Raw genomic sequence first — 144,179 nt, forward strand, 5'->3', positions numbered from 1 at the left:
GAACCCATAAAATTATTTCAGTTAACGATTCAATTAGGAAATTAATGATTAGTCATAAACTTATTGTTGTTTAATGTACCGATTCATAGCCATCAGAATTTCGTAGCGATGATGAATAAAACAATATTCTGCATCGTCCTTTATTTTCTGTTTACATGCGCTGCGTTTCGAAGCACAAACAGGACTTCAAAATACATTTATCCCTTGCTATATAGGGATTACGTATTCCATAATTTGAGTGAGAGGGGAAAAGAAATGTTTTACGCGATTAATATACGTGAGTAAATAACCGCAATACAATGTTTATCGCGCGAATTTACTTTTTAATTAGTGGGTTGCTTTCAGATCCCTCTTGCGTGGAAAAGAAAGGTCACTGCATACCAAGGGCGAAATGTGTGGGCAGGACAATGCTGTATATATCTCGTATTTGTTACAAGAGAGATTTGGTGTGTTGTTATGATAACTCTATTAAGTTTCCTGTTGTAGCAGAACACAGTTACACTACTGTCTCCACGGAATATACAACAGTTTTAGGACCATAAGGGCGTTTTTTGTATAAGTTTTAATGTCCGTGGAACGCGACTATTTTACCATTTTTGTTGAATTATTTAAATAAATAAAATATAAATTTTAATCTTTGTCACTGAATAGACTAACCCATCCATATCTTTGTATCATATCTTAATGAGATTTCATAATTATTTTATCTCTGCAAAACGTTTGTTATTGTATTATTATGAAACTGTTAACATGGAATAACATTAAGAGTAAAAAATCACTTTTAGTTAAGAATTTATTGGTTGGCGAATTTATAATTAAGAAAAAAAAATAGTTGTATCGCATTGTTTTTTGAATTTTGCTGCATGATCTGCAAACAGGTTAAAAATGAAATAAACTATTTAATTTGCATCGCATATGTGCAACAGCGGGCGTGCCCGCGTGGAGTGCGGGATAGCTTTATTTATTTTTAAAAAATATAGCCAAACATGGATCGCATGATGGTGAGTGACTACTACCCCTATGATCATTTATGTATACAGTTAGAGGAATTGTGGATGACTAACAACCTACATACCTTTAACTAGGAACCTACTTTAAGAAGGAAGAATGAGATTTAGAAGGAGCAGACAGGTTTGGAGATTTGACAGACAATGTAATTGACTAAACCACTATATAAAGATAGTAAATAAATTTATTTTTTTACTTAAATTTTGAAAAATCCGCCAGTTTACTTTGTATCACTGTTCGTGGAATCAATTATTCAGTTTATGTTTATTTTTATGTAATATTCCTGTCCCACCTATCCGCGGGTATAGCTGTACGTTACATTAATCCAGGAACTAGATTAAATATTTATCTACAGTGTTAGATTAAATATAATCTAATTAATAACTCCATATCGTTTCATAAGAGCAACAACAAATATGTTTACGAGTGCATGCTTATGGCGCTTGAAGTAAATTACGCGCATTTCATATGCAAAGGTCGGTGCCTAAGACATATCCCTGGGGTCAAAGTGGTCTCATTATAGCTACTAATGCTGTCGTGGTGCCACAGGTTAATGGCATAGTTAGTAAATATATCATATGTTTATTGCACATACCCCGTGTGCTAACACGTTTTCTTTTATCTCCTACCACAACGCAGTTGGATAATGAAAGGGTTTATGCTGGTCATTTTGATATTGTGTTGATATGAAACCAAATACTCGTTTTTACCTTTGCTGTGCTCTAAATCCATGAATATTTTGATTTTTTATTATAGTTTAGTGAGAATATGGTGTGTGCGTGAGTGTATTTCCGACTAAAAGTGTGATGTTGCAGTTACTATAATTTTTTGAAGTAGTATGGCATTAGAGTGCGTAAAAATAACATTACTTTCTATGAAAATTTATGTTGTTTGAAACTTATACTTTTTATTTTGCTTTTACTGTTCGAGTAACTTAATGTTAAATATTATTTTCAGGAAGGTAAGTATGTAGTTTCATGTAGTAACGCACTGTCATAATGTTGGGTCATTGAGTTTCAATGTACGTACATTCGTATTTAGCGTTAGGTATGAGTGTAAGTAAGTACATATGAAAATAAAATGTTCGTCGGTAACCAAATCACTTCAGAACGATTGAACCGATTTGAATTTGTTTTTTTATGTTCGTAATATTCGGCATTGGGTTTTTACAGCAATAAATTGAAAATAAGAAAATTAGCCGAATGTGATTTTGGCATGAGATTTTTACCTAAACTGGAGTAGTTCTTTTTTTGTGCGTTGTGGTTTACATATTAGTTTGGTTTTAGGGGATTACCATTAAAAGTTTAAATTACTTACCGCTCCGTTTCTCCAAATTGTTCTAAGAGGAAGTTATTTTATCTCAGAGTGCCATAGCTTATAGACTATTTATGTTCGGGAATTACCCATAACAGCTAAAAGCAACATGCATAGACCAAAGAAATACGTTACTTGGTCACATTTGACCCAAAACCGTAGTAGTTAACCGGATTTGTAAAATGCCTATAGTTTTAGCTGCTGTAGTAAGCATAAATTCTACGAAGACCTTGTTAAACTTAGGCCCAGCGGCGGTCATACGCGTATCCATGTTGCCCATACATTAGAATAGGTACTTCTGTAAATTTACGTCTGGGCGGGTACACTGCCATTCGCTTGGGGCGCGTCAATACTCGTAAATTCTTTGTAATTAAGCTGATTCTTGGGTCAGGGGATTAATATAATAGACACCAAACGGTACATAATATATTGAATTAGGGCAATTTTTTTGTATGAGGCTGTATAGTACCTACAGATAATGTTACTTATATAGGTTAGTTCTAGTTCCTACTACATATTACTTATTACATTAACAATCACTTTAAGACACTGTGAGGCAATAAAATTTGTATACTACATGTAAGTATTGTATTTTTTTTATTGTATCTTTTTAAGGACTGATTCAGCAAAAAGTAAACTTATGCATTATTTAGACATTTCATGAATTTTATTGGTGCAATGAACAGAACAAGGTTGCCGTTAGGGAATTTCCATTTATGTTGGATGGGTTTAAATTGAATGCTAGATTTACGATCAAGGTCCTTTAGTCTAATGGAGAGGTAAATACGTAATATATGCGTAGTGAGGTTCCGGCCCTCGGATAAGATTTCCAATTCCGGCAACATTGTTTCTGAGACTCTAAGAAGGTAAGCCAAGGACTGCAACGCCTAGAGGCGGTTGCTATCTGGCAGATGGCTCGTAAAAATTAAACCAAATTGTTTGTAACATGCTTTTAAAATGTATTCCACGGAACCCATATTGGAGCGGAATAAGGATAAGTGGAAATAGAATATATTTGCCATTCCATTAAGTTAAAGAATATTATAAGAGCTAAAATAAAACGTTGCCTTTTTGGATACATTCCATTCATGCTGCTATAACAATCAATGTAACTTTTTATTACAATATTTAACTTATATTTTATTTTAACACAGAAAAATGCGATTGTCATATCAGATAAAACTCCTAATTAAAAAGATATGAAAAAATATACGTTTAATTTATCTAAGGCTCATAAGACCACAGGCAGATAAAAATCCCGCACTCGATTATTTAAGTATCAATTGCATTTTATCCCACAGAGAAATCCCTCTATATAGAGGGTACATATTAACGTAAGGTTCAAACAGCTTCAAGGACGTTTGGGTATTCTAAAATCCATTAAGCCCATTAAGTTCATTGGTTTCGCAAGCAAGCTCAAAGCCAAAAATATTCTCACTTTGCTTACAGACTTTTTAGTAGAGATAGAACATAGAGATCCGAGATGAATAATCATTAAAAATGTACAACGCACAAAGTTTGCGTGAAATGCATAATATAAGAATTCATGTAGATTTTACCGATGTTTTTCAATAATGATAAAATATTTTCTTCAATATATTGGGTTTACTATAATTAACCATATTTTGAACAACTAGATAACTATAGCTACACATTCCAGTTTGTTTATTCTATAAAGTACAGTTCACGAAAAACATGTGTCAAGTAATTGAAACAACATTTGAACAGCAATCCGTTGTGTTTGGAGCTCTTAATCTGTCAAATACGGGCACCCACCGTCCACGCCGCTCTTGTGAAGTAAATTGACTTTGCTTATTGACAAAGGAGCCTTATTTCTTCTTTAAATCAAATTTACTCCGATAAGTTAATTTCACTCGCCCTTTTGTTGTATAACAGTTTCGTATTATAAGATTCGTTCGGGTTCGTTGAATACGCCCCCGCGCGTGACCAAAATTTTGGCGCGAAGTAAAAATATCACGCTATCGTACCCAAGTGTCAAAACAACGCCATAAATATTATCCGCTAGTGGTGGCGCAGTAGTTACGACTACTCTACAGTTTTAGATTGAATAAAAACAATACAATGTTTAGGTTTATGGTTTTTTTTACTGCCAGTTTTTTTATGCTACCTGCGTTTGCTAATGGTTTGCTGTTTTGGTTTTAGATGAAAATGTAACATACATACATGCTACATTTAAATACTTATAAGTCTCCATTAATAGTTAGTCTCTGCTATGGCATAACGTGACTTCGAATAAAGAGGCAGGAACTAATGCCCAGACTTCTGCACTGATAACAGTCGCTCAAGACATGGCTTGAAAAAATAAAATAAAACTAATTTACAATTAGTTCGAAAGTTTGTAAAGATGTTTGAATTTTAGATGTTTAAAAGTAAACGCAGAATCCGTTGATTAGATTTGTATAATTCTGGCAAAAAAATAAACTATATCCAAGATTATCATTACACCACATATAATCTTAGAAAAGTCTATAGTCAATATTTATTACAGGAAAGGGAAATGATACTTAATAATAATAATAATACGAGCCCTGTATTATATATTTCCCAGTATTAAGCTCGGGCCTCCTATATTGTCGTTAGGGATTAGACCTTAGTCTACCACGCTGGCTTAGGGCGGATTGGTAAACTTTACATAACCTGAAAATTCTTAGATAATTTCTCAAGTATGCAGATTTCCTCACTATGTATTCCTTCACCGTTAAAGCTAGGGATAGTACACAAATTATACACACAACTTTAAAAAAGTCAGAGGTACGTGCCCTTGGGTTTTGAACCTGCAGATATTGTTCAGGGCAGTCTTTGATGATCCTTGAAGGCTTTGAATTTTTGAAATTATTTTTGTACGTAGGAGAGACATTTAAGCGGGCCGACCTGCGAGTAAAAGTTACTGTGTTACAAGTGCTATGTAGTCGTTGCCTACTTCCCCTTTCTATTGCTAAAGCTCCTTGCCCCTGACATATTCATTTTTCAATTTCAACATCCTACATATATAATTAATGTGCGAATTTACACTACCTATGCCCCAGTATTAAACTAGCAACCGTCTGTCACTATTAAACCAACAAAATATAGCGTCGGGTATTCATTACGTGTTAAAAACTTACAAGCTGACGCTACGAGAGAGCAAAGTTTGGAACCGAATCTCACGAAAGTGCTGAGATCAAAGCATACCAACAAATTAGTGCATGCAGGTAGGACGGCGCAACGCAAACCAAATCTGTTTATTAGGTTAGTCTAGCTACTGATATCTTTATCAAACGCTCGCGGTGAAATAACTTGACACAAAGTTATCTGGCGGGACAGCCAACTTCCAGTTGCTGTGCAAGTTTCGCTCCATTTGCTTAGGAATAGCTAGTCAATGTCGCTTTTGAAATTACTGTATGTATCTAGTTGCAAGTGCTATCAATTTCCATGTAGTTTTACTATTCTATATAAATGGCGACTTTAAAGACATGTTAAATTAATTGTGGTAGTAAAAATTAAAATACTGTAACGATTTAAAAAAAATCTGAACGATTATTATTTGAAATACGAAAAGAATTTTCCAAATCTAAATAACTGTTTATGTTTTAGTTTAGTTCTGAGTTAACAAACATTTAAAAAACCGTGTCGATTTAAAAACGTAAATTTTTTTAAGTTGGTTAAACACATATAAAATATACATGCGTCTATGTTTTCACTGTTAAGATGTCTGTGCGGTGCCTAAATATAATTCTAATTATTGTGGTGTTGTTTATTATATCAGTTTTGTGAGGCCGTTGCGGTTCTGAGCTCATAAATAAATAAAAAAAAATCAAATTCGTAAGAAAGGATATTTTTACCCGTACATTTTGCATGAAAATACTTATGTATTGTGGTAGTAATTAAGTATTATTGAATTTCTTGATCTACGACAATATTAGTCCAAAACAAAATATCAAATATACAATGCGTAAAATAAAACAATAGGCGAATAAAAAATAAATTTATTCCGTGTTGTCCTCGTACCTATTAAAGATACCTTTTTAGAATAATAAAAGAGATAATTGTTAATATGAGATTATTATTGTTTTTTATTTCCCATCCTTAATTGTCATAAAAATGACGCAAATAACGTTAATTCTTACGAAAATGTAACACAATTGGCTCACGCCTTTTGCTATTGCCCAGCGGACTTGTCATAAACAAAAGTACCGACTGTAAATATTTTTACGAGCCACGGAAAGGGACGAAATAAAAAACCGTATTATAATCAATGTATGTGATCTGTAACATTTTTATTCGGAAAATTATCTAAACTGCGTCAGAGTAACGTCGGCACGTTGTACATTGTAAGTTGGTTTTACACAATATGCGTCATGTATTACAAAATTAGACATAATTTAAATATTATCTCGTTTCCATTATATTAAAACTTCAACCTGCACAGAATAATATATTATAATTCAATGTAGCTTTGTGTTTTGTAATGTAATACGTGATGTAGGAAAAGACAATTAAATAATTATATTAAGTGGGAACATATATAATTGAAATGGGTGTATAATTTCAAGGAGCCCCTTCATCCTAAGGGGCCGTTCAAGTTACGTAAACATAATTTTAGTAATTTTTAACCCCTCGTTGCCCTTCCCAGCAAAAGTAAGCAAAGTTCTTACTCCCCTCTCCTATGCTTACGCAAGCTTAGGTATAATGTTTATAAAATCTGTTTAAATTTCTTTATTTTTATTTATATTTACATATATCAAAAAATAATTAAATAAACCCTCCACCCACGTTTAGTTCTTACGTAATACTTGAACCAGCCTTAATGAAATGAAATGATTTATTTGAATCTGTAAAATGTTATACATTATTTAGATTCCGTCAATATTAACTCCACCACCAGTTCGGAAAGCAGTTTTCACCAGAGAAGAACGGGCAAGAAACTCTGGTGTTGCTCTTTTAAATCAGTTTAGGGTAAAGACTACAGTACATGATAAAGTAAGAAGAAAAAAAACAAAAAAAGTTTAGAGCAGTTCATTTATAGGCTCGTGAAATAAGGAATAAATTAATTTAATTTTTTATATGACTGCACAACCCTCTCAGGAATCATGAAATTTCTCTATTATCCTTATAATTATTTCCTCCGAGTACCTCTAGCAATTAGAAATTAGAAATGTAAGCGAAATGGGCAGAACAGTCCACACAAGCAGCACCCGTTCACGAGTATGACGCATGTGCCAGCCATCGGCCTCCTCAACCATATTGTAGGAAAGTGGCCGACCCGTCACTCGACGCCGCCGCAGGTACAGACAGATACCGGCGGGGTGCTAGCTACGTATCAAGTAGCGAAACTTAGACCCTCCTCCCCCCCCGACAACTTACTTGTAAAAACACAACAATAATAATCTTTGTATCATTTTATGAAAACATTTTTAGACTTGTGAAAAAAATACTGGCAGCCCCTTGGTGGTAGTAAGTTTAACAGCCCTGAAGAAGGAGAAGAAAGAAGATGGCGGGAAGAGTATAAGTTATTTAATTTCTCTTAATGTCCTTTAGATATGTGCACATATAATTAAAAGTAATTACACTTGCCTACTCTTTGTATTTGTTTGTTATGAATATTAGACAAAGATGATCACATAGTTATTATCATTATTTAATTTGATTTACTAGATCCCTTATGTAAGAGTCCAAGTAGTTATATATGTACCACTGTATCTTTATTGCTTTTACAAGAGCCCAGATATTTTATTGGTAACACAATATAATGCAATGATTATTTTGATTTAGATTATATATAAAAAAAGAACTAGTTTTTTAGACAGAGCATAATAAAACTGGTATATTTTTAAACTTAAATAAAGATATCGCAACCGAAAATAGCTTGGCATAACATTCAGTGTTATAAAAAAAAGTAAGTAAAATGTTCATAATTTCCACTCAGTGGAAGCTTAGCAAGAACAATGAGGATTTTTTTAATTCAAGAAGCATTTAACCCAAATTAGCATATTATGCAAATGTCTGTCCCATCACCGTAATTAAACATTCTGCGCGCGACCTTAGCAGTGTCAAGTTGCATTACATACTAGCCTTCCTAGTCCGAACTGTCACAGTTAAATAACTTCGGTCTGGTTGTCATAATTGTTGCGAACACGAAGATAGATGAGGATATTAATTGCAGTAACATAATTTATGCCTTATTCAGAGTTTAAACTTGATTACATTTATGACGAATATGAATTTGATCAACTTTATACAAGAATATATAATTATTATAGCCTGAGCTCTTGTATCATTGGACGAGTTATGTCTATCGGTCACCAAGCTAACCTCCTAAATCTTGACTCTGTAAGTAGAGTTTATGTTTTAAATAATATTTAGATAGACAGCTAGGAATGTAAAATAATAATTATAAAAGATTGTATATATGTTTTTAAAGACATCGTAAAAATGTAGGTGTGCATGCTGAAGTAAAAAAATCTTTGAACCTATACAGTGAAACAATTTGACAAGAATATGATTATGCGGCATAGCTGCACTAAAAACGGGGCTACAAGCACGAGTCTTGAAGGCAGGCAATAAATCTGGGTTGCTCGTCTTATATCCGGCGGGGGATCGCTCATATCGGAAACTAGCACTCCGTGTAAGGTTCAATACTCATCTGTATGCTTCCGGATCTGTTTGTGTGTTAGCTAAATAACCTCGAAACTTGTCACATCGAAATGTCAGATTTGCCAGTTTTAATGGATTCTATTTTTGAATTTTTAAAGAATGATGTCAGATATTGCCAGTTTTAGTGGATTCTATTTTTAATTTTATGAAAAAAGACACAGTTGATTTTACACGCCGCTATGGCCCTAAAAAGATCTAACATGCATCATACTTCCGAACGAAAATAAAATATGTCATCGATCTTATTCCATGGCTAGAATTTAAAGTGAATTTAGAATTTATCCTATCAAATATGTTTAAATCACTCAAATAAAGAATTATTATTATGAATGTCCTATTGAAATATTTAACAAATTGGCATTCAAGAATAACTGTGATTATATGTGATCTTTGACATTGCACAGCTTCAAGGAACAATTTTCCACCAGAATTTGCACCCAACTTACATATCAATGCATTATCAAAATAATTGTTTGTGATTTTCTAGAAATATATATTTATGGTTTTAATAATAATAATTGTTTATTTTTCCTTCTAAATACTGGTAAGATAACATGTAGTACTTACCTTCAAACAAGTAATAGAAAATTTGGAGAAAAGAGGACTATAGTATCTACTTTAGGCTAACTTCAAAGATGGGTGTGGTTTTCTCTTAACCTACCAGCAGTTAAATAAATAAATTAATGGGGTGTCATTATTTAATTATGAAGCACGTATTACATGTGTTCTTTCATATCTCATTAACGGACTTCCAAAAACAGGATATTGTGCACAATTTTGTATTTAGTGTATTTGTATTATCTACATTGTATCTTAACAAAGTACGCTATTGTGCGACTAGAGTAGCGCGCATAAACAATTCTGAAGACAGCACGCTCAGCTCATTTAATTCCCTTGCCTGTTTAGTTTCGCGAGCACACATCAATCTCTCTTTATATCTCCGTCGGATCCGAATGCTTTTATCCTACCATCAGATTATACTCATGATACGATGCCCGTAAGCTACGCCCGGCCTTCTCAAACTTCAAATGCCAAATATCGACAGATAAAATAGTTGTCTTTTTACTTTATTGTTTGACAGGCCTTGTTTCGTTATGTATGTTTTCTCATCGAGAAGTTTACTTATGCAATTGCATTATTGACAATTCGACTTCTTGCGTGATACCACTACCAATACCTAATACCACGATTTTGACTTAAAGAGACTATTATACTGATATTAGACCGTGGATGTTGCGCTGTTGTTAGCGTACCACCAGGTTATTCATTATAGTTTTTCGGTTATCTCTAGTATGGGAACTATATGTTGAAAATGGGATATGGGAAATACGAATATGGGTTTGGTTTTGGTACCCTAAATGGCAGTAATTTTAATTACCACTAGTATGCTCTAATTACACCTCTGCCTACTCGTTTAGTGGTCTAGCCGTGAGCTCATGTTATCTTTGAGTGTCTTTATAGCACAAAATGTGAGGCCACGGAGTTGGACTAAGATTATTTAGGACTTATCGCTGTCCCTAGTCGAAATACTCAGAACAAAGAATTTGGCCCGAACCCAAAAAGGTTGAGCGCTTCTGCACAGATATTTCATTTTTAATGCTTACGGCGGTTTATAGATATCCCTTAGCAGTGTTCATATTTTCAAAACTATAAGGAAAATCGTTTTCATCTACTACGATAGTAATAACATATTTGTGTAGTATCGGAAAGTAATTTCATTTCTCGTTGTTTGATTTTTTCTTAGTTCCAATTACGCAGCAGTAGCCTGTAACTAACGTTGCTATTATAGATTTAATTTTCTACAACCTTTACCGTTGTTCCCTTTGGGGCGGGACGAGTTTGTTTTATGTAATAACGTTCTGTTAGTTTTCTTTGTTTTTATTGAATCGAGATAGTTACGTTGGCAGGATATGAATAATTGAGTTCTTTAAAAATATGTGTCGGTTGAAACTTGAAAGTAGCTTCGTAATAATGTTAATGTGTGCTTATTTGTCTATGTATATAAACATAAATATTTTTCTCTTGGTTATGCCATAACTTGGGAAAAGCTTAACCGATTTAATTTATCTTTTTTTTCTTATACTTTTCTTCTTATTCTTATATTTTACTTTACTTATACTTAGTTGGAGGTTTATATAGGAAGAAAAATTAAGAAAACTGTTCAGAAAATTTAAAACTTACAGAAAACCTAAGTACCTTTATTTACTTCGCGTGTTTGATAAATGTCAATTTAGCAGGAATCACTATTTTTTTGTATATATATTATATATTATAGTATAAAATGGCTATGGCTGGCTAATAAGACTTACGAATTATTCGCCAATAGTTTAATGAGGCACACTTGGAACCGTTATAAGATCTTAATTGTGAACATTAATACGCACAAAGGAAATTGTACTATATTTTGAAGTAGACAACTGTGTATTACCAAGAAGCCGCCATATAACTTGCCTTGCAATAAAACTCTCCAAGAATGAGAAAAATTAAAAACTAAGCCAGGAGGGCTATAAAATAGTAAAGTATCGTATTAAATTTTGATGAAAGTTAGTTTCCGAAAGTGAATGGATGTAGTCGGGAGAGTGCGCTGCTCCACCTTTGTTATTGCGCCTGCACCTACCCACTTTTGTAACAAAATATTCGACAACACGAACTATTGTAACACTTTTCTATTGTTATGTTACCATGTATTTTATAAATCCGCCATTTTTATTTTACGTTTCGTGAACAGCTTTTTCAGATTTCGTTCACAACAATGAGTTATTGTTATACATATATTTTAGATATTCAGATGAAAATCTTTTTAAAAGTATCTTTAAATTAAAGGATCTTTAGTATCATTAAAACATTTAAATAGCTCGAATATCTTATTTCGCAGTCTTTTGTAATATAATAGTTAGATATTATTTTAATAAAAACAAAAGAAAGTCATTTTAACGAGATCTTACTAAATTAGCTCTAGCGACCTTCTTATTGCTTTATGAAAATTAAATATCAAAATACATTATGAGGTTTAAATGGTTAAATTTGATGAGATTCACAGCGTTTAAAAGCATATCGTAATGGCCAGCGTAGGTATAGTGAGTGCTGTTTTGACTGTATATTAAAATTTTGGTTGGAAAACATTACCATATTACCTCTACTATATAACCGTCTCAAAACGCGACGTAGAATAACCTGCGATGTCCTTTGACCCAATTCTGCCCCAGCAGGATTATTTATGTATGTTCGTCTTGTACTGTTACATGTGCAGCCATTGTTATCTGGTTATTATTTTGCGCCTCCCTTTTGTGGAGACAAAGAGGAGCTTACAATATTATCTAGCTACAGATGAACGTACAAATGAAAGGTTTATCTACCAAATTAACTCGGTGACCGCGTTGAGCAAATAAGGAATGGAACGACAGATATATTTTTTTCTCGGATTCAGGCGCGGTTGTCACATATTTTGTGACGTAAATTCAATATGAGATGTGTATAGTTTTGATTCCACGGTAGAATTTTAGTGATTGGTATCTAGTCAAAAATATGTATTTAAATTTTTGTAGTTCACGGTACATACAACCGAAGATGATAAAAAGAGTATGTAATATTTTTTATAAAATTAATTTCCTAATAGTTTCGTAGTTTTTAGCATTCAGCCATTAACAAAAAGGAAAAAAATATGAATATGTTGTTTTTATCCTGTATATAACAAACTAGCTTTTGCCCGCGGCTCCGCCCGCGTTATAAAGTTTTTCAGGCTAAAGTTTTCAGTTATAAAAGTAGTAGTTTCCCGGGAGCCTATGTTCTTCCCAGGGTCTCAAACTGTCTCCATACCAAATTTCATCTTAATACGTTGGGTAGTTTTTGAGTTTAACACGTTCAGGCAGACAGATGCAGCGGGGGACTTTTGTTTTATAATATATTTTTTAGAACTTTTTAAGAGGAACAATCCCGTCATACATCATTGTTGCATAACTTTAACCGTTTACGCAGCGCACGCAACGGAAGCTCTCAAAACTAATAGTTTTTCCTCGATTTGCAACATGTTATATTTGTCATTACTGTTCCGCTCCTATTGGTCATAGCGTGATGATATATAGCCTATAGCACTCCAGGAACAAAGGGCTATCCAACACAAAAAGATTTTTTCAGTTCAAACCGGTAGTTCCTGAGATAAGCCATTACTGCTTCGCTCCTATTGGTCATAACGTGATGATATATAGCCTATAGCGCTCCACAAATAAAGGGCTATCCAACACAAAACGAATTTTTCAGTTAAAACCGGTAGTTCCTGATATAAGACATTACTGCTCCGCTCCTATTGGTCATAGCGTGATGATATATAACTTTGAGCACTCCACAAACAAAGGACTATTCAACACAAAAAGAATTTTTCAGTTTGAATGGGTAGTTTCTGAGATTAGCCGTTACTGCTCCGCTCTTATTGGGTATAGCGTGATGATATATAGCCTATAGCACTCCACGAACAAAAGGCTATCCAACGCAAAAATATTTTTTCTGTTGGGACCGGTAGTTCCTGAGTTTAGCCATTACTGCTCCGCTCCTATTGGGTATAGCGTGATGATATTATAGCCTATAGCACTCCACAAACAAAGGGCTATCCAACACAAAAAGAATTTTTCAGTTCGAACCGGTAGTTCCTGAGATAAGACAATACTGCTCCGCTCCTATTGGGTATAGCGTGATGATATATAGCCTATAGCACTCCACGAACAAAGGGCTATCCAACGCAAAAAGAATTTTTCAGTTTGGACCGGTAGTTCCTAAGATTAGCGCGTTCAAACAAACAAACAAACAAACAAACAAACTCTTCAGCTTTATATAATAGTATAGATTAAATTCTTATATTATGTCGATTATATTTGGCCGGTTGGAATAAATTATGCGGCCTGTTCACGAATAAGAAATGTGAAATATCCATTATCGATAGGCACTTATATTATTGTTGCCTTCAGAGTATTACGAATAATTGTACATGGAGATAACAGCTGAGTGCGGTTGCATTTACTACAAGAAAACAATGTAAAAGTTATATTTTACGCGGCAATCAGGATTGTATGAACTTACGACTAAAGTTCCTGTGCCGCGGCATTGCCATTAAAAAAAACATACCAGAAAACACACTATTCGCCTAAGTATACTTATTTGAATATACTTATATACGCCCAATTTATATACGCCCTATATAATATTAAACATAATGAGAGTTTAATTACATAACCTATTATGTCGTATTATATAAGATTTAGCCCACCAATTTCAAAGTTCGTGGTATTTTTAAGCGAAAAATATTTTTAATAAGGGTTGCCAACATTACAATGGTAACTTTTAATTGGATTTTTAACTTTTATTTTTCATACTTTCCAAGTAAAATAAAGTTTTTTAACAGTCTGAAATTTTATTATATGGAAATATTTAACCACTGCCGGCCAATGTATTTTAAGGCTTCAGAAATCTTTATAAAATGAGTGATAATTATTGAGGTATGTAAATTAATATTGTTAACATGTCAATAAGTAGTTTATTTTGTCTACAATGTATATTATATGATTGTTGAATGAAATCTGCTCAGACCATAGAACATTTATTTGCTTTTGTGTTATGTGGAAAATGTGTCCCTTTTTATTAATATATAATTCAAATGAATTATGGATCTACGCAACGAATATCGTAATTTAAACCTATTGTTATTTGTTAGATATAGATTTATTATCCTGAAATTACGTTTTCATAAGAAAATACATATTAATTTTGTTTTAAGTGGAATGTAAAGGTCAACAAACATATTGCCTTTGGTAGCAAAGGTTAAGTGCAAGATATTACCATTTTAGCTCGTATGATTCAGAAAGAGTTTGCATTATAAAATATATCACGAGTATTTGGCTAAACCGAAACAACAAACCTTACTGAAACGCTAATTACAATTAAAATATAATAAGATTTTGTATGCTTATATCTGCAAATTGTAATACACAACACACACAATCACACATCACACCTTTATCCGCAAAGTGGGTAGGTAGGGGTGTGCAATCAGGGCACTCACTTTTCGCCATGTGTGTTCCGCGTATAAATTCCAATCTCCGCGCGGATACTGATTGCTGAGCGGAAAAATTCAGAACCCCGGGTTTCGACGCCGGGTCCGTCAGGTTTACCACGCTTGCAATACAGCTACGCCACCGGGGCAGTCAGTCGACGTAAATTGTAATCGGCATTAAATAGTAATAAATACTTAAATATTATAATCAATATTCATCCTTGCTGCCGTTACATGACAACTTTTTATGAACCGACTCGTTGATAACATTTTAAATTTTAAAATTACAGCCCACATCTGTGTGTCTCGTGCAAAGTGTGTAAAAGCAGTGGTGGAATTTCAGTCGTGTATTGCGTGTACCAACATGTTTTCACAGCGGTTTACTTAAAATATTTCACATGTTCTGAGTGTATGGGGAAAGTGAATAACTGACCCGCTGCCGCGCTGTAATTTCGCGATGGGAATTTCTGTAATAGAAAAATTACGGCATATTTCTTTTAGGTAAATATACTTAATTAAACAACTATTCGACGTTGTTAGACTTAAAATCAAATTGTATAGGAGATTATATTTATTTGTCAACATTAAGTCTCAGTTAGCAATAATTGCGTGCGATTATTTCTAGCAATGGCAAAGGTGGGGCAATTCTCGCTCGCGCCGACAAGGGATAAACGTTTGGCCCAAACAATAGTGGTATACCATTCGTTAGACAGATATTAAGAACGTCTAAATGACCCTTAACCTAATGCGTCACCTTAGGAGATTCCCATATTACCTAACACTTAAACGCACTCTAAAAAACGGGATGAGCTAAATAAAACCGTTTAAAAAATAAAATAATGACCTATTTTAAAATTGTTAATTTTGTGGCAGTCGTCTGAATGCTACCTTTTTATTTGAAGTTGCTATAAAATTGAGCTTATTAAAGATAGGTAAAAAATTAAACCAATAGCATGAAAAAAAGGGAGAAATCTAAAAGGTCGCAAACAGAAATTGGTTGTTTGACGATTCCCACAAATTGGCAATTTTGCGAGTCATTATTTTATTAAAAGTGCGAAATATAGTCTATACACAGGAATTATAGCTGCGTGCCCAAGCTGTAAAAAGGAATGGGAATTGGGAACGGGATGGCGAGTTATTGTTCCGGCACTTTTTCCGTCACGAAAAGCAATAATAAAATCGCCATTTCATAGTGTTTTTCTGATGCAAGTACAAACAGCGTGGAGGTAATTCTTTCACGCTGCAAACATAACTGCAGCTCAACCACTTACAAAATTGCGTTGCTTTCGCCGATTTCAAAAGGCTGTTATATTTATATTTTTCATATTATGAAGCTGAATATGAACATGACCACTACGGCGTTGCACAAACATATATATTAATTATGAAATCTACAATTGTTCATATCTTTTTTTTAACGAACTGACTTCCGACACCCATATCATCCAAAACAGAATAACTACATAAGATAGTACCGTAGAAGGTATTTTTAGGTAAGAACTTAAAAAAATAACAACTTGGATATTTTATTACTTCCTTTTAAATCTTTAAGATTTAAGAGAAATAACATAATAATATTTTTTTTTTTCATTTATTAAGTACATAATTGTAATTTAGGTTCTTGTTATCTACATCTTGAATCTGCTCGAAAAATAACGTTCCGACCAATGAAAAAACATGTTAAATACGTTGAGTACATGCCGTTGAATAAAAATGATCACATTCTCAAGTTTAATTTTGCAAAGTAAATCTTATTGTTCTGAAATTTGCTTAGGGCGGGTGGTCGCGTCAGATAAAACAGTAAAGTATAGCTAAGTAAAGGTGTTTCTCCTAACCATGCAGTGGCTTGCTCAAGGATCAATAACACTACAATTTGTAGCGAAATTTATTTTTATGCTTTCATCATATTTATATTTTTTGTTGAATACTGGAATTATCTCTTGCTTTTATTTGTGTACATACTTGGTTGTGACGAGATGAATAATAATTAACAAAATATGAGCTATATTTCCCGTACCTATTCATAATTAATAAATAAATACATAAAACTTCCAAAAAAATTATGGTCTCTTTATTTAATCAAATATAAACAATTACGTTTCTGTTAAATATTAATTTTTAATACATCAGTCCGCAACGTTACACGTCTTTTCAATTTGAATAAAATTTGTGTATTTTAATTTTTGCATAAATTTTGTATAAGGGACACAGGTAATATATTTACTTTTAATATTTTTAAAGGTCGCAATTTGGCCCACCGTCTTTTCAAACAGTCTTAATATTCACAAAGGTTTTATTAGTGTAGTATCAATTAGTGTTTAGTTAATCTTTGTTTAACATGCATCTATCGATGTATTATTGCCTTTGTGTTTGACCTTCAGTTTTACATAGTAATTTCGTCAATCGTGTTACATATAAAGGGTGTCGTTCGTCAAGTATCACTTGAGGACCATAAGATGAAATAAATTGACGTCTTCGGTCCTTGCGAACCCTAATATATCTATTGGCGCACAATACTCCGAGTGAAATATAAATAAATGACGCGATTTATCTCTCAAATTCTCAATAAGAGGAAAGAAAATTCCGGGACTGCAAATTGCGTTGCATCTCCAATTTCTTATTGATTGTGTCGCCATAGCCAGTTGGCCTGACTATTTAGTCACAAACCATTGCTTAAATTAAGTAGGTCTATTTACAATGTACTTTTTATGTAAAATTTTATTATGCCGGCAGACTTATTAACTTATAAACAAAAAGTCAATATAGTCGGCGACAGAAGAAAATACAGTCGTAAAAGACTATGGCGCCAAAAGAACAGCCTAGTTAAGGGTCACGTTAGACAGGTCACTTCACTTGAACGTCCTTAATCTTGTTAAGTACATTACCTACTTGACCTTACCAATTGAGGTATATCCTTAACGGACTTTGTTAAATAACATGCCTTGCAGCTTCAATTGTTCTAAGCCATTGTAGTAATGTAGGGTTTTGTAGTATCAACTTGCTTATAAGCCATAAAGGTAAAGGATAAGCTTAGTTTATATTAAGATAAATTGTCAACTATCGTTATTCAAACAGATAATTGACTTAATTAACCAAAAGGGTTACCTATATTTCGTAATTTATATTACATACAAGATCACCTGAAACACATTGTCCTGTCGTAGCTATGAATATTCCATGGCAACTGAAATAAGTAATAAGAAAAAATATTCAAAAACACAGTGTTTATTGTAATACTTTTTGATACACAGCATTGATAGTTTTGTTTTCTTGCGCATAAATAAATAATGTTGATGGTTTTTCGACACAGGAACATGCGACGTACAATTGGCCATGTGAAAAACAAATATTTTCAAGATTAAAGCCATAAACACTTAACGACTTTCCTAGTATTTATCGATATTGCAACTGCAAACCGAAATGGATATTGTAACCGTTTAAAGTTGAATGGCATATCGTTCGCAATCATAGGTACATACGTTTTATTGAGGGTAATTTTGAAATTGAATTAATAAATGTTTTTTTTTATCAATAGATGCCGACAAGTGCAGTTCTTAATGCTTATAATTGTTCTGAGTGTTAACGATATAAGCGCACGAACTGTCAAACGCAATGACCGTGGATGTAGTGTGAATGTATGGGTTATAATTCTGTTTGTAGGTAACAGATAAAAAAAAATGATTTGTTATAAAAAAAATTGTATAATCAGGCACAGGGAAATAGTCAAAACTATCAGTGCATATTTAATTTTATTTCTCTAGCTGTTAAATTTATATTTATCCAAAAAACAGTTTGCAAAATTCATAATCCTCAAATGCACGAAGTTTAAATAGTCGTCAATTTAACATTTTTCCAAATTTTAAGCAATTTTCTCAAGTTTTCTTTCAGTAAGAATCTTCAAAGTATAAGAAAACTTAAAAAAAAGATGAATAAAACGGTTAAGTCGTTTTCAAGTAGTAGTAATAGTTAAGAAATAGGAATTATTATACATTTTATAGATTTCTATCAATTTGGTAAATATGATGTAAATACTAAATCTAGATGCTATTGTCTACCAATTTTAAAGTCAATAACATAACCCAACATAAAGCCAGAATATGCTTTGTGAGTTTCGATGGTACATCGACCGGATAATTTAAAAATGCAAAACATCGTGACGTGAGCATCGCACAAGTACTTTACAAACACGGTATTTGTTAGTAACTTGATGAAACCGTAAACACAGAATTGATTAAGACTAAACTTCATCGAAACTTGTTCCGACCCTGCAGTATAGGATTCGTTAATTATCTTAAAGAAAAAAAGATATCTAGATAAAGTGTAAGAAAAGAAACTTTTATCGTTCTCTAGTTAGTGCAAGCTATTACTTCATTGGGTAAAAAACCGATTCCTCGCATTGTTTCCCAAAGTAAAGCAATTCCGTTCAAGAAAAATGTTCTCACGTCTATCTAACAGGTTCGGAAGGAAATAGTTTTGCCAAGTATAGTTTTTTATATTCCTTATGCATGTCTTACAATGGCATTGCCATTTTCTGAAAGAATTATTGACGTAGTTGCTGAAGCATCTCTAAAATACATAGGGTTTGGATGAGCCCCGCTAAATGCGTATTTGTTAAGATTCGTATTTGTTGTCAAATGTCAATGGAGAAATTATTTTATTATAATGTGTATATCTATACAATAATATATTCCATACATTTACATATTTACGGATTCTAATGTTTTTTTATAAAAAAATATACAATAATTTAGTTACAGGAGCCGCAAACAATTAAAGGCAATCTAAGATTCGTTGTGATGTAAATGAATTCGTTTGTATTTAAATGCAAACACCTTAACCCCACTTGGTTTTCGACGAGAGAAGCGTTGTAACTTTTTAAGGAAGTGTTTGGTCTGGGACTAAAGGAAACAGGGAGCCTTAAATGTTTCAAGTGAGGAATTCATTTATTTGCAAAACTTGTCAGTTCATGAATATTGAAAGAGAAATGAAGCATCGTTGAGTGTTGACGGGTTTATTTTCTTTTCTATAAATCAGAGGTTTGAGTAAAGAAGAGGAAAACGTGTTATTGTCATGGCAGTTGCAACAACCACATTTTCTTTGGTTACGACTGCATGTATTATGTAACTAAACGGTTCCTGACAAACTGAATAAATTAATCTATTATATGTAATAGATGAAATCAATAATTATCATTCTGATTTTTAACCTCAGTGCACGTACTGATGCCAATCTGGCAACATTACAAGTTATTTGCAGTAAGCATTTGCCAGTCTTCCGCAATCTGTTCCCATAAAGATATTTGGCATGGCTATACATAAGAAACGGTAGGGCTCTATATTTGTTCAGTAGCTCCGCATTAGTACGGGATTGACGGCAAGAAGTTTCCACATCCACACGGCGTCCTTGGAGAGCTGACCCAAATAAACATGATCGAAAAACTCGTGTATGTCATTGTGAGGCTTACACTTTACAAATTGAATTCCGTGCGCTGGTTCTATTTATCGGTGTGAGCTGACCGCACGAGGGCATGCGCCAAATATCGTCCTTTTTTCTTACTAGTCTCTACGTGGTTACGGCCCTATATCGTTATCATGCTCTTACTTTTTGTTCACTTGATTTTCTTTTATGTGCGTTGCGGCAATTTGTTTGGCTGACCATCTGACAAGCTGAAATAGAATTTTATACCCTTTCCCGGCGTACGGGTAACTCAGAAAACTTATCGAATACAGTAGGGGAGTTCGAAGTCTTTGTTATGTATATGCATTTTTTTTTGTGTAATGTATATCAAAATGTTGTTGATGTAATAAATATTTCAATACCATCATTACTTTTTGCAAGATTCTGATTGAAACTTAGTGTAAACAAGAACCTTTTGGTAAAGGTGAAAGGGATCGGAGTTAAAAGACATTACAATTCTAAAAGCGGCTGGCAAACAGAGACCCTTATTGGGAATCTACCAGTATTTGTTTTGCGAACTATAAGTACATATTTCTTTCGATTGGTGGAAATTGTGTTCACAATGTTTATTTTATTGTTGGAAGTCTGATGAATGTTACGGAAGGAAATTCATAATTCGAATTTCTATGAAAAAGTCAGAAGATGAATGCTCCGCCACATAGAGTGTAATACATTATTTATTGCTTTACCATTATTTTACTAATATAAATATAAGTATCGTTTTATAACCCAAATGAGTCTATGTTAGTTGATTAATAATAATATATAAATATATATTCCTACAGCGGTTTGCGTTCTTTATTTAGAAATTTAAGGAAACTACAACTTGCCACTGATAAAAACGTAGGTATTCATGTTATGATTTGGTATATATTTACTATTCAGATATACAAAGTAACCTGTACCCGTTTGCTTGCCTTTTGTTATAAAAATCTTAAATAAAAATATTGCAGCGTTTTCACATATAATTCTATAAAGCTTTCTTTTAATAAGATAATGTACCTACTACGTTTCTATACGATATTGGCAAATAGAAGTTAGTTAAGATTTCTAAGACGATAAGCGCATTGGATAATAGAGCAAGAGCTGTATTTTAAAGCCTGATTAGATCCCAACGCAAGTCGGGCTACTATGACGTTAAGAAGCTAGATTAAAGGCTTTAAGTGCGCTGGCTAAGTTCATATTAGTTTAGTAGGTACGCATTTACTGTTACGTATATAATGTTATTTAGCTGAACGTAAATAAATAAGTTTTCTTACATAATTATCCTGTGTTTTAAATGATCATTTGCATGTTATCCTAGTATGATTAATGGCTGATTGATAAATAAACGAAAATGTGCAATAGTTGCGCAAAATATCTATAAAATATTATTTGGTAAAACTTGATCCTAGTTTACGATTGGAACTGATTTCAGAGTAAACGGTTAATGGCTACAAGGTTGCTAATAAAAGTCTGGAAATAAACATTTCAGGTGTATAAAAAGGGAACACCAAGGGCGAAGTATGATTCCACGCAGTCACCGTTTCAGGCCTTTGATGTGTGCGCTGTAACAGGCCATTTCTCTACATCGCTAACCTTTACGTGATTTGAATATGAAATGTTTTTTCCCTGTTATATATTTTGTGATATCAATGTAGTTTTATTTATCTCTGTCGTTGCTTTATGGTTTGTTTATCTAATAAAATTTACATTATTAAAGTACAATACTATGTTCTCCATTAGTGGTGAAAAACACAGACGGCAAAATGATACCAAAACACATTGTAATCACTGAAGCTTGAACATAGTCCGTTTTGCAAGTGCCGGCTTACCTTTATTTCTCTTATTTCCACCATCCAATTTTCTTGGCAATTAGCCCGTATTTTGCACATTTGCTTTTGTTATTGTTCGCATCTGAAATGTTCAAAACGAGGTTGTTATTTTTGTTTAATTATTGTATCAGGGCTGTTTAGTTTTATTTCTGGGAAATAGGTGAAATCAATTTTACTGACACATGTTTTATGAGCGAGGGTAGTTTGTAGGTAGCTGAAATTATTATTTACCTCAGCGGTGCTTCCCGCCAGGCACGGTCTACTATAAAAATAATATTGGGTTATTGTAGTCAGTATCAGCCCGGGAACTTGTGTCCGATATGGCGAAAGGCTCGCCTACTATCACATCTTGGGATGGAATATACACGGTGATTGGTGCACCAGTTGTGCCTCTGCCTACTCCTTTGGATAAAAGGCGTGAGTGTGTGTGCGTGTGTATAAAAACTTCATGATTATAATCCGATCATCATTATATTTAGTTGCCAGAAAAGTACAACTGTACGTAACCAAGAGGCATACATTGAACACCATTTTCGGCTCGTCTCGTCATCCACTAGTCCTTGTATTTTCTCCCATTTCATTTGTGTCCGCAATATAACGCATTCCACTTTATGAGGTTCTCTAAGTTACCTTGTAATGAAAGGGTGACCTCAAATCGACCGTACGTTTATTTGTGTTTCATATTTATCCAAGCTTTCATAGCTTAGGCGATAAGACTTCGGGTTTGGATTTATGTGTTTTCCTTCGAAGATTCCCATGTTTATTCTGATATCTTACTTTATGTGCCTTAAGGGATGAACGTCCGACGAGTCTAGGTTATCGATAAGCTATAACTGGAAAAGCACGTTGTTTGAAATATAATAAATATTTATTATTATGTAAAAATCTTTACTAAAATAACCTGCTGAAGATTTATCGAAATAAGTATATAGCAAAGACTATGTTAAGTAAATGTATTATGCTGCTTAAGAAAAATATATCATAAGATTGTACCATTCTGTATAAAATTACATTAAAAACAACATTTTATATTACCAAGTTTATAAATATTATTACGCAAAAAACATTTCTTTTACGCTAATAACTACTTGCATATTTAAAATTTTAGGCTATATTGTTTGTTAATTAGATTTTATTCTAGCTATAATTTTTATTTCAAAGAAAAAAAAAATATTAGTAAGTAACTGAGACATCATCATTAAAAAAGATTTCCATTCTCGATGCGACATAATTATGACAAACAAAAATTTTATTACTAAATAAAAATCTATTCTATTTATTATGAAACACATAATTGGATTATTATCTGAGTCACGTCCATTAGGTGGATGAAACGGGCATTGAATTGCAAATAAATATAATGAGACGAGCGAGCATTGTACGCTACGTAAAATACCTACTGTAGTTTCATAATGTGATTATGACGATACCATTTTATTCATACCTTACAACAATATATTTTTAGAGATTTCATTCATTTTGATTTTAGTTAAAGAAACAAGATATGGCTACGGATACATTATTTTACGTTTTTATTTCCGAAGCGCTTGATTTGATTAGCGGTAATTATTTAATATGGAAGAGGGGATAATATATAGCGAATCCCATACGTGTGCATTTCAAATTAATTCAAAAAACAAGTCACATATTATTAATTGCTCAAAAGGGAGTTAAATCCAAAAGCTCATATTATCGCAGCATAAATACAAGGCCATTAGACAAAATGGAGTATACTATTAAACATTCCATTACTGCAGGTAATAACTATTATTGAAATTGCTTTGAATTATTAATTATCAATTTTCAGTCCGGGTATTCGGAAATTTAGAAAGTCGAAGAGGTGGTTTCAGTAATATAAAAGTTATAGATAATATCGTTGTGGCTGATTGTCAAAACCAAGCCAAATTAATACTCCTTAGATGAGAAAGTAAGTATGTGGCGTCGATCACACCTTCGATTCGGATTAGGGGAGATGATAATAAAAATCAATGTGAATAAGACAAATTGCAGCTTAGTTTTGAACTGTTGGAATATGATGAATAAGATTTAAAGGTTTGTGTCGACTATTAATGAAGAATATTACGGGTGGATAAATTAAACAAGTTATACATTCAGATAATTCGATGATTTTTATTTACAGTGATGGGTCGGGTGATACGTTCAATAGAACCAAAGGTACGGATCACAGGAATGTAATTTCTCTAATTAATAACGAAGCTTACAATAAACTTGACAATACATCTTGAGTTGTACGACATCATCGCGTCCACGAAGGTGCCCCGAAGGCACATTCGTAGACGAGAACATTTGTAATTTTAAAGTATAATAAAATTTAGAATGTCAACGATCTTTTATATGTATTTAAAATTTAAGAAACAATATGTACATCGATAGACAACGTGTGGTATTCATAACATAAATATTTAATTCTATGCAGTCAAATCTTTACTAAGGCCGAATGCGCAAGTTGCATTTCACTAACACGGTGAATGTGAGTAGAAGTATCTATACTATTATGTACAGGTCACGTATGTATAACGTATTTAAATTAACAACTCTAAGGAAGATACGTCTATTAAACGATTTAGAATAAGAAAATATAATATTACTTATCTGCATACCGATCTGGACATATTATAAATGCTTTATGATTTGAAATAAATATTAAAGATGTTTACAAGTCTTACTAGAACTCAATAGTTAGAAAATAAATTAGAGCCACAATTTGAAAATAAGCTAACGGGCAGCCGGAAACAGACTGTCCGAGAAAATACGGAGTTTCAATGTGCTTAAACGTGCACGGCACGATATGAAAGAAAACAATAACGTTTTCCAATTTGTTTGTGTACTTATGGTTACCGTAAATTACTGTACAATCAACTTAACAACACAATGTGTGCACGTTGTGTTTGAAAGTAAAACCTACATTGTATCTAATTCTACGATCTAGAATTTTTGCTTAGATAAAAATTTTGTCTAATTAAATATTTAATAAATTGGCAGTGCTTTAACATCTCCGTATCGTAAATCTAATTTTATATTTCTAGATGACGCAATTGCTTATAACCGAATGAAATTTCTAGGAAACGATTGCTCTCAATATACTATCTACAGCTCGATTTCTGTTCGTCATCCTGGAGTTCAATACTGGTTCGGAAATATTACTGTTTCAATCATATCTACATGAGCCAGCGATCAGAATAAATAAAGCGTTAACTTGTAACGGTAGCAATACTATGGTAATTACGTTTTTTTTTTTAAATATAAGAAATATATCCGTTTATAATGTTCAATGTTAGTAAATTATGTTCAAGGTTTTTTTAGCAAAATGTTACGAAATATTGTCAGAGTATATGGAACGCCTAATGCGTGGTTAGAATGCGCATTAACTATTAAATTCGAGAAGTTTTTGTAGATTGATGGCTCTGAAAGAAAGAATTACTTAACTGATATATTTTTTCAACTGCTTTCTAGATTTATTTGCTCTGTTCGCTGTTCTAAATTTATATCGAGGTAATTAACATTAAAGGTGATTCCAAAATGAACTAGGAAATTTTAATGTCTTGTTTACTAGCCTTATAATGAAGAGTGTTTAGAAATAGTGTTTGCCTATAAAATATTTATATTTTCTGAAGAAATACTGACTTTGGCATCCATTATCACTGCGATTGAGCCAAGTTTTATCAATAACTTTATATTTGCCTTCGGCAGATACTCAAACAAACATATTTTGTCCGTTAATTTTCTTTGATATGTTAACAGAATTGTTTATAGTGTAAACGGTTTAACAATTATATTTTAATACAACATTATTAAGTAGGTACATCGGTACGTAAATCTTTAAAGAATTGCAATAAATTTATGAATCTTTCATAATATGCTGTGACATAGGTATAAAGATTTCTAATGAACTAGAATGGAATATTCTTAAAATCTTTTGAAGAAATACTATTCTTTTAATCACATAAATATACCAAAAGGATCTAATATAATATTTTATAAATATAGCAGATTTGTTTAATCTTTAAAATAAACTATTTACGTAGTTTCTTTTGGAGGATTATATAATTTCTTAGATTGATATTTTTATTTATTAAACTATAGTGAGCAATGCCTTGACATATAATTTTTGGCGTCTAAGTATATTTTATGAATTTGTTCGCATAATAGTGTTTAAATGAATGAATTGCCAATATCGCTATTGACTCTCATCAAATATCATTAACAAAATGAAACTCTACCGGACATCTATTCAACAACGCGTTTGGAAACCATTAGCTTTGATTCCTGTTGTCTAACTAGGTATATAAGAACACTTTATCACTTAAAATTATCACAAATTAAACAACTACGGCATTAAACTATGTTCAACATTAAATAATATTTCACTATTACTCTACGCGAATCGAAGATGCTTTGCCGGTGGTCAGATGTGTTCGTCCTGTACATCTGTTGAGAAAAATAACATTGGTTATTAACATATAGGGAAATGTTTCAACTTTATTTAATTCTACATTCTATGAAGCATAAGAAGCCAAAGCAGTTACTGAAAATGAAAAAATCGCTAGCAACGATCCCCAGTTGTTCAAACTAGAGAAACGTAGACAAACAAGTTATTTCCACGACTGTATTCGCTGCGTGCTCAGTACATAACACTTTTGATGGATTTTCAATATTATACAATACAATTATGTATACATTTTAAATTATTGAGGCCTTTAAGTTCTAGGAACCTTTAAACGAGGCCGTTTACAATCCACCCATAATGGATTTCCTAATAAGGTAGGTTTTGTACGTTTTTAATAAATTCGTGGCTGAATAAAGCGTAAAAAAATCGACTATAACAAACATTCATGCAAGGAAATCTCGTTACTTTGTTTTAAATAACTCCAATTAATATCAACACTTATTTACAGCAACAATCTAGAATATTTATTGATATACATATTTAGGAGGCAATAAAGACATTTGATAACATAATCTAGAATTTATAAATTACTTTGGGACGAACACTGAACAAGAAGCGATAAATCAAGAACACTGTAAATTTCTTGGAGTAGAATGTCAGTTTGACAACCACGATGACAGGGAAACGTATAAGCAAGTGCTAAATACACAGGGTTCGAAGAAAGGCCTGGCCTAAACTCTTGTGGTGTGTAATGTGTGACTAAGCAGTGTAAAGTGAATTGAACGCAGTGAAATATCAGTGTACTTGGCACTATGAGACTTCATTACGTCTGAGTGACGAGTCAGTGCATTTTTGTCAATTGTGGGTTAGTTATGCGTGGCATTAGTGCTGTTTATTGTCAGGACGGCGCACACATTTTGTGGTAAAAAATAATTATTAAAAAGGTATTCAAACTCAATAGATAACCGGTTTTTCAGACCTAGATCATCAGTGCATTTACTGGTGGTAGGATATATTTTATATCCGCCCGAATATCGACCACCGTACGCAAGGTGTTTTAACGCGCCAAAGTGATCCACGCGTGTCGCGTTCCTGTGTATATTCGGTTCCAACAGGCCGACATAATTGTTGCGACTGTCAAGGGGTAATCACCTCTCGTCAGTCGACATTCTATTGGATCCTGTTCCTCTCACCATCAGGTGCAGTGGGGTTACTTTTCTGTGCCCGTATAAAAAAAGGTGTAACTATAATGTGTCAACAGGAAAAAAAATCAAAAGTTTTATCCTACCTCCACAATAAAAAACAAGTCTTGTGTGAACAAATATTAGTCGGTATAAATATAATATATTGTCTATTGATTTGTTGCCGTAGCTTCACGGTTTTAGTTGGCGTATCATCTACCCGCTGCATCATGAAGGTTATATCAAAGGATTTTTCTAGAGATAAATTGCAATGCAAGATATAACTAAAATTAAATGCTGTGGCAATTTCGTATTTAAATAAGAATGTAAATTATATCTGAATAGCAATTTACCTCGACACGTAATCTAGGTTGAGTGGGCTTTATTTTTAAACTAACACCCTCTCGAGCACTCGGTTACAAGCGCTCGTTATACACGTTACACAATTACATTCCACATTACAGTGTGAACAAGGCCTAACAGGATAGTGCGGTGGGAGCATGCAACTCTGGTGACACGGGAACTACGGGTCGCCGACACATACCCAATCTACTTACGTCGCTACGCACTAGTACGGACACGGACTCCACTGATACACATACCTATGAAAGAAGTTCCGCATTTCCCTTCCTTACACATTGCATTTGTATATTGTTTGAGTACATCATTAAAAAAAATTAACACAGTTTTCGAACGCACACAAATCGGGACAATAACGAGATTTGACTGCATGAATTTTATAAAATAATATCCGCATCTAATAATGCAATTAATCATGTGAAAAGAAAATACATTAGCCATGTTCGTATTACTTATACTACTAAACTATAATAACTTTAACTTGAGCCTAAATCTATCTAATTTAACATGTGCCAATAAAATATAAACGTGATTATTTTAAGACATTCGTATGATTTTTTTTTTATTTATCCACGAAGAGTTCTACAATAATATTAAAATGCATAGAGACGAATCGTTGTTGCGACTTAGTACTATACTCGTCTGTAGAGTTTACACATAAATTAAAAATAGGACTAGAAACTTAGTAATCTACTTTAGCTTATAATTGAGTAAGTTCTTAGAAACAAATCCTAGATGACATATCACTAAGAGTAACGCTAAATCAGTCTAGTAGGAGTTGTAGGTTAGTCGTACAATAGGCAGAGTCACGTGCATTCATACAATACGTGTGAGGTAGAAATTAGAATTGAAATTTAATTGTTAGGCGGCCTGTATGGTAGCGGGCGGAGTAAGCGAGAAGCGATCGACTGCGCTGTGCCTACTGTTTACAATTGTATTTAAACGCAAAGGCACAATGTTAAATAAATATTAATAAACGAAACTAATTTTGAATTTCATTGCAATTGATATACGTAGTTTACAAATGAAGATGCCAATTATAAATAAGATCTATATTACAAACAATAAGTTTAAATATAAATTAATTATGTATAATAGTAGCCGCTCTTATTCATACAATATTAAACGGCATACTTACAAAAAATAAAGTATAAAAATACCAAAAGCTCCCATATAGACTGGCCTAATTTATGGTAATATCAATTAGCAAATCTCAAATATCATCGCATAAAAAGTAAAAATTAGATTTATATGTTCATAAAGATTTAATTACCGATTTAATTAAGTGCAGTTCAAATAACATATTTTTTAAATAACAATTTATCATGAAGGGGATTTCTTATGCTGTATATTTGAGACGAGCAGGGTAATATTTTTTTTTTATAATATTAAGAATGAATAGTTTTAAAAAAGGCTTAATGAATCATTAGAGCTATGTGTCGGATCACACATAATAGACTTCACAAAGACGTCACATATAAACCACTTTAACAATCATAAAAATGTGTTCGATGAAAACATTATTTCAGCGTTCAAAAATAGATATATTAACGATAGATATGGTTTCAATGGAAGCATTGTGTGCGACACACAAGACAAACAAAAGCCTTATCTTAGTGCGCGAGGGAAGGGTTTATAAAAACGCAGAGAAAGAGATCAATTAGATTAGAATGTATTGAGGGACTAGTGGCTCATTTGTTTGGGGAGCACATAAATTGGATGGTTCCAAGGTTAGGGCTAAGTAAACCATATTGCCCCAATCAGGGCACGGTGCGAACAATTAATTAGGGTTCGGGGTTTTTATCGACACCGATCCTTTATTGGCTATAGAATTAATTGAAGCTTAGGTTAATTTTATTTCGGAATTATTGACAGTTTGAATATTCGTACCTATGCTATAAATAGGGGAGTGAGCATATTTATTAAGAGACCAGTGATTAAATCAATAGGAACGTCCACAAACACTTATTAAAGGGAACTTCTGGATATTGTCACGTTAACTCACAACAATAAAACATATTAAAGAAAGGGAAGGTTTAGAGGTAGCTCTCAGAGAAGTCAAGATCTGAGACGGATGCGCGCGAGGAGCGCGTGTAGTTGGTGGAGGTGCCGTAGTCTGAGGTGGCGGTGGCCAGGTCGGCCAGCACGCCGCCGCCTGTACCTTGCGTCACGCCGTCCGCCGCCGCCGCTTCTCGCTCCGCTAGCTTCTGTTTCAGCACTCGTATGCGTTCTTCTTTCTGCAAACATTTAACTTGCTGTATCAAGTATTCTTTACATTACAACGTGTTGAAGAAATGTACGATAAATTTAAAAAAATATTCTAATTATATTATTGTGGCTGAATGTATAAAAAAGTAGAACAATCATTGTATACATAATAAAATAGTTATAGTCGGTAATAAACGTAGTGAATGTGCCAAATTCCAAATCTATCACGATTTTTATCACAAAAAACGTTACTAAACTGTGTTTCACTAACATGAAAATCGAAGTTCCGATGAAATATTAAATGAAAAAATACACACGTTGGAAATATATAACGTAATACAATTATCACACACAAGGAGTTACAGGCACAGATATTAATTTAACATAAAGTATCTAATCATTGTGTAAATCTTATGAATTAAATGGGTAATTATCATAGAGTTCTAAGATTATACAAATATAGAGCGGACATTGGGACGATTGTCATACAAAAATTTTGCGCTTATGTGATGGTTACTCAATCTAGAAATAGCAAAACATCAATATAAAATACTTCATACTTTTTTCATATTATGATTTGAATTTTTTAATGCGAATGCTAGCATATTTTCTGTAAATACTTAATACATTATTTTGGTATTCAATATCACGACGCTGTGACATCTTGTCATACGGATATTTCAAATGCAAGTTATTACCAATTGGTAATAACTTTTAGAACAAAAGTTTGGCCAGGATGTCCAGTCTATAATTAACTTTATATTTTAAAGTCTTTGGTAATTATAATAATTACCATTCTTGAAAATTGTTATATCGTGTTTATAATGAAAATAATTATAATTTAAGTTGTGTTTTTTTGTGATTTCAAGCGCATCAAAAGGTTTTCCCACGTTTTTAAATGAAAAAGAATATTTATACCTACAGCACAGCTCCGTTGGTGATGTCTTACTAACAAGGCGTAAAAATAACGCAAGGTTAATAAGGCAAGTTTAAGAGTGTACATTTTCTCAGTTTATGCAGAATGTTGCTTTGTTAGCCTTAATCTTAAGCCGAGCTAGCTTATCGACAAAGCTTCGCTTGGGTAAATGTTAGCTATGGAATGGGTAAATTTGGTATTTTAATTGAGAATCCGAATTTTGGTCTTCATTTTGAGGAATATGATCGGAGTTGTGCTAGTAAAGTAAACAACATTAACTCGATAAATTATTTTTTATCGATGTTTTAAAATAAACGCATACGTACGTCAAAGTTTGTGAGAATCTTTGTGTTTTTTAGAAATAAATGCTTACCGCTGAATGCATTTGAATGTAACTTCACATACAGATAAACCAAAACACTTGAACTACTATTTATGCCGGATAGAACAGCATAACTTATTTCTGTAAAGGGTTACACGTGAAGCCGCATGCAGTACCTAGTACAGAATATATTTCTGTATGCACTACGTATCGTCGCCGAAACGATTTGCACTTGCCTTGTCCAATTTACGTCATTCGCATTCTGGTACCCAGCGTATCTCATTAACTTTAAACGCTTGTTGGATATCGCACTCTCAAATATTGAAGGCAATTTTCCAACTGTGAATATTTATTGTAGTAATAACGGTAATTTAAAAATATATAATTCAGGTAAAATATAATTTGTTTGTTGATGTCTCGGATTATAAGAATGTACGTGTAAGCCTTTTTTTAATGGCAGTTGAATGACGAGACGAGCATGCCGCTTGCCTGGAGGCGATACGACCAGCCATAAACATTAACAACATACAAGTCTTTGAACTACAATTCGTTTGTCAGTTTTAGATATACGGTGTTATACCTCATAATGCCTAGTTATTTTAAGATTTATATTTGTAAGTACATAAAGCCGTTGGTTCCGTCTGATCTCTCTCTGGTCATGTGGGATTACCGTCTCACCGGACTATGAGAGTGAAGAAACAAAGAGTGCACCTGTGTATTGCGCATACACTTGTGAACTATAATATCTTCTGTGTACCTGGGTGATTTCCATGGAGATTGGCCGCCGTGGCCGAAATTCGGCTAGGAGGGATTCGTTCATTTATTATTTTAGGAGTAGATTTTGTTCTCGGCTTCGCCTGCGTGAAAGAGGTTTTCCGTAAAAGTTCCACTATAAATTTTCCCCGGAAAAGTAGCGGTTGTCCTTCTCAAAGTCTCAAACTATGCCCATACTAAATTCCATCGAAATCCGTTTGGTAATTTATGAGTTTATTGCTTTCAGATAGACGAGGCGGCGGACTTCCTTTAATAATATACCTATAATGTAAGGATGACGACAAGGTAAATCAGTAACATAACTAATCTAATGTTATTGTTGTTATATTCAGGTGAGATTTACATGTTGTAGGTATTATAGGCGTTCTTAGAATCTAAATCTCAGAATTCAGACGGCCGGATATGAACGAGGTGGCAAATCGAAACGTGAACGTCGGCTTTAAATCTTAACAATGTGCACATTAACAGAAATAACATACGAAATACATAATAATATTGAATCAACATAATAATATAACCGTAGCGTACCGTAATAAGAATTAAAATCAGACGCTCGTCCAAACAAAGCTGATACAGTTCAATTACATACTACACTGAATAATTATTATACGTATTGTTGAACGCAATCACCATAATTTCGATGAGAATGAGTCTTTAATATTTTATTTCGGCTTCAATATTTTATTTATAATTCTGTAATTTTTTATTGGTTTGAAACGCTACCTAACCAATTAAAATTTTGCTTAAATTATGATTATTCATTTAAAACAATGCCCGTGATGCTTGTTCAAAAATATTGAATAAGATTACTTAAAACAATGGAAATGCAAGAAACCTATAAACCCTGAGCTAGATGAATTAGAGAAAGACATTATGGGCTCATGGGACAGCTTATTTATACGCCCTGCAAACGAAATTAAAACGCGATGAAGTCCAAAACTTGTACTTTTACATACAAAGGCACGAGCTGAAAACGCGCAAAAAGCATGTGTATCGAAGAAGCACACGTTGCGTGTGTAATTTTCTCTATTAACCCTTACGTACGTTTTTTTTACTTGTACAGAGTCTTCCATATTCATATTATGATACCGTCAGTACATAATTAGACCACGAATATAATAAGTTTGTAACACGATCGCAAGTTTAGCGTTAATAAAATCTTGCGTGCGGCTTCGTAAAGTACTTTATTAGTTATACTCGGAAAATGGTTTATCTTTTTAAGATACCTACGCTTTGCTACTCGTTCGAATAAAAACATCTATATTTTGAAGTGGTAAAGCCAGGACATAGATGTAAGTCGATTCTACCCGCGTATAAGGCCGTTTCCACATTTTTATGCAAGTAGCATTTTGACTTATCAAACTATACATCAATATTATATCGATGCAATTTCAAATACGATGCAGAAATATGTGATCACATTCCTATTAGCTTAAACATGGACAAAATAACATTTTTTTTTATTTACCTGAGAAACAAAACCTAGAACGATGCAATTTAAACGTCGAAGAACTGCGAGGGTAGTACGTACCCAACCTCGCTTATGCTGTAATCGAGTATAGAATGTTTTGAAGGAGACCTTTACCTACTTCAAACCTCGCTAACATATCAACTATACTATTGTTAGACGGAATTTTGGAAAAAATATCTCTTTATCGAATTGAAAAAGACGTATCAGTAAAATGATTATTGGCTTAGTCCAATGACCTCTTCGTTACAATATTACAAAAGTAATGCGAAATCGGAAACGAAGTGAATAATAATAATTAATGTACGTAGATTGAATTATATTTTATGATTATGTTATAAAAAGTAGGTATCTAAATATATACATATGGTGATTTATATTTAATGAATGATGGCATGACGGAACCTAAAAGAACCAATGGTACCAGATGAAAGTGAATTAACACTATATCAAACCTGCGCTATTAGCTTTTGTAGTTCTTCGTTTTCCTTCACCAGTTCTCTGTAGCGCTCCTCGTCTGCGGGCGCGGAGCCGGAGCCAGAGCCGCGGCCGCTCTCTGCTCGCTCGGTCGGATGGCGAATCACCTCGATCACCTATACAGCATAATTATAAGTTACTAGCTAACTCGACAGAAGTTGTCCTGTTTTAACTATGTATGCACGCGCGCATTCTGTCGATCGCTAACAGTTATTTCAAACCACTGACAGTTATGTAAAATTAATACTGTCGTTAAGTTTTCTTATATTTTCAAATTTTCCGCGCAATTTTTTGATTTTTTTCTTTCATAAGAACCTTCTCCTGACAATAACAAACACAACAAAAAACAATAGTGAAATCGGTCTAGCCGTTCACGCGTGATGCCGTGACCAAGGGCTTCATTTTTATATATATAGATTATTATAAAGCGGAAGGTTTGAGAGGAGCAGACCACGTGGCCGCAGACCAGCTCGTTGGGCTGATCAAATAAGCACGATGTTAGCCAGGACTACCGTATCTGGCGGAGGACCGTCATGCCTGGCGATCAGCTGTCCAAGACTCAACCAAGTTACAGGGGTCACCATCCTCAGCATTGAAGGAATGATTAGAGAGAGATAAAGCGGTAAAATTTGTGAACTTGGATGCAGTCATTATTGGATTCGGCTCTGAAATATTTTCGCTAATTGGAATACCTATTCAAGGTGCAGACTATTATGCGGGCAGAGCTGCGAGTAAAGGCTAATTAGATAATGCGGTACAAAATATTTGTTAGCCATTATTGGTTTTGTAATCAAAATATCAATAAAAGTTTAGTGGTTAATTCGGGATGTAAAAATTTGTGAGTTAGAAAAGTAAGATGTCATATAACCCAATGGTTATCAGCATTCGAGGCTATGGACCCTGTCTTTATACCTTTCTAAAGACCTAAATTTATAAGCTGAGTATAGCTAGGATAGTTGTAATGTATAACATCATTATGTAATGGCGAAAAACAAGATAAATTCAGGTTATGATTATAAATTTGTTTTTGCATATAGTCATAACTTTTATTCGGATTGGAGTAAGTATGAAAAGTCTGAAAACATGTGAATATATTAATAAATCAGCTGAACTGAGATTTATATAACATCGCAAAAAACTACTTATAGCTTCGAGAAGAACATAATATTGCATAAGACTCTCATTTACGAATATATTCAGAAGTAGTAATATCCAACCGATAGGTACAATTTTGTGTATAGACGAGTTGAAAATTTTGATGAAGCAATTTAGTAATTCCGATTAAAAATAACATATTTCAAATGATTTGCCACATTTTAATTACGTTATCAATATTGTTTTTAAAATTAATTAAATATTTCGATACACCACTACGAAATTTAATAAAGGGATGTTCCTCTTACTATCTAAAAATTTGATAGTTCTACAGAAACAATTATATTTGCCACTCTTTATTGTTTCAACATTACGTTCAAGTGTAAAACAAAATTTTAAATAGGATGTATTACTAATTTCTATTGCCGAACTCACCTTAGGAACAAATATAAGTGCCATGCTAAGGAAGCAGCAGAACACGATGGCGAGCGATACGAAGGCGAAAGCGGCGTCCTGCTGGCTCGCGATAACCAGCGTCACCGGAGCAGTGATCAGGCACAGCACCACCACGTTGTATATGCTCATGCCCACGTAGCGGGAGTCGTTAATCTGCCGCACCTTTACCGAACGAGTTTCGTACGCGAGGAACAGTCCAAATACTAAGACGAGCCCTTTGTAGCCGTACATCACACCTAAAGAATAAAGAGGAATGTTACATTTGACACATGTTGAGATAAATAATACAATTTTATAACATTAGTAAAATAATGGTATAGAGATGTCACTTAGTTCTATTTTGTTTGTACTTTCTGGATACCTCTCGTTGAGGTGCATGATTGGGCGGATTGGAATTTGGTGATAATTTTAATAACAGTTTCATAAAGTATCGCAAATTACCGAAAAAAAAGACCAAGTGAGTTTAGGTTTGGGTTTTCCGTTGGAACCAAAGTGGTTTGATCTAGGTCGGTTAAGGACATGAAATATTGAGAACACTATAAATGAATTAAGTTTAAATGTACCAAATTACCTTTTATTGTATCATTATGTGACTGAAATAGGCTTCAGTTTAAATAATCTATTACAGTAATTATGAAAGAACTCAGCTAAATTGTGAAAGTTAAAGGCTAAATGATACAACGAAGATAACCACTTTAAAACTTCAGGAAAAGTTGAAACTTTGTTGTCGAACTTAATTACTGTAGCAAATGAAACAACGGTGTTAAGTGCATTAACGCAATACTTAACTTTTTACGGCAATTTAAATCACTTCATGTTAGCTCATCGCTTATAATTATTGGTGATGGTATCTATTGGGTTAAGTGCTCAGTTTATTTAATTATAATTTTATAAAAGTTCCTAACGACAGTAATTGATGTAGAATGTATACCACTTATGTATATATAGCAATATTTGTGTTCGATATATGTTGTAAGTATTTATTAAATCCTATGACTATGTTAACGGATACATATGACACTGACTATTATAAGGTGTCTACTGTATATCAGTCAATGGTCAGTGATTATGAGTATATTATATATACCACGTGTATATATATTTTATAATACATAATGATGATACTTTCAATTAGATTAGACTGCACTAGTTTATATTACAGAGGGCGCTGCAAATTCTCTTCATGAAGCATGTTTGAAGTTCACAGATAAGTTTGAATGTAGTTAAAAGTTATAAGTGGATACAATTACGAAGAAGATATAATAAATAACAATAAAACATGTTATATTATAAAATTTTATACTTAATTACCATTATTTTACTGTAATGTGTATATTGTCACACAATTAATATAAAATAATTAATTATATTGTTTGTTAAGTTTTTGCCAGGAACAATAGACTTGTTTTGCATAATTTACGAATGCTAATACAGAACTGGCTGAGTGTGGCCATTACTTATAGTTAAAGAGTTGATTAAAAACAGCATTAGCTTAATTTGACAGGGGCTTGTTTGTGACGGAATGAGCGTCGGATATTAATCATGTCTATAGTTTGTTTGTTTTTTAAATATTAGTAATGAAAATAACAATTTTAGCAGTCTTAATGATCACCCAAAATTCTCCTTAATATTTCAAATAGGAAGTTATGGCGGGTTTATTATTGTTTAAAACATTTTGCTACACACAATGTATCATCTATAATGTAAGTATCAATAAGCTTCAAGGACGCATTGGCATAGGTAGTCACCATATCTTTAGGTTTCAAAATAATTTTACGCACTTTTGGATATTTAATTATAATTATATATCTATCCATAAAATAATATAACATGTGCAAGTGGTGATGAAATTCGACTTACCAAGCCATACAGTGTTGTGTTTGCTCTCACAATGTTCGAGTTCCGGTCTTATGTGGACATCGTCATCATGATGTCGAGGTGCCTCCAGCGGGAAGATTTCTACACGTCTTTGCAGCGGATCTCGAAGTTGCCACGCAGTTAGTAATGCGGCATCCACCACTAGCAAACCTCCAACCATTGTGTATAACTTCCAACCGTGCATGCGTTTCTAAAAGAATTATTTGCTTTTAGATCAATATGAAAAATATTTTTTGCAAACAAAAAACTGATATTTGATTGTGGTTGAACCCGAATAATATTTGTGATTGGCTGGACTGAATTGCAAATAAAATTTTAACAGTTTTATAATAGTAACCTCTATAGATCCACATTTTTTTTATTTTGTTAAACTCCTTAGTAAATTAAATAGGAATGCGTATGTATCTCACTTGTACCATTAATTTGCCTACTTCTCTGAGAGTACGAGCGTATGATTATGTAGGACATTTCGCTTTTTTGCAGTTTAGCTGAGGTATTTTAGAATTTAATTATGGATATTCTATGTGGCGCGGCTGCAGTTTAGTGAATTAAGTGGTGTTAAATAGGTCTTGTATTTCATACGCAGAAATAATTTGTTGTTTAATTTCGCTTTAAGGGCTGTTTCGCAATTTTCGAGGATTTTTTTTTATAAATTCCCAGTTAACGTATAAGACTGTTAATGCTGATTAGACTCTTTGTTTACCATTTTTTTGGGAGCTTAATATAATATTATATTCGACAATTAGCGTTTAGTCGGATATCGTAAAGCAGGCGTTTAAAAAGGACTGCTGAAAGTATGTTTATATTGCTGTGTAATTTTTGAGGTCTGTTTTAGAACTTTTTTATATTAAATTTCACATGTTTAGATAAAAATATTGAGGTATTTTTGTGTATTGTGCCGTATGCCTTAATGATATGTGCATGTCCTAACCGCATGTGTGGGTTAACCACATCTATCGAACTCTATGTGCGGTTACCGTTGCCGGTGTACACACAAATCAATAGTAGAAACGCTGGAAAATTTTAAAAAGGTAACCATGTTGGGATACTTCTATTTTTTTCTTTCGTACTACCGTCTGTAATTATGTTCGTATATGTACATTGTATATGCAGATGTGGAGTTCCGACGTTTGTTATTTTCTTAGAAAATAAATATTTTTTTCTCGAATGTTGTTTAAATACTTACAGGAAGGTTTTAATAATATAAATATAATGACTGTCTCTTTTGGCGTAGTTGTATTACGATATGAGTGCTGTGCGAATGAGGTCTCGGGTTCGATCTCCGGGTTGGAATAATTGAGGGTTTTTTTTATCAGCCCGAAATCAATTATTCTATGTCCCAATGATATCTTCAGGCGGAATACACACAGCGGAAAGTGGGTGCAGCAGTTGCGCCTCTGCCTATCCCATCGGGGACAAAATGGGGTGTGTATAAATATAATGTATTTTTTACTCCTCTTTTATGTGACATGCGATTGCATATCGCATAAATATACCCATATATAATAACTGATATTTTGAATAGGTAAGGTTATCTTTAGCGTTTTAAATCGGTGCTCATAATTATATTATATTAACTATATTGGTTTGATGGATTTGAAAGTGGAATTGTTTAAATGAAAATCTGATGAAAATTTCGGCTATAGAAACAAAAAACTTCAATAAAAAAAACACACATCACTCGTAATTAGTAAAAAACTTTAAATCCAACCTGCAAGCGACAGGTGAATATATCGATATAGCTAGGAAACTATTAGCGGTCAACCGTTCTGTTTATTACTTATTGAATGATTATTTTATTATTTGTATTTTATTTAAAAAGGTATACCAACAATTATACCTATAATATAACAATTACTATAGAAAAGGATATGCCAACATCGGAAATATATAATAAATAATTTATTGAAAAATATTGTTCCATCATTTTGTGTTCCTCAACTGATATTCATTCTAAATAATACTAATATAGGGTGGTAGGTACCATGCAAGTTTACAGAAACTGATCTTATGTAACCTGAGTTTAATTCCCGGAAAAAGGTGGATTACATTAATTATAATCTGGTATATTGTGTTTTGTAGAAGCGAATATATTATTAGTTATAGTTTTATTCCTGTCAATTCGTATTAAAAACCCTTTTCGTTCTTTTGTCAACTACCAACAACCACATCAACAAACTAAATAAATAAAATATATAATCCGTTCGCTGGGGAAATAGCGTCATTGTCCGCCGTATGCCAGAGTAACGGGACAATATCTATAAAAGAATATTCAAAAATCCAATCGCTGGAGTATGATATGAGCAGTGCATCGATAAACTATCTCATTTCCATTGAATTGTGTATTGAAGATGAGGACGTACTTCGACGTTCGTGTTCGCTTCCAAGAGCTGTTTACGAGAATAAACTACGTACTGTGTTTGCTATTCGCTTTGTTAATCACTCCGTTTGCAAAACGATAATTCCGCAGACCCATCTATAATTATCTTACATGTACCTAGTAGGTACCTAGGTTTACATGTACTTAGTACCTACCTAGCTTTCTAACACATCAAATTGATACGTAATTGGAAAAACATAAATTATATTTTCTTTACCCATATTAGCTTACCTTTGTGTCCACTTTCGGCTTGGTTGTATGCCTGTGCACTCGCCACACCTTTGTGAACATAGCTCCGTAAGCCATTGAGAAACCGGTGGCCAGTAGCCAAGCTCTGGCGGCGCACAGTCCGGAGAAATGCTGCGGTTGGACCCAGCGGCCGTCCACGCCGAGCGCGATGGCAGCGCACAGACAGACGCAGCAACCGCACAGCATCACCGTGTTGCATGCTGGGTGCGACCACTGTATCACCCTAGTAAGTATAAATTATTATTATAATTACATAACCATAATTAGGTCATTAAGTCCCAGTAGTGGGTTCTACTACTGAAAAGACAAGTCTTTTGATTTTCTTTCGTCGCTTTCCTTTAATGCTAAAGCGAGCAATAATTGATAAGCAATATGGATTAACCGTCTCAACAATCTGTTCCCTTCCAACTCGGCTAAGTCAGCTTCTTTATTTTTGTATCATGTTGAGGGAATACAGAATATTATAAGTAATATATTCAGTTATATAGAATTCCATGAGCGGATTTTCATACAATTAATGTGACTTCATAGACGCCAGCGCGAGCACGAATTCGCGGGTTGACTAATAGCGTAAGTTTCGCGGTGTTCGTAAGGGAGTGCAATTGTGTAATTTACATTCATGCTTTAACACGATACTATCAAGCGAAATAAATGGCTCGATATTTCGCTAAAGTCCTCCGCCATAACGTAAAGCTAAACAAAAAGTTACGAGCGCTAAACGTCCGCGTTTAACAACTGTGACATTGTCGGCTCGCAATAAAAAACAAAGTAAATGCATTACTGGCCGGATAGATGGCAGTTAATAGATTTCTACGGGTAAGTGATGGAATTAGAATCTGTAAGTCTGCCTTTGCCGTAATACTGCAACTCAGCTCTACCTGGAGAAACTTTAATACTATTTACCGCGTAGCGACGGCAGTCTCAGGTAGAAATTTCATTTATCTTTATATAAAATTAAATTTGTAACTCAGTTTATTTAATGGCGTGGCGGTTCATAACGATATTTTGATACTTAGTCGTGCTTAAAATGTAAACTTTAGCTAGCGTATTTCTGTGTAATAATAATATTTGGCACTGATTTAAAGAGGCATTTCTATATTGTTTTCTTATTTGAGTATGTAAATAATTACAAAATGCACATTTATTAACAAGTTATGTAGTTACATAAATATAGAACAGGAAATAGTAAAATGGAGTTAGTTAGAGCAGTTAACAAATCGGAATTAGTTGGTAAGAAATATTTTTCCAAGCAGTTTGCTCTCATTTAACTCGGTTTTGACTTAACTGCCGATTCCAACAATTGTTTTTTTATTACTATTGATGTGTTACTATCGGACAAATTTACCAACCGCCGAAAAATAATATAAGTGCAAATTATTTTTTAAACTGATTCAATATTCCCCCGAATGTTTAAATAACAGTTTTAAAAATGGTTTCTTCTAATGTTTGTTGGCGCTTATCTAAGAGAGTTAACTTTTATAATTTAATGAATTATACATAATAGCATTCACGATTTGATTGTTCTAAATTATCTAAAAAGAAGTAAATTAATTTTTACCGGAGAGAAGGATAAAGTTAGTTTTTATTTCTTTTACTTAAAAATGTAACATCTTCATGAACCATATATCAGTAATTTATTTCTGTAAACTAATTTTGATTTATTTACTTGACAAAATAACATAGATATTTGTTAAAATAAGACGCATAAAACTATATCATCAATCTTTGAGGTTGATTATTTAACTTTCAATAGCGCATTAATTGATTAGGACAGCGTTAAAACGCAACGCAGGACGATAAAAACTGCCGCGCTATAACTGGTAACATGTGAATAAATCCACAGGCTTTGTTACATTACAGTGAAAACTAAAAACTCTGAATGAGCTCCTAAACGCCACAAACTCATTTTAAAACAATTGAGACCTAATCTCTGACCTAATATATTTCAATAGTCTTGTGAAAGTTATACATAAAAACTATACTATATAAAGTAATAGAACAAATATTAACTATTCGATTGATGTCACTGCAGTTTTTAATTGTGTTCTATTAACCTTTTTAATAACTTTTATGTGAAAAAGTAACTTTGATAGACGTTTCAAATACCACATAATAGGTATTGCTTCGCAGTCCCCTGTCCATATCACGTGACGCTGGACTTTGTTGGGAGTGACAGGGGTTAAACGGGTCTCCATTATTTCTTAGTTCTTACCTTCTGTGCCTGTGTAAGACGTTGAACACGATGAGGGCTATCGCGGCGAGGATTCCGGCGATGCACAGCGCGGTCATGCAAGCGAACAGCGGCAGAGATACGGTACGTAGTTCGTTCACAACTACGGTGCGGTCGGGCGGCACTTTACCACCTGTTATTGACATTTTAGTTAAAACCACAACGAAAATAACTTTAACACTTTAACACCGAAACGTTGGATAGAGGTGCAAATGGTGGATTCATCTTATTGGATATAATTCACAGTCCAAGTATTACATCATTGAAACTAAGGGGCAAATATTATCATGAGATGATTATAATGAGACATAATATTTAGGAAGATCAGAGGTGTTATATGTGTTTCCACACTCAGCGGATAATATATAGCATTGGCATTTGCGATTTCAACAACATAAAACGCTTGATTGGTTACATACTTTATGTTTGGTAGCGAAACTTTAGTAACATTAATAAGATGTCTGGATAAGTCTTGAGATTTTTTCGAAGAGCTTCTTGTTGTAAATATGGTATATGTTCTTAGTAATTAAATAAAGTTAGTAAAAAGATGTTATTGACATGAGTGTTTATTTCGGACTAAAGAGAAGTAACTATGGCAAACAAAATACAATTAGTTCTAAAAATAGAACATATAAAAAATAATAAGTCACGACGAAGGTTACAATCTCCAACAGCCGCCCTTAATCGCAGTTGTGACAGAAACAAAACAAATAAAATAATTAAGTTTCTAAACCTAAGTTAACTACACATCGTTTGTGTGCTAGAGGTCCGAGGGCCTTCGTTAGTACATCAGCAGGCATATCGTTACTTTTTAGATATTCTAACTTAACAATATTATTAGATACCTTTTCCCTAATAAAGTGAAACCTAGTATCTATATGCTTCGTCCTGCTGTGGTGTACAGGATTTCGAACAAGATTAATGGCACTTTGGCTGTCAGAAGCTAAGTTAACTGAACAAAGTATACCTGTTATCTCGTATATAAACCGACGTAAGTAACACGCTTCCTTCGTGGCAGACACTAATGCCATATATTCTGACTCGGCCGAACTTAACGCAACAGTAGGTTGCTTCTTGGATTCCCATGATACTGGACCTCCACTTAACTTGTAAACATAACCGGTGTATGACCTTCTGTCGATTGGACAGTTTGCCCAGTCTGCGTCACAAAAACCCTTTAAATGGTTCTTCATTCTTATGACTTGACCATCCGTTCTTCTTGCCATATTATTTTAAACTAATGGAGTATCCACGGTCTTACACTCCTTCATATTAAACTTTTCTAATATAGAAAGAATATAATTCAGAGATCCTTTAATGAAAAATATCTCGACAAATCTTCTCAAAAATTCAAATTCTTGACAGTGTCAAATGTCAAATTAGATTTAAAGAAGACTATTATGTCATCAACAAAATTCCCAATATCATAAGTTCTTTACCATAGAGTTTGGTAGTTTAATTTTGTAAATCCATTTACATGGCATAACCTTTTTTAGGCTTATCTACTAAGTTCCATGTATGGAGTTTCATTAAAGAACTATACTCACCAGCCATATTATGGTGCCACTTATCAGCATCATCGGCATGAGTAGCTTCGTAATATGTCGTAGGTTCATTAGAATCTACCATTGACGTATTGTAAGCTTTATAAAAATTTGTTGGTTTTCTGTCTCTGGAAGGGTATCTGCGCTCAGGGTGCGATTCCTGTTCCAAATTCGCTGTCACTTCTTCCACACTAGGCAGCCTTAAGTCACTGAGAGACTCTCGCTCTTCCAGAGTCACTGACTCTTTTGCACTTTCTAGATTTACTGGTAAAGTTGCTTCAGCCGCCGGGCTGATACTCTCATCACAGTCATAGAATTGACAGTCATGATCAAACTCAGAATCAATCTCTTTTGCTCATCAAATAACAATATAGATTCTGACTGTGCGACAGAGTGCTTCTGCTTTAACGCTGTACAGCAATTTTCAAAAAAGGTTGCATCTCTGGATATAATAACTTTTCGTGGGTTAGCAGGGTCCCTAAAAATATAAGTGCCTGGATTTTCAGAATAACCGACGAAAATTGCTTCCTGTGCCTTGACATCTAATTTCTTCCTGTGACACGAAGGTATATGGACTAGAGCTCTACAACCAAATACTTTTAGATGGCTAAGATAAATAAGGAATTTGTCCACCTAAGGCTCGATGAGGAGACCTATTCTTAAGGTAAATGGCAACTTGGAATGCATCTTCCCAGAATGCTTTCGGTAATGAACTTTCAGCTAGCAACGTTCTTGCCTTTTCTGTAACCGAACGATGGGTGCGTTCCGCTACTCCAACTTGCTGAGGACTATAAGGCGTCGTTGTTTGATGTTCTATACCTTTTGAAGCAAGATAATCAACAAACTCTTTATTCACGAACTCCTTACCTCCATCAGTCCTAATTGCTTTAATTGTTTTATCTAACTGATTTTCAACAAAACATATGAAACACACAAAATATATCTTTGACTTCTGTTTTAGAAGAAATAAAATAAGCAAACACTTTTCGCGTATAATCGTCTACTATTGTCAACATATATCTATTTCCTTGAAAAGAAGTTGTAGACACCGGTCCCATCAAATCCATATGGATCAGTTCCAAAGGGGAAGTAGCCCTATTAAACGCTAACCTTTTGAAAGGTTTTCTTGCTTGTTTACCTTCCACGCAAGCGATACAACTAGTTTTATCTACTCCTGTATACTTTATACCTACCTTGTGATTTTTCAGTTGGTTCATGCCTATACGACACAAATGTCCTAACCTCTTATGCCATATTTGATAACTATCCTGACAACCAGAGTGCACATCTTGTGTCAAAAATTATCTGCCACATTCTCGGAAACATTTACAGTACCATCTAAAACGTACAGTCCACCACAGGGCGAGGCATGAGCAACAGATTCACCCGTAAAAATAAAAAGTATCAGATTTATAAAAGTTACATCCATTTTTATCAAAAACACAAATAAAACCCTTTTCAACAGTTTTATATACAGATAACAAACTAGCTTTCAAATCTGGTATATAAGCAACATCACTAATGTTGTTGACTACGTTCTCGGGCGTGTTTATTGAAATATTTCCGATTCCGCAGCACTTAATCTGTTCTCCATTTGCGACAGTAACAGTACCTTGATTTTGTATCGAGATATTCTGAAACCAGTCCCGTCTAGAAGTCATGTGTCTAGTACAACCTGAATCTACATAAATTATGTCCTTTCTTGGGTTTCCAGAAGTATTAAGACTTGTAAATATCGTATCATTGGTATTTACCGCATTGCCTTTCTCCTTCTTGTTTCTCTGTGGACAGTCTGGTCTCTTATGTCCAGGTGTCTTGCACTCATAACAAACTATATTCTTCTTCATTGACTTAGGCTTCTTCTTCGCATGAAAAACAGAGTCTAATGACGTAGCCACATCTTTGGACATTTCATTAAGCAGTTTTGTTTTCACCAACTCTGTAGTCACGTCTACATTGCAATTTTCTAAAGCCATAATGAGAGGTTCATACCTTGGAGTTAGACCTCCCAAAAGTATTGCAGCAATAGACTTGTCCTCTATGACTACATCAATATCCGCAAGATCCTGTGCGGTTGACATAACTGCGTTAATATATAGTTCAATATTTTTGAACTCTGATAGACTCAACCTGTACAGTCTACGCTCCAAAAATAATCTTCGTCCTATTCCCTTATCTTCAAAGGCTTTTTGCAAACAAGTCCATGCCTCAGATGCAGTTTTCGCACATCTTATATGGGTTATCGCTGCACCTTCTACTGATAAGCATATCTTTGCTAATGCCTTTGCGTCTTTGCGTACCTTTGTAGAGGCATGGGTTGTGTCTCCATTTGGGTATCCACCGATTGTTTCCCATAAATCCTCATGGATAAGGTAATTGCGCATCTTAAATTTCCATGTAGGATATCCATCTTTATTCCTCAAACATGAAAATGTAAAAGATGAGCTCGACGACGGGGAATTTTTCACACTCGAAACATCTCCAGATTCATGTGACATTTTCAGACTATTACTATTTCCTAGTCACACAAAAAAATATATACAACTTTATTTTACTAAATAACGTGAAAAAACTAAGAACTAAGCGTTCGTGCTGATAACGTGTTGTAAATATGATATATGTTCTTAGTAATTAAATAAAGTTAGTAAAAAGATGTTATTGACATGAGTGTTTATTTCGGACTAAAGAGAAGTAACTATGGCAAACAAAATACAATTAGTTCTAAAAATAGAACATATAAAAAATAATAAGTCACGACGAAGGTTACAATCTCCAACACTTCTTAGTACAAAACACGAAAGAATTCATATAGCAATAACATCATGACACAATTAACTTAGTTATAACGAGCGACAGGAATTTATTTCCACCAGCTCAATGTGCCTCGAAGCTGTATTCTTGTAAAAGTATTAATAATTCCTTTCAATGGCTTATTGTATGGGCCACGTTTGCTCCATTAAAACATTTTTCAGACTCTGTTTTGTGCGGTCGTATTTTATATTTAATTGTTGGCAATTTTTTTATGATAGCAAAGTGTTTTTTTAGGTTTTATGTCTGTGAGGGTAATAAATAAAACCACCGACTGTGACTATCGCATCATTCTAGGTTTGTAGGCATATAAAATCTAACAATTTATAGTGGTGTATATTGTCGTTGAATTTAAATATCGATTTTGTAACAATATAGCCATGAATTAAATGGTGGTAGAGAACATGTGTAATTATTAAATATTTAGTCTCACCGGTCTAATGGAAATTTAATTGGATTTTAAAATAGATGGGTTTTCAGTTCGATCCCTGAGTGACTCACAATATGACTAGCAAATACCAAGATGGTTATATATCACGATTACAACACAATTTTCATAATCAATAAGATAATAAATCGCTTAACCCATTTTTAAAGTAGCAGTCTTTTAAAATATTAACATTTGGAGCGATATATACGATGAAGTTCCTCATACCAAGATAAAAAACATCGTTTGTTTTGCTCTAGCTCGTAATATAAAATATGCAAACATACGCACTGTTTTCATAGAGAATATTCTGTAAATATATTCAGAGTTACGAAGTTGCAAGTTAAGAGAAATGGAGTAGATAGCTAAGTTTGTTCATGTATATTATTTTTTCTATTTAACTCATGTTTTTACCTCGTATAATAAAGTTTTAATAGATTAAAATATTCCTTTCTTGGTTGTAGATACTATTATTTATTTCACAAGGCGGAATTATTTCACTACAGTATCTCTGCGCCTTATTAATTTTTGGCTTTACAAAAATGTTTCATTTTGAAAGCTTTCTTTATTTTGACAGATTTGGAACCTCTCTACTGACTCTTTAGGATAATATTAAGTTGATTATACCGCTATGCTACCACTACGAATTGCAAATTATTTTTGGAATTACAAAAATATGTCATTATGAATGCACTCTGAATTACATTGACAGATTTGGATCCGCACCTTCTAGAAATTTAATTTGACTACAATAAGCATTCACAAATAACAAAGTAATTACAATATGGAAATTAAAGTATAGTTTAGATTTTTTATAAAGACAATACTGCACAATAAATCAATACCAGCAATTAACACTGCGCTAAAACGATTTTTCTTATAAACGAAAAAAAAATTGAATCACACAAAACATTCATTAAGAAATTTCTAGTATTATAAAAAATATTTTAATTTTGCTGTCTAAACATCTCTTCCGGACGTTTACAATATTGAATTGGCGTAGTGGTATTTAGAAGAATTTAATTAATAAACGTAATAGTTCAAATGTTACGTACCAACCCACCGCTCTCTATCCAGCCACGTGAGGTTATCTGCTTGCGTGTCGTAGTACCCCAGTTTCACGTAGTGGTTGTCAGTCAGCTGTTCAATCTGCGTCAGCGCTATACGATCTCCTTGCGACGAGAACGCTACCAATCCCTGCCGAATCGATTTCCTATTACAACTTCGCCAAGAAACGGCCTCACAGGCGTATATTCTATAGACACGAACGTTCATGTAAACTATTTGTTCAAAATCTGAACTAAAATGGCAATCAAAACGTCACTGTTATAACCTATTTATTCACTTGAACAACAAATAATTTTAATTATTTGACTAATATTTTTTATTCAAATCCAGGTTTACCCTTAGACTCGAGTTTTATATCATGAGCGCCTCCATACACAACCACAACCTGGCAATACTAACCATACTAAAGTCAGTTTGAATGGATTGCAGTTCAATTCAGTTGAACACAATGAATGTTCGGAACGCCAAATATAGTACATAGTACATATATATCGATGGCCTTAAATGTATATGTGGATGAACATCTTATTATATATGTATACAAAAGAATAAATATGGAACGTCTTTTTGACTACGTTATATAATATGCAAATATTTATTTTTGCTCATCGTACAATGTAGATAATAAAAATAATTAAAACAACATTCACATTGATTTACGAAAATAATATCGTAGAAAATGTATGATTATTAAAACGAAAGAGCCTGCGTAAATTTATTCAAAATTGAAAATAATGAACGTCGAAAATATATTTTTAATTGAGGTTGAAAAAGAGAAGGGTAAAAAATCCATTTTCATTTTATGACTATAGTATTAATATCAACTATGATTTTTATGTATTTATAAACATATATTTATTTTTATTTGTGAACATCAATAGTCCAGGCTAGGTTTTGTTTGTTTCCGCACACAGCAGAAGTCTCATATGGGCTATGTATCAAACTAAACGAGGCAAATATGCCAACTTAGGTCCGTTATGTTTACGAAAGTGTAATTAACAGTTCTATTAATTCAAAACAACGTACCTACTTGTTAATTATCGTGCCAACGTTCTACGGTTCGTTTACCATTATGTTTGGTTTCGTTAAGTTAACGAGTTTCCTTTTTGTAACGATAACTGGAAAGTTTCCGATCTGGTTTTCAAAGCGTTTCTAATATTACCGACATTGTTATGGCCGCCATTAATATTATAATATGAAATAACAATTTTTAATGGAATTATTAAAATGTTATAATGGAAATTGATGGACAAAGTGCTCTTAATAAAGTAATCGATATTTGAATAATTCATGAGTTGATTTATGGACGTTTAGTTGTAGATATCGGCACGTCAATGTTGTTAACTATACTTTTATCAAAGTACATATGTTGCGCATTGAATTTGGTGTTCTTGCATGAAATTCGATACGCGAACATTTCATTGAAGAGCTATGATATACACACATCGAGTACAGTCATAGAGAACCAATTAGTTAACCAGTGAACAGACGGTGCCAACGTCGTACGTGCGTTGCTGGTCAAATGTGCGGTGATCACGGATCGACGTATCCCTTATTTAGTCGATTGTCAAGACTATTACCACAGCTACAGCCGACTGTGAAACGAGAACTCGACTTCATCCCACCCCGTCCACTAACAATCTCGGATATGAATTGCCTTTTTAAATGTTCAAGACTCTTTTGTCTTAGTAATCATCTTTTTGTGAAAGGGTTTATTGTTATGAGTGACCCGTTTAACTTTTTCAATGCGATCTTCGAGTTTCATTTCCCCTTGAAGACTGCCTTGAGATAAGTAAACATAAATTGTTCGGCAAAGGGTATATTCAGACACATTACGCGGGGGAAAGAGACGTAAATAAGATGTTGCGATACTCACCGAAACACCGAGGAATGACGTAGAATTTATGGCCTCGTAGATGTCATCGGCAATCCTCTTGTTGGTGTAAGTGAAATTTTTCAAACTCAATCCGCTTTTTTGGAGTTTCTCCATTGTTTTGTTGAAGGCTTAAAAATATGTATTATTTTAAACCAGTTGTTTTGTTTCAATAAATGTTTAAAGAACAGATATAGCTCACGCGCTAACTATATATCTACGTATATCAGTTTCAGGCTTATTGGAAATTTGTTGATTGGATGCGGTATTAAAAAGTAACAAACAAACCAACTCGCATGTATTTACATTTATCCAATCAACGTTTATACAGAGGAAGGAAAATAACATTTATTCTCTTTATATTTTCAATACAACTTTAAATGGGGATACGGATAAATATGTTGATAACTACAAAGCATTAGATAACAAGATAAGGCTATAGCCGCTTTGACCGGCAATAGAAGCAATACACTAATGGACTGGCAATATTCAAATGGTTTCAGGACCATCACTGTAATTAATGTAGCATTGGTATCAACAAATTTATATGTAAAAGTAATCGTTTTAACTAGATATGTTGAGACCATTTTATTTAATGGATGGTATTTTTGTTAACAAATAAAAATGTTTAAATGAGACATTTTTTTTAAAATTTTTAGTGTTAATAAGAAATATTACTTTGATATATTTCACGTAAAGGATTACAAAACATAACTTTTGTGCTTACTCTTTTCTCAACAAAGTTGATGCTAAGTCAATCTTAGGTTAAACAAAATAAAAACTAAATTCAATCAACAAATCACGTCCCGGAATCCGAGGTAGTGCCACTTCAGCGGAGTATAAATTGACGCACAAGCTCTCTAAACTGTTAACACACTTCTGGGTATCAGTTTTCAATTTCAGTTTTTGTGTGTTACAGAGCCAACACGTTTTCGAAATGAAAAAAGTTCTGCACGGCGGCATTGTTTCATATAGGTGTTATAAAAGTTAAAATTTTACTGTTGCGTTAGGAGACATAAACCATTTTTATTGTCTATTTATTTTTGGTACGGCCGTTGTCGCTTCTATGGTCTAGTGGCAATATGGGCTATGGATCGGGATGTCCTGGGTTTGATTCCCAGTTACAGTTACTTTGTGTGGTATTTCGAATAAAATTTGTTACTCTTAGCCGATTTCATTAAACGATCTCAATTGTTAACTTCAGACTGATGCAAATGATAAAATAATTATAAACATTATCCTCCTTTGGCAGTCTGATATGTCATCTGTAACTAAGCATGTTATACAAAATATTACGAATGGTGCATTTTTACTATCGATCAAATAGCGGTTATTATCGCTTATAAATAGAAATCGATTAATTAATGATAAGGGTTGATGCGCAAATTATAAGGTACATAAATTATAAAGGTAAAAACGTCTGTTTGTCGGCCCGTGTGTCATAACTCTTTTAAGTTCCGGTTTAATTAAATTTTTCTTGGACATACAAAGAGTTGGTGGTAATATAGCGCGTACATTAATTACTAATATTTTTATACGTATCTTTCCGTCTTCCTGCGTTATATAGAAGAGTTGTTAAGAGTATAATAAAGTATAACGAATTGAGCCATTAGTAATAACAAAATATGGTTATCAATGTTTACATATAGTTATATTAATTTAATTACGTAAAAAATAAAAAAAAAATATTAAAAATTAAAATGCTTTATTCATCACGTAGGCGAACATGGTTGCACTTATGACAAGTCAAGGTACATGAGAATATTTAATTATCACTTAATTAAATTAGCTTATATAAACAAAGACAATTTATATTGAAAATAAATTAATGAAAAATATACTTAGTAAACAAAGAAGCCAGCTCGGGCTGGCAGGGAAGAAGAAATAAAATGATGTATATATGTATTTTTAAATAAGCAATAAGGGAGAAACGCGTCGCGATCCTCACCGGTGAGGACAATAAAAGCTCTAACCTATCTAAACTACCAGCCTTTCACTAACTACCTAAGCGATGACTATCCATAAAGCTCATGACTTATGAATTTCGTTGCCACACCTCTTATCTGACATGATAAATAATTATAATCAATAAGTTTTTGTGTAAATAAATTTTAATTTACAAAAGGTGTTGTAGTTTTGTTTTGCCTATCAGCCTTTCTGTCGTGACTTAGTTTGGTAAATTTATAATTATAAGTTGTAAGTAAAATAAAACTTTTTTTACGGATTTTATCGCTGTTTTTTATATTATAATTTTGCCCGACATTTCGAAGACTTTGCAGCCTTCGTGGTCAAGGAGCGGACTGAGGTGTTGGTCATCCGTAAAGTCAAAGTTCAAATATTTATCTACATTTCGCACTTTTAGTAAAATAATGACCTATTTCAAAATTGTTAATTTTGTGGCAGTCGTCGGAAAACTAATTTTCATTTGCTTTTTTTAGTTTTTGGTGGCCCGTTCTACGCAGAATGAGCTCACAGTGTCTTGAAGTTGTAATTACCTAAAGCGACGGCCCACACAGCATCGTAGGCCAAAGGCGCTTCTTGGTATCCCTCCGGATATCTCTCCCCATCAATATCATATCCGGCTTCTCGTAGCGCCTCGTTCAGCCGCGATCTGATACAAAGAAATATAGTGTTTAGCAAGGAAGGATATTTTTATTTATTTCTCAAAAGGAAAGTGAATCACGGTAATATAATTAAGTTAGTAATATGATGTCGCTTTCCTTAGAAATATGGCTAAGCGTAAATAAGTTATTATTAATACTTTGGACTTCTTGAATGTGTGCGCAGAAATGTAATTTCTTGCTCTGAATATACAGTTCCATTCTCGTATCCATAATATTTTCTGACCTAATGGTATAATTTAAAAAATTACATGTTATATGTTTATAATTTTTATAAAAAAGGTAGTCGTTAGTGCTTATAAATAAGGTATCTATTTATTTTCATTTGTTTCAAACATTATTGTACATATTTGTGCCTGTGTCGTAATTTTACTCATATCGCCTACTGTTCATGTTCCGATAATTTGTGATTGAAAACTTAGCTTATTTTACAAAACCTTGGTGAAACGAACTAGTAATAATGTATGTTTTGTAAATTGTTTTAAATAAAAAAAAAATAAACATTAATATAATATGTAAGCGGCGATAGCCTAGTTGGTTGTGGAACGGACTGCGAGACGTATGTCCGCAGGTTCAAAATCCAAGGGCACACACCTCTGACTTTTCTAAAAATTATGTGTGTATTCTTTGTGAATTATCGCTTGCTTTAACGGTGAAGGAAAACATCGTGAGGAAACCTGCACACCTGAGAAGTTCTCTATAGGAATTTCCAAGATGTGTGAAGTCTACCAATCCGCACTGGGCCAACGTGGTGGACTAAGGCCTAATCCCTCTCAGTAGTAGAGGAGGCCCGTGCCCAACAGTGGGACAGTGTATAATACAGGGCTGATATTATTATATTATCAATATAATAATCCAACAATAATATATTTGTATTACACATGTGAATCATATTTTGAAATAATTAATATTATTTCTAAAGTTCATTTAAAAAGATTAACAACTTATATTCAGAATAAAAGTAATCGTTTTCTATGCAGGATTACGGCCTGTATAGAAAAAAATATTACCTTTATTATCAGTAACTAGAGAAAAGAGAACAGTACGTTATAGACTACTATCCTATAATGATACAGTAGAAACAAAAATTATACAGAATCATGCAGTCTTGAGTCTAACGGAGCTGATTTATCTTTCCAGAACAAATGACTAGGTTTAGAAATCTTATAAAGATAATAAAAGACGTAGTTAGTATTAATAAAAGGAACATTTCGCATTATAGTTTTCTTAATATACTTCGTTTCGTTTTTGTTGGTTAATCAACCTTGAATATAGAGTTTAGTTACTTACTTTAAAAGCAAATTGGAATCGCATTTCTTAAAAATTGTGCGGAGAAATACTTTTTTAATCTATAACCTTAAAAGTACTTGATATTCCAATGGTCCCGTATTCTATTGATCCTTATAAGTAACAGGATCGATTGCTGCTGTTTTCATGCTGACTGTACATATTTTTTAAAACCTGTAAATGCATTTTAGTATCTTCTAAAATTATTGATTTCATAAGAAAGAATTCTTGTAGCTACAATAGTAAAAGTAGCTGCTCAACGGTCCCGTCTCAAAAAACCACTCTGTATTTATATTAGACGCGAATTTGCCTGTGACGTAGTTTCTATTTTGTTCACTTAAAACAGGCGATGAAAAGCATATCGCTCAGTCTCGAGAAAACTCCGCCGTTTACCTTTGTCATCATATGCGTACTGTTTCTTACGCACTTCCTTAGCAAGGGGAACACTTAAGCTGTATTTTGATATACTCGCTTTTAGACAAAGCGGCAAAGTGGATTAATTAAAACGTGTGTTAAAACTAAGTGAGAATTGTCGTTATTTACTACAACTGGGATTTTGTTAGCACAAATTAGATAAGTAATGGGTATTGTGTATGTAGGAGCGATGTCTGGATATACTGAAAAGATATTAAAGTTCTCTTAATAATATCATGCTAGAAGCAATGATATTGATGCATGAATTCATCTGTATAATAAATTTTAATAGAATCTGAATCGAAAAACTATTTAATATTATAAAAAGACATAAAGTACACTTGTTGAAGTATTTGTAGAAATCTATGCTTTTAAAAGAAAATTTTGAAAAATATATAAAACGATCCCTTTTGATAACAGATTAATTACTCTCGCGTATGCAACCATCGTGTACGATGCATAATCAACGGCGTATAATTTACAAAAATACTATTTATAAACACATGTCGGGGATTTGCGATGGGGGATTGAAATAACAAGTCAGGACTATAGATGTGAAGTTGCAATCAAATGATTCACAAATACATAACATCTGGCTAACTCTACATAATATCGCTTGCTCACTATTACAAGGTTCTATGTTTTTACCAACATTCAAATTTTAAATCTCATTTTTCCAACATAAATAAAACATATAGGTTCTTGTAAAAGTGAGCCAACGATATATGAGTTAATACAATAAAGTATTTACCAGTATATGATCGATATTTGCTTAAAATATGTGTTATTCGATACACGTATTTACGTACGTCCTTGCAGGAGCCTATATTTAGCCGAGTAAGCCAAATAAAGTACACCCTTTCTATAGGACAAGGTCTTACCCAAGAATTTGATGTACTACTGAGCTCGGCCGTATGTCTTCTGTAAATAGCAACAGACTGATGCGGGTGACATGATTGTAAGGAATTTTAATTCTAACATATTTCATCTATAAACGTGGATGGTTTGAAGAATTTGTTGTGAAATTGTTATTTCTTTGTGATCATTGGAGTATAGAATTGAAAATCATATTTAAATAAGCACAACACTATAATGTTGGAAATTCGATTTGAGAATATTAATCTTTATTAAAATGAGATATAATCGTTCCATAACTTAAAACTGAAACTTCGAATTACATTTTCACTAATTTCGTGTAATAACAATTATTAAGTAGACTTATACAAATATCACATTAATACTCTAAAATATTAAATCTATTTTTAACATTCGCGCAAATAGATTTTGAAATTCTATAAATAAGTTATCTTAGTAAATGTAGGCGGGACTGACTTGCGGCTTCTTACAATATTAGTTACTCAGGTTGATTATTATTATGTTGATTTTCGTATCAGAATTGTGGTGGTGTAATAAACAAGACATTGCTTCTCAATAATTAGGTCATGGCTTGAAGCTCTGCCGGTATAATGAACAAGGTTTTGCAAACATGTACTTGTTATGTGCCCGATATACCGCTGAAGGAAAACAACACAAGAAAATAATATATTAGCACTTATGAAAGTATTCACACTATACAAGTAACCTATACTTATATATACGTAGTATACGAAATAATAACAAATATAGCGCTTTAGTCCTTATACGCTTCTATGTTATACTTGAATATTTCTGTCGACATTATAATTTGTAATGTTATGTTATAATATGGTACAGAAAATTGTTAATTCAGCCATTTGAAAATATCAATAAGGTTACGTCAATTCCCAGGAAATTATAAAACTAACTTGATTTGGTCATAAGGTAACGGAATCACTGATGTCTCGTTTAATTTTGAAATCGTTTCATAAGAAAATATTATAGAGAAAATCCTTGATTAAAGTGCAACATATTATAAAAAATAATTATAAAAGAACTAACAAAAAAAACTGCAATATGTTTAATATGTAATACAACGAAAAAAAAACAATAAATTGGATGTTGGGCCTAGTAAGGAATCAGCCTTTCTTTGGTCCCCCTACCTTATTCTTAACCAAATACTGTCAATACGTTCTTGTCTCAAGTGGAATCTCCTTATTTAGAGTTTATTGATCACTGAGTTGTCGCGGATGCGTTAAACTTAAGTTCTTGTAAGTTTTAACTGACTGCGTTATGTTATTGGTAGAGTATCCATAGTTATAATTTTAATCACATTATACTTTCATCGTTTCAAAACAATCTTACCTGTTTAGAGATAGCGCTTCCGAGTTCCTTTTAATACTTACTGATGATTTTTTGATTGTGACAAGACTGCTAATAATGCTTGTAAACACTATCATTATAAGGTAGAATGGAAGAAAACTTTGCAAATAAACGAATATCCTATATACTTTCATGAACGCAAGAATAAAATAGCATTAAAAAAAAATTTGGATACTTTTTTAAAAATATATTTTTGTCATTTCAGTAAGTTAGCTACGAGATTTGAAATTAAATGGATGTATTTAAGTTCTAAAACAGTATAATCGAGTTGTATTTTTTCCTCTCCCAGGAATTGACCCGATCTAGATATTTGCACAAATCCTAATAATTTATTATGTTTGTGACGTAACCATAACTTTATTTAAAACTCAACATTTCATTTACCGTTTGATTACAATAATTAGTTTTTGTATTTGATTGAATAATGACACCTTTCATCATGAACGATATAATTCGCATCTCAATTACATTAGAAATAATAATTACATTAATACAAACATTAATGATTCATTTTGACGACTTATCGATAATTAAAGAAGTTGTAGTCTGTCACCACTGGCGGCAAAAATAGCCCGGTATTATTCCACGTGGTCTATTTATAAACGCTTACCTGAAATCTTCAGAAGTCATTCCCGAAATAGTGGTCTGATTGGAGTTTTGGTTCCACATGAGTGCCTCGGTGGTGAGGTGGCCTTCCGCTGCCTCTCGCATTTGTTCCACCGTGCAGTCTATCCCTTCCCGGTCTAGGTTAGTCTCGAACCAGTTGTCTTCGTACCAACCTGGTAAATGTAAGTATTTTTTTTATTCGTTTCTTAATTATTATGTTAATTATATTTAAATAATAAATGCTAAGTATTTTATAGTACTTTGTCCAAATGTATACTAATAGCTAAAGTTTACACGATTTTTGCTATACCATAAGGTAGTTATTTCGAAATTTAGTATTATTTTTTTAAATTTCAGGTTTAAAAACGGTTATAACTTTATAATATACCTTAAACCAGTAAAGTACATTCTATTTTTATTTGAAACTAGCTTTTGCTAGCGGCTTCGCCCCCGTTAAGGAGTTTTCCGGGATAAAAGTCCCACTATATATTTTCCCGGGATAGTAGCCTATAACCTTCCCAGGGTCATACCAATTTTCGTTTTGTTATACCACGTCTTATATCACGTCCCGTTCCCGTGGGAACGAAATAAAAAGTCCTAGTATCCTATGTCCGTCTCCTGGTTCTAAGCTACCTCCCTACCAATTTCCAGCCAAATCGGTTCAGCTGTTCTTGAGTTATAAATAGTGTAACTAACACAACTTTCTTTTATATATATAGATATATAGTCGTCAAAAATATGTTTACTTTACTTAAAAGCTGATAAAACGCTAACAATTATATTATAAGATTTAGGGCTAATAAATAGTTGAGTCCCTATAGATGACCGACCAATACGGAAATAAAAATAATTATTTCAAGTTAATGATTGCCTTATTTTATTACGCGGATATTGGATGAATAAAAGTGAAATATTTTTTTGTTTATTTGTATGGCGTAAAGTGCTCGGCTCTCGGCCATTATTTATCCCCTTTCTTTATCCATTTCCTTTGTCCTGTTTGTTGCTATACCTGAACAAATAAATATGTGTTGTGTCTACACACGATTTTGTATTATATTTTTGTCGATGTTAACGAATTGTTTTTCGAATGGTAATATTCGTAATATTGATTCATATTTATGTAGAAACTATACGTGGGCGATGCATTATTGTTTCAGATACGGCAATAGCCTCCGTAAGACGGAAAACATTAGTATATTTTTTGTTTATTACTGACTAGCTTTTGCTCGCGGCTCCGCCCGCGTTATAAAGTTTTTCAGGCTAAAGTTTTCCATTATAAAAGTAGTAGTTTCCTGGGAGCCTATGTTCTTCCCAGGGTTTCAAACTGTCTCCATACCAAATTTCATCTTAATACGTTGGGTAGTTTTTGAGTTTAAGACGTTCAGGCAGACGGATGCAGCGGGGGACTTTGTTTTATAATATATTTTTTTAGAACTTTTTAAGAGGGATAATCCCGTCATACATCATTGTTGCATAACTTTAACCGTTTACGCAGCGCACGCAACGGAAGCTCTCAAAACTAATAAATTGTCCCCGTATTTACAACATGTTTCATTACTGCTCCGCTCCTATTGGTCATAGCGTGATGATATACAGCCTATAGCACCCCGCAAATAAAGGGCTATGCAACACAACGAATTTTTCAGTTCAAACTGGTAGTTCCTGAGATTAGCCATTACTGCTCCGCTCCTATTGGTCATAGCGTGATGATATATAACTTAGAGCACTCCACGAACAAAGGGCTATCCAACGCAAAAAGAATTTTTCAGTTTGGACCGGTAGTTCCAGAGATTAGCCATTACTGCTCCGCTCCTATTGGGTATAGCGTGATGATATATAGCATATAGCAATTCACGAATATAGGGCTATCTAACGCAAAAAGAATTTTTCAGTTTGGACTGGTAGTTCCTGAGATTAGCCATTACTGCTCCGCTCCTATTGGGTATAGCGTGATGATATATAGCCTATAGCACTCCATGAACAAAGGGCTATCCGACGCAAAAATAATTTTTCAGTTTGGACTGGTAGTTCCTGAGATTAGCGCGTTCAAACAAACAAACAAACAAACTCTTCAGCTTTATATAATAGTATATAGATTTAGGGTCTATAAGGTAAAAATACCGTATATATTAAAGCTTTTATTCGTATTACCGGCCTAAATCAAAGTTTCAAGAGAATTTTACGCTTTTTATATTTAATTTCATGTCCAATTATCAAAATCTATTATGATCACATGATAAAGTTGAATGAAATTAAAAAAGTCTAATATTGACATTAACATCGATGGATCCCAGTGTAAGCACAACTAAGCCACAACTAGCGTGTACCGTAATGAATTGATCTCTTTACCGGACATTTTTATGGGGTAATAAAGTTTTATTGTGGGCAGGAAAGATTCCCGGAGCCCTGTATTAAGGCCGAGCGGACGCTGATAACCTGCCGAACTTGACTTGACGGAACATTGGCAGAATGCCAATAACCGCACGTTAAAGTGTACACACTTATCTGCTGAGCTAGATCGAAGTTCGAGAGCTGCACCTTGAACCAATTCCAATCCAAGTTTACGGAATGTCAAATGCTCAACCAACTGTATCGTTTAAACGAAAAACATTTTCCACAACTGTGGATAATTATTGGAAATGCATTCTTTAAAACGTATTGCTGGAATTGGCCATTTGAATTAATTTAATGTAAAAGCGGGGGAGGAATATAAATGTTTCCAAAGTTAGAACATTAATGAGAATTGATACAAAAGACAATCGCCATTCGTAACAGGCGTCAGGACGCGATCCTGCGACCGGATACACGAATTCATGAATACACAAATGGAGCGTTATAACCGTTGTATTTTCATTACAGCTGTGACTTAAGGCGATATTTAAATACACTAAAACGTCATTCTGTTTTATAGTGTCACTAATGAGTTTTACAGACGCAAACAGTGTCACTGGCCATAAGTTAACGTCTAAACGGATTTATGTTGCGGAGTATATTGATACTCGAATCACTTTTTAGTTCAAATTTAGTTTTCTTACTGGCATTTTCTTTTTTCATTCAAGTCGAATTCTACCATTTTTTTTTCATATTATTCTATATAATGATGTTAAAAAATTGATAAACAAGTTCATTCTAAAACCACAAAAATTACGTGATATAATATACATGCCACTAATATTTATAATGGATATTTATAATGTAATACACTAACAACATAGTTCTTTTTTAATATTGTTTCAAGAGAGACTGTATAAAGAACAAAACGTTCCCTAATTGCACAAAAACATTATCCTTATATTTACTCGAGTCACATTTTTGCCGTTTATTATTTCAGTGAATTGATACTTGCAATTTGATTGATTGAGTCCGCATTTCCCATTCGATTGAATTTTTCTATTCCGACAGAAATGCAACGAGTACGACCATAGTGTGGTCTCTGCTTCTTCTATTGGTAAATAATTTATTTTCATTTTTCATTTCTGAAATTAGGTTAAGATAGTTTTCAAATATATTTAGGTGCAGAATAACGTATAAAGTTCGGAGGCAGAGACGACAGAGTTTATGCTACATTAATATTACTGGAAATATTTTTGAAAATGTTGTCGTATTGAGTAATAATACATATACATATTGTCATTTTAAATATCAATATAATGATTTGCTTCTTTATACAAGAATCAATTCGTATTAGTAATAAAATTTTATTTTTGTTAATCAATATTTTGTTTAATTTAAACTGTCTATATTGCCTACAAAGTTGTAATAGGGTTATTAGATTTATTACAAAACTCCGTAAGAAAGCTGTCATTTTAAAATCCATGAACAATTCTAAATACTCAACGCTTAATTATAACCGTGACGTCATTATGTATGTACGTAGAAACCCGGCCGCGTCATAATTGCACTTGTGCTGTATTTTTAATATTAATTGAAATTATAATGTACATTATGTTAGAATTCACACGTCAACAAAGGCTATTATGACGTATCAAGTTAGTTTAATTACGGCAAAAGCAGTGAAATAATGTATAAAACATGCGGTAGGTCGCACTCGCTCTTGTGTCGCTATAATTTGCATATTAGTATTGTTGGCGCGCACATCAATCACAATATTTAAATGCTGAGAATGATGTATTGGCCAAACAGATTGGCTGCAGCAGCGACGGTCCATATTTTCGTAAGTGACTGTGTGACAATTTTGACATTTCCATTTTTATGTGTGTTTACAATTACTATCTGCACCACAGCTGGTTCTCTTCAGAGGTAGGCAGAGGTATAACACAGTTAGGTATTTTTAATAAAAGGACGATGAGCTGTGCATTAAATAGATGAATAGCAACAATGCTATAAAGGCGTAAATAGTAGTTGTTGTATGGAAATATCATACAAAGATCCATATTTCCGTTTGTTATTGTCCTCGCGAGCGTCGTTCCGGGAGCGGTAGTCTAGTTCCTCACTTTATCTCAGGATTTTTTCTCAGTTCCATTACTGTCGCGCTGTGGTTTGTCCCGGGGGAGTTCAGCCGGGAAATTCATTAATAAATATCTCAGTCAGGCTCGGGGGAGTCATTTATAAAATACGAAAGAAATACAAAACAAAGTGAAAAGTCACGTTACGTTGAAGACGCTAATGTGTGTGGAGCGTGTTGTGCAAACTTTAAATGTATTTAAGTTATATTTTAGAGAATAAATTGCGTACTGTCAACATTGTAGAGAATTACTTGGAAATGTTAGGCAACTGCAATTTACTCTTACTAACAGTATGTTTTAGCCGAATTAATCTTTATAATATGTTTTTAAGCAATAATCGTTTAAATAGGGTGGATATTTATACTACATTGTATAGGTATCGTTCGAACTCAGTTATCTGTAGCTCATTATTAAAATCATCGGCTTTTAGCAGTCCACTGCTGGACATAGGCCTCCTTTAATAGTTGCCATGTTCCCTATTTTCATCTACTGCTGTTTAGCTCTAAAGTCAAGACATAGCATAGACCTGACAGAGTTTTAAATGATGTTTTTTCCGATTTCCTCGCGACTTACCTAATGGGACAAAAACATTGCATATTTTAGCTTCCTATGTTCATAAATGCCTAATGTAGATTTCAATATAAATTCCTAATGACAGCCATCTTTGAAATTCTTACTTAAAGGGAACATTTTCACGAACTGGCCATTTATGTCAACAAAAAGTAATGTTTAACATACTTTAATACAAGAATTAGGACATTTAAAAATGACATAATTAGTTTAATACACTGTAAACATTATACATAGCTTTTGTTCGCGACTTTACGCGCGTGAAAGAGTTTTCTGGGATAAAGTCTCATTTTATATTTTCTTCGGACAGAAAGTAAATCCTTAGTAGTTTATAAAATTGTCTAAAATTAACTCCATAACAAATTTCATCGAAATCCGTTTGGTAGTTTTTGACTTCAAGACAGGACATGCTGCAGGGGACTTTAATAATGTAGTTTTCAGGAGCTTTTAAGAGGAATAATCCCTTCATGCATTATTGTTGCGTAACTTTAACCGGGTACGTAGCACACACAACTGAGGCTCTCAAAATAAATTTCCCCTGTCTTTCCAACATGTTTCATTGATACTCCGCCCCTATTGGTCATAGCGTAATGCTATATGACTTATAGCCTTCATAGATAAATGGGCTATACAACACAAAACAACAATTGGAACCAGTAGTTCTTGGAATTAGCGCATTCGAACAAACAAAACAAACTCTTCAGCCTTATATACTTAGTCTGGCCATAAATACTGTTACACTTAATTATAAAAAAATATTACATTTGAATTTCGAATCTGTCATTTTTATACGATTGTTCATTGTGTTTTCTCATTTTGGCGCCAATACATTGTAAAATATTTTGCGATATTAAAATGGTGTGGGGTGATAAAGAGAACCGAATCGCTGTGATAGCATTACACAAAGTAGGTATGGAGCCAAATGCAATTTTTAAAACTCTCCATACACTTGGTATTAGTAAAATGTTTGTGTACCGGGCTATTAATAGGTACAATGAGACCTCCTCTGTTTGTGACAGAAAAGATCTGGCCGTCCACGTAGTGTTCGTACGAAAAAGGTGGTCAAAGCAGTAAGGGAAAGAATTCGAAGAAATCCTGTCCGAAAGCAAAAGATTTTATCTCGGGAAATGAAGATAGCACCTAGAACCATGTCGCGTATTTTAAAAGATGACTTAGGACTTGCAGCCTATAAGAGACGCACTGGCCATTTCTTAACTGATAATTTAAAGAAGAATAGGGTGGTAAAATCGAAACAACTACTGAAGCGGTACGCAAAGGGAGGTCACAGAAAAATTTTGTTTACGGATGAGAAAATTTTTACAATTGAGCAACATTTTAACAAACAAAATGACCGTATTTATGCTCAAAGCTCTAAGGAAGCTTCCCAATTAGTCGACAGAGTGCAACGTGGACATTATCCGACTTCAGTGATGGTTTGGTGGGGTGTTAGCTATGAAGGAGTGACTGAGCCATATTTTTGTGAAAAAGGTATCAAAACATCGGCACAAGTGTATCAAGATACCATTCTTGAGAAGGTAGTTAAGCCCCTTAACATCACCATGTTCAATAACCAAGTATGGTCCTTCCAGCAAGACTCGGCGCCGGGTCATAAAGCTCGGTCCACGCAGTCTTGGTTGGAATCGAACGTTTCGGACTTCATCAGAGCTGAAGACTGGCCGTCGTCTAGTCCCGATCTTAATCCGCTGGATTATGATTTGTGGTCAGTTTTAGAGAGTACAGCTTGCTCTAAACGCCATGATAATTTGAGTCCCTAAAACAATCTATACGATTGGCAGTGAAGAATTTTCCCATGGAAAGAGTGCGTGCTTCTATTGATAACTGGCCTCATCGTTTAAAGGACTGTATTGCAGCCAATGGAGACCACTTCGAATAAGCTTTTTATATTTTTAATTGTTTTATATTTATGTATTAAACTGACACACTGTAAAAGTAATAAATGTTATTTGCAGTTAACAATTTTCTTTTTTCTTTATTACAATATTTATGGCAAGACTAGGTAGTAGTACAGATGATGGGCGTAAAAACAGATTACCTATTATATTGATTTCGCCATATTGGCGACATAAATATCTATTAGCTATGAATAATTATGCTTCTGATATCCATATTCATACACAAATAACAAATAACTGTAATAATAATCATAATAAATACAATTTTCTATCATTTTTTACAGTGGGAAACGTATTGTTCCACATCACTTCCTTTAACGTCTTCTTTGTAAATTATAAATTTTCCTTATAGCTCACATTATTAATCATTTATGTTTTTAAATCTTCTCTGTGTGCACGGCTTGGCAGGCAATAAACGGATCCATATATCACAGAGACGGTTACAAATAAATGCCGCCATTTATACGTATTGTTGCGATTTTTTTGTAATTTTGATAGGGAATAATGGCGGTGACTGCGGAATTTATGCAACGTTACTTTCTAAATATCGTATGAAAGTGACGCAGTAAATCCTTAAACTTTACACTAACGGCAAGTTTTTCATCAGATAAAATTAATCTACCAAATAAAATATAACCTGATTGAATGTAAAAGTGAAACAAATTGTCAGTTTTACACGTAAAAATGACATTTGTAATTCGTTTGTTTTACTTTCTACTACAAATATTTTTTATCCGATGATTGCAAAATCGGCCCGTAACCAAATTAAGTATCTTGGTTTTATAGGGTTTGACTATAATAATATTTGTAGTGTATGGGGAACATCCTCGGAAAATATCCACTACGTAAATTATTTGTAAATGTTTCCTTGCAATTCTTATGGTGCAAAACTTTTAAAAATATAATACATTATGTGTATTGTGGAGTGTTGGCACAAGCAATATAAAATGTTTACGTCATAAGTGAGGCAAGCGACTTGTGTAGTGAACAAGCAAGCGATAGCCAGCTACGGGCAACACAATACTTGCACCAAAACAGACGTAGATATAACTAAAAATACGTTAAACGGTTTTTTACACTCGGCAAATGTGCGATACAATTTACTGCGACAATTTACGCATTTTACGAGCTTAAGGTGTGTTTGATTTGTAAACTATATACGATGTACTCGTTTGACCAGAATTTGTTCATCTTTTATCATAGATATATCATACTGTTGGTATTTTATATAGGCTGGATTAGCAACGCATTCACAATTAAAAAAATATGGACCATGAATAATGTTGCGAAGTTAATTATTAAATTATTACAGAGTTTTAAATAATCTTAAGTATCGATATTGGTATAATGTTATTTCATGTTAATAGTATATTGTTTTATTGACTGTGTATTAGTCAAAATGAATTATGTATGTTATATTCTAAATTAAACTAAAATATTATTTATAGCCTAAATTAAGATATCGCTTGTTTATATCAGTGTTTTCGGACTCATATAAAGTTACGTTTTATTACAAAAATAAAATATTTGCTTTATTATTATTTTTTTCGGGAAAGGAATTTAAATCAACTAACATAAAAATTGCTGAAATTGTCGAAGCAACTTCATGTTTCATAGTATTGTTCCGGGCAATTTGACAGACTGCGCGTCGACTTAGATTTATTTATGAAGATGTAAAATGTTTAACAATTATGACAATTTGTAATATACTTACCAATAAAGAACCAGACGTAAGATTTTCCATACAAGCGATGTTTGTAGACTTCGCAGAGGACCCGTCTCGCCGCGACCACGTAGAACAACCCCACTATGACACGCGCGTCCTGTCGACGCAGGTTCCGCACTGCGTCTGCAGGGTCCGACAGGAACGACTGGCGAGTGACGATCTCTATCCCCGCCTTCTTGCAGTGCGCTTCTAGATCTTCTACAGTCTGTTAGAGGAATGAGAATGTTACATAAGTTCATCTCTTCAATCCTGAAATGTTAGGCAAAGGTAAATCTAATACACCTAGACATAAGAGTCCTATAATGTGGTAGGTTTTGTATCGGACATAAATTTAAATTCATACTAATTATTATACGAAACGATAGGTATAATATTCTGATGATTGAGATACAAATCAGCGGCTACAGTTTAATCACAACGAGCCAATAACCTAAGTTTTTAGATAATTAGGCTCGTGCCAATGAAAACATCAAGTTTTACTATATCCTGACATCATCCATCCATTATTCCCTTGATTTCTGTATTAGTCTCTTTAACTTTGGCGTTATATTAATAACAATTAGTAGTTATGTTGTAATAATGTCTTTAAGTATGAAATTTTCTTCTCTCGAGCAAAGTGGCATGCAACTACGATTAAGTTGTTACCTTCGATAATATTCTGTTATTTCGTGCTTTTCCGACTTTTTTCTGTAATTAGATTTCAGGTTTTATATATTTTTTATTCTATGTAATAAAAATGCGTTGTTCTAATACTCTAGTTATTGTATTACCTAAAGCCCTCATATAAGCAAAATCAATATTACTATCCAATGATAACGATATTTCAATAAGTAGATTATATTTAGACGTAGACTGAAATACTTTGTATATTATACCAACTTCTGATAACAATTAAATCGAGATCTCATCTAACTGTTGACAATACAGAGGATTGATTCCAAGAAACAATATAAATGATACTCGGCCTTCATGTGGATTTCGGTCTAAATTGGAAGTGACAAACTAAGACCGCGCCAGTCGTTTCAATAAACTGAAGATAGCTAAGATATAAATGAAGGTGAATAAAGATTTATATTTATATAGTGATGTTGATTTCATTTGATTACGTATAAATAGTTCTAAGATATGAGATACATACTAGAAACTTTTTATACAAAGCGAGTCGGGTGCTTATTTAGCTCTCAGTGCGTCTAGACGAATCGATTTAAGACTATTGGATAATCTTCAGAATCCGCACTGATGGGTTGACGTACTCTTTTCAAATTTTATTAATTTATATTTCCTAAGTCTATGATGATAATGATGACAAGAATTGAAAATTATAAAGTCGACGATGGAAGTAAATCATCGATTCCAAAATGGTCCAAGTGGACCCCCAGAGGTTCACGGGAAACTCGATGAAGCTCCACGTCGTAAGCGGAGGTTCAAGAAAATGTTGGCTTGACTTCACTTTAATGGAGGCAGGTAATATTTTAAGAAGCTCGGCTACTATTATGTACATGTAAAAACTTGCATATCCTACGGAATAAGGTAGAAAATTAGTGGCTGGAGGTCCGTCGAAACCAGCAAAATATTGAAAGTGGTCTATGAGAAAAAGAAGTTTGGGAACCTGAAATCGATGAAGCCCTGTGGCATTTCAATATTCAACGTTTGATGAATCAGATGTAGATCAGTTTGTTGATATTAGCAAAACATATTTACTTTGGGTACATTATTATGTCGTTGACTGAAAATGTAATTGATTTAAATTCACTATATACGTTTAACCAGGTAGATTTTATTTTAACACTTGCCTTGTGTATCTAAAATGTATCTAAAAATTCCCTTAATTCCAAATTTCAAGAATTGCATTCGTGTAGCAAATATTCACAGACAATGTCGGCTTCTAACTTTACACTTTTAGATTCATAAAGATAAGTAAGCCGGCATCGAGTTGGTTCGCCAAGCGTGGCATTCTTGTGTCTTATCTAAAATGTTGCAAGTTTATTTTCACTTAAAACGAAGCTTAAATATTTGGCGGTAATTATATGAAAATACCTTTTTGAATTTGAACGTTTTCTCAGGAACATTGGCTAAGGACTGGTCAACGGACCAAGGAATGATCTAATTTATACCCATCTTAATAACACGATGGGTAGATAACAATTTATTAAAGGCAATTATTTTGAATGAAAGGTGTTTAGGTGTCGTAAGATACAGAAAGAAAGTAAACATCTACACTTACATACATATTATAAATCAAAGTCTCGACGCCATGACTGTCTGTCTAAACGCAATTAACTCAAAATACTTATAAACCCATAAAACGTACTCAGAACGGATTTTGATACGGTTTTCCCCAATGGAGGGATTAGGGAAGAGGTTGATGTTGATGTTGATGATTATTCATTAAAAAAATTACATAGTTACTAGTATAGAGTAAAAATTTATATAATGCAATTGTTAATAAGAGTCGGCGCATCAATTGTCTTCTCATATTGGGTGTAAAATAATAAATTTACTGTATTTTTCGCAATTATTTGAGTACCGAATGCGATGAAACACAATTCTCCATTTGTATTGCATGCATCGATTCTATATAATAAAAAAACATCTATCGACAACGCGAGAGAACATATAAAATGTACGATATTTTATAGTCTTTGATTTATTGACGATTCCATTACTTTTTACATTTTTCCATGAATTTTCTACTATAAAGTACGCTACCGGTTGCGCCCATATTAAAATTCATTACTGATGTTTTGTGTGAATACGCAGAAGATAAAGTCACAAAAAATATAGTAAAAGCGTATTGGGAATTGAACATTAATATAAACAGTTATTTAGGTGATACGTTTTCTATTATGCGCTATTATTCTAGTTATATTACTCGGTAATACACTGAAATTGGGTAATGTGATTATTCATAATAAACCTATACCTATAAGTTTATTGACCTTTGGCACTGAAGTTATTTATTATGTAATGTAATGAGTTGTAGTCAAAATACCTGTGCATTTCTTATGTTGAGTTTCTTTATACTAACACTGATAAAATATATAAATTGTATAGAAATAAAATGATTGAAGGTAAGGCCTTTATGATAGTCATTATTTACAAACGTTCCATGCTTACAACATTAAGACAACAATATATTGGAGGTATAAAGGTATAAATATAATTTTAAACAAGAAGATAACTCCAAATAACCCTGGATATTACTATTTCTAAAATTGGACCAATTTGGACCCAGGCCCCGGAATTTCAATATCACGTCTTCGTTTTTTGCATCAGAATTTTCATGCAAAAATAAAAAAAGTAAAAAATGAGATCTAATCAGCGTAGTGAAAGCGAAAAAAGCCTCATGTATATGCAAAGAATATCATCTCGCTCCCTTCCTCTTCATTTAAATTTGTCACGCTTATATTAAGACAATTTTACGCCGCTTTTGCGTTCAGTTATTTTCATACGTGAACTCTAACTAAAAAATTCATCGTTGCGAACGAGAAACAGGAGCGCAGGAACGCTTCAAACCCACTTAGGCGGAAAAAACTGGGGCCGCTCTAATTACATTGAATCCAGCGTGAAAGACCGGCTCCATTCATTGCGGACAACTATATTCTATGCGGCACCCTCGTTATAGGCCCATGCGGTGTTAATAGGCGGTTTTAAATTTACCATAAACGCAGTCAGCGCTGACTCTGCAGATGTTATGTCCAAGAAGCAGCCGGGTCGCAAAGGGCGAGACATTTTTTTAGACAATAAAATCAATAAATAAACAGAGGGAAGCCCTCAGCAAAATCACTGTAAGCGTGTAACCCATGTGTACGCGAAACTTAATGTGTTCTTCGCCAACTCAGTTGCGTCATTAAAAATAATTTCATAACAGGGATGCAGAAAACATCTCCTATTCCAGTATAGAAATGTTGTTTCTATTCTTGGACCATAAAAGATTTAATACAACATTTTTTAAATTACGTGATATTCTTTGTTTTATTCCGACGTAATACCCGTAGCGTAGTCGTTAAACTTTTTATTTCCATGCGGAATGCAAGAACTCGAAAGAGACTTAGGAGGAATCTCGTATTTTATAAAATGTGTACTCCACCTTAAGAGGTTTAAGTTAAAATGTATCCTTTGAGAAAGTAGACTTGGATTTTGTTTTAATTAAATCTTTTTTAAATAGTTTTATTATAATACGTATAGCATAAATAGTATTATAAAAATTTAAAATGGTCAGGTGTCCGCAATTTTGCATTAAAATGATTTCATAATGTATGACATACATATACATACAGTAATATATAAAGAAGATTTATAAACGCCTAATAAAAATAAACACTATAAAAAGAGGCCTAAGTGAAAGTCCTTAATAATTTTATGTGTTATTTTCTACAGATCTTATTCCGTTGTATCTTATTTACTGAGTAATAAAGTCAATTAATGAGTCCATATTGCTTCTGCAAAGTTTGTTTGAGTTTGTAGACGTGAAATAAATTTTGGCAACGTTTCGCTGTTCTCATCCGGAGTCCGTGACGTCGAAACACACCAGCTAACTAGCTGAAGCTGGCTACGAGTGGTCGTACAGACGAAACTGCTGCCGAACTAGATTAATAAAAATCTGGAACGAGTATGGGTCACCTAAATATAGCTTGGTAAGCTCGATTTGTAATATTTAAAGATAGGTATTAGATGATTTCTGGAAATTACTAATAAGTTACGTATGAAAAATCTTTGGGTTAGGTTTATGTTCAACAGAATATTATCTGGCTGATGATGATGATGTAGTCTGTTGTTTGTTGGAAAAACAGCGGTTTTTAAAATTGATGGCATTTTAGCACTTAACATCGCAAAAATCCTTTTTCTGTGTGAGTTTATAGATAAATGATAAATGTCAAAAAGTACGTTTGTTCCTAACGAGTAAATATACTAAGCTTTGATTGTTAAACATGTCTCTGTCAGTGACATCCTATTACACAAGCGGGCTTCATTTTATTTAATAATTAAATGTTTACGGGGCCTAGCGTCCGCCATATTGATTTTTGTAGCGTTACTGTGGCGTTACCATGCCAAAAACCCGTTTAAGCAGCTTTAAATTATAGAGCGCCAAAAAAGTAACTGTATAAAACATTAGTCTCCTTTAAGGGAGTTGTAAAAAAATAAATTCATCCCAAACCCTCCATGCATTGAAGTTTAGCTCAGATTAAAGGCTAAAAATAGATACCAGACTAATATAAAATTTACAAAACATCAATCTAATTCATCTCGATAATACAGCTTCTATTTCAGAGTGAATGAAATAATGAATACTTAATAGTTTTTAATTATTTTAAATAAGTCATCAGATAAACGTCAATTTGGATACATTGGTTAAAATGATGCAACTAAATAAAAAATATGTGCTCTTTACATGACACTAGCTTTTGCTCGTGGCTTCGTCCGCGTGAAAAAGGTTTTTCCGAGATAAAAATTTGCACTTGGGAGTTAAAAAAAATTAAAATCGGTTTCGTAGTTCTTGAGATTAGCTCGTCCAAAGCTTAGCTTCATATATTAGTATAGATTTTTAGAAATGCTAAGCCTAAATTTACTTGGAATGCTAATATGTCTGACATATTGTGTACGGTTAAAATACTTAATTTCATGATATAAGTATTAACTAAAATAATTTCAATATATGTGTCGACTCGGTCTCAAAACTAGTGTTAAGCATGGCGTGTGTGGTTATATATTGCAAACATCAAAACAAGCCAGAAAGAAAATATATGTATGAGTCGGTGACTTTCTATACGTTAGTTTTCCAGCAGTATTTGAATTTTCCTAATCAAAAATATTGAGAACATGCTTTTAAATTACATTAACTATAGCCTACACATAAGGTTGGGGCTCTTTCATTGCTTCTCAGGGTTGCGAGCGCCTAAAGCACTCACCCAAAAGTCCTTTGTATAAGTCGACTCTTATCGGCATAAGATATGTAAGTCAGTTTAAAAAATAAAAATTGCATCTTAATTTCAAATTTACAAATGATTTCAATTACTGTAGGGTCGTGACAAATTATAGTTATCGATAATGTTGATAACATCATTTTATCTGAAACAGACTTCAATATTATATTTTTTAGATTTAATCCTAAACTAATAAAAATGTTTTGTAATTAAAAGTGTCGCTTTATGCCCTAATCCGACATTTTGAGCAATTTGTTAGTTGTTTTTGTTCGACACTGTCACATTACTAGTATAAAACCGTTACGTAAGAACTGGTGACAACATTGTAAATTTCAAATGCATGGATGAGTATGCATCTCTTTATGTCGTCTTATATAAGCTATAAGGTAATATCGTATTAAATACAATTTAGGTATATAATTAAGTATCTACAGACTTTCTCTACGGCTTTAATATTATTCTGAGAAGTTTTGAAATGATGATAGGGATGCGAGGTGTGGCATATTTCAAATTTGGAACGCAATTCATTATCATTTCGTTCATTCCAACTAGCGTTTCTAGCATCTGTCACGTTCCTGATACTAAATAACAACTGCTAATAAAATTCAGAATTTCCATTATCCTATAACACGGACGTCTGCTGACTACGCAATGAAATCGAAATAGTAGGTTCACGAAGGCCAATCACAAAGATCGTTTGTCAATCGACAGACAAAGCGCTTAGCGTGTCATACTCCACTCGACGTCGATACGAACCATTGCCGTTAGAACGATTAAAGTCACGCAATCGTCGCCGCTGTCGAGTCAGCCGACACAATGTGGTACCTCGTTTCGATAATATCGTTCGGTATGCTCCACAGGTTGAATTATCGCGAGCTAATGTAGCGTAAAGATAACATGTATAAAGAAGTTTTGAATACCTTCAAGTCTATTGAGTTATGTTCCAAGGAACTAACTTTCAGTACAATTAATTCTCGTAGACTGTTCGACAGCAGAATGTGAGTTTACTTCAAGTTGTGTAACTTTTATAATTTTTAAAACTCAGCTCTTCCAGTGGTCGTTAATTGTTTTTGCGAGTTTATTAGATAGGTCTTGCTTGATTGAATTAGAAAATTAGTAATTACGTTTCACAATTTAAATGATTTGATGTAAAAGCTGCAGCGACAGTGTCTTGGAGTTTAACGAATCTCAATCTATGAATTGAAAATAATTTAGATACGACGTTCCGAGTAAAGTATAAAATGATAAAGATTTTGTTGATAGCCGAAATAATAACTTATGAATATATTTAATTTAACAACGCTATATTGTACACATAGACTACCTCTCAAGTGCTTTTAGTACGACTTATAATAGTTTTTACGAGAATGACTCTATGTGTGAGACGCGCTATCCAGGAGGGCGAATACTCCCAGAGATTACACGTATAATTGGCGCCATAAATCTATTTTATTATGTGACCTATTAAGGATGAGTAGACATTTCAGCAAGCTTCGCGAATTATGGAATTTATTGCATAGTATCTTCAATTGGGCTATTCTCAAGGTAAGAATTTTGAATGTAGGCATACAGTTAGATAAAATGAGACATCTAAAATTTTTATCCAGGTGTGATAATTTTAAGAATTATTTAAAAAAACGTGTTGAAAATAAAGATTATAAATGTCTTGAAGGAATAACTACGCAATAAAATGAAATCGTATCACGAAATTACTTGAGACAGGACACTTTCGTATTTTGATTTGATTTTATACAACTTCCGTATAACTAGTAATCATAAACCCATGACATAATACTGATTAATAAGTTATAATACGATATTTGTAGTTCAGTAGTTTAGCAGTTCATGGAAATTTCTACGAGTCACCAAAGCCATATGATTTAATGTTCAAATTTATCAATGACGGCACTTAGTTGGTGTGCCAAATTTTGGAACGATGCTACTCTCAAATCCATATCAAAATTGACAGACGATAATACCACCGTATTCGGTGCATTAACTGTAATTGACGAAATTTGTGCCCAGAATTTTCAGGGTTTTATTGTAACGTCACTCTACATGTGAGAATGGACATATTAATTTAAAAGCGACAAAGAAAATTGACATGCAAGTTCCAACTTTAAAATTCACGACTTATTTTATTTTCTAATAATTATTGTTGTCAAGGATATAATAACCAAAGGTTTGATGTAAAATGTATAGATACAAGATAAGGCCTGATTTTCCAGTCGTCAAATTCCAGCTTTGAAAATAAATTATAACCAGATTGAATAAATAAGTCAAACGATCAACCTATTCTGTCCACAAAATTGCATTTTTACTTTGTTTGTATTGAATTTTACACCATGAATAAATATTATCTGAAGAATGAAAATCAACCCTTAACTCCATATTTATGTAGATACTTACGGATATGAATACTTCTTCAGCCTGTTGCAGGATAGCGATACGCGACCAACCAAACTTCTGCATCAGTTTGATCCGGGTCGGGTTGTGCACGGTCGCAGACGGATGCGTGCGGAACAGCGTCGGGAACCGCGCCCGATCCGACAGCGCGGGCGACGACGCGCCGTAACACAACTAAAACGTTAATGTATTTAGAGCATACATATACATATAACGTAATAAAATTAAACATACTTTCGGATTTTACAACAATTAGATTAGGTAACACTATTCCCCGTGACCACGAAGGTTGCAAAGTTTTCGAAACGTCCGGAGAAAATTAAAATATAAAACCTCTATAAAATCCGAAAAATAGTTTAATTTAATGTCTAACATTCGCGTAAACAAGAAATCATTATATATAACGTATTTTAGGAGTAGCCAGAGATTTCACACACCTTCTTTCCCCAGCTATGTTACGCTGCGTGTAATAGTTGAGCCTATTGACTCCCGGGCACATATCCAGTTATCTTAACGCGATAGTCGTTATATGTATGCCTTCGATATAATCGCAAAATAGAGTATAATCGATTGCGAATTATAAAAATACGCGTATATACGTAACATCACTAGTTTGCGATACAACTTCGAAGATAGTGTATTTTTCCAGACCAGAACAGTCCAAACCAGTCCAGATTAATTAATATAAATAGACAAAATTCAATCTTCAAATTAATTAGTGAATTTCATTTATAAAGAAGTTAGTCGAAATACTTTAGTTATTTAACTTTTAATTACGTTCCCAGATATTTTATGCCGAAATTCTTTGTTGATAAATTCTATTAAAAATGGGGAAAAAGATGTGAATTTATAAAGTACACCTTGTTAGGTCGTCCAATCCGAAAATTCATAAACGACCTTTGGAATCACTCGAACCCCATTAACCAATCACCGATCAAAATACATTAACTGATGTGCAGGGCTTGACCCTCGTTTAAAAAAGGGGTCGTCGCGTTTGTTGTTTTTCATTCATTTGTGGTTGAGGGTACGTAATTGAACGCGACGTTTGGGTAAGCTTTTTTTGAACAATTAAGTAGTATTTAAAAATAGAATATGAATCAACATAGTTAATGGAATATAGACTTCGATTTTTAAATTGTCTATGAATATTCGAAATGAAATTCTCTAATTGCAATTGGACGTCCTAACAAGGCAATTCAGCACGCAAGCGGGTCGAAATGGAATTATATATATCTGCCTAAATTAACTAATTGTGTTATATAGACAGTAGTAACGATATTCAACCATATTAGATCATCCAATTTGTAAGTTAAGCATATAAACGTGTAAATTGATAAGATTCAAATAAAAAAAAATGTGTTTTGAATTATGATAAATTTATTATTTAAGTACACTTCCTAGGTGCAGCATCAACGTTTTATAGGATTTTTTTTAATATGTAATTAAATTAATATCTTAATTAAATTAAAAATTAATGCAAATGTATCCATTCTTGAAAGACGTTGAGTTTGAAGCCTATTTCTACATGCCAAGAACATATTATGCTACCAAATACATTGGCATTGTTCCAACGGTAATCTTTAGTGAAAATATGGAAACTTGTATACCATAACGAGCGTAACCTTGAACCCCTTCAATCTCTCATTTGCAATGTTCTTGATGAATTTGTTACCATATGTAAATTACGCGAGTGAATAATAGATCAAGATGACCTTGTTCACACAAGTAGCCAGATCAACTTTATGTAAATTTGAATGTAGGGTATACAGGCGACGTAATTGTGTTAATATCATCTTATATATTTCTTATTTTATTTTTGCAAAGAGAACATACTTTATAATTGTTAATAAAAACCTAGTAACTTCAACATTTTTAATTACAATTGTATTTCCTTTGCTTAGTGATAATATAAATGAGGAACGTAAACATGTGAATTTGGAAAGCAAAGTGAATAAGGATACGTACAACCATAAGATTCCACATCTTAGCAGCTTCGGCGACGGTTGTGCAGACGGTGGAGCAGCCAGCCAACAGCAGTAACTTTTGCGGCGGATTGTAGAGTAGATTGTACATGACGCTCGCTCCCAAGCCAGGCTCGCACTGTTAATTGCACTATACATTAATAATGGCACCACATAATCCATTAATATTGGAGCACACACTAAATCCCCAATTTACATTAATTTCGCTGAGCTGCTTTTAGATCCGACCTTATGACTAGATCATTTATATCATGAGTTTCTTAGGGATTATGGCAAACTGATGTTTAATCAGATTTTAATTATTCTGTTGCTGTTATAATGGAAATTGAGAGCGTCTGAATAAAATATTTTTTTAAGAGAACCTTTTAGTTCTATATCGTTTAAAGACGGATCAGTGTTATATCCGCTAATGGTTCTTTTTGCCTCAAATCCTTTGCTCTATGCACATTTATTAATCTCTTCATATAATGCCTTACATTCTAATGTCTGTTGACTTCCGCAATAAAATGTAAATGGAGTGCTTATGGAGACATTTTAGATATCATCTTTCTATGTACCTATTAGTAATCAAATTATATCTCAAGTTTAGCTTGATACATAATTATGTAAATACATTTAGTAATTTTAATCTCTGTAATTTAAGTAATCTATTGTTTCATTACCAGATTTGTTTATCACTAAAACCCTTAGACTACGTTTTAACCAAATACAAAGAGCGGTACAAAATTATCTGGAGCCGATTATCGGTTCAGTGACGTTCAGAATACTCAATGGAGGGTATAATGAAAATCATTGTGAGCGCAATTGCGTCGAAGATTCGTCACGAATAGTTGAACTAATGTCTCGTCAGCTTTATAGTCGCATATTGGTTTTTACTCCCTTTACATCCTTGGAATTTTATAAGATATTAAAATATTGTTATGAATTGAATCTTAATTTGGGAATGATAACATTCATAAAAAAATATATTTTCGGGCTGGAGTTCGTTTCGATAAATATTATTAGATGATCCATGAGCATTTGCACACTATCTCAGAAATTGAAATTATAATTAATTTTTTCGCATTTAAAATTAACAATATGATAATAACCTCGATAATTAGATAGCTGTTTATCGTGAAGAAGGAACATAAATCTAAAAACCTTTTGAGCCGTATTCATTTATCATTCCGATTTAGATTATGAATTCGTAAAGATGGAAATAGCTGGCGATATTTTTGTTAGATCTGATTTTTACGAAATTAGTCCATAAATTTAATTTTGATGTTTAATGAATATCTTAAAAGAAACGATAACGAATATGATACTTGTAAAAAGCTGGGATTTTTTTATCTTAACATTATTTTAATATTTTTCTTTGGTTAGTATTTATCATTTGTAAATGACTCATAACTCATACATTAAAAAGCAAAATTCACTTGTTTGACTTTGTATACTTAGATTATGAAAGCTAACGAACATCTGATGAAAATTTACGAGTATGACCCATGAACCGTCGCCCTGTCAGGGGAATGTCGGTCAAATCAATGATTTCTTTATAAATATATTTTTTTTAAAGAGACATAATATAAACGTATGTCAACTAGTAAACAGTTGCAGTATTCTAGAAATATTTATAACATTAGAAACGTCAACAAGGCATTGACTAAAAATTCTTGTAGTGTACTGAGAGTGAAGTGGGTATAATTTTAATATTATATTTTTAATGCAATACTAAACTACTTAACACGGGTCGATGCCCCTGCCGCGCCAGTCCAACACTTTGATGAAAACATTTAAATTGAATTATGTTATTACAAAATTGTTATTACTTTCTTTATTCATTTATTGGTTACCTTATTTTCTGCTGATTATTTAAAATGAAATTGAAGCCGTTATTCAAAAACGATTACAAATTTTAGGAGATTGAGACTCAAGGCGTTTTTGGGCCCTCCTGTCAACTTTCTGTCATATTGTCCTTGTACCTTAACACAACTTACACACATGTAAAATATATACTGATCATGGCTTTAAGTAGGTACACGACACCTTAAATAAAGATAAAGCTATAAAAACGGCATTAAAATGGTGTTATAAGAAAAAAATGACGGCGTGTAAAATTAATCCGTGCGCATTGGACATCCGACCTCAATAACATTGCTTCATCCCGCCTTTGTTCAAGCCATTGTGTGAACGTTATCCCTAATAAATTCACCCATTGTGCCATCGGCTTCGTTTTTCACAATTTTCCTCAGCAATCGTCGTTATCATCAAAGAGATTCGGCAGCAACAATTTGTCGGTGGGTAAGTATAAATCGATAAATTGGAAAATTACTTTTAAACGTGCGCGGAAATTCTATTCAATAAAATTTTCTTTCGTGAGCCATTCATAAATTCTCTATAATTGAATTGAACGTCAGCTTCACCCTCTTGCAATATCACACGCCTATGAATTTAGTTCATTTCGGATTTATAGCGGGCCGCTGAGTGCTCTGGATCGAAATACGATCCCTTTTTGTTAATTACAACGACGGTAGTCAGCTGGCCAGTTTTGCTTAATGGATTAGGTGCTTGTCGTATGGCGCAGCGGCGACATGTCAAGAGTTTTACAAACATAATTGACGTTCTCGTAAATTTATGTGATGTTTACTGATTAAAACTGAATATTTATTTTAAATAACGAGGAACCAATTGTGCCTTAAAGTTATATTTACCTTGCTGTCATTGCTATGGAGTAGTAGCTTAAAACCGGACAAAAGGTCCGACCTGGCGTTGACGTCGGCTAGGGCGAGTTCGGCGGCCGGCATGCAAGCCTGCCCGCCCTGCCAGCCGCCCTCGCCTTCCATAGGGAAAATGCCGCCAATGTGCAGGTCATTGTCGCGGCGACCTTCGCTGCGGCCGCCGCAGCCGCTCAGCCACAGCAAGAAGAGAGCGCGCGCGCCGCGACACCCGGCGCGCCGTCGTCCGCCCCGCCGCCACCGCCTCCACCACGTTACAGATTTGGCAACAACGAATAATTGCACTATTGTTTTCACTAACAACGATTTAACATCATAATAAACTGTCCTAGTTCGAAAGCCTAATATATAATTCACAACGGCTTTTAATTTGACTAGCGGACGCTTTGAAAAATTAAAGTTCGCACGCAGCCTTGGGAGAGAGACGACAGGGTTTTGATACAGCGGTGATATCTGCCGTACGTACAGTAGACATAGCCTAATAAGCGTGATATCTTGTATAAAATGTGTGAGGGTGGTGGCGCGAGACGTGGGGCACCGGGCGAGCTCCGCCGCCGCTGGCACCGCCGCCGCCGCGGCCGCCGCGGGTGTCGCGCGACCCCCGGCGCCCTGCAGGGTCATCGCTCGCGGCGGGGACATGCTGTCATTGTTCAACTCCTTTCTCATTTTCCATCGTATCTCCTGCAACAAATGATTTGCACTTTATAAAAAGCACGTTTCACGCAACAAGTTTGAGGTACGACAAATGGAAGAAAATAAATCACGCGATCGAGTGAAAATTTTGATGATCCCGGTGATATTTACAGTTATTATTCCTATCATGTTTGGTCTATTTTTATATTTCATGTTAGGAATTCTTTAAGGGAATACTTAAACTTTTAAGATAGTACGCAACTAAGCGGATTTCTATAACTTATTTGAAACCTAATGTAAAGTTAATGTTTTATTGGGAATGTGTAGATAGATATGTCTAGGGAAATTAGGTAACTAATGCGCTCTTTGTACTCCAAATTGTAATTTCGTACCATGATGTGATAACTGACGAATTTATCGCCATATCGGGTACAAAATTCGCTTACGTCTGAATTTACAATTTGATTGCGCGACCAGGGAATTGAACACGTAGCATCACAGGTTTTACTGCCGCAATATACAGGTACTAAACTAATGACGATCACCGATAACATTTACCTTATAAAAAACACATATACATATTTAGAATATCCATATTTACTCACAGGCTCAATTGCCCTGAACTAATATTTTCACAACAAATATGCATATGATAGAGCGCATTTACTTTCTGATTTGCATGACAAGCCTCTATATTAGCGCTGGCGGCGAACAATTTCTCAATCAAGCCAAGGAATAATCGCCGCCAAGCTCTATCAATAACTGGCAATGAGTAATAACACTAGTTTCAGTTTAATATCGCCGTTCAGTTCCGCGAACCACTCAATGCTAACTCAGCGGACCGCACAATAGACGGACTGTTGGAACTTTTTAAAAATTCCATTCCATTGTTGTATTTGATCAATGAACAATTTGAGAATTCCACGTTATACTGGAAATATCCGATTATCGAAAATCGATGAAGTAAGAGGTTAATGGGCCGCGGCTTATTCCTTAATAAAGCCGATGGTAATCACTGAGGGTTGATGACGTTCAATTAAAATGAACACTTGTATAAAGTAACACTTGTATAAAGTATTTATTAAGTTATCAATGCTAATATATTTTCACTGCATTGTGCCTTTGTTTTTTTAGCCCTAGTTTCAGTAGTGAATATTCTGTGGCTGATATTTTAGAACTTTGACTAATTTATTCAAAATATTAAAAAAAAAACAAATAAGAGAGTAAAATAACGTATTAGATATAGATGTAGATAATGCTAGATTGGTGAGAATACGCTCCTTGGTATTAACAGTCGTCTGCGTTTCCCCTAATCAATAATACAAGTGTTATTAGCCTACGAATGCACTTATAAACTAACCCCTTAAGTCTCAGTGATATTGCGCCTCAAATCAATAAGTCTCAACAAAGCAAATTCAATCTTTCGTTTGCAAAGCCCACCCGCCGTCGCAATTTTTCAAATCGTATTTTCAGATTTGTTCCTTCCATAGAAATATTCCAATTGGGGTCAAAGGTTTCAATTTATCGTGATAGCGAGAAAGAGGAAGACATTTTGTAGTGATAAATAGAGTCCACTGCAGCTAGTTTCGTTCTCAATCATTGTTACGGCTTGAAGTAAGCTACAAATCAATTTAGTTGACCTAACTCTGGGATATATACAGTTCATTTTCAGAATGATCGTCTAGAATAAATATTTGAAAATGAATAAACATATAAAATAATGATTAAATAAATGTTTCGCAAATTAATCTTTGTATTGGGTAAGAGATTACCAAAAATATTATTATGTGAGCCTTAGGGTACCCATACAGTATACATAATAGCATTTTGGCGTCGAATCGATTGCTTCAGTAACTGCCAGTTTTATAATGACAACATTGTGTAGGTTCTTACTTTACGTTATGCTATACAAAAAACTAAAGGAACGAATCTAAAGGATTTCTTATTTTATTTTCTGTAAATTTTCATAGTAATAATCAACACAAGCCCATTGAGGAAACTATAACAGTGAAGGCAATTATTTTTAATCCCTGATGGGTTAACTTGCAGAAGAAATGTTTCAAGGATTTAAACAATACGCCAGATGCAACTGTATAAAAGTTAAGTGAGCTCCGAGGTACGTTGACATTCTTCTCCAATTTAATTTTATACAATATGAGTTGAATATGCATTATGCATACATACAAAATGTTTATAGGTACATGTGTTAGAACTAGCTACATTGTTAGTTTCTCTGTAGCGTGAATGAGCCAACGTAACTAGCGTGAATCACACGTAATATGCTTTACAATTGATTGCAATCGGTCACTGAAATTATTGAAAGGCCTCATTAACCTGTCAGCTCAGACATAAATGCCAGTGACATAGTATTATGGAGAGTCGTTATTATATATTACTGATGGTAAGACTCTCATATGTGACAGTCCACCGAGGTACCACCGCAATGTCTATTTCTGCCGCCAAGCAGCAGAGTGTAGTCACTGTTGTGTTCCGGTTTGAAGAAAATTTTAACTAGTGTAATTACTAGACATAATAATTAACATCTCATGTCTCAGGATGGCGAGCGCAGTGGAATATCAAACAATACTTTGCAATTAAAGGTGTTGGATGGTGTTTTTTTGTTTATTGGCGGTCGTATCGCTTACCATCAGGCGAACGACAAGCTCGTCATTCAAAATACTAAAAAAATATATATTAAGTGAATCATTTGCAATGCACAAAAAGGACTGCAACAAAAAGAAACATTGATTTTAATAAAGGTTAATAATCACCAGTTAACGTTTACATTAACTGGTAATTAGCTTTAACATCAGCTATAAAAGGTGCGAAGGCAAAGAAACAATGTAAAGTCGTTTGTTGGTTGTAAAGACCCATTTAAATCAGTCCATTAGGTAATTTTGCGATAACAGTAAAATCATACTAGTCTTAAAGGCCATTCACTTAGCTCCTTCGAAGTGGATGGCAGGAGGCTAATACAATCAGACCGGCTATTGTAGCAATTTCCAAGGAATTCACATAAAGGAACCATCGGACCGTACCATTCTCATTTTTCATAACGATTTTGTATTTATTTTTAAAGCTTATTTCCACAAGGATTTCTGTGTTCGTGGCACGTTCCGATTCGTTTAATAGGAAATTTAGAAGTGTTAACGCTTACATCATTTAGCAATAATTTTATTATTTGACCAAAGAATGTGGAATAGTTCAAGATGGCGGCAAAAATAAATGAATAAAAAAACCTGTTGAAATAAGTTATGAAATTCATAGAATACAAACAATTTAAACAATGAAGAAAGAAAAATCACAGTTTGGATCGTTGCCAATGCCTCGGCAATTTTAAATAGTGCTTTTTGCAATTTCCGACATTATATTTTAAAGTGTGTTGTGGATAAATAAATAGGCATTGTGTTACAGTTGGCATTTCAAACATTTTAAAGAAGGAATTACATGGAATTAATGTAATATGACGTCATGATGTTCACATTTAAATGCGATATATTTTAAGGATCACTGAGGTTGGATTTGAAGTGTACTAGCTTACGTAATAGGGTACATATCATTACGGTAATGCAAACGCATTCACGCCGATGCCCGGGACGTGCCACGATATAAACTAGAAGAAATGTAAAGAAGAAAGGATTTCTCACTTAATATTTGATGGGATACAGTCACTTGCATTTATTATAATATTGTATTCCAGGTAATAAATACCGTAGTGTTAGTAAAATAATAATAACTTAAAGACTAACGTTAGTATCAGTTGTTATAATAATAATCACTACATAGTATAAAATATAGTCGCTTTTTCTGTCCCTATGTCCCTTTGTATGCTTAAATCTTTAAAACTACGCAACGGATTTTGATGCGGTTTTTTTTAATAGATAGAGTGATTCAAGAGGAAGGTTTATATGTATAATAACATCCATTAAATAGTGGAGAAATACTGTTATTTTGTTATGGTATACCCGTGCAAAGCCAAAGCGGGCCGCTATGTTTTTATATACAACGTTTTTCTGTTTTTATATAGTGTATTTAGTATCAGCATTGCACCCGTGCGAAGCCGGGGCGGGTCGCTAGTTCTATATATTATAATGTGATTAGAAAGGAGAACGTATTGCTGGTGGTAGGATAAAATTTATATCCGCCCGGCGAGCGATCATCGTACACACGGTACTAAAACCCGCCATAGTGGCCCACGTAAGTGTGTTGCATTCCGGCATTACCCTGTGTATATTTGGTCCAAACAAGCCGGCATAACTATGTCGACTGTGGAGGAGAATCATTTCTCGTCAGTCGAAATTCTATTGGACCCAACTCCACTTACCAATAGGTACAGTCGGGTCACTTTTCTGTGCCCGTATTTAACAACATATGTTTACAAAGCTCTTAATCTAATAATTATTTTGTAGTATTTATTTTGAAATATAGACTGTGCCAAAAATAATCCTTTTTCAATCACTTTAATGGCAAAAAATAAATGAGAATGGACAAAATGGAAACAAGGTAAATAATACAAGTTGAGTAAGGCTTTCAGAAGAAGACACAAGATCCAAAAGTATCGCTAATATACTGTCTAGCCCACCGATTATCTCTACGTGAATGATACGATGAAGTTGTATAGAACCAGAAATAAAATTATATCTTATTCTTTACCGCAAACGAAAATAAATATTATAATACAAAAAGATTTATGTTCTTGTGTAGCGAGTAATAACTGATAAGACGAGTGCCGACCAACGGTTGAAAGAATTGAAAAATTAATCCGTTGATTATGTCTAGCAACACGTATACTTGATATATTTTACTTGATAAATGTGTAAAAGTTTTATAGAAATTAATTTGTTTAAAAACACTAAAACCATAAATTACATCTACGTGCTTATGGTGTTACTAATAATTAAAAATAACTCATAATTGTAATAATTAATTTATTGTTACCATAATAACGGTAATGTTACGCGTACCTTGACTTGTCATAAGTAATACTATGTATCTTAGCTTACGTGACTAATTATTTTCTTTTAAAATTGTCGTTTTTATCTGTCTGAAATATTAATGACGTATTTTTATGCTTTCTTTGATATTAAACGTCATTGAATATAATAAGGAAACTAGCAAGGCACTGTTATGTAACAATTACGACGTTAATTAGTGAGGCGGATAGCGTCCTGAGTTCCGATAGCAGACGGACCGGTTACTGTTACTACTTTGCTAGGCTTTCTATTGTTAAACATTTATTCATTTTACTTTCCCTAGAATTTCTTTTATTTTATTCGAATGTCCAACAAACCTATCACATTCATACGACCAATTATATTTTTAGCATAATTTCAGCTTGTTTGAGGTAAAAAAAATGGCATGTCATGAAATGAGATCTCCCTGCCATGTACTGCTAGATGTCATAAAATCCTGGAGAGGAAACGAAAAAATGTCCGCGGATCAGAGCGAGAGATTTGAAATCAACCATTTGCTTTTATAGACTACTAGATTCGTCTCGGTTCATTTACATTCGAGGGCCCCTTTCGTTACCGAACTGATATTGTGCCTAGCTTAAATATTCGTTTACGATAAGGCGAAATTGCTTTCTATACAAAACTCGGATTCTGTAGTGACGAAAAAACAGAAATAACTTGAATTTTCCGCGTTTGATGCCAATTGAGTGATTTTCTTCGAATCGTATATATTATTTACTTCTCTTACAGACGAATGTCTTCTTATGTATTACCTGTACATGAAACGGCAAAGAAGTTTCTGTATTTGACATTATTTATCAGTGCATTTTTAAAACAATAGATTTAGACCAGTATTTACAAATCTCACTTAGCTAAGTACGGAGCGATGCTATGATAGAAGATCTGTTTTTCAGTTTGTTCGCCATGACGGCCTTCGCTGTGCATAGGCTGAGGGGGTGCAGTAATTGGCTAACATTGAGTTATAATTTTAATTCAGTTGGCTGTCAGATAAACAAAGTTGAACAAAGCTAAAGAAAACTATGAATTTGCCTATGCATTGGCGTGTACTGTACATCCTTATAGTACTGTTTGTGAATACGGGCGTAAGTTATGACTAAGAAAAATGTGTTTTGTCTCAAAAACCGATTTGAGTACACAACCTAGTTGGGTGCTTGAAAAATCTTTAGTCTAAACTTTTTAAATTAAAGTGAGATTCTTGTCTAACTCGAAGCCAACAAACTTCACCCATTTCTTTTAAGGCACACTGTTGGGTACAATTGTCTGTGAATTTTCTTTCCTTAATTTTTTGTACTCTTATTTTAACGAGGTTAAACGGCACGAAACAGGTAATCCATAGTCTTTGACTTGCTGAGAGTTCTAGCGACCTAGAATAATATTGTGATCAATTACGATCAACTACATATAATTAAATCGACTGAAAAACTTGATTTAATAATTAAATGTTACGTAACATACTTGAAAAGTAATCATTTATTTAGAAAAGTATGTTGGCTAAAAAGGCAGCAAAAGCACTCTCCACTCACTTTTTGAATTCGATTGATGCCAGCGTTCCGTTACGTATCATTAAGTAGAGGGTTATTTTATTACGCCGAATCAACATAAAACTCTATATTTCGGGTAAATTGCCATTCTCGAGAATCAGATTCCATTAAGAATAATGATTGTGAATACATTGAGTAATGTTATTCTCATACGGTGTTCAAGTATATTCCTGGGCTGCATACCTGTCGCCACGTACATAAAATTCTGTTTCCATGCGAAGCGTGAAATTGTGATCTACGCTAACATAATCGCATAGGCATTTACCGATAACTCTGATATATTATTAGCGGTCTCGTGGCGGTTTCATGTGAGGATATGGAAATAACTATCCATCATTTCGGTAGGCAAATTTGAGCACATAACGTAACTGTTATGTTATGGGGAAGTAACATTTCAATATATTTAGCCAAATATGTTGAGCAGATATCTTGCAGCCATGGCTAGCTGTCATACAAGTTTCAAGATCAGCTAGTATGAGTATATATATTCAGTTTGGGTAGCAAATTATAGCTTTTTTTATATTATTACAAGTTTATCATCGTGGCTTAGTCCGCGTAAACGTGTTTTTCCGGGATAAAAGTATGACTAAATATTTTAACGAGTTAAAAAGGAGCCCATGTCCTTCCTAAGTGCACAAACTATTTCCACACAATTTTATCTAAATCCATTAATTAGTTTTTAAGATTATTGTCTTCGGACACACACATAGACGTGGCGGGAGACTTGGTTTAACAATATGTAAAAATATATTTTATATTATTTTTACCGAGGAACAAGTAGGTGCATTTTACTACATATAAATTATTTTTGATTGAACTGAATTTATTTTGTGAAGTAAATACATAACAGTTTCTATATGGCACATGTTTTTAACAAGAAAGAGACCAAACTCTTGCCAAATGGTATCGTTACAGTAAAGACGAATACCGTCTCTTCATGAATATGCGACAACGAGGCCAAAGCCTTAGGCCAAAACCCCAGTATTCGTCAACTTATAGGATTTTTTGTACACAATATTTAAATAAACAAATAATGAATATTAATGATTTATATGATGATATATTAAATCTTCATTTTATATTTCCATCATAAAATGTTATGATAATAATCGATACCTAAAATAATATTAGGGTTTTCGCAGCGATTTCGCCTTCGTATAAGCGGAAAATCATTTAAATTTTTATGATTTTCCCCGTGTCCCGTTTATAACGATATTAGTTTATTTATAAAGTTTTCACTGCTTTATTGTGAACACGTAAAACATTCGGCGTTTATTCAAATAATTTCATATGCAAGTTCAGTTTAAAGCCCATCGAAACGAATTTATTTTGAAATTTATTACATTGTGATATTTTTTCGATAGTTTCACTTTGAGTTTATTTTTCACACTGTAGTTTATATTTATGTATACGGTTAAAAAGGTTATAAATTAATAACATAACGCAAAACTATTCAAAGCTTAGATAAAAAAGCTTTGAAATCAAGGATAGATAATATTATTTATTTTTCTTTCGCAAGATCGTAAATCGTATTCAAAAGTATATGAAGGCAGTGAAGATGAAGATTTTTGCTTGCTTTACTTTGTATATTCATAATTCAGACTTCTCGAGCGTATGGTAATGTCTATTTGAAGTTAAAAGGAACTGTAACGTAAAACAAAAGCGAACAGATAAAATGGTAGACTTCGAGATAAGCTAAGGAACGGTTCACCGCAAACTTTTTCTATAAAATTAAGGGCGATTAAACTGGTGTCTTAACGATTACATTGAACTTTAACCTACTGCGATTTTCCTCTCCTTTGATAAGATCATTACGAACAAAACAAGAAGGTAAATGGAATTGTTTGAGTAGTTTATTAAGAGCATGTGCTACGTCGTAGCGCCGTAGCGCCGTCGCGTTACGGAACGTAGCCAGTTTCATGAAAGGCTACGATACACGCGTTAGACATAAAATATTTATAAAAATAGGTAAATATATTGCATTCTTACTGATCTATACATTTTATAAAGTTTGAGGCTTTGTTTGTATGTTTGAAGGCATTAATCTCAGAAACAAAAAAGTAGACTTCCCTTTCTTTTTCATTAATGGAAAGCTACATTACGTCTGTGTGCTAAAGGCTACTTTTATGTCGGGAGAATATTTATCCCGGGAATACTTTAACAGGCGGGCGGAGCCGCGGGAAAAAGCAATATTTGATATTGAAAAGGTGTTTAAACGTGTTTGTTGGTGAAAGGATATCAGATTTTACCGACCTCATGTAGAAACGCGTCATAGTGGCTGGCCGTCTGATTGCGTTTCGAAGTCAGCCAGTGCACACGTACCTATAACCCAAGCGGGCATCATTCTGTAACGTCTTTCATTATTTTTCATTGCAGTGGGGAATAGAAGGGTAAGGTTTTCCAAAAGTAACCCGACATAAAATATAGTTATTAGTATTATTATAAATGCGGTCTGTTTATCGTTTTAATGGTTATAATTAAATTTTAACTAAATTTCAAAAGGAAAGTCGACAGGAATCGGATTATATGGACCTTTCACCACTGCTACATTGTAATTATTAACAATAAATGTCAATACATCGTTCCACGATAGAAAATGAATCGTATTTTTATGTCCATACAAATCCGATACGTACACGCCATAATAAACCTTAATCCGTTAGACGTTGCGACAATGTAACTAAGCACATCGTAAAACGCTCAATTTGCGATTGGTGTTCAACTAATATTTAACATTACTAGTGATTTTAGCCTTTCTGAAGTTCGCCTTGCCGCGGTCGGGACGTCGACAGAACAATGTGTAGAAGTAATTAAATTTACCACATTACATTTCAGGTGCATGGCAACTTGGTCTCTTTGAAGCGGCGTAACTTTGATGCTGAAGTATAAATATCTAACAGACGTTTATGCCCTTTGAGTTGTTAGTGTTATTACTGTGGTGTCTCTAAAGGTTGGTTTGTGTGTTAATTATGATACCATTGGCGAAGAGCCCATAAACAAATGCCTGCCGGGTTCCATTTTGTAATTGACGTAAAATGTAATTATTATTAGAACGATTTGCTTACCTCATTTATGCATTTTATTAATACCTATGAGTTGTGTAGGGTTCCCTTTCGAAACATTTAACCTTCCGCCACTGATTGACACATTAAAATTTAAACAAATTATTTGATTTTTATGGTCAATAATAAAGTATGACATATTAAATAATTTATTTATAGTAAATAAGTTTTATCTTCGAAAACGATCGTATGTTTACGGGTACACTTAGCTTGTGTATAACAAAATGTATAATCACTGTTATAAACACCAAAACAACACAAAAATCGATGCAAATGAACCCAAATAAAAAGGAAACATTTGATTATATTACACCGCGAAGGGAGAAAGTGGAATTTAAAGACGTCGACGTTATGCTAACGAGGGGACCACAATATTTAAACGTCCTTCATTCCACGCTCAGCTTTCATTTCGAGTGTTTGCCGCCAAAACGCTCCTAGGCTATTAGTCAGGCACAATGTCGGACACGTTGGGTTTTTATGGATCGTGTCTGTTTCTTGGCAGGCTGCAATAGGTGGCCTTGCTACAATGGCTGAGAGCGTCCCGCCTCTTCGAAAATAGTTCACTACAACATGAATAACAAATGGTGTTTGAAAAGACACGTCACAAAGCGCCGCCTGCCGTGTCACAACTTTGATTGTATTCGTTTAACTCGGGAGAAGTTCACGTAATAAAATATTTACTCAAGTATGTCTGCACGACGCCACATTATGGGCGTATGTACTATATTATAACCTAATTTTCTACATTTATGCACAAAATACCACCTATTTTATATGACCCTTTCCTCGAAAATATTTCTTACTTAATTATTGCAAAAATTCATTTTTTTTGTGAGTCTCCATGTAGGTTTAAAAATATGGTAGTTTATGAAATAAACGAATAATATAATTATTGATGTCGGGACGATAACATAACATATACATTTTATTCCAATAATACATACTATAAAAATTATCATGTGCTCATTTCGTACTAACTATATTTATTTAAAATCCTCTGATTTTCAGCCTGACCTAAATATGACGTAAAAATGGACAAAGAAATTGATAGACAATGGTCTTCGATTTTCGACAACCTTAATGATACAACAGTTAGTACTGTTACCGCAAAGACAGTGAGGAGGCCAATTAGTGGATATTGCTAGTCCCATTCACCGTTTCGTGCTACTCTGAAATTGTAATTAGGTATGTGGCTGAGCCTAGCCGATATGGCGGTTACGATACATAGTATGGCCCGCGGCTTCGACTGCGCAAAAGGTTTTACCTAAGATATAAGTACCATTATGTACATTTTTATAGCTTGGATTGACGAAACCAGCTTGCCGTTCGCCTGATGGTAAGCGATACAACTGCCCATAAACAGAAGAAACACCATCCAACATCTTGAATTAAAAAGTATTGTTTGGTATTCCACTGCGATCGCCATCCTGAGATGTGAGATTTTAAGTCTTATAACTAACTGAACAGAATCCGGTTGAAATTTCATATAAATTTGTGCGGCGGTTTCGGTGCTAACTTTTTTCAAACAGGCCCAAATATGAACACACTTTCACGTTTATTTAAAAAAAAAAATATGATTAACGTTAATGTTGAATACAGTGCCAAATATCTTCACACATTTTTGCATTTGTTAATAAGAAGAAGTATTCATTGACGTTTATTTTACCAAAATTTTACTTTTTAAAACGATGGAGCATGAAGTTCTTTATCTTGAGTGAGTAAGACAATCGAAATTGAGCCTTAAGGACGCTAAATATTGAATGGAAAAATATCAGGAAGCAGCAAAATAACAATATAAGCAAAGAAAAGATTGACAGAAGAGCTGATAAATGTTGAAGAACCAATTTTCGTCAACACAATATAGCAGATTTGATTTCGCGCGGTTGAATAAAAAGTAAAAGGAAAAGCACACCTCTCCAATCGCACCGAAACACGCTCCATTAAACAATATGCTCCAATTTAAATGCAAATATGTTTAACCGTGGCGCAAGAAAACTCTATTCAAGAAAACGTATTTAAACGGTTATTGTATGAGATGTTATCGATACTCGATAAATAGGCTGACACAATTGGCGGCATTAAAAGGGTATACGGGCACATAAGTATTATAATAATAATTGCGCAAAGTTCATCGTAACAGTTAACAATGTCGATAAGGTGTCTCGAATACAAAGAAATAAACGGTCCTGTTTGTTCGGGCGACGTCGAAAGGAAAAGCAATTAGGTAGAATGCAAATAGCGAAATGTATTGTAGTACGCTCAACATTTGCATGACAGGCGGGGCCGCATTCCCAAGCTTGGCGGCAAGCTCATTCCCTATAAGCTTCCGTTCAAAACTTCCATATTCCAGCTGAAAAACCATTGGTCTATTAAATCAAACTTTGCCTGAAGCGTCAAATGCATTCTGTTAAACTAAAGGCTGATGACTTGGCCGCGGGATGGAAGAGCCATCTGTTGGGAGCATTTTGACTTAATTACCATGCTTTAAACACATTTATAGGACAAAGCTGAACAAGTTAGCACTCTCGATAGCAGCGAACCGGTAATGTTTGCGGATATTCGTTGATAAAAGGGGTTTTAAATTTGGTTAACGCGTTTAGGCATTTTTACGCGCTGTCCTAATTAGGTAGAGTAATGTCCGCCAGTGTTAAATATTTAACAGGTTAGGTTCTTAAAGATTTGGGACTAATTTGAAAAGCAATAACAACGCTACGCTTACTTTTCCTTGTCGTATGAGTGAGACGTTCATTGGCACAAGTATTTCTGCAATACTATTATAATTAATTCACCGTTGATATATTTTGAAACGTTGTCTCAGACTTTTCCTAGTATCCACGCAACAAGCGAACTTTTATCTTACAAAAACATTAACGAGGTAAATTTTTAACGTTAATACTCCGTGCGGGCTGTTTTACGATCACTATCGTCTTAACCCTATTAAGAATTCATTTGTTTCCCACAGAATTGTTTTCTACGAACCATTTACGTGAGAGGCTATTGCGATTTACGCAGTGCCGTTCGAAGGAATTGTCTAATTAACCTGCCTATTAAACAATTTATTACATCCCCCAGAACGCTGCGAAGGAACTTTGTTCAAAGCTATTTACTCGCGTTATTAATAAATCACTTGGAATTGTTATTAGACATCTATGTTATACGATGTATTGTATCAGAGTTTGGTTATATGGTATACATACTATATTGTTCGGATAAAATATATCTGATTTAAATAGAAAATGTATTTCTCTTAGAACCCATGCAACTGTTGTAACGTTTAATAAAAAATATTCAATAACTTTATAATTTTACCGCACTTACTTATTACTAATTTAAGATGTGTTAATATAGTTGTTATAAAGAAAAAACAATTACACATAGGTATATCAATATTTAAAATCAGTGCGAGGGCAGTAACGTGTACATTGTGGATATTACTAAACGCCTATGTTATTTGTAGCAAAAAAAAAGGTTATGTGAACATTCAAAGGATTGACGTGTACATAGTACATTACCCTTGTGTGAATTCAATCAAATAATGCCTACAAACATTTCGCGGCACGAGCGTAGTTCTTTTTCTTTTCCCTATCGAAATACTTACATATTACATTTTGTTGTTGCTTACATAACAAATAATCTGAGATATTATTGAGTTTTTATTGATTTAATCTGTGTGTGTTTGTGAGCTACGTAATGATTTATTAATATTATGATGTTCAGAAACATTTCGTTGTTGACAGTTGTTGAGAAAAGGTAAATTTGCGTCATATATTTTTTTTATTTAAAACATAGGAAAGAATGACGAAATTGCTTATTAATAATTATAATACAGAATGGAACTTAATTCAATGTTTTACCAAAGAGTATGCACAATGACATAAAATAAATCTACAATGCAAAATACAAAAAAAAAGAAATATAAACAAATGCCATAATGAAGTAAAATTACATAACACACAAAATGTTTGACTACCCTGATCAATGTATTTTTTATTTTGCTTTCTAAATTCTACAGAATTGTTATATTTTCCTGAATATGTTTTGAAAAAACACTCAATCAAATTCCACCGTGTATAAACTACGTAATATATTGTAGTCATGCATGTATGTTTCAGGTGCAGAAAACTCACATTGTTATTTTAAACAAAGATATTTAAGTGGAAGGTGGCGATACCCGCAGTCCCGCACTGATTTTCGACACAGCCGTCCATGCCCTCATTATTATTTTAGGTCAGTAGGCAGATGATTTTGTCAAATTTATTTATATTACAATGAAAATGGCCACTCTTAAATGTCAAGAGTTACCCGTCCATGATTTATTTCCGTTGGCAACTTTAGTTTCCATCTTGAAATAATAGCTGCTATCAACATTGAAGCCGACACTCTTGGAAAGATTTAGCGCTTTCGACTTACTTAAACAAGAATATCTACGACGACAGTAATAAGCACTTCCTGCGGCAGCTCTTATCAATTCAATATCATTTTCGCTTTAATATGACATCTTTTTATCGGATTTCCTTCAATTCCTGTGAAATGAATTGTTGCTTATAGGCAATTTATGAAAGGAGAGGTTTAGTTTGCATGTTATGTGTCACGAGTCTACCTAATATAGAAACAATTTGTTAAATACTTTTTTATAATTAATACTGTTATGTACGGTAGGTATGTAGGAGGCAACAGTTCCAACTAAGTCTATACATTTTGTACAAGTAAGCAAAATATCACTGTATTATTCCCTATAATAATGTATTGGGGCAACGTAGTTGATTGCATAATACTCGTCCTAAAATGGGAAAAGATAAACATTCTAGGACAGACTAAAATAGGCTTCAAAGGTCCATCCCAATCATGTCACTGGGCCGTAACTGAATTTATGACAAAAACGGGCGTTATTGTTTAAAATTCTTCCGTCTACGAACTGTTAAAAATCTCGAACGACCTTTGAGATTTACTGTTGGTGGTATTTCAATAGCAGTTTCAAAGCGAAAGCATTCACAATCGTTCGGATTTTTAGAGCAATAAATTGTGCACGTGCTTGAAGCGTTAGCCCCCTTATTTTGCTACCGGCTATCGAACTGTTCCGCCGGAGTTCTCCGCTAAACGTTTCGGCAATTAACATCGGACCGTTCTATAAATTAATTTTATAGATTTTTGCGGTATTTCAGCTTACGTTTAAATTAATTGCAGGAATTCAAAGTTTTAAGTACTGGGTTTTTCTCGTGGCTCCACCTGGATTAATGTCCATTATTGAAATAATATTTGGCATTTCCTTTTTTTGGGATAATGTAGTTTTCTAGCAGTGATAAAAAAAACAGAATAGATGTAGTAAGTAGTTTTAAATATAAGCGCGTTCCGAGAAAAAATACACTCTTCAGCTTTATACAATAATATGGATGAATTCGTGGTATTCCGGCTTGCACTGAACTATGTGTTTGACGTATATTATTTCAGTATTCAGCTTATACAAAAGCAAATATTCATATCTCAATTCCCTTTGTGCATTGCGCAATACGACATAGTTGTTAGTTAACGTATCCTAATTAATTAGTTGTATAGTGTTTCTCTTCGTTGTCACATGATATTTAAGTTGTATTAGTTTCTTTATGAAATAAAATATTAATTATTTCTATTGTAACTAAATGTATCATGTTCTTTCGCTTTGTATTGTTTCTAGTCGCAAAAATGAGTAAATAGTTACGAATAAAGAGTGAAATACACTGTAAAAAGTTATCTATACATAGAATAAAATTGTGTTAGGCTGTACATGAGACGTCTTACATGCACATTATAGATATTGAAGTAAAATGGCGGTGGGTGTTGATCTTTATTAGAGCAACGTAAGCCAAAACAACAGTTTTTAGAATTTTGTCTGTTCGTTTGTATGTTTGTTTGTACACGCATCACTCCAAAACTACTGAATGGAATGGAATGCAGTTTTCACCGATGTTCTGCTAGAGATCTAACACTAAATATTGACTTCAATTTCTCCTGGGAATTGTCCTGGTTTAGTTTTCACGCAAGCGGAGCCGCGATCAAAAGCCAGTATAAAATATGCGCCAGCGTACGAACACTTAACAATATTTCATACGTTTTTGTTTTAAGAAAACATCGTAGAATGAACTTTATGCTGTTCATTCTTCATAGCGCTATATTGAGGCCAAGCTATAAAGTAGTGAACTTTTGTTTGAGCAAGTTTCAATTGAAAATTTTGTGGGCATATGCCAAGCGGATATATTTAGGACAGATTATAATATGTTTCAGATATACGTATGTTTTGAATGTGGCGAATAAATAGAATCCTCTTCGCGTGTTATCAAATTTATCTCATCTATTTGCGCAAGAAATCGTCTGGCCTATTATGTTTGTGAGATGAGTACCTACAGAGGTAAACTAATTTGGCACGCATTCAAACTAACGACTCATATTTGAACGAAGGATCCTTATTATCTTGGAGAGCTCGCGGCTTTGCAAGTTTTCTTCCGAATACGTAATCTATATAATATTGTTATACGCACTTAGGTAAGTATTGAAAATATCACCGAGGAGGCACATTTTTAGAATTCAGTTAAGGATATATTTGTGTGTGTTGCCTGTTATTAAAACCCTCTGGTTAGGTTGTTGAGTGCCGTGGCTCGACATACGAGCGTATACATTACAAGAATCCTTAGAAATTACCCGAGCATGGATTATCAGATAGTACAATACAGTTTATTATTAATTAACAAATCTAATAGGAATCGCCCATCGGTTTAGTAATAGTATACTTGGTCTATGAAATTATAGACGGCTTGTAAATTTGATTTCTAGGTCGGGTAACTAAAAACTGTTTATGTTAGGCTTAAATTAAAAAAGTGTTATATCAAAATTTACACAAAATGAACTGCACCTCATGGTAAGCTTGAAATCACTTCAAGAAAAAGGCAAGGATGCGAATAGTTCACAACCATTAGTAGCCAAGTTCTGACATTTCTTCCCTAGTAAGAGAATACAATGTAAAAATAGTTATTTACTGCTCAAATTGTCTACCAAATTGCCCCTTACTCAAGTTTTATGACATTTGCGACAGGATGTAGAGCGGTGCTATTCTGCGAACGGGAAACAGTCCGTGATATTCATCACGGGCTGAATTAACGCTGTATATGTTGTTTGGAATAAAATAGTTTTTTCTATTATAAAATGAGTTTTGTTTTGCGACAAATTGAATATCTTAAACATGCATCTACTGTTGTTGTTCAGGGACAGTCGTATCATTCGTCTCGTAAAGTAAAAAGAAAATCGTTTCTGGTTGTAGAATATTTGTATTCACTCGGATAGCGTCCACCATACACAGAGTGTAAAACCATAATGACCCATGAAAGTGTGCGGCGCTCCGGGATCAGCCTGCGTATATCCGGTTTCAAACGGGCATGATTATGTCGACTGGCGAGGAGTAACTTTCTTGTCAGTAGACACTGTATCTGGGCCCTACTCCACTTACCATCAGGCGTAGCAGAATCACTTTTTCGTGTACGTATAATATAAAAAAGTTATGGAAAGCGTGCCATTTTGGAAGGATTTTATTATGATTAATGTGGTCGCTGTTTAAAAATTGTACGAGTAAGATATGTGAAGTATACCTACATTCAATCAGCTTGGTGAATCACTCCTAATCTCTTTCAAGCCTAGTCCTGCCGTTTGAAAGTTAAAAATAAAGTGGATATTAAGCGGAATTATCTTGGAAATATTTTGTAGGTACCTACTATTTTTTCCTTCACGTCGAAACTTTATTCACATTCGTCTTAGGTTCAGTATTTCTAGTGTGCATTTTCGTTTTATTTGCTTGGTATACTAATGCATCACATTTCGGTACATATCGGCGCATATTTTCTAACAGCATAACTTTCTCTCGATATCAAGTGCTCTGGGTGTGGCTTTAGCGGTACAAATTGGTTTTGCCGCTGGTGAAACTTTAAATTGCCTATTTGGTTTATTGATTGCGTATTTTATCCAAATAGTGTAGGCCGAGGAATATACTAGTTCAATGCAGAGCAGAACAGTGTCTACATCATGCTGGCTCACTATTACAAGGTCCTATGTAATTTATTCCGTTGCAAAACTGAGATTAAAATTTTTAACATAGGTAAACATTAGAAAAGAAAATTATTCTTGGTGCGTACTTTATTAACGTTCGAGATCATTGGGAATTTTGCACTGAAAAAGACATAATTATGTGATACAAAATTCAATTAGCACATCAAATATAACATAGTACCTTGTAACAGTGAGTCAGCGATATTCCACAGCTCACTAGACTCGTATAACATGAGGTTGTGGTCTGTAGGCCCCTGAGATTGCTGTTAAGCGTCTACCATAACTAGTACACTTATTTTGATAATAAATAGAATGAGGACGTTCTAAGATTTAATTTTTTACTCGTCCTGATACAGATTAAATGATAATGATAAAAATTAAAGGTGCTACCCCAAAATAAAATGTCGCTGAACATAACAAAATATCGACAAATAGATTAACCTGCCTCCTTTAGAATTAGTTTAAAAACATAATCATTTTGATCTTTAAAGGGGCGGAAAATTTTGAGGGTTGAGAAACCCATACATAATTAATTATAAACCTTGACGCGAACAGGGGTTTGTTGGTAACACTTTTCATTAATGCTATTAAAACAATGTAGCACCTATTTTGTGTTTAAATAAATTTTATAAATCAAGACCTCTTTATTGACAAATCACATTTAAAGTAAATCTTCGTCCTTTTATTAATCACGTAATTATCTATTACGAAGCCGCAAAGAATTTCTCAAAGCAACATCTTCCAGTGAATGCACATCGGCTGTAAATATAACGCCTCGTTTCCTAACAAGACCGACCGATGGCGAGCCGAATTTGAACATTTTACAACACACTTTGTATCCCCAAGCGCAGCCAGCCACAGAGACATCAATTTTCAGCTCGGGACAGTCTCTCACGTCCCTGCAGACGCCTCCGCGAGCCCAGCAAGTCGCCGCTGTATTACCTAGCGCAATAGCAAAGCGAAAACAGAAATTGTGAATTGATTTTGGCATGCTTGGAAATTGGTCGTCATGTTCGTTAGAGTTTAACTGTCTATTGATTTATTGATATAGGATACCATCGATTTTACTGCATAGTTGTTCATGAAAGTTAATGTCATTTAAGTTGGTTGCAAAACTGGTTGATGGGGCAAATAAGTAGCGATGGATGACGCATGTAGAGTAATACATGGTTTCGAGGAAAGGGGGTAGGAATTTTTTTTCACATACAGAGCTGATTGAAGATGATAAAAACACAGTGCATCACCTCAGATGGTGCATGACGCGTGTTACCACCAGTGGCGAAGGGTCTGCCGGGCTTCCCTTTCGTAATTTATGTAAAATCTAATGTTTAGGAACTATTTGTTACCCGCATCAATGCATTAATTTACCTTTGGGTTACCTTTCAGAAAACTTCACCCTTCGCCGCTGACGGCCATATACGGAGATACTTAGCTCCCCGTGTCGGCTATACGCCTATGTGAAGAGAACCCGTAGGCGGATGCCCAATATACAAATGCACTAAAGAGGATTGCGGACTGCATGCGGATAAAATCCACAACCGCAGCTGCATCAGCGAAAACACAAAAAGACTTAGAACCAGCGCTAGCGGTGTACTGCTCTACCATTACGTGCGTTTTTTATCTGGTAATAAATTTTCTACGTTGTGATTTCCGAATAGAGTTGACGACGTATCGTCGCATGTTAATTTCTCGTATATTTTCAGTTCTGTTTGGTTTTATAAAGTCATTTCTTAATAAAAGGCGTAAGTATGCACGCTTAGTTCTCAGGTCCGTAAACCTTCACCTTTTTAAAATGTGTGAATAATGCTGCGTTATATATAGTGTGCCATATATTTCATTGAACACTTTTAGGTGAGCATACTTCACGTGAATTTATCTAAAAGTACAATAGCTTTTGAGTCTAACAAAAATACAAAAGCTAAAATTCCAATTTAATATTACACGATAAACACGAAGGTGGCACCGGCTCCAATTAGGCATGAAACAAAATGGTGCCCCTGGGAAATATCTTGATGGCACTTTTAGCTCACTTTACATCATAAAATGCAAGCTTCCAAAAGTAACGGGCCATTTTAATCCTAATTCAAGTCTCTCTTGGTAAGAGTATTAGAAGGTTAAAAGCGTAGGCAAAAATGGTAAGTGCTGCACCACTACTGTATTATTTGTTTGCGTCGTAAAATAGTTCAGTAGGTCAAGTCATCACGGTCTTGTCTTTATCCTACTAGTTGAAATTAGCGCAATGTATTTTTATTGTAGAATTGTTTTGGGCTATTGTAAAATTATTCACTACGTTTTCGACCTCAACGCTCCGATAAATTGGTTTTTGTGTGACCTTTATTTTATTTATTGTTACTTCAGATCATTCTCCTTGATATTTTCTAAGGATTATAGGCAGATACGGAACGACGTATCGTACATTTCTTTGTTTTCCATTAGCGCTAAAGATTGTAGAAAGGCATCATACGGCCCCAGGGTATATTATTTAACAATGACATCAGACCCAGGACCTCTTAAAAGAACTTGTGATCATAATATACAAATATAACTAACCCAATGTGGGCTTCCCGCTGTTTCCTGCTTTAAACACATCTTTGTATGAGTCTGGTAATCTGGTTGGTAAAGTTGATAAAACCATTTTAGCTCTTGAATTAAAACAATGATTTACTAGAACAATGCACCATAGCAAAAACATTATTGTGGGATTGGCTATATACGAAAGCAACCGGAATAGATATTTTATAATCCATTTAAATTAAGCGTACAGCTCGGCAGATAAGCTGTAGTTGTTGATTGAATCTGAACCAATCAAATCTAGAAGTTTATTGGCGTTCGAAATTAAAAATACCTTTTTAAATTCTCTTTGCTAACTCGCTTGTAATGCTTGCAGACATTTCGGGTATGTTTCTACATAATAAATGTAATATCTTTCTGAACAATTTGCTTCTTTCTATTTAGTAAATATAATGCATTGATTTTTCTTTAAGTTATATCAAAAATCTATTGAAACCGTATTTATTTCGATATTATAAGTGCCAAGGTTTTCTTCGCATCTGGTTTTACGCGTTTCTTGGATTTTTTCTTTTTCGTCGGTTTGCTTACTTCTTTGATGCCCTCGCCTCCAAAGTCTTGTTGCACAGACCAGGGCATAGCTAGATTACTGATGCCTTTATGCGTCATGTCTTTTACATGAAAACGGTTCCATGTGAAACAGCACACGTTTAATTTGTCTTTACAGCCTGGGACTTCGGTCAGGAAGCGGTATCCAGTGCATAATCTGTAGTTAATGCAGATTCCACCGAGTGTCCAGCACGGAGTTGTCATCATCGATCCTGAGAATGGAATTTTTAATATGTATTTTTTCTATTAAAATCGCATTAGGTATATGCAATATAGAATGCAACAACAAAACTCATTTAACAACTAACAATTATTTGCCTTTCAGGAATGCTAGTAGGACCTATATTATATTCTTTTAGCTTAGAGATTCTTCAGTGGGCAAGAAGTTTCTGGAAATGTATGTATCAATATTTACTTACTCCGAGTATCCGGTTGAGACGCAAGCGAAGCAAAAGCGGTATGGTAAGCCAGCAACTCCGCTCTTAGATCTTCGTACTCTTCGTCTACAGATAGGTCTAAGTTAGCATCATTCCTCAGATTGGATAGAAGCCCCGCGTCAATGTCTCTGACCTCACCAGAGTCATCTCTATTGTCAGGTACAGATTCAACAAGCGACAATAATATTAAATTCAAAACTACGAAATGCAACATTCTCTCAAATTGCGGCGGCGATGAATTTTAGTGCATAAATAAATTTCGTTGTGACTTTATTACTATTAAAATCATAAATTTCATGATAAGCCGAGCACAGTGTGAAGTTTTGCAATCTCAAACTGAATTTACTTTGGACATAGATTTAGAGTAGGTGTGCTATGGACTTAGACTAAAATCTGTTTATGATTTACTTTAATAACCAACAACTTTAGTAAGAAAGTCACATTATTTTATATAAATTACACAGTATTAAACCTTAAAATTCGTGTAATAGGACATCATATAAAATACACCGCAGCAATGAACATGCAGAAGAATAGATTCAATTAGCGCATAACATTTTGTCAACAGTATTGTGTTGACAATCAGCATTCGAAACAAACATTCCATGAAACATTGCAATTATGAAAGGACTGTATGTACAAATAGACACATTTCCCAAATGTAAAATCGCAGGTCATAGATTGTCAATTATACGCAGATGTGACGGGTATGAAGCAAATAAATTTTAATTGGTTCACAGTGAGAGAGCATGTCAGGTATCTATCCAATATGTTAACGTGTAACGAGAAGTTTCGCGTTCAGGGTTTGCAATTGAAAACAACTTTATTCGATTTAGGAAATTCTTATTACCGTGTTCGTTGGTTGAGCCAAAAAGAATATTATGTCACCAAAAACCATAATAATTAATTCCTATAGAATTTGTTAATAAGATTTAAATGTAATTTTTATATTTTCTAGTCTAAATTTAAATGATTAATTTATTTTATTATGATTTTTATGCATATATTTTTAACGCTTGACCGTATGTAATATAGACAATAAAATGTATAAATACGACTAATTTCAGACTTTGAATAATAGAAAAGGTGACAGCCATACGATATTCCCGTTTCAATTCACGGCCGGTACACATGTATGGTAGACGCGTACAGTGCCGGTCATCCCACTGAATTATTGAACCACCCGTCATGGAATCAATCGGGCCCGCGCATGCAGACCGGACGTAACAGTCTCGCTCCAAAAACCTTCCTGCCACATCCCTTTCAAACATATTCACACACGAAAATTATTTCTATAGCGATCGCGATAGACATCACAAAGGATGGTAAGCATACCAGAAAGTTATAGATTGAAATACTTTTACGGATATTAAAAACGCCCAATGTTAAAATCCCAGCCCGAAAAAGAACGGAATTCGATTAACCTATATGTTGGAAAGCCGAGTTTATTTTAAAATTCAGAGTAAAAATGCCCGCAACGTCGCCGGAATGTTATATATCTTAACCTTCCAGTAATTGAATAGAGATGATACAGCAAAGTCTTTTGTCGAGTGAGTGGGAATTTCAAAGAGCGTGACGACGGGTGGCTCGGATCGTCCATTCTCAAGCGGTCGTCTTTCGCGATGTTTTCTATAGGCAATTGGTTTTTTGGACTCTCAATAAAACCGCATGTGGCGTAAAAGGGTGCCGTAATCGCGTCGACTATTTTCGCTTTAAATTTAAGAACGTACATAAGATTTTAAATTCATCTTCATTACTTTACGAAGCGTCTGCGAGCAGTTTTGCATCTTTAGCAACATAGCTCTGTGATTAATGGTCTTCGCAATGTCATTTTGCTGAGTCCACGCCCGGTGTAAACAAACTTTTACTTAAATCGGCTATACCTCCCCTAATTGCTTTCAGTCAATTTTGACAGCTTGTTAGATGAAAACAAAGGAAGACTTTTACTTTACCAAGGAAAACAAATTAACAAAAATATCCTATTATTTAGCTATTGTCTACAAAATAAAATGTACTGAAGCATATTCAGTTAAGCGTGCCGAAGAAAGTATTCTTTGAGGACAGTCGGAAATAGTATTCCGCAATGTGTCTACACATATAAGTGGTAGCCCTTAGGGTTCTTGTTAACTATAAGCTTTGATGAATATTAGAGATTTTGTAAAGACCGTCCATGCGGAAAACTATGCGTTTAACGACGTGTAAAATACATTTTCACGAGTCACGAGCCGCGGATTGCTGTGGGTGACTTTGAGGTTTGACTGAGTAAAGGTGCGAACAGGATCGTTTGTACATGACTAATGGATAGTGCTCGCCGCCCTCTCTCCCAACACTTGTATTGTGCTGATAAAAACGGAAACAGTGCTTTGTAGAGAGAAAAAAGAACGTATTGTAGTACACTATAGTGTTCTTTTTCTTATGACGATTATGGTAATTTTATTTATGCGATGTTGTAATGAATGCAAGGATTAAAAGTATAGCCACATTGCTGCGGCCAATTAGTTATCTAAATATTTTATGGTCTGCATTAGCTAAGAAAATATTACGAACACTACAAACGTATTTCTCTATAAGTTCTGTTTGTTTATATATACTTTTAATAAAGCTTAGAGAAACGTTCAGGGTGGCCAATACCAAGCTTATAACAAGGACTATTAGTGGTATCGTGGCTTGTGGCTTGCTAAGAGCAGTAAATATTATTGATTCTCTGCAATAGTTGTGTTTTTTTTTATTTAAGCACGGCAAGGTGCACTGCACCTGATGGTAAGAGCGATGCCGTCCAGACGGAGTATCGAATGGTAACAAGTGGCTATCTCATGCCATTTCACACAATGATGCCGGTCTATTGGTATGCTTCTTCACGCTACAGTGGAAGGACCCAGGAATATAGGAAGGAGGAAACTCAGGTAAACTATTTCAAAACCTGATGGTGCGGCAAAGAAAAGAATTGGCGAACCTATCGGTTCGGGCCGTGATGGTTTTAACCATCAAGCTGTGGGCTTGCATGCCACTACGCGTGGTTCTGCTGAGGAAAGGAGAGTAGAAGAGAGGATCAGATTGAAATTTTCTCTAAAACTCATATAAAGTAGGTAAGAAATACTGCACTTATTTGTTTCTGATTCTTATCGTCATGTATGAAGCTCGTCGAGTGAATGTATTAGGGCAGGCATGTGAAATGATTTGCACAGATTAACGTTGCAGCCAGTAAATGGAGGCTTGTCACGCATGGTTACCAAGAATGTGTTTACATTATGGGCAACAACGGTTTAAAAGAGTACTAGTTTATGAGTTGAAGAACATGACGTCACCGATATTACTATGCGGGCGTGCGAGCAAGATAGCGAGGTAATCCAACTAAATACATGAGTATTTAGTTGGATTACCAACCATAACTGATATGAATCAGTATTTGAAATACATTTGCTTCGTGTTTTAACTAACTAAACTCTTTGCATTCAAAATAATGTATAAACTGGTAATAGTATGATGATAATAAGATGTAAATATTAGAAAAAAACACATATATCAACTTTTTTCATAAATTTGTAGGTATTTTTCATAAATAGTGTATACACGCTAGATGTACACAAAAAAATCGCTTTTTTCGTGGATTGCCCGGATAAATATATGCCTAATGTGGAAATAGCTTCTTATTGCGATAAATAGCCAGAAACACGAGAGCTAGATTGTGAAACCCTTATTATTTATTACAAGGAAAATCATCTTTTAAAATGTTCTTTCTGTTCTTGACATTGTAATTCATAGTATCCATATTAATAAATGCCTACATAGTGAGTTTGTTTTTCTACAATGTTTTCATATTAAATCATGTAATTGGTGTTCTCGGGAAAACGGCGCTCTAATTTTATTTTAAATAGCTATCGCTTGGAAATTTATAATACCTTTAGAAAAAAAAATTACATATTATTTCTATATTATGTTATTTTAACTTTGTTTGTTTCAAATTGTTTTATAATTTGGACATTGTTTTATTAATTTATAATGAAAATGCCACTACTATTGTTGATATCGTACATGTCGTTCTAAAATATACAGTTTAATTTGGAACCAATACATGTAAATAGACAATTTAATGAGGATTATTATACTAGTTTAAAATTTTCATTAAAACCTAATTTTTTTAAAGAAAGTATTCGTAAATGTTTGCATACAGGAATATGCATACGTATTTTTGTTTATTTGGAATGAATACTTAAGGTCGTTTGCTCATGGGATAGCCTTAAAATATTTTAACGGAATAAAATATGACAATAACATAAGGACCAGGGACATGGAGAATTAGTTTCTTACTCCGTTTACGTATTGCATTTTCATTCTGTTTGCAAATTATTATAATATTATAAAAGCCCTTTTAAAACGTTCCATGGTTAAATTTCTTTTTTGGCGCAAAATAATTATGAAAATTAATTAAAACTCATTTATAAGCATCTTTCTTATCTTTTCGTGACAAGGGAACATGAAAATATCTGCCCGTTTTATCAATAAAGGAACGAGGAATTATTAAACAGTGTGTAGGCTGGCGTGTAAGAGGTCCGTAATATATTATTAATGAGATAAAAACAGCCACTTTGCCGCCTGTCTTCTGACTATATTCGGGTACTTAGCCCCGTTTTAACTAGACATTATTTTAAAAGCTTCATGAATATTTAAACGACTTGCCATCGTCACAGCAAACGGACAGAATGATTTTCCGTGGACAAGTGCTCAAAGCGTTTGTAATGTTCAATTGAAGGCGGTTCTCCAAAGGACTCTCGACGCTTGACACATCGTCTCAGCAGAACCAACATTAATTTATGGCAATTTCTGTGGACACTTAAACGATGTTTACACAGATGTAAGTTCACAACTTCCACTATTATTTGAGTTTTAACTATAAATAGGGGCTGTAACTTTTATGTCCACCTGATTGTCCTAAATTAACATTTGTAGTATTCACTATATTTGTATCACTTTTAATATATTGTGTATGTACTATGTATAGATGATAAAGAGAATGTGTAAATTATTTTCTATATATCTTTATTTTATATAATAAAACTACATTGTCAGTCAAAAGACTCGATTTAGGTCTCACAGAATAAACTAGAAGTACAGACTTAATTCCATGATTACATATCAATTCGCCAAAACTGAGTAAAAAAGCAAAATATCTTCAGATAATACAACATATTCGTAAAATCCGTTTACTGACCAAACACGGCTTTATCACAATAAATTTTAATGAGTGTTTACGTTTTTAAATCCGTGGTGCGGTCCGAGCCCGGATGTCGGCGAATACGCTGAGACAGCTCATACAAAATGGATCCGATGCCATTTACCTTGTTTTAGGATGAGCCCGCATGGTGACAACGCAAATACGTTTTTACGCGCATTGTCAGCCACATGCCCCATTTACATTATACTTATTGCGAATGGCTATTTGTACGGCCATTCTGAATAAAAATAAAAATTGATTCGTAAATAAATTGGGTACAGGAATCAAATATGTGGATGAATATGCTGTGAGTCTAATGATTTAAAATGACAGAAAATTCCGTAATGTTGAGAATGTTGTTAGTGAAGGAAAATTTAATATTTCTTTAATAAATACTGGCAGCGAAATAGCACAAAATATTTAAATGAAGATGGTAAATTGCAAGTTAATCGAGTTCACAGTGTTACCATTTTGCTGAAGAGCGTTTCAGAATGTTGCAACTTCGCAAAAGAATCCACCGACCGTGACATAAAAAACGGGACACAAAAACAAATACGCTCAGCAACAAAATGTTTTGTTTAGCATATAAATCAATGCAATGAGACAATTTGAAAATGTTTAAAACAAACCTGCCCGCTGTACGATTTTTATACCGTAAGCTGAAAACAGAAATGCTAAGAAATTTTATCCTTCGCGTATGTTTATACAAGCCGCCTCTTTGTGTGCTTTGCATTAGTGTAGGGTAACCTCCCTCACCTCTGCGTAGAGGAAATCTCTTAGTGGAAAACATTGCTCCGCCCGTATACAGTTAGTTTCTACTTGCGTGAACCACTTTGGAATTCAGGTGTCGACTTGGAATTCCTAACAAGCATCGCTAACTTAAAAAAGGAGTACTGTCTTACAGTAATTATCTTTTCACTCGGTGGGTGAGGTGTTTTAATTATGTATGGAGTATGGTTACGTTTCTTTTCTATAGTACATATTGTGTAGTCTTATTCCATAATGATTTCTTATGTTTACGAAAAATTTAGACATTGAATTAAAAAAGACTGCAGTAAAGATAAGATCCAAAATATAGTCTTATACCGTTTCTATTGACACCGCAATCACAGGTATAAAACTTTGACGCTGCATCACCTCTGGCGTGTTTTAAATGGCCACCCATAAATTATTTTTAAGCCGGAGGATTCTACATCCATTTTAAAATGTTAATTAAAAACTTTTATACACTTTTGTGGATTCAAGAAATTTAAAATTCATAACATTAATTCATTTTCGCGCTATTTGATATGTACAACGTATGAATACAGCATTGTACTTTGGAATGTGTCCCACTATTCTTTTAATATCATAAATGTGCTGACTGTGGAAATATATTTTGCGTGGTTAGATATTTGGATGAGAATTATTTGAGATAAACGCAAAATCCGCTGAATGGTTTTGGATAAAACATGTCCGCTTTTTTTATGGGTGCGGGTCTTTATTTCAAACAAATTCCAATCAACCTCAAACTGATTGAATAACAAAGTGGCGTGAATGTGGAGCTTGGAATCATTAAAAGAATAACTTTAGGCCCCTACACTTATAAGAAAAATAAAAAGAACTGTCTTGGCAGAGTAACGCAAAAAATACCTTCTTTGAGTCGTCAAAAGAGGTGGAACTTAAAATTTGTTTTATTTTTTTAACATAAGTAATCAGTTATTATCATTCGCGGTTAGTCTTAGAGACAAATAAACATTAATTTGTCAATTTTACTTTGTTGGGTGTGCGTTTCAATGTAACATTTATATTTCCAAAGCGTTTATTTTAAGTGTAATTTTTGAGTAACCTAAAATTACAAAAAACGCAAGAACGGAGCTCTTTAATATTAAAAGATCAATTTCAATATCCCTTTCAGCAGTAAACGAGGCCCGTGCCTAGCTCAGGGCTGATATAATTGTTATTAATTATTTCAAAAAGATAGTTTTTAAAAGTTCTATTTAAATATATATAAATTATGTTGGTTAAATTTTTTGTCGAATAACATCCGTTTTTGGACATCTTTGGCACACAATCAAATTATGCCTTAGTCCCTAAAATCTAAAGCCTAGATTGATATATAAATCAGGTGTTATTTTAGAAAATTAAACAAAACCATTTAAGAAAAAGCACAATATATCAAATTATCTTATTGATATAAATAAAGGCTCACTGAATAAACGAATCACTTACATTTAAAGGAATTTGATACACGAAGAAACACCGCCTGGGTAACTAACAAAATTGAATTACTCTTTAAATATCACGGAAAGCAGGACCGTTTAAAATATTTAAGGCATTTAGGACTGGAAAGGGCCGTTTCATGCTTAGTTAGGGACAGATACGCTTTTCGGTGGGTAAACTTGGCACTGTCATTTGACTCATAGTATGCATACTTCGTTATAAATGTGAATATTGTGATGAAGTTTAGATGTTTGTTAAAAATAAACGCATACCTGTAAGGATAATACCTCCCAAGATTGAAGTGAGATTTGGTACACGCATAGAGTACGTTCTGGATATTTTTTTTCTAAAGGACTTCTTAGCGACGAAGCCGTGAGCAGCCCTTGGTTATAAATAACTGATTCTTTATGATCTCTACAAAATATGTACTATTATTCTTTTATTTTTACATACTATCGCTGCGCTATTCTTAAAATGCAATAAAGAATGAAGGAAGGATATTTAAAAAGATCTTTTACGTGAAGACTTTGTAATTTCTAACGGTTGTGTTTTGGGCAACAATGCAATGAAGGTAAATAATATTTCTTGTTTTTATGTTTATACTTGCGTTATTGCCAAGGATATATTATTATAGTACCTATTACCTTTATTTCACCTTCTTTATTCCTGTTGGATATTTTTTTATCGCGTTTAATATTTTGCTTTTATTTTTCTTCTTTCTTATTCTCATTTAGAGATAAATCTTATCGCCAAATGTGTATATAAGTTTATAAATATTTACCCAAATCTTTCTCGGTAACATTCTTTCCTCCATTATATTTCTGGGAAAACAAATTTAACCACTTCTTCATATAATATTATGGATATAATATAGTATTTCGAGTACGTCAAGAGTATTTTTCGAATCGAAAAACTAGTAACGGAATTGTGACTGCTCATCCTGCTGACTCCGTCTAGGACTTTGTCGATTTTACGGCCTAAATACGCAGCCTCTTGATTAATGATGTTTTTTCTTGTACAACTAGTTGAGAAGCTAAATATTTCTGTTTTTATCACACCCACATGTCTTCATCATTGTTAATTCATGCGTAGCATTTGTCACGCACTGCAGATGCCGAAAGACATTCAGTAATCACCCCAACCCTCTAATATTTGAAACAATTCTAAAGTAAATTGCTCAGTTAATGTACACGGAGGCTTTATCTTTACGATCAAGGCCCGCCCGCGCCTCGCCATTTGTCTTGCTATACTTCGCATTCAACTGTCAACTTTGATGTTCATTGTTAATAAAGCTTATAAATATGATTACACAAGGAACTTTTCCAGTTCCAATTTTAAAATAATGGTTTGATACAAGTTATTTGTTTTTCATTCTGGCGGAAGTTTGATTGCCAGTTTCGTTAATAAGTAACGTTTACGAAATAGGTTAGATTACGATTTGTGTTCAGTGTTGTATTTTGTGGTTTAAATATGTATAGTATGATCAATTTTAATTAAGTATTCTATATTCGGTTGTTATAAGTGCATGTACGTATATTTATTGTATATAGTAAGTGTACTTTATTTTATATTATGTACTTTGAAGGAAGATCAAAGAAGCTCCAGAGTAACTAATGCCTCAAATTACTTTTTCCCACGATTTAACAAGAAGACAGACGATAGTGCGGTAGATCGGTCTTGTACGACGCCGTTAGACGTTGAGGGTGTTTGTAAATTGTAACTATCTTCCATGAAAGTTGAAAAAAAAGAAAGTTATCAAGTTTTATCTAATTATGTAATGATTACTGAATAAGTTAAATATAACTTATGATATAGTGTCATAGTAAATTAATTTTATTGCAATGACATTAAATTTTCTCTTAAATATTACTATCACGAATAATGTTAAATAAACCAACCATCGTATGCGTCCAATCTGCATACATCTGTGAAAGTTTCAAATCGCTAAGTAATTTTAAGTTGGCTTGGCGAAGCTCATTTATTATTTATTATATTCACTCTCGTGCACTTTACGACTTACTTGAAGACTTCGGGTGGACGATGAAAAGAAATGAAGCGCACCTGAAAAAGAAAATATGTATTCATTTAAACCGTCGTATATAAGATTTTGCTAATTTCGCGTCGGGTTTACGGTGAAAAGAATTTTTACCTCCCGCCTCCTTTATGACATAAGTAATTTAATTTTCATGTTATTTTTATCTTAAAATTAGAATTTGTAATAAGTTTCCATATTGTTTTACTAAAGTTATTAAAATTGAGCATGAGAAATTACCCAAATCTTATTGTTATTCGGGTAGGTATACTCTATACCAGGGATGTCGAACCTTTAATGGTTAACGTTTTATTATTTATAAAAATAAATATATGGCCTGTAACGTGCCATCCAGGACTGGTTTTATCTAACGCAGTACCCCTTTTTAGCTTATTTTTTATGACCCAACTATATATTTTTTTTTCCAGACTCGGCAAAATGACTTTACTGCACAGGTGCAGTTCACTTGGCTATACATCAGGATGTGTAGCCAAGTGAAGGCCTAAGAGCGATACATATACAATGTTTGGCATATTACTCGCGTGCCCGAATCATTTTGTCACGTGCCACCAATTGCACGCATGCCATTGGTTCGCCATCCCTGCCCTATACCTAATATTCATCATAATGTTAAATTATTTTAAGTATAATATCCAGGTGTGAAGTACAAAGAAACCTAGGCAACTATTTGATATCATTGCACTACCCACAGAGATTGTTAATTTGCCGGCTTTGTCTAGTTTAATCAGGGCAAAACGGATACCGTTCAAGCGGCGTTTGGCAATGTTAATAACACTCACTGCTTTGTAAAGTTGCCTTGCTAATTACCTTGTTGACAAGAGAAGTATTATTCGAAAATGTATAAGTGCTTTCCAATTTTGTTGGTTCTCTGTTATTACTTTTTTTGAAGTTGCAAATATAAATAAAAAATGAGTTTTTCTTTTCATACATAGTCATGAATATTTCAGCACGCGGCGCGTGTGTCATTAGGCAATTCGCATGTGCAAGCTTTTCTTTCATTACGTTTTATCTGACACGGACTTATGACGACAACACTTCTACTTTTTTCGTATTATGTCAAATTTGTTTGCAAGTAAAAGAATCTGTCGCACTAACATATTTTTTTAAGGTCATTATGACATTGTTTTGGAGATTAAATACATAAAAAGAAATAGAAAGAATAAATAAAAAACGACGTAACGACTGTTTTAACCTGTTATATTCCCAAATTTCAGATAAATATGACGTTCGATTTTCAAATTGTTTAATTAGTTAATTTATTCAAATGCATAAATTTGCTAATACAGTCACACAATGGCTTGCATTAGGCCATCTCATTAGGGAAATTGTGGAGCTAAATTGGCTTTCTGTTCACTAACTACAGGCTCTGCATGGAGGCAGGAATCAGTATGCATGGCGGAGCTTAGTGCGAGCCGCGAGGTGTCAGGACGTGTTGATTGGGTTACCTGCATAAGGGTAAACAGAAGCGGTAGTGCACACCTAATACAATTCCCGCAATACGCATTCTAAATGACAATTTGGGAGAGACGTATGTTCGTACCGCGCGATAGATTATATGATAGTTAGCATTACGTGCTTGGAGCTCACTGTTATCTCCACTCGGCTGCCTCAGTGGTGTAGTTGTAATGCGTACGCGGTACCAGTACGACTAGCGCGATGAGGTCTAGGGTTCGATCCCCGGTCAGGCTAAAAATAAATGAGACTGGGTTTTTCATCTTAAAAATTTTTAGTCGCAGCTCGTAGTTAGGAAGTTGACGGTATGATAACCCCATGCCTCGGAAAGCACGTAAAGCCGTTAGTTCAGCGCCTGAGGGTCTACTTCGAAAAACGAAATCCGTACTTTCAGGTAAGGGATCGCACGTTTTGTTACTACGAAGTGTTACGGATCCGATGACGGATTCGACGATGGATCCGCTCCGTTCATCGCTATATTTCAGACATGGAATTTGTAAGAACTTATAGTTATATTTTTAAAACCATCTGCGAGGATAAAGTTCCACTGCTTTCTCCTAAAAAAATACGGGGAATTGATCCTACCACTAAGTTAAGCGTCAGAACAGTGATGAATCCGAAGTATTTTGGTAGTAGAGTTAAATCCGAAGTTCGTCGTTTCTTCATTTCGGACCGACGTTTCGACGTTCGTTTTTCGAAGTACACCTTCTGAGCTCTCGCCGGTCATGTCGGATTGTCGTCTCACCGGACTATGAGAGTGATGGTACAGAGAGTGCACCTGAGTACTGCGCATACACTTGTGTACTATAATATCTCCTGCGTACCTAGTTGACCTCCGTTGAGATTGGTCATTCATTTATTATCTGCAATACTGTTAAAGTGTTGAAAATCAACGAATAGCAATGTTTTCACCCCTGAGCATTGGTGGGAGATCATTGAAGTATTCTAAACAGCTGGGCACAAACATGGTAAAAAATCTTGTTATTATTCTTATTAAATCTGTTTCAAAATCGAATAGTTTTATTAGTTGGTCGATGATATTAGTTTCTAATCGATAATTCTTTTCGGCAGGAACAAATCATCCACAAAATACATTTAAAAATAGAACCTTAGTAAATTATGTTATATCATAATTGCGCGCTACTTTATTTAGGCGTTAGCACAAACTCCGCAGCATAAATAACCTCAGCACGAAGTAAATAGAAGTAATAAAAGCCGAGGAAAGCGTGCACATATATTCCGAAGTTGTGAGCCAAAACTGTAGACAGATGCGGTCTAGTGCGGCATACAGGGCAGATAGTCGACCACTTTTGGAGCTCTTGGCGAACGTCGGCGGTAAAGCCAATTTCAGTGGATATCCAGTTGGATGCTTGTACAAACTTTCGGATACCTTTTAGCAGTTTAATCTTATATATAATGACGGTATATAAAATCCCATTAGGAGAGTTCGGCACCTATTATCTTTCGATCTCGAATATGTTTATAATAATGACCGGGCTTTGGTTTGGGAACTTTAATGGTGTGTTATGTGAAACGTCTGTTCCTTAGTATATATGTTTTGATATTTAAATATATATTATGTCTTCAAAAATGATATAACGTGACTGTAGAGTTTGGAATAGTGAATTATATTAAAAACTAGCTGACCCGACAGACGTTGTCCCGTCATAACAATAAATTTGCAGCGCGCATTCTGTCAATCGCTGACAGTTATTTTAAACAATTGACAGTTATATAAAATTAATATTTTCGTTAAGTTTTCTTAAATTTTCTAATTTTCCGCGCAATCTTTTTACTTTTTTCTTTCATAAGTACCTTCTCCTGACAATAAGAAATACAAAAAAAAAAGAAATCGGTCCAGCCGTTCACGCGTGATGGCGTGACCAAGGGAAATAGGGATTCATTTATATATATATATATATATATATATATATATATATATATATATAGATATATTAATTCAACTTCACAGTATAATTGTAGTACATACATACATATATAGCATCATGTCTTTTCTCCTTTTAAGGGGTACAGAGGTGTAACGCACTCACATTTCGCCAGCTTAGTTAAGTATTAACAAGGGACTGGCATATTGCCATTTACTATGCATATTTCCAGACTCCGGGCTCACACTTAGTAGAGAAACTTAATTTTGAACCGAAATTTGAACCCAAAACCTCAGCGCGATAGCCGTAACACGCCCGACATACAAAGACGCCATTGAGACAACCTAATGTAAAATGTGGTTTAAAATAACAAGGACTCTCTGTTATTAACTTTTACTAAGAAATGAAAAGTTAATTTCCCAAACAATAGTAAAAAATATTTCAGCCATTTTCAACAAAACTAATTATGTTCAGAACAAAAGTAATTTTTCCTTTTCAGTTCTGCTGTCTTCTTTATTATTACGAAGGTTTAATTGTTTTGTTGGCTTTGGGTTGTTTTATAATTTAGTTTTGCCTTTAGCTACAATCTTTTCATACAAGCATACTACATACCTACGTAAAACAGAAATCTTTGAGAACTTAATTTTATATATTTCATTTTATTATGTACTTGTAACATTAGACGTTCTAAACAAAACCACTAAAATGAATGAATTAGGAATAGGTGTGTCTTAAGTATATTTCACACAATAATTGTAGAATACGCCTCGAAAGAAGTTTTAAAAAGGTTTATTTGTATTGCATAACAAGTGACAATACATTTGAGGTATACATATATTTGGTGTGCCGGCATGGAAAACTTCTTCCGGTATAAATATTTTAAGGCCATAAATATTTTGCCAGGATAAAAAATACCCTATAACACTAAAGAGTAATGTAGCTTCCTATAAGTAAAACAAATTCTTCATCGGCTTAGTAGTTTCTGAGAACAACGCGTTCAAACAAACATACTCTTAAGCTTTACATACAAATATAATATATATATATATATATATATATATATATATATATATATATATATATATATATATATATATATATATATATATATACTCCTAATATATATAACTACGACGACGATTGGAAATTCTTTCCATTATTAATGTTTCCTACAAACACATGAAATCATTTCATACCTACAATATTTTCTATATTATATTTTAGTCTTTTATACATAAAAGATATACATTCTAACATTCAACAAGCTTAGTCTTCCAAATAGCATCAAATTTGTCAAGTATTTCTCACAATATGTTACGCAGAAATGTAACATCATCTCATAAGCTTAATTGTGATGTTTGTAATGGATTCTTATAAGATTTTCGTAAGCAAACGATAGAATTTTGTAGCTCTTCGTTTTTGTGTTCGCATTGTATTACTTTTTCTGTAAGCCGCTTTTATTGCGAGACGTCAAAGCAAGCCTTTACACATTTTACGTTACTTTTTGAAATAGCTTTGTATTATTCATTCAATTTTTTTTTGTATTTTGTATCTAAATATATATTTAAAATTTATTGTAACTGTATGATATCATTTTATATGATGTCATATAATTGGTTCATATTACACAACTTTAAAATATTTGTTATTAACTATAATACGGCCAATATAGTCTTGTGTAATTAAATTGCATTTAAACTGCATATTACGTGGCGTCTCTTTTTCTAGTCTAGTCTATATTCTCCTTTAATACTTGCATAGAAACTAATGTTACCTGTTCTGCATATAAATGTTACGTTCAATTAGTACTAAAACTCTATGTGAAACCCGAGTGTACAATATGTGTATACTTTACAAAGTATGAGCCGTGTGTTATATGTTCGAATTATATGTGAATATTTGTTGTTGCTTACAACTTCGTCCGAATGGGACGCACACACATATATGCGTGCGCACATACCACACACACACATGCACGTTGAGATAGACGCGTAATAAATGCATCCACTTTTCATCATATATATTCCGTCCCATGATATGATTGGAAGCAAACCTGTCACTATATCGGGTACAAACTCCAGACTCCGACCTGAGACTGAACAAAAAATATTATATATGCCTTAATCTAGGGCATTATCTATCTTATCAATATCGTTCCATATTGAGTTTTCTTTAAACAAACATCCAAATCTCTAAATAACTTCTGACATTTTCTAAATTACAATTTGTGTAAGATGTTTCGTTATTCCAGAAAAAAAAAAACAAGTAAAATACGGCTTATTTCTATAGCACTCAATCAGTATAATCTATAAGACTAACGTAGATGTTCCCACTTACAGTATCGGCTCCCTTAAACGAAGCGTATAGATGTAATTATGTAGGTTGGCTTCAGGTCTGTATTGGATGATATTTGTACACATTTCGTCGGTCGTCGTCGCTCGAACGTCGCCAATACTATAAAGTACTACTACTGTACTACTTTGTTCTAAATTAAATATTGGTAAGAAGATTCGAACTAAGATTAAATAAGATAACTCAGTAGAAATAGAATTAGAATTACGGCACTGAGACATGGCCTTTGACTATGATGGTCGCCTAAGATGGCTCACGCTCATTCAGCGACCCATGAAGAGGGTTATGCTCGGTATTTCCACGCGATTAAATCAGAAATGAAGAGATCTATAGAAGAACTAAGACACCGACATAGCCCAGCGGATTGGCAAGCTGAAGTGGCAGTGGGCAGGGCATATAGTTCGCAGAACTGACGGCAAAAAAATTCTCGAGTTGAGACCACATGCCGGCAAGTGTAGCGTTGGACGTCCACATGCAAGGTGGACCGACTACTTGATAAAGGTGACAGGAACACGCAGGATACCGGTCGCTTTCAAAAAGTCCATCTGGAAATCTGTAGGGGAGCCCTGTCTTCAGCAGTGGACTTTATGTAGCTGATGATGATGTTGATGATGAATAGAATTAGAAGCGGCGAGACCTTGTTGGGATAAGAATGGACAGCTGATACGAATGTCGGCAGGTTGAAACCCAAGGCCCACACCTCTGACTTTTTTAAAGTACATACGTATTCTTTGGTAATCATATAAATCTGCATGCCTCAGCAAGTTCTTTCTAAGAATTGCAAAGGTATGTATGCATGGGCTTTAGTCCATCATACATGCACGTCAGCATGGTGGACTAAAGCCCAAAAAAATCCTCTCAGTAGAATAGGAGGCGAGTGCTTAGTAGTGGGCAGTATGCCCACTACTAGGTTACTGTGTTGGTGGTGGTAATAACAAATTCTAGGGCAAAAAAACGCATGAAGAATAAACAAAATAAAAGACCTATTTAAAATCTTAAAGGCCGGATGATTGCTAAATTAAATATAAAAGATATGTTTGCGTTGAGTGTAAGTAATTAATGTCACCTTCATTTCATTGGATGAGTGCGAAAGAGATAGCAGTGTTCGCACCGCGCGCTCTCTTTCTTATGCAAACATTTTAAATATTAATTGCTCCTTAATTTTATAACCAATTTTGATGCTGTTTTCCGAGGAACGTTTTTTATTCATAAAATTTTCATTCCGTCAAAAATTTTAAATACGCCATAGAAAATAGGTATAAGTACGTGCTATTATTTTTAATAGAATAGGTAAACCATACCAATTTTGAGATGTGTTTACTATACTATTACGAAAACTAATTTCGATAGCAGTGTTTCATCTGAACAAAGAATCAACCTATTCCATTATTAACATTTTAAAATATAAAATATGTGGGACCATAAGTTTTAAAATCAGATTCACTTAACATTAAAATATGTAGAATAAGGTCCACGCTAACGCCCGTATTTGCAAATGTTACTAAGCTAAGTACGGAGCAATGCTGTGAAAGTATGTTACTCAGTGATTTCGGTATGACGGTCTCGCCGTGGGCAGGCATAGAGACGCTGTCATTAGCTAATTTGAGATACGACTTTCCTTCAGGTGGCTGTCAAATAAACGAAGCAAAATAAACATATTGAATCAAATATACATTTGGGCGCAGTGGGCGGTCTTATAGTATTTGTTACTCGTGAATACAGGTGTAGTATAGAGTATAAGGTTGGTGCAAAAATATATATTATATTGCCTTTATAGATAAACTGAAATAAAAATAGTATTGAAAATGTTTATATTGTTTGTCTTTAAAGGCGCGATATTACAAGTTATTCCATCAAGGTTATTGTTATAAACGCTCAATAACGTGCTGGTAATGATACAGTTTGTAGGAAGCATATTGGCCGATAATATAATCCAGGACTTCATTACCGGCTTAATGTAAATTTACCAGCGTTTAACCTACAACTTTACAGCTCGCTGTCAATCAGGTCAAACACTAATGGAGCACATATGGGAACCGTGACATGCCTTGTACGGCATTATTGTGTATATCTACATAGTATAATAATTGCTTGTATAATTATGTTGGTAATGATATAATGAATGTGCGTGTATTCCCAGAAATATTGTATCTATGAATATAATTTCTTGAACAGCATATAAATTTTCTATGAGTTAGAATGATTTAACACATTTATTAATTAAAAGTATCTATTGACAATAATTACATAATTATTGGACTTCAATTATTTTGTTCATAAATAAATTATTATGTGTACCTGTGGCGGCACGCATCTATTATTACATATTACCACGTTTATAAATATTGAAATCGCATTCGAAATTTGAATTTGTAAAATCACATTCCGATTCACGCGAGAAAACTGGCCGTGTGCCTGTAATCGATCGATTAAGCTCGTGCCCTTCGCGACAGCGCTGATCTCAGCACAAACAGGGCCTTCACCGTGCCACTAGAGGCTCTGTTTCGACTAAACGGCCCACTAACCCCCGTTTATTAGTTCCAAACTAAGTTTCGGCGCCGGTTTCGTATAAGGTGATTATATTGGACGAACTAAAAATAGATATTGGGTGCGGCTCTTTTTGTGTTATTTATGTTTGTGTTAAAGTAATGATAGATGTTAAAGGTAACTTAAACTATTTATATTATCTTCATGTCTGTATTAATTCAAATTCCGTATTAGCACCATTAAATTATTAGTAAAACAATAGATATGCTGGGAACTAAAATAACATAGCTCGTGTTTTAATTAGCTTATCTGTAGCCTACCTATTTATTTATAGTTTTACTAAGACAAAATTCGCAGACATATAACTATAAGTTTTTTGTATAACTATAATATTTTAAACTTAAAATATTATAACAAATTAGCATCAATTGCAATCACTAACGTAATCAGCATAGTGGACTAAGGCCTAATCCTTCTCTATAGTAGAGGAGGTCCGTGCTCAGCAGTGGGACAGCATCTATACAATATAGAGCTGATATTATTATTACTTTTAAATCATGAAATATAATCATTTTTGTTAAATAAAATATTTATAAAGCGTTTAAAAAAATATTCGCTAAATTTAATGTTTGTACGTGTGTGTTTTAACTATTTATCGACCAAACCATTTCCAAAAAGGAGGCACAAAATTAAATTTGTTTTCAAGATGTTGCTTCAAATTGTATAAACACACACACACACACACAGTGAGATAGAGAGAGAGAGAGAGAGAGAGATACACAGATACACACAGACACATCACGTCTTTATCTCCGAAGAGGTACGCAAGTGTGTAGCCAGGGCACTTTCTTTTCGCTAAGCATCGCATGATGTGCGAGTCTATCGCCATATCGGGTACGAATTTTAGACTTCGGGCTGATACTGAGTTAAAAAAGCCAATATCACTTTGCCCGATCCGAGATTCGTAACCTCAGAGCGGTGCCGTAGCGCGCCAATAATACAATTATGCCACCGAGACAATTTTTTTTAAAATAATGTTCTAATTAATATGTATAGAGGGAATTAATATATTGGTTTATTAAATCTATTCCCAAAAGATGTATTTGATAAGTTATTTGACTAGACTGGCAAAATGTACAACATACTATGGAATTAATGCATAAAAAGATAAAAAAGGGTTTGCAGAAGGAATTAGTCTGACAAAATTGTGACGGAACAGTTGGGTTTGATGCAAATTTTTGATGCAAATTGACGGCTTTATTCAGTCTCTGAAAAAGATATGGGTTAGAAGTCTCGTATGAGAGAGTCACTTATTACATTTGTCAGTTATGTTTTATTACGGACACGGTAAAGTGACCTTAAAGTGATGGAAACCAGAGTAGGTTCCAGAAAAAGTGTCGACAGACGATTTCTCTTCTTCAGTCGGCTAGACTGATTCCAGAACATCACACACTCACGTGAGGCATTATAACGGGTTTTACACCTTGAGTACGGTGGACGATATCCAGGTTGATACAAACATCCTACCACCAGCAAATCACCACCGTATTATTGTGTGTGCTGTCAAACAGCATTGTTCAAATAGAGGTTTATTAAACCAATGGTATACTTCAGCAAATTACATTTAATGTGAATGACAAATGCAGTCATACGTTGTTTATAAATTCGGTTGTATAATAAGCACTTGCTTTCGCCTGCGGCTGCGTCCACGTGGAAATCTTTTTCAGGAATAAATATTTTCCTGGGATAAGAGCCTATAGCACTCAGGAGGGATGTAGATTCCTATTACCGATTTTTTTTTCAAAATTCGTCGTTCAATAGTTCTTGATATTAGCGCGTTCAAAGACACATACTCTTCAGCTTTATATATTAGTACAGTTTAAACAATGGACACATCGATACAAGTTAGTTCTACAAAGTGGCAAAATTCAATGAACATACCAATAGGTGTGGGTGGATAACCAGATTGCTGATCAATTCAATTGGGAATCAAATTGTAAGTTATATTGAATCGTCTGGAAGGGAATTATTGGATAATCAATTTACTTTGTAACTTAAGTTGTATTACATTATATTATATTGAAAATGAATGTTTTGAGATATTTCAAGATACAAAATGCACGCAAAAAATAAAACATTTTATCAGATCAATTGTAGAACTAGTTTGTCTTTATGACTACCTCGGTGGCGTAGTTGTACTGCATGCGCGGTACGGCAGCGCTCGGAGGTCCTGGGTTCGAATGCCAGGTCGGGCAAAGTGATATTTGCGTTTTTCTGCTCAGTATCAGCCGGGAGTCTGGAATTTGTGCCCGATATGGCGATAGACTCGTCCCCTATCAGATCATGGGACGGAACACTATGCGATAAGTGAGTGCCCTGGTTATGCCTCTGCATACCTCTTCTGGGATAAATGCGTGATGTGTGGGTGTGTGTATTTTGTGTTTAATTATGCAGGTCGGCATAATTCTTGAGACTGTTGAGTTATACAGTCTCCCGAAGCTTAGCGTTTTATTTTGACTGCAGTTCGCTCGTTAAACTGTATGAAATTAATATTATAAACCCTCTTAGTAAAAATAAAGTCTGTGGCCAGCAATGCATAGGTATTCAATACGATGTAGATATTATTATTTCATGGAATTATAAACGGTGAACCAAGGACGGTCGTTCCCTTTAATAAATATCTATCTATAGATTGCAAGGAAGGTCGTTAAATTCCGCTTAAGCCTTTAGATGCGTTTAATTACCGTACGACATTAAAACAGACTAATTAATTAAACGGCATTTCTGTATGAGCGTTCAAATTAATTTTAAATTCATTACGCGTATTCAGTAAATATGTTCGAGGCAGCCTTCATTTCTTGGTTCCATAAATTCAGAAGGAAACTCAATTTGTACTAATTTGCTGTCGTCTACGAATGGTCAGTTTTTTTTTGGGGAACTGCCGTGGTGCCGATTTGCTTTTTTGCATATATTGGTAATATGACCACGAAATGTCAAGTCAGGAGTGAGAACCACCCCCAAATCACGCACCTGTGACACCCGTTGCATCGGAGTTGAATCTACTTTATACTCACAGCACAGCGGTGTTCGACTACGAGTAAAAGTTAACACCGAACACTTGGCAACATTGAAGAGTAGGTGGTTCTCATAGCTCCACTCCACTACTCTATTTATGTCGGCTTGTAAGAGAGCACTGTCGGTTCTTTCCCTGACTTCAAGCAGCAGTTTGTGATCATCAACATGAATCGGTTGGTATTCTTCGTAATGAAAAGTTTAACACTGACTGAGTAACCGCGCAGAGCTCAAACCAATATTTCTAACAAGGACTAAAATGAGGATATTTAAAACAACGACATGGGTTTTATCGTGTGTGATTCTGGAACTAGATAAATTGTGGCAAACTGTCGCGGCCTTAATATACGCCCGTTCTAGTTCACCTTACAGATAAAGGAGGTTATAATTTGATTTGAGTCAACATCTAACTGCATTAATAAAAGTTCTTTACATGTTTAAGGTTATAGCTTAAGGTCCATTTTTCATACATTTTGTTTCACCTTTAATCTGGGTAACTAAACAAGTATTGACAAGTAAAGAATTTAAATTCACGTCTAGTTAGTGATTAGTTCTCGCAGTTGAAAGAAAAACGTAAAAATAATTAATATGCATGGATATTTCGGCCTTTGAAATTTCGTCGTATTAAATTAAGCTATAACCACTAAAATAAAGTAACCAAATTATTAATGTATTTAGCTATCTTATAGATTGTCCCGCTTCTAGCCATTCGAGGAATGCCAATTTAATTTTTGCAAAGTAAATGTGTTGGAAATTTTAGAATTAAAATTATTTTCTTGTTAATTTACACCGGGCAGAATAGCTGTTGTTGAAAAGTAGTCATTCAATTCACATACGCCTGCCTTGTCGAGAATTAAGAGAGACGAAATAATGTTTTTTTTAACAAGGTTATAACCTTATAATTAAACTTCTGTTTGCAAAATGTTATATCGTGGTAGCTACGCAGAAAAGACTTTAACCTTGCAGTTTGAAAGAAAACCGCGCCACCGCAACCCATCGTCCGCTTTTCTGCGGTTGCTATTCGAAGACATCTCAAGAATAATTGCCAAAGTTGAGAGTTCAAGAGGCCAAAAAAGTATTAAACCAATTTACATACGAATATCTGGAAACGGCGAAACTGGAGGCAATAAAATGCAGGTTATAATGATACAAGCGACCCACGACGACTATTTTTCGGTCGAGCGCGCAGACACTCAATATTATGATGGGGTGGCGTGCAGCCGAGAGCCTATTCCTATCACATCGATCAACAGCACAATACGCCGGAGTAACAATAACGCTTCACTGCAAATTAATGTAAAACAATATACATACATTAGTAGGCCCCGGTTCACAGATAACTTGCTGGCTATCATAACTGCGGGTTGATCGATGAAAGATATACTCCAATGTTTATCGAAGGCGTTATCTGGAAGAGTTTGTTTCGTTTGAATTTGTTGATGGACATTATAATGCAGCGAATTCGGTGCAACCTGCTTATTAGGGTTAGTCGGGACGCAAAATTTCATTTGAAGTTATGAAAGTTCAAAATCGCCTATTATCTATTTTGATATCGATAGTGAAATCATACGAATTTAGAATACACTATAAGATTTTTGGATCTTTTAAGCTTGTTGGATACAACAGATGAAGTTTACGTACAAGTCGACATTCAATACGATTGTTTTTTTTTAATACGTTATCTTTATATCGAATATTTATTGATCATTATTTTTTTATACCTATCGGTTCAATATGCGCCCTCTTCATCCATTATCTGTACATAAGAGACGAGACGAGATACCATTTGTTTAGTTCCCACACGACATGATACGCCGGAAATTATTCAAATGACATGCGTAATGTCTCAGGTTGTTTTCCTTCGTTGAGTAATGTATGTATGGATTTAGTCTTGCTCGAAAATTCTCTGATGTGGAAGTTATATTCGTTGTATATCTTCATATTACATTTGCGTCGTAAAAGGCAACTAAAGGACAGAGTTGCAAAAGGGATTATGGAAGTAATAGGTGGAAGCCATTTTCCATTTTGCGTGTGGCGCATATTATTTATGCTCTCTTGAATTCGGAAGAGAATTAATATTAACAACACCATTAACGTACATTTTGTCGACACTCAGAATTTAGGCGTTGTATCACAATTTAATTTATATAATATAATATTAGTCCTGTATTATATGCTGTCCTGATGTTGGGCACTGGCCTCCTCTACTGCTGGGAGGGATTAGGCCTTAGTCCACCACGCTGGCCTAGTGCAGATTGGTAAACTTCACACACCCATAAAATTCCTTTAGAGAACTAAGCTATGCAGGTTTTCTCACGATGTTTTCCTTCATCGTTAAAGCAAACGATGATTAACAAAGAATACACACATAATTTTAGAAATGTCGGATATGCGTATCCTTAGGTTTTGAACCTACGGATATTTGTCTCGGCAGTCCGTTCCTTACCCAACTAGGCTGTCGCCGCTAATAATTCCATTTATTGATCTTTTTTACTAATTTCATAATTGCGAGAGTCTATGAGGTGTTTGAGGGTTTGGATGTTTGTTAAAAGTAAACATGCACCCCGTTCAACGGATTTGGATAAAGTTTGTCGTACAGATTTTTATCCTAGTATAGTACATGTTAGGAATTTTATACAGACAAAGATCTTTCTCGTCGTCGGAGCCTGAACAACATTTAGTCTCAAATACAACATTTATCAAGCGTGGGTTGTATTAACACAGCAAGGCAAATTAAGTTCAAAATTGCGAACTTTCTGGCAAACTACCTATTATATTATTAAAGATGAGATGAAACTTTTCACTGGGTATAGTTTTCAATAATCTACGAGCGGCTTCATTTTCTGTTCACGAATAAGATCTCATCCTCTGGGGGTGTTAAAAGTTCACCAAATTTTAGACTCAATTTTATTATTGTTACTAATTTTTAAGATATTATACTGTAAAACCGAAACCATATTACGGATTAGCAACAAGGTTGTTTAATTTGCACTTGAAATAAATTGATGTCATTTGATTGTTGCTGCCAATCTCGTAACTATTGGTAATCGATATTATAATATATATTTTGGACTCTATATCCACAGACCAAAAATACATTTTATAACTCATAAAAATTAAATAAATACCACACCAATATGTCGGCTCACTTATTCATTAAAAACGAGTTAAACAAGATAAAACTTTCAACCGTTCTTGACAATCTAGCGGTATCGATTAATGAGTGGCTCGGACTCGTGTTACTAATAACCTCGTTATCTCAGACTCGCGTGCCCGGCGCACGTGTAAGTGCAAGTGCTGGCCCACTTCGCACGGCTTTTCACTTTAAAGCTTATTTTATATCCACTGAGCTGATGAAAGTTACCTTTCAAATTCATATTGGGGTTAGTTTGGAAATGGAAATCTTTGAATTTCGTTTTTATTATGATCAAAAATTTGGCAACTGCCTTGGTGACGTGGTTTTATTGCGTGTGCGGTACGACATGGTTCTGAGGTTCGAATCCCGGGTCAGGTAAAGTGATATTGGGGATTTTTCTGCTCTGTCTCAGCTAGGAGTCTGATATAGCGATAGGTTCGTGCCATATCACATCATGGGATACGTCGACGCGGTCCATGTGATCCGACACCCAGGCGATAAGTGGGTGCCGTGGTTGCACCTCTGCCTACCTTGGGGATACAGGCATTGTGTGCATTTTATGTGGTATTTTTTTTTATCGGAGGCATGGCAAAGTGAGCTCACTGTATGTACCTGATGGTAAGTTAAGAGATGCCCAAAAAATGTCGACTGACAAGAGATAATCATACCGGACGGTCGGCACAGTTATGCTGGTCTGCTTAATTGCTTCTTCGCGCTTCGCTTGTACGACCCCATGTTGTAAGAAGGTAGATTTCGTCGCGATTATAATAAGTGTTCGACTAGTGGTTGAAATTAATTTCTACCTCGAAAACCAGACAACGAGATCTATTCCGAGAAAGGTTTTTCATACGGGCGGAGTCACTAGAAATCTCGTTGTTAACAATAATATGTATCTCTATGGTTTTTGTATTTGATAAACGAAGATATTACTAAATTCCCTAGTGAAATGGAATGGAGTAAGTCACTGATCTTATAGCCTTAGGCCGTTGGTTATTGGGTAAACGTCGGGATCCAGCAAACTTACTCCAATCAACAAGTCCTGGCTCGAAGCGAAATGTGCTCCAAGGATTTATTCGCAACGTGCAATAATAAGGTTGGTTTGGGAAAAAATGTTGAGCTCATGTTTATACGCAGTCTCTCTATGAACTTTTTTATCTTGCTAAATGAGGAGACGAGCAAGATGGTTGTGGCGTGAAGGTCAGTCCAAAAGAACATCACAAAATCGATTATTTCGTTCGTCCGCTCGTAATTTCAGAAAGACTAAATCATTAAACAAAAATATGGAAAATGAATTGCGATAAACGTATGATTACTACATAATATTAAAACAGCTACGAAGCTCTAATATGTTTAATAATTAGATAATATTGTATAATTTGTAATAAGCTGTAATAAAATCCAACACCAGTTTTAGTAATACGTAATAATATCTAACACAAGTGAAAAAAGTGAAGAAATTACAATACTGCCGTGGGTCGTGCCGTCGACGTTCATTTCTCGAGATGGTTATGATTATTTTTCTTAGAGAACAAGTTTCTATTAGGCTTTTCCAGAGTAAAAGCAACGTCAGTCGTAAGTATTTAATTTAATACGTTTTATTATTTATACCGTGAAAATATATAAAATTATTTTTAAATTAAATTAGTCGATGACGTAATTGTATTAGTGTACGACTGTAGTTCTGAGGTGTTGTGTTCAAAGTGTGTGTGTCAAACTGATATTGGGTTTTGCTACTCAGTATCAGTCCAGAAGGTTTACAACATCTTATTTCCAATAAAAAACAATTAAGATTTCCAAATTATAATAAACAGTAATTATTATTATCCCATCTACTATGTATCTTAAAATGGCTAAGTACCATTAATTCCTTTAATTCAATAATTGCAATAATTACCACTTAAAAAGCTGAATAAGGAAAACTCCGATATTACATGAATATCGTATTACATCAATTAACAAGTATATTATTGCAGATTTAACAGATCATTTTAATAAAACAAGCAGTATAAAACGGAAATACGTTATTTGTAATTCCTTAGTTAATATTTCACTTGCGCGGAAACAAGAGAATTTTGCCGTAGATCAAGATTTCTTTTTTCTCTTGAAACACAATTTTAACGTAAATATTAATGAAGCTTACTTGTATCAACATTTAATTCGACGCTCAAATTACATTAGCGAATTTCTGTTTTTCATTTAGAATCGCGACTTGTACTCGTAAGAGATTAAACTGTATGTGTATTCAATTACTTTGACATATTAGTTTATTTTGGCGGAACAAAGAAAACTCTCGAGTGAGGCGGTTTGCCAATTCAAAGAATTCGTTTTGGAGAAGTGGAGTGATATAGAAAGAGTGGTATAGATGTAGAAATCCCTGAGGATTCTATAACTAACATAAAGCTTTAGACATGTTAGGATTCCTATATTCCACTGTATGCGTTACTTATGTTTTTTTTAGAAAACATCGCCGTCTATACAGATACGATTTAACATATGAGAAATAAGGATTATTATATTGAAATAAAACTATTTTACGTATTTTATTGTGATTTATTATATTTTAATTTTCTCCCGGCGTTTCGAAGCCTTTACAGCGTCTGTGGTCTCGACGCAGACTTGGAGAAGCGTTGATATATCTTTTTAATAAATTATTTTTGTTCTTTTCTTACATAGGCACTTTTACATGCATGAAATGCACGCAAGCTACGCTCAATTTGATGCACATCATAAATATCTATAGAGCAAAAACTTTGTAATGACTTTATCATAAATTTATTGATAGCATAAACAATAACAAAACATAATAGTTACCCTATTATGTTTTGTTATACATAAATCAAAAATATATTCCATCCAAAATCCATCGAAAAAGGAATTATCAAAATCCATGCAATAATAAGTAAGTTATAAAGCTTTGAAATTTGGTGGAAAGGGAAGCTATCTAATTATAGTAATAGTGAAATATGACGTCACCCAATGTCACTGGCCGTAACGGTTCGAGAATGAAAAAAGGACAGCGCGATAACCCAACCACGCCCCCACTTTTGCTCACAACAATATTTCAAATATCAATAACTGATTAATTTTTCTACTAATTTTGATGCTGATTACAAAGAAGAATTTCTTTTTCGTGTACTAATCTATTGCATAAAACTATGTAATAAATAAAATATAGGAAACTATTCTATTGCAAATAGAAGCGCATAACATAAACCAATGCAATTCAACCGAACGTATGGAATTGTTTACATATCATGTAATATTCACACTAATAATCTTATTTAAATTCACACACAAAAGTAACATAAATCAGATGCATTCGTGAATCGTGACACATATATTTAGTTTACAAACAGTACGTTGTGTTAGGTTAAATCGTGCTAGAAACTGGCGTGGCGACGTTTATAGCGAGTTACATTTAATGCCTCCGTAGCCATAACCTTCGTAGTAATTCAGTACTAAAACTGTCCACTTACGTGTTATTTATAACGGCTTTTAAGTTACCCTGTTTCGTACCTTGCGAGTGCGTCCCTAGCTTCGGGCATTGTGTTTCTTTCAGAGATACATTTTACGTTTAATTAAGAAAATTGTATTTGAATAAAGTAATGCTCCAGGCGATCTGGTTGGTCTGGTATTTCGTGTTTATTACATTTTACTAAATTTAATGAGCTGCGAGATCATGAATAAGAGTGAAAATATTTTTCACTTGCTTTATTACAATCATAGTGGGCGGCTGGAGGTGGCCAGATTATGGACCATGAACTGGCCTTGTTCGTTATGAAATTTGAACTTGGGAATGTATTTATTTATATAAAAGTAAATCTATTTTTAGCATGCGTATATGATTATTAATTAATAACAAAAAAAAAATGCACTTTAGACAGTTTGTATTTTAATTACTTAAACATTTTAAAATGTTTTGTCATATTATAATATATTTACTATCATTCCCACACTAAGCCAGGCTTGTACCGTGGAAAATCATTAATCGAATTAGCAAATAACGGGTTTATTACATGCTATATACCAACTTATTTAATGAACTAGAAAGATATTAAGTATTCATGAAGAACAATTGTGTGAGAGAGATACAGGGAGTGTGTGTATTAATTTGTTTACTAAATTATAAAAGGTAGATAATATAACTTATTATCTACCTTAATATGGAAAGATTAAAAGGATTCGGCATCCATCATCTTTGTTGATAAGACATTGCTTCTATACTTACTTACAATTTCGCATTGAACACTAAAGTGCCCTATCATAGTTCTATTAAAGTAAACGGCAATATTACACTGAGGGCGAAAATACCATTTAAAATAATACAGGCTGTTGTGCACTCCATAAAATCATTATTAGACAACTATAGGTTCCGTTTCCTTTTCCTTTTGCCGTTCGCGACACTTGAGTCGGGTATTGCGTGCTCAGCGAATGTTAGGCATCGGTGAAAGCCAGTTTGTTTCACAGCCTACTATTGTTTCCTCACCGTGTGACATCGGGCTCGGTCGCATGTCGAGCCACTATTGTCCAGATAAGATTAAACAACCTTAATAATCCCTTATTTTCCCGTCCTTGTAACATTGCCTTAGACGCCCCGATTTGTTTATAAAGATGGCTGACCTTTGTGTCCCTTTATTCATAATCCGCTTAAGATTTCGAGGGTCAATCATATTTTATTTATGAACGAATGTGATATCTACTTTTCGAACCTCGACGGCTCATGGGTATTGGGTACGGTCGGCCTGATTTTATATTCTTTATTCTACTTTTATTCAATCGTAATCGAGGTTGCATTGTTTACGTATGAATGAAAAATAGCATTCATGTAGCAAGTGTTGCGAGAAAGAAATATTAGCTGTTTTTCAGGAAACCGCTAGTTCATTTCGCAAATTGAAAAATCGCTTGGAATATTCAATACGTTAAAATAAGGCCATAGCGCGACTTCTGCTTCTGTGAAAGTTTATTATTGGAAAATGTAAGATTAAAAAATCGGAGCTTTGCATCGATTGCGTCGCAGCATATTCTATTATTTGCCTTTTGACAATCTTTGCATATCTGTCTTGTAACGTATCATAAAAAATATTTTAATAAAGCTCGGAGTCCATATGATTCCACTAGGGACTTGGAACAATTTCAGTCTCGTGACCTGGGTTCGAGTGTGGTGGGAGAGAGCTCACGGGGATCAACCTCGTTTGATGAAGTCTTAATTCCCTCTGAGCCTTGTTGAATTTAAGCAATCGGCCTCTGCTATTCATAAGCTATATATATATGTATATAATAATGCTCTTATAATTAGCAACTGTAATACATAGGTGCAGGAACTCTCATTTCTTTTTGTTGATAATAATATAGCGTTCAATTATAAGGTTATTGATATTATTTGCACCAGTAAATTTAGTTTCTTTATATTTTAGTTGAAAATATTGCTGTTTATTCATATCTTCATAAGAAAATCTTAGAATCAAAAGACCATAAGATTCTTTAATAAAATTATGTCAAGAAACAACCGACTAGGCAGACTGTTAATCAAGTAATGGTGGAGTTTGTATAAGTTGTTTATCTAAAATGTTATGACAACCACTTTGTTGGGCTGCTGTTGAATTTTCTTATCATGCCTACAGCCAATTAGATTTATTGACGGTTTCTTTACTTTCACTATGTATGTTAATTGAGTCTTTTGATATACTTTTGGCATGTGAATAATATACTTAATTGCGTAATTTATTTATGCCTTGCCCTTGTCTCGTCCTAGCAATAAAGAAGATGTTTGAAAAAAGGTATTTTATAGTAAAATAATTGTTCACGTTTGTTTGTTCGAACATCTTTCTGTCAGGCTAATGCCTAGAACTAATGTTCTTCCTGACAGATTCAATCCTAAGCAGTCCCGTTACTAGGGCGCTGCCAGCGGTGCGCAGGCACACGGCGCAGATCTTGGAAAAGCATAGGACCAAGTTTTGGGTCATGCATGGCCAAAGTAATACAAGCTAGCACACAGCACACGAAAGGCAGCCAGCACTCATCGCAAGTAATTTGTCTTCCAGAACCCAGTGTTGGACCTGAAATTAGAGAACGTAATCATAAACTTAACAGGCCCTAGCCAGTACCGTACACTCAGACCAAACAATCATTTATAAAAGCCTTTTTATAAGATAGAAAGAGGTGATTGTTAAACTACCAATAAAAGGTTTCATTACAGAAAGGATAATAAATATTAAGCTTTGTGTGCGGGCGTTGCAAATGCAGCCACGTGTGGCAACAATTTGTTTTATTGTCGGCCATGTTTGTGTTATGTTGCACCAGGTCGATAGGCTTATCACTCGAACCATAAATAAAGGTAGATAATAGGCCATTATTATGGTTTCGTTTATTTTATATTGATATGCACTCGTAAGGGGTTTTAAAATATATTTTATTGCATTTGAAAACTATAAAATTATACATTTTTTGAAGCTAGTATCGGCACGAGGTCTGAAACTATACTAGTAATAGACAAAGTCCTTTCCCGGCGGTGGGATAATATATTATGATACAGGGCTGCAATCAATAATTATTAAACAAATAAATCAGAAACGTAATAACCATCAGACTGTGAGATCGTGATTTTTCTCTTTCCATGTGTGTGACGTAACTTTACTCAGAAATGATTGTCATTTATATATAGTACCACTTATTATGGCGTATCGACAGTGCCGGCCCAAAACGAAATGAGGCACCAGACGAAAGCAAAAAAAAAATATTACCAAAACCATGTGCGGAACTAACAGTTCCCCGGTTTTAATAGTATCGTCGGTAAGAACGTAAAAATGGTCCTCCAAGGCGCCGCGCGACGCTCCTGTAACCGCAAGGCCCCGGGCGCTTGCCCGGTTCGCTAAGGTCGCCTCTGCGTATTGACTATCGATTTCTAGGAAAGGTTTGTACAATATAAAACCTATATAATTAAGTATATGTAACGTATATTATATATGTATATATAAGTTTACTATGCTCTGTATTGATCATGTACATTTTGGCACCAGTGCAGTCGCTTTAAGATAAAAAAAAATAAATGGATTGACGGATTGATGGTTGGAATTGGACGATCAGTTTGATCGATTTGATGTAATTATTTCAAAAACGCCGCTGAGTACTTCTAGGTTTATTTACCTATGTGTTTAGTTAAAGCAATGAATATGCCACAATTCAAAATATATTTTACATCCGTTTCATCAATCCATCCAATCTAAATTGTAGATTATCAAACGTCAATCATACTAAGCTTACTGATTGAATATCAGATTGTTCGTGTAAAGACTCTCCTTAAGAATTATAATCATTACATCCATAGTTACGTTTCCGATAACGCAGAATGGTTGCACTTTAAATTGCTTTTCATCAACTCACAAACCGGGTGCTTGGCAGCTTGGCGGTTATTGTCTTAATCCCTTTGTGCAGAATCGAGGAAAGTTTTAGACTAAAATCATTGTTGAAATCGACTTTTGTAATGGTAAGGAGTTTGCAGATTCCCCCTATTATCGGGGAATATTGGGCACACTATATCCCACCTCGAAGGTTTATCTCTTCGTCTGTTTGTAGACAAGTTATAACGTTATGTAATCGAGGGATACCGTCTTTAGTTATTCAAACTTTGAATGTAATCCCTAAGGATATCCAAACTGAATATTTTACGATGGTGTCATGTGAAATGAAACATTTTACATCTACGTACTAATTGGAAATAATACTATAATGCTTAAAATATTATGCTTAATACAAAAATATAACTTATTGTATGTAACGTATATTATACTGCTCGTACGTCTGGTTCGGTCTCAAATTTTTTATCGTAATAGGTAGCGGGTTGAAATTTTAGCAAAAGGTATTGATTGCGTTATCCAAACACACTATAACAATGATATGTAATAATAATTATGTCTTCCTCGATGGGGTAGTTGCATTATGAACTTGATTTGCCGTACGACTTCGTTCTAAGGTCCCGGGTCGGGAACCGTGGTTAGGTTTTCATGCTCAGTATAAGCCCGGAGTTTAGAATTTGTCTTACATGTCGATAGGCTCGTCTTCTATCATATCATGGGGCGGAACACACAGATGAAAGCTGGGTGCCCTGCTAGCATTTTTTTTAATCCTTCGGCAATAAAGGCGTGAAGTGTATTTTTTACATAAAAATACGGCCGAAATCTCTCGTGTGGAAATCCGATTCACACTTGGCCAGTTTTTTATACGTTAAATTCTACTGTACAACGGTAAATGTGGTTGAAATTCTTAGAATTGACGTTTACAATGCCTTTACGAAGAAATATTACATGTTATTTATAAATGATTATTCTTTTGTCATGTTTTCCGAAAGAGTTGTTGCTTCAGTTTGGCTTGAAGTATAATATTTTAATAACGAACATGGAATTGGCTCGAGAGACCCAGTGACTGCTATTAACTTAATAGGAAGTTGTTACATAAAGCACTGTATTCAAGAGAATGTTGGTGATACAAATAATAATTTTGCAGTGTACTTTAATATTAAATTGTTGTTTACTACTACTATATGTTTACTACGTACTAATCTTTTACTTCTTAAAAGTATTTAATATATACATACAAATTGTTGACCGCCCATAAACAGTCTAAACACCATCCAGCACCTTGAATTACAAAGTTTTGTTTGGTATTCCTCTGCGCTCTTAGTCTTAATCTGTCCAGCAGTTACATTGGATACAAATTAATTTCACAAAATACTAAAACACTGACATCGAAACATAGTCATAGTCGCGTACAATTAATTTTTCCACATTGTTTTTGCAATTTAATTTATTGGTGTATTACATAGACTCAACATACACGCTTTATAACTGTCTATTCGTGGAACTATTACGCAAATAGATTTTATTATTTCTAGCAAATGATAACAAAACCGCATATTATAATTTCGACGTAATTAAATTGAATTTCAGACAGCGTAGTTTTCTGCTTTCAGGCGTCGAGTTAGACATTAAGTGAGTGGGCTGTTCGTTTCTTACCTCTTATAACTTTTTATTTATTAATAATGATAATAATATCAGCCTTGCATTATATATTGTCTCACTCCTGGACAATGACCTCATCTACCACTCAGAGGGCTTAAGCCTTAGTCCATCATTCTGGTTTAGTGCAAGTTGGCAGACTTCATATACCTTCGAAATTCTGGGGGAGAATTCTTCGATACAACAAACGATCATTTATAAATAATAGACACTTCGAAAAGTCAATATTGCGCGTCTTGGATTTTGAACCCGAGGACATTGGTCTCGACAGTCCGTTTCACTCCCAACTGGTATATCGTAGCTAATAAACTAAATACAGTAAAACCCGTTTAAGACGATTTCACAGGGACTCAACCCAAAACGCGTCTTAAGCGGGAAAGCGTATTATGCGGGATATAGAGAAATAAAAAACGGACCTACTACATACGTATGTATTAATATTAGGTATTGAATTGTACGTATTAAAAATTATGTACGTGTATCTATCACGTTATTTAAAATAATCACTTATTTTAGTTTGACAAAAAGATTTTGAGGTATTAGCAATTACAAGATTTTCAACGTAATTTAACTTTTGTAGTGCGTCTTCGCTTTGATTCAAAGAAGTTACATAGCGTCTTAAATCATTAACTGCTGATAATGCCTGGGCGTGTGATAAAATCGGAGTTGACTCACCGCAGAGGTAATATGTGTTGGCGTTAGGGCGTATTTAACGGGATGACGAATCGTATTATGCGTAACAGAATGTATGAAAACATGTCTCAAGTTGCAGGGACTGATGGAAAATGGCGTATTATGCGAGAAATCGTATTAAACGGGTTCTACTGTATGTATTATAGATATATAATCATCATAACAACGTTATATGATCTTTATTATTTCAACAAAACTAATATATTACGTCGAACACTTATAGAGAGTACGACGTAATATAATAGTTTTAATATAATAATGAGAGTAATTGATGTAAAAATAATATTTTGATTACTTTCCTAATTTACAACTAATTCCAAGTTATTTTACAACTAGTCAAAAATAACTAGACTTTAATGTTCGAAAAGAAAATAACCTTAAGGCGATACCTCAAGGTCCAAATTTAATATGACGAAATTTTAAAGGCAGAAATATCCATGATAATTAATTATTTTTACGTTTTTCTTTCAACTGCGAGAACTAATCACTAACTAGACGTGAATTTAAATTCTTTACTTGCCAATACTTGTTTAGTTACCCAGATTAAAGGTGAAACAAAATGTATGAAAATGGACCTTGAGGTATCGCCTTAAGTAAAACCGAGAAATCATCAAATACGAAAGACGATATCTACAGAATTTCTTATGATACCATCTCAGTAACAGCTTCTTTTAAATTACTCCGCAAATGTCAGCTCTTCATGTGTGACAGATCGCGGGATTATTTATCGCCCAATACATTATCACGCGGGATCAGTGGACTGCAATTTGTCAGCGTATCCTTCGTGATATACGGGCCTATTAGCGATAACGAGTGGGGTACCCAATTACCGGAACTCGGGTACCTCACAACGCAATTATAAATCTCAGCGCGCCCGGTAATTCGTTGTAGTGCTCGTGACGCATCTGATTTTAATATTCGATCCGGTTATCTGTATCCAAACATTTATTAATAAAATGGAAATGTAATAAAACGCACGATCGGACGGCAGTAATTACTGAAATGAACTAACTTGGTATGAAAATATATACACCGTGCGTTAATGAGGGCCATGCGGGTCAATTGGTTACAGCTATTAGGCTTAAGTAGATTTTAACTTTAAAATTGATAATGTTGCTATAAATATTATACTGTTACTGGCCACTAAGCAAAGGTTCTTCTTACTTCTCCCCGAATTCGGCTTAGTGGGTAAACACACCGTCTATCCATACTTTGCATAAGCTGCTTATCTGTTTCAGCATTATAGGAATCGGGTTTTGAGTTCGTTCATTGATTTCTAGTCTGGCCATTGATTTTTACAGAAATCAATATCGTATCAACGCATACGATATATTCTAAGTTTCCACATAATATATTAGCATCACATCATGTAACCTATACAGATGTAAATTTTTAAGTTAGATGAAACTTGTGAATATCAAATTCCGAACACGTGTGTGTAAGGTACGAAACGCTATTTTATTTAAAAGGGCGCGCAATTTTGTTCAAGGTAAAAACATAGTCTTCGGTTTCTCGTAGAATTTAATTGGAAGGAAAGGTCCAAGCAAATTCTCAGGTTACTTTCAAAATGAAGCACTTACAGACCTTCAAAGTCGAAGCAAGTCAGACGAAAAGGCAAAGGGAAATCTTTATACGATTACAAACAGTTTTACGTTTGCATTACGTCAGGTTTGAGGGCTTTAAAGACTCCTGTTACAGCCAGTTCGTTAGTGAAATTTGGCTAAACCAAATGTTTGTGTACCTATAATATCGGGTAAATGTCCTTGAAAATCAGGTGGTTTTACCCATGTAGTTATATTGATCTAATGTAATTACTTTAAAAAAATCAAATAGGTAAATAAATTTACTTACCTACTGATTTGACTTTTTCAATTTGTACTTCTATAATTTTTACTAAACTATCAGTCGAAAAAGAATAAGAATGTGACTTCTTAGATATAAAATGATCACCTTCAATTCTAGCAGTATTTATTAAAGAACGCATTTTGTCTTCAAATCAAAAATTTTGTACAGTCTAATTTATAAATTGATTAAACCTTTCATTATGAAAAGGCACAATTTGATGAATCTATTTGGATACATATTTGTTTGGCCTAGTTTTGCTAATTTGATACTTGGTGAATGTGAATTCATATGTGGGTACCTCGTGTGGTAACATTATAATATGGTTTGGAATGATTAGCATTGATCAATTAATATATGATTTGCATTACTCGTGGCCTGGTATTTAATTTTCATAGAAAGCTGACGAGTGATATCTATAACACAAAACATGTGTTCTCTAGTTTAAAAATCAAGAATTACTTAACGTTTCACATTAAACAAAAATATGTATAGTGTATATTTTGTTAGTTGTCCTAATAAATAAATAAGTAATCGAATATGAGGATCGTTTCATCTGGTAAGAGTCCGGGTTCCACGGTTAATACGTAATAAATACGCCTATTTGACGATTGATAAAAAGTACAAACCATGAACACCATGCACATTCTTAACTAACAAGTTAAGAATATATTATATTAGCTATGTAACTACTACTATAAATTGAAAAACTAAGGTAAAGGGACCATTGGTGGCTAACATAATTTTAATTTTTTTCTAAAATCATTTCGTGAAGAAATAAAACATATATTTTTTATTAAATTAAATATTTAATTATAATAGAAACATCAACGAAATCGTCATGCACATTTTAAACATAAACAAATATATTTTACTATGCATTGATAAGAATCGGGCTAAGTTGGGTCACATTATCTTATAAATAGTCTATATTGTATTTATTTTGATTGTTTAGTCCTAACAAAACCATTATTTGGAAGAAGCTATATGTTTATATTAAATATTTTACCGTCAACATGGTATATTCTTTTGTTTCCACTACTCAGAGTGACACAGCGTTTATTTCTTGAAGACAAAACTAAAGTCGCACAGTGAGACGACGAGCTTAACTCCTCATTTATATTCAACGTAAGAAAGGAGCCAGAAATTTGTAAAGAATTAATAGGCGAGTGTAAAACAAGGAAAGTTTCGAGACAGCCGCATGTTGCTCGCATTACTGGAATGGCAAATGTTTGAACAAAGACACAGTTAACACGCGATAACCGATATTTTAGTAAAAGAGATCGTAAAATACGATGTCACTATGTTAGTATAGTATAGAATTACACTCTTAGTAGTAGAAGAGGTACTGTGTCTAGCATGGGACAATAATATTATATTACAGGGCTGAAGTACTTCATATTATAGTAAAGTATTGTTTACCAATACTGCAAATGATAGAACTACGTTGGTTATTTGTACTCTACAGCGTAAATGAGTCGCTCGAGTGCATGTTACAACTGTCTCTGTTGTAAAAAAAGTGCAAAGCTTAGTCGCTGGATAGCACACGTCGCCAATGGCAATTCACATGCGAAAATCTCAAGGTTCTACGTATAGAGCACATTAAGTCGCTTCTGGCTGTTGCCAAATGGTAGCAAACGTTAGTCGTGTCTACAGTTCTACAGAGTTAAAGATTACCCTCTTCATGGACTATCGGTTAAAAACATACACTACTTTAGACATGAAATAAATAGTGTTATACGTAAATTGTTGTCGAATGTCTACACTAACATTTAGTAATTGTGGTATACAGCGTCTCGCTGCGTGTCGCAGCTGCGCGCGTTAATATTCCGCCGCTGTGAAACAAAGCCAATATCTGTAAAAGTTTTGGCGCTCCGTCCCATTATTTATTCAGAGGCTCTGCGTTTCTTTAACTTTTGCGAGCTTAGACCGGGCCCCCGTTATAAACGAACCATCCTCTCGGACGCAAGTGGCCGCAATTTTTCTTGGTAATCCCAGATTTTGCACACAAGTACATTTTCGACCTTCGCTTGGGTAAATGCAGTGGAAGATGAACACGAAATGTTTAAATTGCCTTAAATTTTGCAACAGGGTGTTTAAAATTATGTTCGAGAACCTACGTGTTACGTAAGTTAATTTACAAGAGGATATGAAAAACATTTCTACCTACATTTTTACCACAAACAGCCTGTTTTGCTGACAAAGTCGACTTAACGAACAAATTGGAGGAACAACTGCGAATTACCACTTTATTCTCTAACAAAGAACTGTTCACCAAAAGGATTGCGAATTGTTATTATAAGTACTTACAAGATGTCATATTTAACGATAGTACGGTATGAAATTACTTTGATAGAAATTATTTGTTCACCAGTACTTGGATACACGAAGTTCAGTACTTTTATAGTTAATATTATGAAGCTAGAACTACATAATACAAATTCTGCTTTGCTATTGTCAATGTACAAGTGGTCTCTGCTAGAGGCTTATTGGTGACTTAGTGAATTTAGTATCTATAACGGTTTCAAAAAAGTGGCGATAGCCTAGTTGGGTCCGGAATTGACTGCCGAGACGAATGTCAGCAGGTTCAAATCACAAGGGCACACACCTCTAACTTTTTTAAAAATTATGTGTGTATTGTTTTGTGAATTATCGCTCGTTTTAACGGTAAAGGAAAACATCGTGAGGAAACCTGCATACCTAAGAAGTTCTCCTCCTGAGAAGGCCAGTGTGGTGGACTAGGGGTCTAATCCCTCTCAGTAGTAGAGGAGGCCCGTGCCTAGCAGTGGGGTAGTATATAATACAGGGTTGATATTATTATTATAACGGTTACAATGGCAGAGGAAATCAAGAACAAAAAGAAAAGAAGGAGGCAATGATACCAAAGTATTTTACACCTTCATTTGTTATTAATCAAGAAGTTTAAGCGATGCATTCACCCTTTAGTTTCCTTTCAGCGTTTCCGGAAAAAGAAACAAAGAAACGTCAATTACCTAGGGGAGTGCTGGCGGCAGTACACACGATATATATTATACAAAATACCACGGTTGAGTGAATAAATGGTATAGAAATCGCTATAGTGACCAGTTTTGGGGTAATAGGTATAACTATGAAGTTTGGCACTAGACTGGCCGCCAGAACTTTGATGATCGTCGAGCAACATAACGCCTTTATTAGGTGACATATCACAATGGACTTTTAACTATCGTCGCAATGCAAAACAAACAATCCATAATAAGTTTTATTATTTTTATCTCCACTGTTGATTGAAGATATCGTTTTGCATAGCTGCATGAGCAGGGAACAGAAATAATTGATTAATAATGTTACATGCGGGACCACGATTTAAATGCAAATGGAAATTTTTGCATGCGATGAGGCTTCATCGCGTTGTTATAATACACGCATGCAGTTCAGTGACGTCGGAATTTCATGGAAAACCCTTGTTACACGGTTTTACACTCTATTTTACATAGTTCTTGTTGGTAAGCCATTTACAATAAAAAATAACCGTATGTCACAGGATTCCGTAACATTTTTATACATAACAAATATCAGTATACCCACAAATGTAATAAACATTTAATATGACAGAAAAATCATTGGCCCAGGGGAATAGAAAGTAAAATAAAAGCATCTATAGAAGAAGACTATATTTCAGATTACACCAAACTAATCTTTATCAATAAAGGTTCACCTCGATATTTGCTCATAACAGCTTGTTTGAAACACGGGTTCATGAAAGAATCCAATCACATTTCCACATTTATTAAGTACGGTTCCATTTACGTAATTGCGAACCATAGACGTAGGCTTGACGCAACTTATGATGCGTGTGTTACAAATATATTAGTTAAAAATAATAGAGCCTCGGTGGCGTAGTTGTACTGGTGTGCACGGTACCGACCATTGCTCTGGAATCCCGTGTTCGAATCCCGAGTCAGGTGAAGTGATATTTGGGTTTTTTTGCTTACTATATATTATCTTGGAATTTGTGGTTGGAATTGGAATTTGGTGGTTCATGATCATCAAGTGCGTGATATATCACGCTATAGCATCTCGAATATATATATGATTTGTGCTAGATGGTAAGGCGATAGGCTCGTCCCCTATCACATCATGGAACGTAACACATTCGGCGATAAGTGGGTGCCCTGGTTGCTCCTCTGCCTACCTCTGGGATGAAAGCCTGATATGTGTTTATGAAAATATAAACCCCATCATTCGAATAATCTCATAACAATTTCAAGTCACGAAATATATTTTCAATGCGTATATACTACCGATAATTGAATAAAATTTTAATATTAAATATTAACCTTTCAGATATAATATCCTCATATTGTCTTTACAGTTTTATTTACACCAGAGCCTCGAAAGGCAAAGCATCGAATCGCGAGACACAATACATTAAGCCTCAAAAATATTAATAAATCCTGGCTGTAATGATATAAAGGGTCCTAAATCCTAAAAAAATGCCTATTACAAACTATAACTTGTCGGCTAAAAACACAGCTGTCGAATCGCTTTACGACAGCTATACCTCGTAGCATAGTAAAAAAAATTACCACCTAACTGATCTGTATCAAAAAGGGCGTAGTTCTAATAGTCAGGACGGATTGAAGAGATCGTCGCGTCGTGTGAAAACGTTTTGATACGCGGTCGGCGGCCGACGCGTTAGGGGTCATTAATCGTCATGTCGTTGATGGATAGCTGGAGCCGAAAGCGATTTAACGGGTTATTGTATTCGCTAACTTAATAAAAGTTGGTTATAATTTTGGTTAAGTTACCAAGTTTGGGAAATATTAGGAAGTTTTGTAGAGTGTGTATCTTTACACGATCAATACACAGTCTCGCATAAGTTCCATCTGTCATCTTTATGTGATTGATGTTGGAATGATAATTCTTCTAACGTGTTGTTTAATAAGCCAAATTATAAATAATATTCATTATAAAATTGATCCTAGTACACAAAACGTTAGTATAAATTTGATCTCACCTTATGGTTTGGACTGATGTCAAACTGACCATGTAGTTATCTCACGATTATATGTAAGAATTAAGGAAAATTATTAGTCCATTTATTTTTAATCTTTGTTCGCGCCTGCAATAATAATGTAACACTACAAGTTTCTATACCTTGTTTACAGATTTCTAGTAAATTAAACTCAGCCTTTTGTACTCTATTGTTTCGTCTCGTCTGAAAGCGGAACATTATTCATCAAGCATATAAAAGAAAAATAAAGTATACTCCCTGTGAAAGAGATTGTTGAATAAAAATACATACAAGATGGCGCTTAGAATATTCTAAACAAACTAACTATGATCACGCGTATATACGCGTGATCATAGTTAGTTTTTACTCGTATACATGAATAATAATAAAATCAATATTAATAGTAAACAATAAACACCCAATGCAGATACGCGGATCAAAGGGCGAGTATCAGTACATGCAGACAATCCCGGGAAGCCGTGCCACACCCGGATTCTCGTCTGACTAAGCGCCTTTTATCTTTGGACAGGGCATCCCTACGCATAGTCGTAGGTACCATTACTGGACATTGCCCACTAAACAAACATTTATATGTTCTAGGTATGACCGACAGCCCCTATGTAGGGGATGCCTGTTGGCCGACGAAACAGCTTACCACGTCATCCTGGAATGTGAAGGAGTAGCTGCGCAACGGGCAAAAATCCTCGATTCGCCGGGGTCACTCCGAGAAGCCTGTGGAGACACCAGGAGGATCCTGCGCTTCTGGAAGGAGTTAGGCTGGCTTGCTTTGTAGCCGGCATGCACGTCACGCACAATGGCCCGACTTTTTTACGGGCTAAGTGCGGAAAAAGGAGCCCATAACCATAACCCAATGCAGATCAATATCAATCTAAATCTAGTTTGTATTGCGTAAGCTTTCGAGATACAGAGATACGAGAATAATAAACGAATTAGTCCACCCGAAAACTATCGGCGAATCACCGCTAAAAAGTCAATTAATATGTGCGATACGAGGCGATAATTTCGATTTCAGTCCATTATTTTCAATTTTAATATCTATCGTGCCCGTATTTATGCATAATTAAATATATTCAATTATACAATTAATGTTTGCCATGTTCTACATACTATTGTTGGCGTGTATGGTTTTAGAATGCGGCTGAGCTATTTTCAGTGTTAATACTTAATTATTTCCCACTGTTAAATAAAAAATCATAGTGCGATATTTAAAAAGTAGTTAGGTTAAAATTTAAGACATATTGTGTCATTTTACAATATTTTTTTATAGTATTATATCTGTTTTCTACACAATATTATATTTTAAAACAATAGTCCAGTTGCTATTAGAATTTCGAGGAATATAACTAAACAGACCGAAATTGTAACCATCAGTCAGTGCTTATGCGATAAACGAAGGTAGCACCCAGCTCCTGATCTTTATTTCATAGGGTGAGTTATTCCGTCGACAAAGAATAACTTATATCAAGAAAACAGTTTATTAAGGTTCATGATTATTGTTTTCAAAATATAGAAGAGATTTACTTGGGGATGCTAGTGCCTCGCTAACTTATCTCAGGTTCATAGCTGAATATATAATATAGTATAATGTAATAATGTAGGGATAAGGCGTTCTTTGAGATATAAAGATATTTTTTTATGTAAAATATAAATATGCTAAGGTGGTTTTAGTGGCATTTGGAGAAGATGGATGATAGGAGACTGATAAAGAGTATTTAAAAGGCGAATGTGGATGGAAGAGTCAGTAGGGGTCGACCGCATCGAACCTTCGAATGTCAGATATCTGACATTCTTAGTAAAGGCCAGGTCTAAAGTACCTTGAACTGGCGGGAATGCATGAAAAGATTGATGAAGGTGGATGAAGCGAGAGAAGTATGCCAGAATCGTGCAAAGTGGCAATCCATAGTCTCTGCTTACCCCTGCTGTGATACTAAGTATATATGTATAGTAAGGGTTGATCTAGAGCTTAGATAATTCTGTACTCTTATTTCATTTCATTCATTTTTATTCGATCTTCTAGGCCCTGAGGGCTAGGCTTTTAATCCGTCAATCTACTTAGATAAAAACGTGATACAAGATCACATGTCGAATTGATTTATCGTCCAATGGTCAGCTTAGTGTCCACAAAATTGGAATGAAGATTATGATTAATGATAGATTACGTTAAAAGCCTTATAAGATACTATAACCGATGATGGATTTGGCACTTCATATTTAAAGTTAAAATTTCATAATTTTAAGTAAACAGACTAAACATTAGACCCTAAATTTATTAAATATGAGCCTGATGGATACCTTATTATTAAATTATTTTTAAAACTACTTTAGAAGAAATGCTCATATACATTTTACAAAAACCTACGGAATTTTTATGCTTTCAGCATGCTAGTAGCTTACCAGTATAGGGCGTTCATTGTCAGTAATCAGTCAGTAAGAAACGTGATTCTTAGCTTTTGTGTTTTTTAAAATACCGTATTGCTTCTGATATTGTGTATTTCATAGCGATATTTTACTGCTTCGGTGGCGTAGTTGTAATTGTATATGGTACGAGTACGATAACTGTGCGGGATCCTGGTGACTGGGTTTTTTCATCTTAATAATTACTCAGTTGTACCTTGGAGTCAGGAAGTTGGCGGTGTAATACCCCCGTGCCTCGGA

The 144,179-nt window shown here is 34.1% G+C and overlaps 2 protein-coding genes and 3 long non-coding RNA genes across 7 annotated transcripts in view; 3 read left to right on the top strand and 2 right to left on the bottom strand.

The window, feature by feature from the left end:
• Nucleotides 1–634, top strand: part of LOC115441870 — a 3,165-nt gene extending 2,531 nt beyond the window's left edge. Inside the window, exons 2-3 of one of the 2 annotated variants that reach the window (XR_003938508.2) lie at nucleotides 174–277; nucleotides 346–634. This is a non-coding gene — a long non-coding RNA (uncharacterized LOC115441870). Of the gene's footprint in view, nucleotides 278–345 lie in introns of both variants that reach the window. The other variant, XR_003938507.2, reaches the window with a different exon arrangement.
• Nucleotides 635–24,418: 23,784 nt separating this feature from the next.
• Nucleotides 24,419–79,457, bottom strand: LOC115441873 (gamma-aminobutyric acid type B receptor subunit 1). Of its 2 annotated transcripts, none has more exons than XM_037444849.1 (13): nucleotides 74,584–74,663; nucleotides 66,239–66,455; nucleotides 57,580–57,748; nucleotides 52,905–53,020; nucleotides 50,413–50,540; nucleotides 48,524–48,665; nucleotides 42,672–42,822; nucleotides 40,442–40,682; nucleotides 37,813–38,020; nucleotides 35,932–36,188; nucleotides 34,380–34,517; nucleotides 30,398–30,473; nucleotides 24,419–26,736 (listed from the first exon to the last, which is right to left on the bottom strand). In XM_037444849.1, the coding sequence occupies exons 1-13, from the start codon at nucleotides 74,644–74,646 to the stop codon at nucleotides 26,714–26,716; spliced, it is 1,929 nt and encodes a 642-aa protein (XP_037300746.1). In that variant the 5' UTR covers nucleotides 74,647–74,663; the 3' UTR covers nucleotides 24,419–26,713. The 2 variants fall into 2 exon arrangements, with proteins under 2 accessions (XP_037300746.1, XP_037300745.1); XM_037444848.1 differs by lacking the exons at nucleotides 24,419–26,736; nucleotides 30,398–30,473 and adding exons at nucleotides 76,546–76,680; nucleotides 79,256–79,457 and having other exon boundaries at nucleotides 34,374–34,517; nucleotides 74,584–74,754.
• LOC119191056 lies at nucleotides 73,318–75,946 on the top strand. Its single transcript, XR_005113361.1, has 2 exons — nucleotides 73,318–73,719; nucleotides 74,604–75,946. It is a non-coding gene; the product is annotated as an uncharacterized LOC119191056 (long non-coding RNA).
• An 18,705-nt stretch (nucleotides 79,458–98,162) lies between the features above and the next one.
• LOC115441890 lies at nucleotides 98,163–101,980 on the bottom strand. The gene is made up of 3 exons (XM_030166810.2): nucleotides 101,092–101,980; nucleotides 100,106–100,884; nucleotides 98,163–98,497 (listed from the first exon to the last, which is right to left on the bottom strand). Exons 1-2 carry the CDS (start codon nucleotides 101,321–101,323, stop codon nucleotides 100,568–100,570), a joined length of 549 nt encoding a protein of 182 aa, XP_030022670.1. The 5' UTR covers nucleotides 101,324–101,980; the 3' UTR covers nucleotides 98,163–98,497; nucleotides 100,106–100,567.
• Nucleotides 100,360–101,084, top strand: LOC115441891. Its single transcript, XR_003938509.2, has 3 exons — nucleotides 100,360–100,451; nucleotides 100,791–100,906; nucleotides 100,998–101,084. It is a non-coding gene; the product is annotated as an uncharacterized LOC115441891 (long non-coding RNA).
• Nucleotides 101,981–144,179: the final 42,199 nt, after the last annotated feature.

Source organism: Manduca sexta, chromosome 28 (genome assembly GCF_014839805.1).
Source record: "Manduca sexta isolate Smith_Timp_Sample1 chromosome 28, JHU_Msex_v1.0, whole genome shotgun sequence".
NCBI classification, from domain to species: Eukaryota; Metazoa; Arthropoda; class Insecta; order Lepidoptera; family Sphingidae; genus Manduca; species Manduca sexta.

Excerpts from the sequence above, each read along its gene's own strand:
- LOC115441890 (XM_030166810.2), bottom strand. The coding sequence starts at position 101,323 with ATGTTGCATTTCGTAGTTTTGAATTTAATATTATTGTCGCTTGTTGAA. Across the intron at positions 100,885-101,091 it reads GTCTCAACCGGATACTCGGA|GATCGATGATGACAACTCCG; the intron begins GTAAGTAAATAT and ends TTCCATTCTCAG.
- LOC115441873 (XM_037444848.1), bottom strand. The coding sequence starts at position 79,387 with ATGGAAGGCGAGGGCGGCTGGCAGGGCGGGCAGGCTTGCATGCCGGCC. Across the intron at positions 57,749-66,238 it reads TTACGTCTGGTTCTTTATTG|GTTGGTACGAAGACAACTGG; the intron begins GTAAGTATATTA and ends TACATTTACCAG. Across the intron at positions 53,021-57,579 it reads ATGACTTCTGAAGATTTCAG|ATCGCGGCTGAACGAGGCGC; the intron begins GTAAGCGTTTAT and ends TCTTTGTATCAG.